This window comes from Carcharodon carcharias, chromosome 24 (assembly GCF_017639515.1).
Source record: "Carcharodon carcharias isolate sCarCar2 chromosome 24, sCarCar2.pri, whole genome shotgun sequence".
Lineage (NCBI taxonomy): Eukaryota > Metazoa > Chordata > Chondrichthyes > Lamniformes > Lamnidae > Carcharodon > Carcharodon carcharias.
This window is the reverse complement of record NC_054490.1, coordinates 19,607,521-19,751,699: the sequence shown is the minus strand read 5'-3', so window position 1 is coordinate 19,751,699 and position 144,179 is coordinate 19,607,521. Positions and strand designations below refer to the sequence as shown.

The following is a 144,179-nucleotide window of genomic DNA, read 5'->3' as shown; positions in this document are numbered from 1 at the left end:
TGTGTGTGAGTTTGTGTATAATTGTGTGTGTGTGTGTGTATGTGAGTGTGTGTATTTGTGTGTGTGTGTCAGAGTGTGTGTTTGTTTGTTTGTGTGTGTGCGTGTGTGTGTGTGAGTGTGTGTGTGTGTGTGTATTGTTTTGTGTCTGTTTTTGTCTGTGTGTGAGCTCTCAGTGTCTGATGTAAGCTTACCTATTTTGCCTTCTGTCCTGTACATTCCTTGACATCAAAGGGGCTCTAGATTTGAGAGGATCCTCCCTCATCACCGCAATGTCCCCCATAAAGCCCCCATTTAAAACCTTTAATTGTTAAATCTGTAAAATCACTGAGAGACTGAACTCTATTCCCCTGCCTGTCAGGGCAAAATTAGTAACATTAGGAGAGAATTAACAGCTGGATTCAGACAATACAAACACCAGGAATAATATACTTTGGAAAGCTGCAAATGTTGTTACACTCAGGACTCAGGGAACCTGAATGTTACAAGAAGATGTTATAATGTCTATTCTTATAATAGAGGCAAAATTTCACTGGGTCAAGATTCCCAACTAATACTAAGGCATTCCCCGAAGCAAGGCTCACAAATTCATCGCGAGTTTCCTTGTTTACATACAAATACAAACAAGGAACAGGAGTAGGCCATTCAGCCCCTCAAGCCTGCTCCTCCATTTAATAAGATCGTGGCTGATCTGATCGTAACCTGAAATCTGCATCCCACCTCCCCCCCGATAGCCTATCACCCCTTTGCTCACCAAGAATTCTCCACCTCTGCCTGAAAAATATTCAGACTTCGCTTCCAACTCCTTTGCAGGAAGAGAGTTCCAAAGACTCACGACCCTCAGAGAATAAATTTCACCTCATCTCTGTTTTAAATGGGAGAGCCCTTATTTTTAAACAGTGACAGCTCATTCTAGATTCTCCCACAAGAGGAAACATCCTCTCCACATCCACCTTGTCAAGACCCCTCAGGATCTTACATGTGTGATTCTCCTTGGTTTGTTCCATCTACATTGTACTCATCAAACATTCCCAGGGCAGGTACAGCAGGGGTTAGGTACAGAGTAAAGCTCCCTCTACACTGTCCCCATCAAACACTCCCATCACTGAAAGAGCATCATGTTAGATACAGATGAAAGCTCCATCTGTCTGAACTATCCCCAGATACACTTCCAGGACAGGTACAGCATCGGGTAAGAAATGCTGTAAATGTCCCTCTACACTTGCCCTGCCAAACACCCCCAGTTCTGGTACAGCACAGGGTTAGATACAGAGTAAAACTGGCTCTACGCTGTCCCCATGAAACAATCCAAGGACAGATATCGCACAGGGTACAATTGTGTACAGAATAATGGTCCCAATGCATGGTTCCAAACAAACACTTCCAGGCCGCGTACATCACAGGATTAGATACAGAGTAAAACTCCCTCTACATTGTCTGCATGAAACGATCCCAGGGCAGATTCAGCATGGATTTACATGCCGATTAAACTCCCTTTGCACTGTCCCATCAAACACTCTCAGGACAGGTACAGCATGGGGTTAACTACAGAGTAAAGCTCCCTCTACACTGTCCCCATCAAACACTCCCAGGGCAGATTCAGCATGGAGTTATATACTGATTAAAACTACCTCTGCACTGCCCCATCAAACACTCCCAGGACAGGTACAGCACAGGGTTAGATACAGAGTAAAGCTGCCTCTACACTCTCCCATCAATTGGTATACAATATTAAGGAAGCCTTCTTCTGATGAAACAGGACTTGGGAGTAAAAATGATCACCATGAACCAACTTAAAATGGCCAAATGATGTATGTGAAGGCTTACAGAGTGTCGGAGAGAGCAAAATACACAGACGCGCACACACACACTGACACACACACCCACACACACACTGACACACACACACACACACACACAGAAACACACACAGACACACACACACAGACACGCACACACACAGACTAGCATGCACACACACAGAAGTACACACACACATAGACACAAACGCACAAGAAGATGCACAAACACAAGCAAACAGGCACATACACATGGACACACAGTGAGCAAGCAACAGGGATGTACAACAAGATATCTGGATTTCTGTAAAGCATCAGATCATGTCATTCAAAGACTTAAAAACCAACATCTCCAGATTTTTCCCTCTGTCTCTCTCTCTCTCTCTCGCTCTCTAGGTGCAGGACAACACTGGAGGGGGTTGATTTGGAGAGGATGCCTTGGCAGTGGAGGGGTGGGGCATGGGGAGCCGATCCAGGCAAACCAGAGAAGCCGTGAGGGCCTTCATAATACTTTTGGTTTAAAATCTGGAGTCCTGAGCAGTCTCTCCACCTGACAGGGCAAGTGCTCAAGAACACAACAGGACAAAGTGGTGCTATTGCTGGGCGGTCAGCCCAAGTCCCTGAATAGCAGTTCCTGGCAGAACCATTACTGTGGATCTCGAGACACCACAACTTGCGGGTTTCACTGTATGTTGGCTCAGCGAGAGTGGAGGATGTCATTGCAAACCCTCAAAGCGGTGAGTCTCTCAGCTTTCACCCTCACTGCGGCTGCCAGGCCTGAGCCATGATCTCTGGTGTCGCTCCACATTCTCTGCCAGGCGTGCTGAGTGTTTCAACAACAACTTATATTTACATCCCAAATTTAATGGCAGAAGGAGTTTCATGGTGCTTAACAGGAGCACCATTTCACAAGGTGTGGCACAGGGGCCACGTAAGGAGATGCTGGGTCAGATTAGCAGGGGCCTAAAGTCTTAGGTAGCTTTCAAGGGTTGTCTTAAGAGGAGGAAGATGTGTGAGAGAGGCAGTGACGTTTTGAGCAGCGAATTTAAGAGGTGAGGCCCAGACAGCTGAAGGCCTGGAGACCAACGCAGGAGTGATTAAAATTCAGGATGCCTTCAAGGGACCAACAGTAATGGAGTGCAGAAGTGTGGGAGGGCCGGATGGGCTGGAGGAGATTGCAGACAGAGGTGGGTGTGAGGCCATGAATAGATGTACAATCCGAGGATCATCATGTTAATTTCAAAGGTTAATATATAGAATTAGAGATACCCGGGAGGGAGTTACAGACTGGAATATAATCGAGGGCTTCGGGGTGGTTTATATATACAATTATAGATATCCAGGAGTGAGTTGCAGACTGGAAACTAATCGAGGGATTGGGGGTGGATTATATATAGAATTATAGATACCCAGGGGAGAGTAACAGACTGGAATCTAATCGAGGGATTCAGGGTGATTTATATATAGAATTACAGATACCTGGGGGAGAGTTACAGACTGGAATCTAATCGAGGGGTTCGGGTGGTTTATATATAGAATTACAGATACCCGGGGGGAGAGTTACAGACTGGAAACTAATTGAGGGGCTCAGGGTGGCTTATATATAGAATTACAGATACCCGGGAGTGAGTTACAGACTGGAATCTAATCGAGGTGTTCGGGGTGGTTTATATATAGAATAACAGACACCTGGGAACGAGTTACAGACTGGAATCTAATCGAGGGGTTCGGGGTGGTTTATATATACAATTATAGATATCCAGGAGTGAGTTGCAGACTGGAAACTAATCGAGGGATTGGGGGTGGATTATATATAGAATTATAGATACCCGGGGGAGAGTAACAGACTGGAATCTAATCGAGGGATTCAGGGTGGTTTATATTTGAATTACAGACACCTGGGGGACAGTTACAGACTGGAATCTAATCGAGGGGTTCGGGTGGTTTATATATAGAATTACAGATACCCGGGGGGAGAGTTACAGACTGGAAACTAATTGAGGGGCTCAGGGTGGCTTATATATAGAATTACAGATACCCGGGAGTGAGTTACAGACTGGAATCTAATCGAGGGGTTCGGGGTGGTTTATATATACAATTATAGATATCCAGGAGTGAGTTGCAGACTGGAAACTAATCGAGGGATTGGGGGTGGATTATATATAGAATTATAGATACCCGGGGGAGAGTAACAGACTGGAATCTAATCGAGGGATTCAGGGTGGTTTATATATAGAATTACAGACACCTGGGGGACAGTTACAGACTGGAATCTAATCGAGGGGTTCGGGTGGTTTATATATAGAATTACAGATACCCGGGGGGAGAGTTACAGACTGGAAACTAATTGAGGGGCTCAGGGCGGCTTATATATAGAATTACAGATACCCGGGAGTGAGTTACAGACTGGAATCTAATCGAGGGGTTCGGGGTGGTTTATATATACAATTATAGATATCCAGGAGTGAGTTGCAGACTGGAAACTAATCGAGGGATTGGGGGTGGATTATATATAGAATTATAGATACCCGGGGGAGAGTAACAGACTGGAATCTAATTGAGGGGTTCAGGGTGGTTTATATATAGAATTACAGATACCCGTGTCTGAGAGAAATTCATATCAGGGTGAAAGGTAAAGGCCCGGCAGCCAATTTAATTCACTTCACTGATCTCTGATTGTCAAATGCTCAGTCTCCTCTCTACCCCTTTCTCTCCAATGGGTGAAGAGAGAGAGAGAGAAAGGGGGGAGTGAGTGAAGGGAAACAGAAGGGCTGAGATAGCAAAACAAGAGGAGATGGTGGGGGGGGGGTGGTGGGTGCGGTGAATAGACATAGGATCTGGGGAAGTCTCCAATGTGTAGACTCTGCCCAGGTCCCAGTCACATCTCTTAGAAAGACCGAATTGCAAAACTTACCTCAGGGCCCAGTGAAGCAAGTGACTCACTAACAATGAGTGTATTTTAAAAATTCATTCATTCACTGCAAAGCACTCAGTCTTTCTGAGGTTCTGAAAGGGTGGGGGGTTCTTCACTGTCTTAGTCTCTCTCCATCTTGCTCCCTCTCTCTCTCTCTCTCTCTGTAAATATTTCCCCATTTAAAAAGTGCTAAGCAAAGCTGACTGCACCCTGTGGGATCTTGCTCTGCACAAATTGTCTGCAGAGTTTCATACTGTGCCACAACGAGTTAATTTATTAAAATGTGCTGATTGGACTAATTTCCCTGTCCCTCTGGACCCCTTTACCAAGCCCAAACTGTGAGAGTGTGTCAAAAATTGTGCTAATTCCTGAATAATGCTGGTGTTTTAGGCAAGATGATGAATTGGGAGGTGGAGCAGCCATTTGAGTTGAGTCTTTCTCTCTAGGATGTGTCCCTACGTTACAACAGAGAGAGAGAGGGTGGGGGCTGGGGTGGTGGGTAGAGTGAGGGAAACAGGCAAGGACAGTGAAACAGAGGCAGGGGGTTGGGGTGAGGAAGAGACACAGGGTCTGGGGGGTCTCTCCAGTGTGGAGTCAGTGCCCAGCTCCCAGTCTCTGCAGAAAAGCCTCAGTCACACCCTCTTGGGGATGCCTGGTTTGTAAAAATTGATGCTGGGACGGAGATTTCCAAAAGTCTCACCCAGGAAGCAGCAGAGGGGGGGTGTGAGGCCATGAATGGATGTACAATCCAAGGATCATCATGTTAATTTCAAAGGTTTCAAATGTTCCTGGTTTAAGTGGGAGTGGAGGGGGGTGGGGTTGTTATGCCTTTCTGGGGATGTGTCCAAACTCAGTGTACACATGGTTCCCGGGGGCTGGGGAGACAGGGGGGAAGAGGAAGGATTACAGCAGGCATGAGGCTGGGGAAGGAAATGTGTCTCCCTGTCCCCCATCCGGATAGCATCACATCGCTGCCTGTGGGATCCCCCTGTGCAGAAATGGCCTGCAGCTTTTCCTGAAGAGACCATGCGATGTGAAAGAGAAACCAATTCATTGACTGTCATTCAAACAAAAAAGCCCCTGATCCTGGGTCAAGGCTTGTTCTAAACTCCAGCATTGTCTTTGTGGGAGTTTGAGGGTTTCTTGGGGAGGGGTGTGGAATTTCCCTGTCTCTGTCACTCCAGTTTCTCTCTTCCTCTCTCTTTCCAGACATTTCTATCAGTGACTGTCTCTATCTCCGACTTACCCCACGTGGATTTCAACTGAAATTCCATCCCTCATGTTTCGAACCCACCCAGGATTATAGGTATCTCCGGGACGTAAAATGTTTCTTGGACTGCTGTTGCCGTCACATTCTGAGATCCACACTCAGTGCCATGCGCCGCCGTATGAACACACTCGACCTCTCCCTCCAGCAGCACCGCCGTACCCTTTTTCAAAGCTGCGCGTGCCCCCAGTTTCATTATAATCTTCGTCTCATCCAATGCCTCAACAAGAAACTTTTTCTCTTTCTCTGAAGTGCTAAGGAACGCAAGCTCCAACAACTCATCGACACCAACACCCATCTAGGACCCTCCACCCCTGCCCATCCCTCCGTCCCCACCCCATCTTCCAATCCCAGCCCTGGCCGTGTATTCATTATATCTCCTGAACTTCCCCTCTCCGACGCTGAACGTTCAGTGCTATGCAAAGGACTTAGTTTCATACCCTTACGCCCTCATCTCAATGAATATCGGGCTCGGCATGATGCTGAACTCTTCTTCCGCCGTCTTCGTCTCTGTGCTCACTTCTTTGGGCAGGAGTCCTCTCCCTGTTCAATGGATCCTTTTACCCACCTCCAATATTCTCCCTCCACCTGGACCCCTCCCTCTGGATTCTTACCTTCTCTTGATCTTTTCATTGAGAACTGTCGGCTTGATGTTAGTCGTCTCAATTTCTCTGCCCCTCTCACCCATTCTAATCTCTCTCTCTCTGAACTTACTGCACTCCGTTCTCTCAGGTCCAACCCCAACATTGTCATCAAACCCCCTGACAAGGGTGGTGCTGTTATTGTCTGGCACACTGACCTCTACCTCGCGGAGGCTGAGCGTCAACTCGCAGACACTTCCTTCTACCTCTCCCTGGACCATGACCCCACCACTGAACATCAGGCCATTGTTTCCAGGACTGTCACTGACATCATCTCCTCTGGAGATCTTCCTCCCACAGCTTCCAACCTGATAGTCGCCCAACCACAGACAGCCTGCTTCTACCTCCTACCCAAAATCCACAAACGGAACTGTCCTGATAGACCGATCGTGTCAGCTTGCTCCTGCCCAACAGAACTCATTTCTCATTATCTTCACTCCCTTCTCTCTCCCCTTGTCCACCTACATCTGTGATTCCTCTGACAGCTTATGTCACATCAACAATTTCCGGTTCCCTGGCCCCAACTGCTTCCTCTTCACCATGGATGTCTAATCCCTCTACACCTCCATCCCCCACCAGGATGATCTGTGGGCCCTTAGCTTCTTCCTCGAACAGAGGCCTGAACAATCCCCATCCACCACTACTCTCCTCCGTCTGGCTGAACTTGTTCTCACACTGAACAATTTCTCCTTCAATTCCTCTCACTTCCTCCAAATAAAAGGTGTGGCTATGGGTACCCACATGGGCCCCAGCTATGCCTGTCTCTTTATGGGGTATGTGGAACATTCCTTGTTCCAGTCCTACTCCGGCCCCCTTCCACAACTCTTTCTCTGGTACATCGATGATTACTTCGGTGCTGCTTCATGCTCTCGTCGGGACTTGGAAAAATTTATTAATTTTGCTTCCAATCTCCACCCCTCCATCAATTTCACATGGTCCAACTCTGACACTTCCCTTCCCTTCCTTGACCTCTCTTACTCAATCCCTGGTGATAGACTGTCCACCAATATCCATTACAAGCCTACCGACTCCCACAGCTACCTCGACTGCAGCTCCTCACACCCCGCTTCCTGTAAGGACTCCATCCCATTCTCTCAGTTTCTTCACCTCCGTCGCATCTGTTCTGATGATGCTTCCTTCAAAAACAGTTCCTCTAACATGTCCTCCTTCTTCCTTAACCGAGATTTTTCACCCACGGTCTTTGACAGGGCCCCTCAACCGTGTCCGGCCCATCTTCCACGCATCCGCCCTCATGCCTTCTCCTCCCTCCCAGAAACATTATAGGGTCCCCCTTGTCCTCACTTATCACCCCACCAGCCTCCTCATTCACAGGATCATCCTCCACCATTTCCGCCAACTCCAGCATGATGCCACCACCAAACACATCTTCCTTTCACCCCCCCTGGCGGCATTCCATTGGGATCATTCCCTCCGGGACACCCTGGTCCACTCCTCCATCACCCCCTACTCCTCAACCCTCACCTATGGGACCTTCCCATGCCCATGCAAAAGATGCAACACCTGCCCCTTCACTTCCTCTCTCCTTACCGTTCAAGGGCCCAAACACTCCTTTCAAGTGAAGCAGCATTTCACTTGCATTTCCCCCAACTTAGTCTACTGCATTCATTGCTCCCAATGCGGTCTCCTCTACATTGGAGAGACCAAACATAAACTGGGCGACCGCTTTGCAGAACACCTGCGATCTGTCCGCAAGAATGACCCAAACCTCCATGTCGCTTGCCATTTTAACACTCCACCCTGCTCTCTTGCCCACACGTCTGTCCTTGGCTTGCTGCATTGTTCCAGTGAAGCCCAACACAAACTGGAGGAACAACACCTCATCTTCCGACTAGGCACTTTACAGCCTTCCGGACTGAATATTGAATTCAACAACTTTAGATCTTGAATTCCCTCCTCCATCCCCACTCCCTTTCTGTTTCTTCCCCCTTCCTTTTGTTTTATCCAATAATTTATATAGATTTTTCTTTTCCCACCTATTTCCATTATTTTTAAATCTTTTATGGCCTGCTAGCTTTTCCACCCCACCCCCACTAGAGCTGTACCTTGAGTGCTCTACCATCCATTCTTAATTAGCACATTTGTTTAGATAATATCACCACCTTCAACGCCTCTGTGCTCTTTTGTTCTGTTGTCTGTGAAATCTTTTGATGATCTGCTCCTATCACTGCTTGCTTGTCCCTACAACCACAGCACCCCCCCAACTTCTCTCCCCCGGCCCATACCCACCCACCCCCACCACACACCTTAAACCAGCTTATATTTCACCCCTCTCCTTAGATTCACTCAGTTCTGTTGAAGGGTCATGAGGACTGGGAGTGTCAACTCTTTTCTTCTCCGTCGATGCTGCCAGACCTGCTTAGTTTTTCCAGGTAATTCTGTTTTTGTTTTGGATTTCTTTCTCTTACGTCATCTTGTAGTAAACTGATAGGAAAGTCATAGTGTTATTTGTCATTATTTGAATTGTGGGGTTGGGGGTGAGGGAGAGTGGGTCCCATTTCCCTCTCACTCCTTCCAGCCTTCTCAGTCTAAGCCCCAATTCGATCTGACTGTGAGCACACTGCAGTGTGTGGGATCTTTCTGTGCGCAAGTACCAAACTTAGGGTTTCCCAAATGACCAGCAGGGAGCACATTTTGAAAATTAATTCAGTGACTTGGTGAAGCAGGTGGGAGGGCCTGAAGTGAAACTTGATCACATGAGGCTGTTTCCCCGAATAATGCTGCTGTTTTAGATACTGCAATGAATTGCGGCTTTAATGAAATGTGCGGGAACCATTTTGAATTGAGTTTATTGAGGCCTTGACTGTGGTTTTCTCTCTCTCTCCCTCTGCCTCTCCATATTCTGGCATGTGAGAAATAGAGAGAGCGAGAGTGAGAGGGAGAGGTGGGAAAGAGGATAGGTTGAGGGAAATATCGAGCGGGGAGGTAACAGATAGAAGGAGGGGCGGTTATGAGGGAGACACAGGGTCTAGGTTTTCTCCAGTGTGGCCTTGTCCCTCGTGGGGCTGGTGTGGGATCATGCTGTGCACTGCAATTGTAAACATCGATATATTGACGTTCCAATGTTTGAGTTCCTTGAATTGAATGTCTAAATGTGACGCTGTGCTTGTTAGTTTGATATTGTTTATTAACTGTTATATTCCCTGTGTTGAAGGCCAAATGATGAATTGGACAGGGTGGGGAGTCGAAGGTTTAATTCCACTCAGTGATTACCCTGAAGCCTTCAAAAGTTTTGTAAAACAATCAGTTCCCACCCACCCTCACCCCAGGTTAGCCTTTTCTGGGGGTGAGGGGTGGGGGTGGGTGGGGGGGGGGCGGGGTGCGAAGGATACCTGGCTAACATCACCTTTCTTGTGGGATCTTGCTGCGCTTGTCTGGCCTGTAGCCATGGTTACCCTCCCCGATGAGTTGATTGAGGATTGTTCCCATTTCCCACCTCCAGCAGCCCCTCCCCCCCACCCCACCCCACGCCCCCATTTCTCTCACTAAATCATGAGTAAATATAAAACATGGCCACAGTGCATCATTATTTCAAATGGCCAGACAGAAGCTTTTCAGAGGACCTTTCAATCAAGCTCGATCCTGAGGAAGAGAAAAAGAAGAGAGATAGCAACAGATTATCAAGCTGGAGAGAGAGAGAGAGAGGGAAAGAGAGAGAGAGAGAGAGAGAGATGGGGAAGGATGAGCAGGGGTGGGGTGGGCTAGATAGGTACAGAGGGAGGGGGAGAGAGCAGGGATAGGGTGGGCCAGATAGGTACAGAGGGAGGGGGGAGAGAGCATGGATAGGGTGGGCTAGATAGGTACAGAGGGAGGGGGAGAGAGCAGGGATAGGGTGGGCCAGATAGGTACAGAGGGAGGGGGGAGAGAGCATGGATAGGGTGGGCTAGATAGGTACAGAGGGAGGGGGAGAGAGCAGGGATGGGGTGGGCTAGATAGGTACAGAGGGAGGGGGAGAGAAAAAGCGAGAAAGGGGGAGAGGGAGAGAGGTAACAGCGTTAGAAGCGGAAAGTGCAATGTGAATATGTTGTGTCCAGACAGCAGCAGCCCTGGAGTGAGCAGATAGAGGGTGTGGGGGCAGTGAATGGGAGAGGGGACGGTGAGGGGGGAATGATCAGTGTTTGTGTGTTTTTTTTACAAACAGGCAGTAAAGCAGCTGGAGCTGGCAGGTTAAACATGGAGGGAGAGGGGTGTTCACGAGACATTTCCACCTTCATCTCATTTGAAATCTGTTCCCATTGTCTGTGTTTAATAACAGGGGATGTGTTTATAAGAATGGTGCCTCTCTCTCTCTCTCTCCCCCCCTCCCCAACCCCCAATCCACCGCCCCTCTGAGATTGTGGATGTAAGTGGGTGAGAAGAGCCCTGGGATCTTGCTGTGTCTTTTTTGTTTCAATAATCTTTGCTTTATTTTTAATCAATTTCCATTTTTCTCTCTCCCAAGGAGAATGGATTTGGAAGCTGCAGCTTTGACGACGCAGAGAGAATCAATTCACCGCACGGAATCCTCGGACAGGAGCTATAACCGGAGAGAAAAAACAATAATAAAAATGCACCCGTGTCTTTGTCACTCATTCACATACCCGGAGAAAGGACTTGTAGAATTTTCACACCAACGATTGGGTTCAGTGTCGGGGGGTGTGTGGGGAATGGGAATGTTACTCAGGGGGATCTAGGTTGAGATATGGTGCTGCAGAGCCCAATATAATCCCATTGAGTTCAGAGTTCAATCCCTCCACTTCTACCTGCGACTCTATCTCTTCTCATTCCTCCATGTTCCTCACTGTTTCCCCACATCATTCTTTCAATCCCCATCTCTCTGCATCCTTTGTATCTCGGCCTCTCTGAATTGTGACAAGTTTCCCTTTTTATCTCTTCCTACAACTCTCTCTGCATCTCTCTTTCTGAAACTTTGTCACTCTGTTCTTTCCAATCTCCCACCCCCACCATGTCCTATATTTCTCTTTACATCTCACATTGTCTCTCAGCCTCTCAACATCTTTCTCTCTCTGCACATCTCTCTCTCCCTCTCTCTGTGCATCATTCTTTTGATCGACATCACAACAGCATTCTCTGTGTGCCCATCTCTCGCTCTGTCTGCCTGCCCATCCCTTGCTCTCTCTGTTTGCCCATCTCTCGCTCTCTCTGTCTGAATTAGAGAGAGAAGTGGAATTAGAGAGAGAAGGGGCATTAGAGAGATAGAGGCAGAGTTAGGGAGAGGGGGGAAATTTGACGGAGTAATTAGACAGAGGGAAATCAGACAGAGAGGGGAAATTATAGGTGGAAAGATAGGGAGGGGTTAGGGAGATGGTGGTGGGAGTCAGACAGAGAGAAGGCAATTAGACAGAGAGAGGAGGAGGGAAGAGACAGGGGAGATGGACTGGAGGGTGGGGAAAGAGAGAGGCAGGGAGAGAGAAGGGGAGACAGGAAGAGAAAGGGGGGAGTTGGACTGTGAAGGGAGTTAGGCAGATAAAGGCTAGTAATTAGACAGAGGGGAAATTAGAGGTAGAGGGAGGGAGGATTAGACAGAGAGGGGGGAGTTAGGCAGAGAGGAGGCGATTAGAAAGGCGGAGTTAGAGGGGGTTATAGAGAGGGTGTGGGAGTCAGACATAGAGAGTGGGGGCAAATAGACTGAGGGGGAGGCGGATGTGAGAGAGAGGGCAGAGATAGACTGAGGGGGGAGGTGGACAGAGAGGGAAGGGCAGGAGAGAGAGGGGGGCAATTAGACAAGAGGGGAGTTGGAGGAGTTAGGGAGAGAGGAGGTGAGTTAGGAGGCAGGGTTAGGCAACAAGAGGTGGGAAGGAAATAGAGAGAGAGGAAAATGTGTGGAGGGTGAAAATTTTGCTGGAGGCTGGATGCAAAATTTTCAGGTGAGTAATTTTTGGGGACAATTTGTGGGGGGGGGGAGAGTGCAGAGGAAATTTGGGGGGAGGGACAAAATTTGTTGGGGCAGGAAAAATTGCTGGGGAAATTTTTTGAGGGGGGTCTGTGATTTGGAGGGGAATAATTTGCAGGGCTGAATAATTTACAGGGCAGGGAGAACATTTTTGGGGGGGCAGAAAGTTTGCAGGGGGAATAATCTGCCGTGGAAAACTTTTGAGGGGGTGAAGTCCGGGGGGGGGGGGGGGGGGGGGGGGGTGAATTTGCAGATTTGTGGGGGGAAATTTGCGGGGGTGGGAAATTTGCAATGGGGTTGGGAAATTTGCGGAGGGAATTTGCGGGGGGGGTGGGAAATTTGCGGGGGAATTTGCGATGGGGGTGGGAAATTTGCCGAGAGGGAATTTGCGGGGGGGGGGGGGGGTGGTGGGAAATTTGCGGAGAGGGAATTTGCGGGGGGGTGGTAGGGAATTTGCGGGGTGGTGGGAAATTTGCGGTGGGGGGGGCGGAATTTTGGGGGGCGGGGATGGGAAGGAGACCAGGCTGAAAAGAGACGGCGGGAGGTTGGGGGAAGAGACTGGAATCTAATCGAGGCATTCGGGATGGTTTCTATATAGAATTACAGATACCCGGGAGTGAGTGAGAAACCGTAATCTCATCGAGGGGTTCGAGGTGGTTTATATATAGGATAACAGATACCCGGGAGTGAGTTACAGACTGGAATCAAATCGAGGTGTTTGTGGGGTTTATATATAGGATAACAGATACCCGGGAGTGAGTTACAGACTGGAATCTAATCGAGGGTTTCGGGCTGGTTTATACATAGAATTACAGATACCCGGGAGTGAGTTACAGACTGGAAACTAATCGAGGGGTTCGGGGTGGTTTATATATAGAATTACAGACACCCGGGAGTGAGATAGACTGGAATCTAATCGAGTGGTTCGGGGTGGTTTATATATTGAATTACAGATGCCTGGGAGTGAGCTACAGACTGGAATCTTATCGAGGGGTTCGGGGTGGTTTATATATACAATTACAGATACCCGGGAGTGAGTTACAGTCGGGAATCTAATCGAGGGCTTCGGGGTGGTTTACATGTGGAATAACAGACACCTGGGGATGAGTTACAGACTGGAATCTAATCGAGGGTTTCCGCGTGGTTTATATATAGAATTACAGTGACCCGGGAGTGAGTTACAGGCTGCAAACTAATCGAGGGGTTCGGGGTGGTGTATACATAGAATTACGGGTACCCGGGAGTGAGTTAAAGACTGGTTCGGGGTGGTTTATATGTTGAATTACAGATGCCTGGGAGAGAGTTACAAACTGGAATCTTATCGAGGGTTTCGGAGTGGTTTATATATAGAAATACAGATACCCGGGAGTGAGTTACAGACTGGAATCTAATCGAACGGTTCGGGGTGGTTTATACTTGGAATAACCGACACTCGGGAGTGTCTGTTTACACTTTAATGCAAAGCCATTATGAACAACCGCTTCAAAACATCAAGCTGCCTGCAAAGCTTCAAAATAAATTGAGAAAATGTTATTAAAGAAATCATATTTGAAAATTAAGATTCATGGATGGAATTAAAAGAGGATAACGAGCTTTATTTGGGGAGCAGGGATTATCAGCTTCTCGGAGCCGTGACACCTGCGGCTGGATGAAGATAAGGAGAGACAATTTTGAAAAAAAAGCAATTAGAGATAGCTTAAAATATCGCAACAGGAAACGCTTTCCCTTTCACTTAGAAGCAGCAGCAAATCTTTACAATATCCTAAAGAGATGAAAGTGTATTAGCCGCGATTGAATGTTTAGCATGAAAATAGATAACTTAGATTTAAAAGCATCGCCCAAACAGGGACTTGAACACTGGACCCTCAGATTAAGAGTCAGAGGCGATACCGACAGAGCTATCCGGGCTCAAATCCAAACCGCAGCGACCTCTGCTGGCTGACAGTGAACATTGCATCGTCCAAATTGTGCATTTCCTTCTGAAGTTTCCCAAATCTGTTCAGCGGATTTCTGCCACACATCCTTTGACGCTACCCTCCGCCCATCCCCTCTCCCCCCCACACAGACTTGCTTCATAATTACTCTCCACACATCCTCAGCTTTGCACTTCCCGCCAGCCCCCGAGCCGCACTGTCTCATTTTGCCTGTTTTTTTTTGGAGGGTTTTGGGGGCTCCCTGATTGAAAGCGAAAATGGATAGTATTGAGCGAACCGCCAGTTTGAAGGTAAATGCAAACACTTCCGCAAACAAGCAAGGAGGTGGCCGCTTAAGAAATCCTTCCAAATACTAACACTAAAAAAAATGGTGCAGCAGACGAAACACATTGATAAACTCCATCCTCCGGGCCAAAGTCACAGCAGCGCCGGGCTCCATAGTGTAGTGGTTATCACGTCTGCTTTACACGCAGAAGGTCCTGGGTTCGATCCCCAGTGGAACCAATGCTGCCTTTTGGCCACATAAGTGGCGAGTGAAATTCAAGGAGAGTGAAAGAGTGAAGAGCAAACAAAAACCCTGCGGATGCCGGAAATCCAAAACAAAAACAGAATTACCTGGGAAAACTCAGCAGTTCTGGCAGCATCTTGAAGGGTCATGAGGACTCGAAACTTCAACTCTTTTCTTCTCCACCGATGCTGCCAGATCTGCTGAGTTTTTCCAGGTAATTCTGTTTTTGTAATGTGAAGAGCAGCTGGGCCTCACTTCATGTGTTCCTCACAGCCAGCCTGCTAAATGAAAATCTCTTTCCCAAAACACAACATTTAATACGGGTGCTGTACACTCACCCTAATGCGGTCCCATTCTGCTTTGGACGCCGAATATATTTGATATTCTTCCACCTTCTTCTTTATTTCTCCATTATTTCTTTTACCATTGATGTTCAACTGGCTGGTCTATAATTCTCTGGACATGTTCTATCAAGCTCCTTAAATATAGGAATTACACTTGCATCCGCCAAGTTGTCTGGCCCTATAACTTTGTCTAATGAATAATGAAATATGAGTGGGAGGATTGTGCTATCTCTTCCCAAGATTATTTTAAAATGTCTGAATGGAACACATCTGGGTAGGGGAGTTTGTTTAAACTAGTCAAAACCTGTCCTTTTCATTTTTAATCGCTTATCTCATTGCTTCTCTCAACATTCAATATCAATGTCGGCCTGTTTTACCTCACTGACAAATGCAAATCAAAAATAATTATTTAACATTCCTTCCATGTCTCTCTGGCTACTTCGGGTATTATCATTCCCATTCTGAAGTGGTCTTATTCCAATCGCCACCCTCCATTTTATGACTGCGCATCTAAAACCTTTTAACATTTCATGTTGTGTTCCTAGATAATGAGAATATGTTTGTGTAAACGCACCCGAGCCGTGCGAATATCAACTTTTTATACTGGGGCTGCAAGGTAAAATTCCTTGTCTGCTGCCCATGTCTTTCTAGCGGGGCTGAGAGAGAAGAGATTAATTTAAGAGGACAAGCATATGAAGCAGAAAGGGAGATGGTTAGCGTAGAAGTTTCGCGTGAGAAAAGATGGGAGGCGTCTCGAGTGAAGCATAAACGCTGGCAAATGCGGGTTGGACAGAATGGTACACCATCCAGGCCAAAGCCGCCTGCTTGATTGGCATTCCAGTCACAAACATTCACTCCCTGCACCACGGGCCCACAGTGTGTACCATCTACAAAACGCACTGCAGAAACTCACCAAGCCTCCTTAGGCAGCAACTTCCAAACCCGCGAGAACAAACTCATTCACATTATCGAGGAACAAAAAAGGAAATAAAAAGGAGAGGGGTGATTGGAATAAGACCATGAAAGGACAGAAAGGATAATAGCCCAGGTAAAAGGACAGTGATACGACAGGAATATTAAACTTTTATTGTCCTTTGGTATTTACCAGTGGCCCGACACCACACCTGCTTCAACTGATCTGCTGCTGGAAGCCTCAGCAATGATTTTGCCACCTCTGGACTTGACTATCGCAATGCACTGCTCTACAACCGTCCATATTCTACCCTCCATAAATTTGAGGTCACCCAAAACTCCGCTGCCCATGTCCCATAAAATCTTGTTCCATGTACTCGATGACCTATGTTGGTTCCCCTTTAAAGCAGTGCACAGATTTTAAAATTCCTTTTAGAAGCCAGTTATTTAAATAAATCACACCTCTCGAAGCCAGCAATTGCCCACAAGGTCACCAACACCCGAATACTCCAAGAGATCTGCACTCATCGTATTTTGAATGCCTGAGCAACCCAGATTTTAATCGCTCCAACAGCGATGGCCATCACTGGCCTGGGACCAAAACCCTGGAATGACCTCCCAAAATGTCTCCACATCTCTTTCGGTTTTTCAAATGGTAATTTCAACCTATGTCTTTGGGAAGCTTTTCACCAATGCTGTGTTAAATATGAAGGAAAGACTGGCATTTGTATAGCACCTTTCACAACAGTAGAGCATCCCAAAGCTCTTTTCAGTCAATTAAATTAATTTGAAGTGCACAGGGTGCTTAATGTGGTAATATAGGACTCTCTGCGACCAATTTGTAGACAGCAAGCTCCCAAAAAACAACAATATGATCATGGCCTGGTCGTCTGTTTTTGCTGTGTTACTCAAAGGGTGTACATAGAACCCCAGGTATTACTCCCCTGCTCCTCCTCACAATGGCGCTGTGGGAACTTTTGCACATCTTTCACAAAGAAAAAACAAGTCCACATCTTTAAGCAATGTCAGTGGGTGGAAAGTAAAGTTGTCATTCAGAATAGTGACGTGGGCATTGTTGACTTGACCAGCATGTGTTGCTGATCCCCAATACCCTTGGGAAGTTGGTGCTGAGCTACCCCCTTGAACCGCTGCAGCCCACGTGGTTTAGTTACATCTATAGGGCTATTAGGAAGGGAGTTCCAAGGAATTACACTGAACATGGGCTTGAATCCAATAACAGTGAAGAAACGGCAATTGAGTTCTAAACCAGGAGGACCTCTGGTTTGGAGGAGAAATTGCAGGTGCTGATGTTCCAATGCATCCACTGTTCTTGTGGAGTTTGCGAGTTTGGACGTTGCCACGGAACTTCGGAGTTGCTGCAATGCATCTTGCAGATGGTGCACCACAACTGCCACTGAATTAAAAATTTGTCAACGAAAACTACACTTAATTGACACTTTAAAGCAAAGCCATTATGAACAATCGCTTCAAAACATCAAGCTGCCTGCAAAGCTTCAAAATAAATTGAGAAAATGTTACTAAACAAATCATATTTTAAAATTAAGTTTCATGGATGGAATTAAAAGAGGTTAATGAGCTTTATTTGGGGAGCAGGGATGATCAGCTTCGCAGAGCCGTGTCAACTGCGGCTAGATGAAGATAAGGAGAGATAATTTCGAAAAAAACGCAATTAAAAATAGCTTAACATATCGCAACAGAAAACGCTTTCCCTTTTACCTAGAAGCAGCAGCAAATCTTTAAAATATCTGCGGAAGCTGGAAATCCAAAACAAAAGCAGAATTACCTGGAAAAACTCAGCAGTTCTGGCAGCATCGGCGGAGAAGAAAAGAGTTGACGTTTCGAGTCCTCATGACTCTTCAGCAGAAAGTGAATTAGCCGGGATAGAATGTTTAGTATGAGAAACGATAATTGAGATTTAAAAGCGTCGCCCGAACAGGGACTTGAACCCTGGACTCTCAGATTAAAAGTCTGATGCTCTACCGACTGAGCTATCCGGGCTTCGAAGGAGCTGAAACAAAAACAGAATTACCTGGAAAAACTCAGCAGGTCTGGCAGCATCGGCGGAGAAGAAAAGAGTTGACGTTTCGAGTCCTCATGACCCTTCGACAGAACTTGAGTTCGAGTCCAGGAAAGAGCTGAAATATAAGCTGGTTTAAGGTGTGTGTGTGGGGGGCGGAGAGATAGAGAGACAGAGAGGTGGAGGGGGTTGGTGTGGTTGTAGCGACAAACAAGCAGTGATAGAAGCAGATCATCAAAAGATGTCAACAACAATACTACAATAGAACACATAGGTGTTAAAGTTAAAGTTGGTGATAAGCTGCGCGTACAGCGACCTTTAGTGGCTGACAGTGATCATTGCATCGTCCAAAATGTGCATTTCCTGCTGAAGTCTCCCAAGTCTGTTCAGCGGATTTCTGCCACACATCCTTTGTCGCTACCCTCCGCCCATCCCCTCTCCCCCCACACAGACTTGCTTCATAATTACTCTCCACACATCCTCAGCTTTGCACTTCCCGCCAGCCCCCGACCCGCACTGTCCCATTTTGCCTGTTTCATTTTGCCTGTTTCATTTGGAGGGTTTTGGGGGCTCCCTGATTGAAAGCAAAAATGGATAATATTGAGCGAACCGCCACTTTGAAGGTAAATGGAATCATTTCCGCAAACAAGCAAGGAGGTAGCCGCTTAAGAAATCCTTCCAAATAGTTACACTAAAGAAAGCAGACGGAACATACTGAAAAACTACATTCTCAGGGCCGACGTTTGCGCCGCGCCGGTTCGTTTGTGTAGTGGGTATCACGATTGCTTTACACGCAGAAGGACCTTGGTTCAATTCTCCGGAGAACAAAAGCTGCCCTTTGGCCGCATATATGGCAACTGAAATTCAGCAAGTATGGTTATGAAGAGCAGCTGGTTCTCACTGATCCCTCTTCATGTGTTCCTCACAGCCAGCCTGCTAAATGAAAATCTCTTTCCAAAAATACAGCATTTAATAAGGGTGCAGTATATTCACCCTAACGCGGTCCCAGTCTGCTTCGGGTGCCGAATATGTTTGATATTCTTCCGTCTCCTTCGTTAGTAAGCATTCCACTATTTCTCGTACCCCTCACGTTCAACTTGCTGGTCTATAATTTTCTGGACATGATCTATCAAGCTTCTTAAATATAGGAATTACATTTGCATCCGCCAGTTGTCTGGCAGTATACCTTCGTCTAATCAATTGTAAAATATGAATGGGAGGCTTGTGCTATCTCTTCCCGAGATTATTTTAAAACGTCTGAATGGAACACATCTGGGTCGGGGAGTTTGCTTAAACTAGTCAAAACCTGTCCTTTTCACTTTTAATCGCTTATCTCATTGCTTCTCTCAACATTCAATATCATGTCGGCCTGTTTTACCTCACTGATAAATGCAAATCAAAAATAATTATTTAACATTCCTGCCATGTCTCTCTGGCTACTTCGGGTATTATCATTCCCATTCTGAAGTGGTCTTATTCCAAACACCGCCTTCCCTTTTATGACTGCGCATCTAAAACCTTTTAATATTTCCTTTTATAGATAATGATAATATGTTTGTGTAAACGCACCTGAGCCGTGCGAATATCAACTTTTTAAGCTGGGGCTGCAAGGTAAAATTCCTTGTGTGCTGCCCATGTCTTTCTAGCGGGGAGTCAGAGCGAGGCTGAGAGAGAATAGATCAATTTAAGGGGTATCTTGAGAAGTTCATGAAGCAGCAAAGGAGCAACGTGCAGCAGCGTGGCGCAGCGGAAGCGTGCTGGGCCCATAACCCAGAGGTCGATGGATCGAAACCATCCTCTGCTATTTTAAGATACCCACTAAAATAAACTTATCTGATTTGCTGGTATTAGCATTGGCATCTGGCTTCCTGCAAACAGTCAGTCTGCAATAAATATCTCAAGGGGAGAGGGTTAGGGGAGTAGTTTCAGGTGAGAAAAGATGGGCGGATACTCGTGTGAAGCATGAACGCTGGCAAAGGCTGGTTGGACAGAATGGTACAACATCCAGCCCAAAGCAGTCCGCTTGACTGGCATCCCAATCACAAACATTGACTCCCTCCACCACGGGCGCACCGTGGCAGCAGTGTCCACCATCTACAAAATGCACTGCGGAAGCTCACCAATCCTCCTTAGACAGCACCTTCCAAACCCATTCGCATTATTTAGGAACACAAAAGGAAATATTAAAATGTTTCAGAAGCGCAGACATAAAAGGGAGACTGCTGATTGGAATAAGGCCATGAAAGGACAGAAAGGATAATAGCCCAATTAAGGACCGTGATATGACATGAATATTGAATGTTTATTGTCCTTTGGTATTTTCCAGTGGCCCGACACCCCACCTGCCTCAACTGATTTGGTGCTGGAAGTCTCAGCAATGATTTTGCTACCTCTAGACTTGACTATCCCAATACACTGCTCTGCAACCGACCATATTCTACCCTCCATAAATTTGAGGTCACCCAAAACTCCGCTGTCCATGTCCCATAAAAGTTTGTCCCAAGTACTCGATGACCTATGTTGGCTCCGCGTTAAAGCAGTGCACAGATTTAAAAATTCCTTTTAGAAACCAGTTATTTAAATAAATCCCGAAGGCAGTAATTTCCCACAATGTCATCAACACCCGAATGCTGTAAGAGATCTTCACCATCGAATTCTGAACGCTTGAACAGCCCAGATTTTAATCGCTCCAACAGCGATGGCCATCACTGGCCTGGGACCAAAACCATGAAATGACCTCCCAAAACCTCGCCACATCTCTTTCGGTTTTTCAAAAGGTAATTTCAACCTATGTCTTTGGGAAGCTTTTCACCAATGCTGTGTTAAATATGAAGGAAAGACTTGCATTTGTAGAGAACCTTTCACAACACTAGGGCATCCCAAAGCTCATTTCAGTCAATTAAATTAATTTGAAGTGCACAGGGTGCTTAATGTGGTAATATAGGACTCTCTGCGACCAATTTGTAGAAAGCAAGCTCCCAAAAAACAACAATGTGATCCTGGCCTGGTCGTCTGTTTTTGCTGTGTTACTCAAAGGGTGTACATGGAACCCCAGGTATTACTCCCCTGCTCCTCCTCACAATGGCGCTGTGGGAACCTTTGCACATCTTTCACAAAAAAACCCAAGTCCACATCTTTAAGCAATGTCAGTGGGTGGAAAGGAAAGTTGTCATTCAGAATAGTGACGTGGGCATTGTTGACTTGACCAGCATGTGTTGCTGATCTCCAATACCCTTGGGAAGTTGGTGCTGAGTTACCCCCTTGAACCGCTGCAGCCCACGTGGTTTAGTTACATCCACAGGGCTGTTAGGAAAGGAGTTCCAAGGATTTACACTGAACATGGGCTTGAATCCAATAACAGTGAAGAAAGGGCAATAGAGTTCTAAACCAGGACGGCCTGTGGTTTGGAGGAGAAATTGCAGGTGCTGATGTTCCAATGCATCCACTGTTCTTGTGGAGTTTGCGAATTTGGAAGTTGCCCCGGAACTTCGGAGTTGCTGCAATGCATCTTGTAGATGGTGCACCACAACTGCCACTGAATGAAAAAATTGTCAACGAAAACTACACTCAATTGACACTTTAAAGCAAAGCCATTATGAACAATCGCTTCAAAACATCAAGCTGCCTGCAAAGCTTCAAAATAAATTGAGAAAATGTTACTAAAGAAATCATATTTGCAAATTAAGTTTCGTGGATGGAATTAAAAGAGGCTAATGAGCTTTATTTGGGGAGCAGGGATGATCAGCTTCGCAGAGCCGTATCACTTGCGGCTGGATGAAGATAAGGAGAGATAATTTCGAAAAAAACGCCATTAAAAATAGCTTAAAATATCGCAGCAGAAACACTTTTCCTTTCACATAGAAGCAGCATTTCGCAAATCTTTAAAAAATCTTAAAGAGACGAAAGTGAATTAGCCGGGATACAATGTTTGACTTGAGAATAGAAAATTGAGATTTAATTGCTTCGCCCGAACAGGGACTTGAACCCTGGACCCTCAGATTAAAAGTCTGAGGCTCTACCGACTGAGCTATCCAGGATTGTGTGCGACCTGAGCACAGCGACCTTTACTGGCTGACAGTGAACATTGCATCGTCCAAATTGTACATTTCCTACTGAAGTTTCCCAAATCTGTTCAGCAGATTTCTGCCACAAATTCTTTGTCGCTACCCTCCGCCGAACCCCTCTCCCCCCACACAGACTTGCTTCATAATTACTCTCCACACATTCTCAGCTTTACATTTTCCGCCAGCCCCCGACCCGCACTGTCTCATTTTGCCTGTTTCTTTTGGACGGTTTTGGGGACTCCTTGATTGAAAGTAAAAATGGATAATATTAAGCGAACCGCCACTTTGAAGGCAATTGGAAACATTTCCGCAAACAAGCAAGGAAGTGGCCGCTTAGGAAATCCTTCCAAAGAGTTACACTAAAGAAAGCAGACGGAACACAGTGATAAACTGCATTCTCAGGGCCGATGTTCGCTCCGCGCCGGTTTCTTGGTGTAGTGGTTATCACGTCTGCTTTGCACACAGAAGAGCATGGGTTCAATCCCCCGTAGGGTCAAAACTGCTCTTTGGTCACATAAATGGCAACTGACATTCAGCGAAAACGATTGTGCAGAACAGCTGGTCCTCACTGAGCCCTCTTCATGTGTTCCTCACAGCCAGCCTGCTAAATGAAAATCTCTTTCCCATAATACAACATTTAATGAGGGTGCTGTATATTCACCAAAACGCCGTCCCATTCTCCTTCGGGCGCCGAACATACTTGATATTCTTCCACCTTCTTCTTCAGGAAGCATTCCATTATTTCTCGTACCATTGATGTTCCACTGGCTGGTCTATAATTCTCTGTACATGATCTATCAAGCTTCTTAAATATAGGAATTATACTTGCATCCGCCAGTTGTCTGGCAGTATACCTTCGTCTAATGAATTGTAAAATATGAGTGGCAGGCTTGTGCTATCTCTTCTGTGGATTTTTTTAAAACGTCTGAATGGAATACATCTGGGACGGGGGCTTAATCCTCTTTGAGTTTGTTTAAACTAGTCAATACCAGTCCTTTTCATTATTAATCGCTAATCTCATTGCTTGTCTCAACATTCAATATCATGTCGGTCTGCTTTACCTCACTGATAAATGCAAATCAAAAATAATTATTTAATATTCCTGCCATATCTCTCTGGCTACTTCGGGTATTATCATTCCCATTCTGAAGTCGTCTTGTTCCAATCACCAACTTCCATTTTATGGCTGCGCATCTAAAACCTTTTAATATTTCCTTTTGTGTTCCTAGATAATGAGAATATGTTTGTGTAAATGCACCTCAGCCGTGTGAATGTCAGCTTTTTAAGCTGGGGCTGCAAGGTAAAATTCCTTGTGTGCTGCCCATATCTTTCTAGCGGGGAGTCAGAGCGAGGCTGAGAGAGAATAGATCAATTTAAGGGGGATCTAGACAAGTATACGAAGCAGAAAGGGAGAGGGTTAGGGTAGTAGTTTCAGGTGAGAAAAGATGGGCGGAGACACCAGTGAAGCATGAACGCTGGTTGCACAATATGGTACAACATCCAGGCCAAAGCAGCCCGCTTGATTGGCATCCCAGTCACAAACATTCACTCCCTCCACCACGGGCGCACAGTGTCTACCATCTACAAAATACCTTGCAGAAACTCACCAAGCCTCCTTAGACAGCACCTTCTAAACCCACGAGAACAAACCCATTCGCATTATCTAGGAACACAAAAGGAAATATTAAAATGCTTCAGAAGTGCAGACATAAAATGGAGACCGCTGATTGGAATAAGGCCATGAAAGGACAGAAAGGATAATAGCCCAAGTAAGGACAGTGATAAGACAGGAATATTGAATGTTTATTGTCCTTTGGTATTTAACAGTGGCCCGACACCTCACCTGCTTCAATTGATCTGCTGCCGGAAGTTTCAGCAATGATTTTGCTACCTCTAGACTTGACTATCCCAATAGACTGCTCGCCGACCGTCCATATTCTGCCCTCCATAAACTTGAGGTCAATCAAAACTCCGCTGCCCATGTCCCATAAAAACTCGATGACCTGCGTTGGTTCCCCCTTAAAGCATGCACAGATTTTAAAATTCCTTTTAGAAACCAGTTATTTAAAGAAATCACACCTCCCGATGGCAGTAATTTACCACAATGTCCCCAAGACCCGAATACTCCAACAGATCTGCACTCATCGAATTCTGAACGCTTGAGTAGCCCAGATTTTAATCGCTCCAACACTGATGGCTATCACTGGCCTGGGGCCAAAACCCCGGAATGACCTCCCAAAACCTCTCCACATCTCTTCCGGTTTTTCAAATGTTAATTTCAACCTATGTCTTTGGGCAAGCTTTTCACCAATGCTGTGTTAAATATGAAGGAAAGCCTTGCATTTTTATAACACCTTTCATAACACTAGGGTATTCCAAAGCTCTTTTCAGTCAATTAAATTAAATTGAAGTGCACAGGGTGCTTAATGTGGTAATATAGGACTCTCAGCAACCAATTTGTAGACAGCAAGCTCCCAAAAAAACAACAATATGATCATGGCCTGGTCGTCTGTTTTTGCTGTGTTACTCAAAGGGTGTACATAGAACCCCAGGTATTACACCCCTGTTCCTCCTTACAATGGCGCTGTGGGAACTTTTGCACATCTTTCACAAAAAAAAACAAAGCGGGCTGCTTTGGCCTGGATGTTGTACCATTTTGTGCAACCAGCGTTCATGCTTCACTGGTGTCTCCGCCCATCTTTTCTCACCTGAAACTACTGCCCTAACCCTCTCCCTTTCTGCTTCGTATACTTGTCTAGATCCCCCTTAAATTCTCTCTCAGCCTCGCTCTGACTCCCCGCTAGAAAGATATGGGCAGCAGACAAGGAATTTTACCTTGCAGCCCCAGCTTAAAAAGCTGACATTCACACGGCTGAGGTGCATTTACACAAGCAATGTCAGTGGGTGGAAAGGAAAGTTGTCATTCAGAATAGTGACTGGGCATTGCTGACTTGACCAGCATGTGTTGCTCATCCCCAATACACTTGAAAAGGTGGTGCTGAGCTACCCCCTTGAACCGCTGCAGCCCACGTGGTTTAGTTACATCCACAGGGCTGTTAGGAAGGGAGTTCCAAGGATTTACACTGAACATGGGCTTGAATCCAATAACAGTGAAGAAAGGGCAATAGAGTTCCAAACCAGGACGGCCTGTGGTTTGGAGGAGAAATTGCAGGTGCTGATGTTCCAATGCATCCACTGTTCTTGTGGAGTTTGCGAGTTTGGAAGTTGCCCCGGAACTTCGGAGTTGCTGCAATGCATCTTGTAGATGGTGCAAAACAACTGCCACTGAATGAAAAATTTGTCAACGAAAACTACACTCGATTGACACTTTAAAGCAAAGCCATTATGAACAACCGCTTCAAAACATCAAGCTGCCTGCAAAGCTTCAAAATAAATTGAGAAAATGTTATTAAAGAAAGCATATTTGAAAATTAAGTTTCGTGGATGGAATTAAAAGAGGCTAATGAGCTTTATTTGGGGAGCAGGGATGATCAGCTTCGCATAGCCGTGTCACCTGCGGCTAGATGAAGATAAGGAGAGACAATTTCGAAAAAAACAGTTAAAAATAGCTTAAAATATCGCAACAGGAAACGCTTTTCCTTTCACATAGAAGCAGCAGCAAATCTTTAAAATATCTTAAAGAGATGAAAGTGAATTAAAAACAAAAAACTGCGGATGCTGGAAATCCAACACAAAAACAGAATTACCTGGAAAAAATCAACAGGTCTGGCAGCATCGGCAGAGAAGGAAAGAGTTGAAGCTTCGAGTCCCCATGACCCTTCAGCAGAAAGTGAATTAGCCGGGATAGAATGTTTCGCATGAGAACCGAAACATCGGATTTAAAGCATCGCCCGAACAGGAGCTTGAACCCTGGATCCTCAGATTAAAAGTCTGATGCTCTACCGACTGAGCTATCCGGGCCTCGAGTACTTTCCGCGTACAGCGACTTTTAGTGGCTGACAGTGAACATTGCATCATCCAAATTGTACATTTCCTGCTGATGTTTCCAAAGTCTGTTCAGCGGATTTCTGCCACACATCCTTTGTGGCTATCCTCCGCCCACCCCCTCTCCCCCCACACAGACTTGCTTCATAATTACTCTCCACACATTCTCAGCTTTACACTTCCCGCCAGCCCCCGAGCCGCACTGTCTCATTTTGCCTGTTTTTTTTGGAGGGTTTTGGGGGCTCCCCGATTGAAAGCGAAAATGGATAATATTGAACGAACCGCCAGTTTGAAGGTAAATGCAAACACTTCCGCAAACAAGCAAGAAGTTGGCCGCTTGAGAAATTCTTCCAAATACTAACACTGAAGAAAAGGTGCAGCCGACGGAACACATTGATAAACTCCATTCTCCGAGCCAACATCACCGTAGCGCCTTGTTCCATAGTGTAGTGGTTATCATGTTTGTTTTACCCGCAGAAGGTCCTGGGTTCGATCCCTAGTAGAACCAATGCTGCGTTTTGGCCACATAAGTGGCGAGTGAAATTCAACAAGAATGAAGAGGTGAGCCGCCTTCTTGAACCGCTGCAGTCCCGCCAGGTACATTTAGCACTGAAATTTATCATGGATCATTTTGAGTTTTTACATACCCTGCGCTGACCACACAGTATAGAAGGTTTGTATCGCGTGGAAATGTGCACCTCAGCTGCTGATACTCTCCACTTTGCTGGGATTTTGAAGCCCATCAACGGGAGATAAGTTGAAGGGGATCTGGAAAGGGGAGGCGGGACAGTTGGAGAGGTGTGGGTGGTGAGAATGGGGGTAGGGGTAAGAGATAGTTTGAAGGGGAGGGGGAAGGTCAGAGGTGGTGGGGAGGGGGAGATGTGAGGGGGATCTTGAAGGAGGCAAGGGGGAGGGGAGACAGGGAGCAGAGAGGAGGAAGAGGTGAGAGGGAGAAGAGGGGAGGAGGAGTGTTCCATGAAAATGTGAATGAGAATTTTCATTTGAGGCGGCTGTCCGAACGCACAGATGCCTCTGAATCTTTTGAATTCTGGACACGGGAGGACGGTGCTCAGTTTATTCGCGATCGAGACCAATAATTTCTCTCGGTTTATTGAGAATCAAAGGATATGAGGACGATTCAGGAAGGGTTGAGTCAAGTAGGAAATGAACTGTGGACTCACTGAACATTTGGGCAGCCGGGAAATTCACTACCTGCTACACCTGCCCCTGTTATTCTGACAGGCACCAGTCAGGGCTCCCACCAGGATTATATCTACTTCCGAGAGTCAGCAGGAACAGAGGAACCAGGGAGCTTCCGCGCTCCCTTGTGTCTAAATAGAGTAAAATGTGAACATTGTGGCTCCCATTCTGTTGAGTGTAGAAGCAGGAATGATGCTCTGATCGAGGTGTCTCTGGTGTTTCAACGGTTTGTTAATGGTGGACTATTTCAGCCTGGCTTGCCTCAATCGCAGCCTTTGTCAGGCACTGCACCGCCTATGCTACCCGGGGCTCCCTCAGATTCTCTCCCCCGCCTCTGTGCTCTCCACGGTCTCACAACAGAACCACCCGCCCTCCTCACATTCTCCAGTCACAATCCGCCCTCTACAGGTCATTCCCTTCCCACGCAGCCCGACTGCCTCCCTTCATCTCGTCTTGCACCCAAACAACGACTGGATCCTGTCACAGCAGCGGGAGATGTGAACAGCTGTTTCTCTCTCGTTTCTGCTTTGTGCCTTTAGAATATTGAAGACAACGTGAATCACGGAAAGACATTAAGGTGAGTGAGGGGGAAATCGATGTTATTTTCTTGTTGCTAGATGATTGTGAGAAAGTGTGTTCCCTTCGCCCTGAAAGGATGGAAGCGAATTCCGAGTAACTTAATAAATTGTGAGAACTGTAACTTGCTGGGTAATAAACAGACTGGACTGGGCAAGGTGTGCATTAAAAGGCTGGACTTTGTCCCCTTCCCTGAGCAGCGTGTTTAATAATATTAATAATTCAATCCTTCCGTGTGGGAGCTCGCTCTCGCAGCCCAATGTGTTCCTTGGGGTGTCGGTCAGGGACAGCGTTAAACCCATCAGTAGCATTTAGGCACATGGGCTGAAAGGTAACTCACACTTTCCTGCGGTTTGTTTTTTTTTCCCTTTTTGTCTGGACCTCGTTTTCACTGATTTGTGAATGGAAGAGACTACGCCAGACTGTCTGGTGCTCAGAACACTGGCGATTCAGTGTGAAGCCCTCGGTGGGATATAGGGATAACGGCCCGGCGGACATTGGCTTTCCAGGTCTCAGTTGCATTGACGGACGCTTTTAAACCGTGAACTCTAAATATCTCCCACGGCGAGGTTGGGACATGCGCATTGAGGAACCAAATGGAAGGAAACAAGTCAAGGGAGAAGTGGCACAGGTGGCGGTTCATTTTTGTGAAGAATTGACGTGTTTGTGGATGGACGTGGTGATTTTAATCACAAAAAGAGAAAGGAAGCCAAGCTGCTGGGTTCCAGGGAGACTCGGTCAACTCATAGGGCAAAAGGGAGGTCAGTAGGAATATGATCTTCATTAACAGATCGCAACCCCCACGGCCTCACCACGTCGGAGAACCATTTACAGTGAAGCGTGGAGTTTGAAACACAGGCGCAGTGTGGATTTGATAGAGAAAATGGGGGTAGACGGGGGAAGGGGTGAGATTCTGCGGGGGAGAGGGGGTGAGCAAGGGGTTTTCCCCTGTTCTCATGTATCCTGGGCGTGGTTGGCACGAAGCAGTTTCTGCCAAAAGCCTTCCTCGGAGTTTTGATGTATTTTTCTAACAAATCTCATTTTAAAAGTGCAACGCGTGGGGAATTCGAACACCAGGATTAATGAAAGGCCATGAGGAGGATGGGTCTGTGAGTCTGAGAAAGGGGGTGGGTAACATTGAGGAGAGGTGAAGACAAGTGGGTGCAGTGCTTGCCACCGGCTTTGGGCAGAGGCTGGAAGAGAGGCATGTTACTGAAAGATGGGAGAAAATGAACGAGCACAGAAAGATATTATTGGAAACATATCACTGATTAGAGAAGATGGCAAGGTGGAAGAGACAAGAATGAAAGGGGAGAGGGAAGGGGTGTGCACTTAGGATAAGAGTGAAAGGGAAAGTGGGAAAATGTCTATATAGGGCTTGAAATATTGGCGGAAGAAGGGTTGATAATAACTTTCAAATGTGCATTGAGTAAATACTTGACAGGCATTGGGAAAATATCTTCAGAACACCAACCAATTGTAGAGACATTTCAAAGAGCCAGCACAATAATGAAGGGAGGAATGGCCTCCTCTTGTTCTTTTAGGTTCAGATGACCAGTTCCCTTACGTCTCTTTATTCTGTTAAGCAGTTTGATTTAGTTCAGTCAGCAACGTGCGTTCTTGAATGGCAAAAGCAACCTCAGTCATGGACTGGACTCCTTCACCATGACGGCAGATTTGGTCCCACTGACTCTCCTGCTGTTCCAATGAGGAGCGGACTAGACTGGTGCAGGAGGTGGCACATTGAGACAGGCTGGTTCCTGGGGTACGGGCATTTAAGAGCTGATGTCCTGAAGAGCAGATGCATTGGGAGGCTGTGAAAGAAGGCAGAATTGTCGTCAAAACTGTGAAGAGAAACAGTCATAGAGTCATAAGGTTATACAGCATAGACACAGACCCTTCGGTCCATCGTGTCCCTGCTGGCCATCAAGCGCGTATCTATTCTAATCCTATCTCCCAGCACTTGGCCCATAGCCCTGTGTGCTACGGCACTTCAAGAGCTCATCTAAATACTTATTAAATGTTGTGAGGGTTCCTGCCTCTACCACCCCCTCAGGCAGTGAGTTCCAGGTACCCCCCAAACTCTGGGTGAAAAAAGTTCCTCAAATCTCCCATAAACCTCCTCTCCCTTACCTTAAATCTATGCCCCCTGGTCATTGACACCTGCGCTAAGGGGAAAAATTTCTTCCTATCTACCCTATCTCTGCCCCTCATAATTTTGTATACATCTATCAGGTCCCCTCACAGCCTTCTCTGCTCTAAGGGAAACAACCCCAGCCTATCCAGTCTCTCTTCATAGCTGAAGCTCTCCAGCCCAAGCAACATCCTGGTGAATCTCCTCTTTACCCCCTCCAGTGCAATCACATCCTTCCTATAATGTGGCGACCAGAACTGCACACAGCACTCCAGTTGTGGCTTCACCAAGGTTCTATACAATCCAACATAACCTCCTTGTTCTTGTACCCTACACCTCGGCTCATAAAGGCAAATATCCCATTTGCTTTGTTAACCAGCTTATCCACCTGTGCTGCTGCCTTCATGGATCTGTGGACATGTACACCTCTGACCCTCCGTACTTTCTAGGTGCAAACAAGGAAACCCTCTCAAATGGCAGTGATTTATTTTGAGTATGAATGGAATTTCGCAAAAAAAATCAGAGTATTTATACCATATATTTATGTACGTGCCTATGAATATATATGTATGAATCTATATATAATATATATATATATATATACACACACACTTATATACCTATATATTACACTCTTTTAGAGAAGTGAACTCAAACCTCAGAATTATTAGAATAACTCTAGGGTGTTGGTAACCGTCTCGCCCTCAATCAGAAAATCAACGTAACTCAAAAAACAAGTGAAGACTGAGCAAAATCCCGAGTCCAGAAGTCGCCATTCCACACAAAGTTTAATTTATTTGCACTGACATTGACGCCAACTAAGTGGTCATTTTACAGGAAGCAACATTAACAGTGTCAGAATCAATAGGAAGCGATGACATAACCTATCTAGACCGGATCACGAGCTGATCGGAGCCGGATTTCAAGCAGAAACCTGGGTGTCCTGGGCAGCCGCCCCGCCAATATCACTGGCTGCCAGAGGCATCTACAGGGACAAGGAGGCTTGGCCTAAATAGCCAAGTGGTTATGGTACTGGGTTTGTAACCCCAAGATCAGGAGTTCAAATCTCACAATGGCAAACTATGAAACAATGTAACTTCATCTGAAACAGATGGAAGCGTGTTTGTACTCAAAAGAGTTACAGAGACAAGGAATTTGAAAAACTTGCTTGGCCTAAATAGCCAAGTGGTTATGGTACTGGGTTTGTAACCCCAAGATCAAGAGTTCAAATCTCACAATGGTAAACTATGAAACAATGTAACTTCATCTGAAACAGATGGAAACGGGTTTGTACTCGAAAGAGTTACATCATCGCTTGGCCTAAATAGCCAAGTGGTTATGGTACTGGGTTTGTAACCCCAAGATCAAGAGTTCAAATCTCACAATGGCAAACTATGAAACAATGTAACTTCATCTGAAACAGATGGAAACAGGTTTACTCAAAAGAGTATCACTGGCTGCCAGACCTCTCATGATCCCCAGGCGCTATGACCCTAATGACTTTCAGCCTGGCCTTGGCCACACAGTATTCCACTGTCTCTAACTGCTGCTATCCGTGTGGGTCTTGCTCCTACATCGACAGCACATTCGCCAAGCCCCCGTGTGCTAACCTCTTGATGGAGCACAGTGATGCTGTGTCTCATATCTTCTCCCCATCCTTTCGCTCCGTAGACCTGTCAACTTTTGATTCTCGACGACATGTCCTATTCCCGTTTAAAATTACTTTTGTAAGCAATTTCCAGACTCTCTCTTTTCAGGTACAACGCCCCAGATCCAGGCAACTGTGTGTGACCGTTATTTCTCCTCAAGCTGCTTCCAATTATGTAAATTCCATGGCCCTTGGCTGTCGGCACACTCGCTAGGTGGAGCTGCCGTTCTCTGTCTCTCCTACCGAATCCTCCCAGCGCCTTGAAAAGCTTTTAATAAGTCACCTCCAAAATATTTTTCTGCCAATTAGAAGCGACTTGACTATAACTTAACCTCTGCTTACAACTGAGGTCCATTTCCTGTGTAACAAGCCTGGACACTTCCCCTGTACCGGCTTTATTGCCGTTAGGTATTTGAAGAGTATCGTGTTAGAAATTGTCCACAATCTCTCCAGCTGACACAGAACCAGCTATTTATAAAGTTGCAGCACAATCAGCTGACCTCATACAGTATAACTCTATTGAGAGGCGATAGAATAGTGGGTATTGTCACTGACTAGCATTCCAGAGACCCAGGGTAATGCTCTGAGGACCCGGATTCTCACGCTGCCCAAGTTGGTGGCAGAGGCAGAAACTTTAAACTCGTTTAAAAAGTACCTGGATCTGCACCTAAAGTGCTGTAAGCTGCAGGGCTATGGACTGGGTGCAGAAAGGCGGGATTAGAAAGGGCACCTGGGTGTCCTCGGGCTGGCATGGACAAGATGAGCCGAATGGCCTTCTTCTGTGCTGTAAATTTTCCATGGTTCTATGGCAGGTGGTGAAATTTGATTTTAATAAAAATCTGGAATTAAAAGTCTGATGACGGTGACGGTGAAACCATTGCCTAATGTCGCGAAGCCCCATCTGGTTCACTAATGTCTTTTAAAGAAGCAACTCTGCTGCCATAACTGGACTGGCCTACATGTGGTTGACTCTTAAGTACCCTTTGAACAAGGGCGGGCAATAAATGCTGGCCCCGAGCCAGCGACGCCCACATTCCATGGACGAATGAAAACAGATATCATTGTTCTGTATGGACAGGAAGGCCGCTATTCTCACCTGTGTTTTTCAGGATGGTAATTGTACATTGACCTGCCATATTCGCCTTTTCAAACGTTATACTTACAAGCGTTCAGCTCCATCTACCACGCTTCAGCCCATTTCGCTATTAGACCATAAGACCATAACGGATAGGAGCAGAAATTAGGCCATTCAGCCCATCGAGTCTGCTCCGCCATTCAGTCATGGCTGATAAGTTTCTCAACCCCATTCTCCCGCCTTCTCCCCGTAACCTTTGATCCCCCTATCTATCTCTGGCTTAATACACTCAATGACCTGGACTCCACAGCCTTCTGTGGCAATGAATTCCATAGATTCACCCCACTCTGGCTAAAGAAGGTTCTCCTCATCTCTGTTCTAAAAGGTCTTCCCTTTACTCTGAGGCTGTGCCCTCGTGTCCTAATCTCTCCTACTAATGGAAACATCTTCCCCACGTCCACTCTATCCAGGCCTTTCAGTATTCTGTAAGTTTCAATCAGATACCCCTCATCCTTCTAAACTCCATCAAGTATAGACCCAGAGTCCTCAAACTTTCATTCCTGGGATCGTTCTTGTGAACCTCCTCTGGACCCTCTCCAGGGCCAGAACATCTATTCTGTCTATGCCATCTGGAGTCAGGAACCCCACTCATCAATGTGTATCAAATTGTACCAAGCTGTGTAATGGCCGCAAACTTTATCATGTTGCTCCCTTCACCAGGATCTCGCTCATTTATAGAAGTTAGGAAAGAGTCATTGACCCAAGGTTGACCCTTTGGAAACACAACAGCATCTGAAAAGCATTCATCCTGCGCCGCCACCCACAGCTTTATGTCACAGCGACCATTCCATACAAGGTTAATATTTTATTCTTCATTTAATGGTTTTGCAGATATGAACGTATGAACAAGGAGCAGCAGCGTGCCACCCGACCCCTCGAGCCTGCTCCACCCTTCAACAAGACCTGAATGTAACCTCTGCCCCACAATCCCCCCGAAACCCGACAAACGTTCACCCTCCTTGTTAATTGAGAATCACCTCAGCTTTAAAAAAATATTCAAGACTCCACTTCCACTGCCTTTGGAGGAAGAGTTCCAAAGGCTCACAACTCTCTGAGAGAAAAAAAAAACTCCTCATCTCCGTCTAAAATAGGCGACCCCTTATTTTTAAACACTGACCCCTGCTTCAGGATGCCGTCCCCCACTCTCCCCTCTGCAATTAAGAGGAAACATCCTCTCCACATTCAGCCAATCAAGACCTTCAGGCTCTTATATGTTTCAATCAAGTTAGCTCTTACTCTTCTACAGTAAATATAAGCCTAACCTGTCCAAACGTTCCTCATCAGATAACCCACACATTCAAGGTATTAGTCTTGTAAACCTTCTCTGAGCTGCTTCTAATGCATTTATATCTTTCCTTAAATAAGGAGACCATTACTGTACACAATACTCCAGATAGGGTTCCATTAGTGCCCTGTACAGCTGAAGCATAATCTCCCTACTTTTGCAATCATTTCCCCTCGCAATAAGTGATACGTTCTGTTCAGAGTTCTGGAGGTAGTGGCCCTGGAAATAATGGATGCAATGGAACCTTCCGCGATTCTATCGACTCTGGAACAGTTCCTACAGATTGGAGGGAGGCTAATGTAACTTCACTAGTTAAAAAGGAAGGTAGAGAGAAAACGGAATTACAGACCAGTCAGCCTGACGTCGGGAGTGGAGAAATTGCTAGAGTCCATTATAAAGGATTTAATAGCTGAGCACTTGGAAAACAGTGGCAGAATTGGACAGAGACAGCATGGATTTACAAAGGGAAATCATGCTTGACAAATCTAATGGAATTTTTCGAGGATGGAGCTGGTAGAGTTGATGAGGGGGAATCAGTGGATGTGGTTTATTTGAACTTTCAGGAGGCTTTCGACAAAGTCCCACATAAAAGATTAGCATGTAAAATTAAAGCACATGGGATTGGGGGTTGTGTATTGAGATGGTTAGAAAACTGGTTGGCAGACAGGAAATAAACAGGACTTTCTCCAAATGGCAGGCAGTGACTAGTGGGGTACCACAGGGATCGGTGCTGGAACCCCAGCTATTCACAATATATATGAGTGATTTAGATGAGGGAACTAAATGTAATATCTCCAAATGTGCAGATCACACAAAGCTGGGTGGGAGGGTGAGCTGTGAGGAGGATGCAGAGATGCTTCAGTGTGATTTGGACAAGATGAGTGAGATGACAAATGCATGGCAGGTGCAGTATAATATGGATAAAAGTGAGGTTATCCATTTTGATAGCAAAAGCAGGAAGGCAGACTATCTGAACGGCTATAAATTGAGAGAGGGGAATGTGCAACGAGACCTGGGTGAAGATAAGCATGCAGGTGCAGCAGGCAGTAAAGAAGGCAAATGGTATGTTGGCCTTCATAGCAAGAGGGTTCGAGTGCAGAAACAGGGATGTCTTGCTGCAATTATACAGGGCCTTGGTGAGGCCACACTTGGGATATTGTGGGCAGTTTTGGTCTCCTTATCTGAGGAAGGATGTACTTGCTATAGAGGGAGTGCAGCGAAGGTTCACCAGACTCATTCCTGGGATGGCTGGACTGACATATGAGGAGAGATTGAGTCGGTTAGGATTATATTCGCTGGAGTTCAGAAGAATGAGTGGGGATCTCATAGAAACCTCTAAAATTCTAACAGAACTTGACAGGGTAGATGCAGGAAAGATTCCCGATGGTGGGGAGTCCGAACCAGGAGTCACAGTCTGAGGATATGGGGTAGACCATTTAGGACTGTGATGAGGAGAAATGTCTTCACCCGGAAAGTGGTGGGCCTGTGGAATTCGCTACCACAGAAAGCAGTTGAAGTCAAAACATTGTATGTTTTTAAGAAGGAGTTAGATATAGCTCTTGGGGTGAAGGGATCAAAGGGTACGAGGAGAAAGCGGAGAGCAGGCTATTGAGTTGGATGATCAGCCAAGGTCATAATGAATGGCGGGACCGCTCGAAGGGCCGAATGGCCTACTCCTGTTCCTAGTTTCTATGTTTCGATGTTAGCTTCCCTAAGTACTTGCTGTACCTGCACGCTAGTCTTTTGTGATTCATGCACTAGGACAACCAGATCCCTCTGAATCTCAGAGCTCTTAACCAACACACATGAAATATCAGCTGGTCATAATCACACTCCTATCGGTAAGACACAGTTTCGTTCCATGCAAGACGTATTATAATGGTTAGAAAAGGAGCTGCAAAGATTCAAGTCATTTGTTTCTCTGCGGGTCAATGCTAAACATTAACAGGTCTCATGTAATTACCAACCTCATTGAGTTGCACCTTCGAATTTCTGCACAGCGCCTTCCATCTGAGGATAGAAATAGCGATTGACACAGATATCTCCAACAGCAGAAGCAACCAGGGGATGATTATGAGCTCGTAAGGATATCCCTGTGCATCAGTGGGAGAACATGTTAAGGACATTCAGAAATAAGGAAAATGACTTATGGCTGCGAGGATTCTCGTGCCCACGGTAACAGCACAATACTCAAAGGAACTTAACCCAGAGTATGGGGCAGAGAATATAGTTACAACTGAGGAAAGTAAACAGATGGGATGCGACATTGGTCTGGGGCAACAATGTACTGGGAGACAGCTCTCGCCATTTGCCATCCAATGGGCCCCCATGGAAAGTTACATATATGGGCGTCATTTTACTCATATTGTCTCACTATCTCAGATGGCGGGATATTCAAGGTTCACGCTGGCAATGAGTGGGCAGGGGAGTGGATAAATAAAAAGTCATACAGCAGATATGGCGAACATTCTACCCATCAGGCAGCTGACTGTGATCAATTTACCCCCAAGCCTTTATCATCCATATGTTGAGACCCCATCATAAAAAAAATGAACGAATTGGTCTCCAACAGGCAGTTCAAGCAAGCTGGTTTTGCGAATTCTGAAGAAGATATTTAATAGTGCCTACAAGTGAGCCTTTCCACTAGAAAACAGGCATCCGAGCGGTGAATATCACAGAGATAATTACAAATAAGCGGACGTGTCAGCAGGTAGACGCAGGGCAATGCATTTCCCACTTATTAGGTGAATCCAAAACGAGAAGTATGAGATTGTCACCAATAAAAGGCTGTGAAATATTCTCGGGGGGTGGTGGGGGGTGGGGAATTGAGGTTGGTTGGGGGGTTGGGTGAGCGGGGAGGGAGGTGTTGTGGAGGGGCAGATATTTAGGCTTTGTTAGGTCCAATTTGTTCCTGTATGCCTTTGATTGGAAACTAGGCAGCTGGAAGGGAAAACTGTCATCAGTACCTGGTGTCTGGAGTCTCGAACATTCCCATGCTCTCTTGGCCCGCCTGCTAGATTTCACTCTTCCCTAGATTTGAAATCAAACAAAACACCGCTGCCCATATACCAACATGCACCAGTCTGCTCAGCAGCCATGCTCCCTAAGGTGCTCCTCAAGCCCATTTCTTTTGCCACGTTTTTTGGCTACTTGAGCTTATATCGCCCTCTGTGTCTGGGTGACAAGTTTGGCTGGTAACACTCCTGTGGAGCAGCTGAGGATGCTTCACGAGGCTAAGCGTGTCAGGCAAAAGCCAACTGTTTTTCTTCTATGGCTAGGTTCAGTGATTAGGACCTTGGTGTGGGGCAGTAACATGGGAGCAAGCCCCTTCCGCGCTGTCCACTCTCAGTCAGTCTATATAAAATAAAGTGAAGACGTGCTGGAGCTGACTTAGCTCATTTGCATAATTTGGCCATGTGTGAAGATTTTATAACAAAAATATAAATACCTGGAAAAACTCAGCAGGTCTGGCAGTATCTGTGGAGATGAGCACAGTTAACATTTCCAGTCCGTTTGACTCTTCTACAGAACTAAGTAAAAATAGAAGAGAGGTGAAATATAAGCTGGTTTAAGGGTTGGCGGTGGGACAAGTAGAGCTGGATAGAGGGCCAGTGATAGGTGGAGATAGCCAAAAGATGTCATAGACAAAAGGACAAAGAGGTGTTGAAGGTGATGATATTATCTAAGGAATGTGCTAATTAAGGGTAGAAAGCAGGACAAGCAAGGTACAGATAGCCCTAGTGAGGGTGGAGTGGGGTGAAGGAATCGAAAAAGGCTAAAATGTAGAGATAAAAGAATGGATAGAAATACTTTTAAAAATAATGGAAATAGGTAGGAAAATAAAAACCTACATAAATTATTGGAAAAAAAAGGGGGGGATAGGTAAGGGGGTAGGGATGGAGGGGAGAGTGCATGATCTAAAATTGTTGAACTCATTATTCAGTCCGGAAGGCTGCAAAGTGCCTAGTCGGAAGATGAGATGCTGTTCCTCCAGTTTGCGTTGAGTTTCACTGGAACAATGCCGCAAGCCAAGGACGGACATGTGGGCATGAGAGCAGGGTGGAGTGCTGAAATTGCAAGCGACAGGGAAGTCTGGGTAATGCTTGCAGACAGACCGACGGTGTTCTGCAAAGCGACCACCCAGTCTGCATTTGGTCTCCCCAATGTAGAGGAAACCGCATTGGGAGCAACGAATGCAGTAGACTAAATTGAGGGAAGTGCAAGTGAAATGCTGCTTCACTTGAAAAGAGTGTTTGGGCGCTTGGACGGTGAGGAGAGGAGAAGTAAAGGGGCAGGTGTTGCACCTTCTGCGGTTGCATGGGAAGGTGCCGTGGAAGGAGGTTGAGGTGTAAGGAGTGATGGAGGAGTGGACCAGGGTGGCCTGGAGGGAACGATCCCTGCGGAATGCCGATGGGGTGGGGGGGGTGGGGTGGGGGGTGGGGGTTGAAGAGAAGACGTGTTTGGTGGTGGCGTTATGCTGGAGTTGGCGGAAATGGCGTAGGATGATCCTTTGAATGCGGAGGCTGGTAGGGTGATAAGTGAGGACAAGGGAGATCCTGTCATATGTGCAGATTTTATCCTGTACTCACAGATACTGCATAATGACCTCCGGCGCTTCTGGGAGCACATAATCTTGGTCCGAGCCAAATGTCGAAGTCGACTTGAAACAGGAATACATCCGCCACCACCGCCAAGGCACTGGTAAAATTCGCCGCCAGACAGGCCCACAGCTTCGGAGAGTAAGCAGTAATTCATTTTCATATCTGTCCATCATGATAATTCAGACAAAGGCATTGGATGCTTGGCCGAAAATGCATTCGGCGCATCCCGCCAAAGATATAGAAATTCCATTCAGTATGTATTGTAATTATTTATTTTTAAAGCTGTTTTATTTGTGTGCGCGGCATTTAACAAAATGTGGCCGTTTATATACTTGCGAAAAACCCTTCAATCGAAACATTAGTTCTCCTATCAGCCTTGGGATCCCTTTTCCCGATGCCTCTATACATTTCTGTCCAGAACTGTCCGCAGGGAATCTAATTGTGGTTCCGTCTACATTTAACGTGCATCTCTGCTTTTCACTCTTTTCCTTTCGTGATATGAAATTGGAGAAATGTAAGACGGCTTGCCAGTTCGCTATCACTTGTTTTAACTACACATGGGATACTTTCCTTTATTACTCGAGGCATAGAATATAAGAGCAGGGAGGTTATGCTAGGACTATATAAAACACTGGTTAGGCCACAGCTAGAGTATTGCGTGCAGTTCTGGAATCCACATTATAGGAAGGATGCGATTGCACTAGAGAGAGTGCAGAGGAAATTTACCAGGGTGTTGCCTGGGCTGGAGAGTTTTAGTTAGGAGGAGAGATTGGATAGACTGGAATTATTTTCCTTGGAGCAGAGGAGATTGAGGGGGGACATGATTGAGGCGTAAAGAGTTATGGGGTCATAGGGTAGGTTGACAAGAAGGAACTTTTCCCCTTGGTGGAGGGATCAATAACCAGGGGACATAGATTTAAGGTAAGGGGCAGAGGGGATGTAAGGAAGAATTGTTTCACCCAGAGGGTGGTGGGAATCTGGAACTCTCTACCTGAAAGGGTGGCAGAGGCAGAAACCCTCATGACATTTAAGACGTATTTGGATGTGCAATTGCGATGCCGTGGCACACAAGGCTTTGGGCCTAGTGGTGGAAAATGGGATTAGAATAGTTAGGTACTTGTTTGACCGGCACAGACTCGATGGGCCGAAGGGCCTTTTTCTGTACTGTAGACCTTGATGGCTCTAGGACTATAACACACGAAAAGGGTCTACCCCGTCATTGGACCTACAAAATGACGGAACGCTGTAGCATGAAGGGTTTTATTTTGTCGAACTGGCGCTAAACCGGCTGGTTACAGAATTTAACTTTAAAACAGTACTCCTGGAGTTGAAAAGTTTGATTCAAGGAATTCCAATATGGATATACTCACAAGGCCTGTATTCGGTTCCGCTCCTAGAATGTACCACAGGCTCCCACATAACATAAACTGGAAAGAAAAGTGTAAATATCTATTTCACTTGATAGATCATGTTTATAATGAAAACAACTTCCTTAAACTATGAAGTCTTTTTTTTCTTCGGTTTGATTATTCACGTGCTTTGACCAGAGTTGTCTACCACCGGTCTGCATTGGGGTGTCAGCTTTTCCCGGCGTTTGTGCAGGGTTAGCTAAAGGGATAGGGAGCCATATGTACAAGTTTTCTGACTACGGTAAGTTACGGGCGCAACGAGTAACGTGGACGACAGCTGAATGTTGCAAACTGCAAGAAGCAACTTGAGCTGATGTCGCGCCCTGAGCACAGCAACACGTTCCACCGCAGCATGAACGTCTGGGTGAGACTGTGACAGGTGGAATTCACAGCTTGCCATGTGAGGGGACATCCATCCCGGATCTAAAACGACACAACAGACCATCTTCCAGTCAATGGGAAGCCCGTGACAATGGGGAGGAGAGCGATTTAGGATTCAGCGTAAGGAAATCACAGTAATCTATTGGGGAGGTAATGGACTTACTCTGGCAATGATAGAAAGGATTTGGACGCAGCCCGTCCGAAGCACAGTTTCAGAGAAGGTGGATGAATAAAAATTAAGGTTTATAGTTAACACTGAAGGAGACTGCGGCAGAAATGCAGGAAGGTAGTGATACATCTGAAAATCCGGTTTGTAAATTAATTTCAGTGCAGTTTTGTGGGGAGGGGGCACATTCCGGCCTGTGGGATAAGAAGATCGCCATTATCCTTATAAATTGACCGAGTGGCACAGATTCACATGTGCTTCAATTTAACTGTTGGAATTAAGAAAATCCTAGAAGTGTAAGCGAAAGATTGGAGTTAATTTCCGGAGGGAGGGCATTGAACATCAATCCGTTATGCTGTGTGCATGAAAGCAGGGACACTCTACAAACGTCCTACGTGTTCAATTCGAACCTCCCATTCCTTCTCACATTTAGTGGTCCAGACATTGACCTGAAACTTACCGACAGGCCGCTCAGTCAGTGTGTTCTGTATATTCTTGATAAGGGCACTGGGCTTGGAGCTATTGTTGTCCAATAGAGAATAATCCGATAGAGAATACAGAGCACTCCCAAGACAATCTGAGTGACCTAAAAGATGGAAAATACCACAGTGTGCACATAGATAAAACATATCAAATAAAATCAAACATAACTGCGTGAGAGAGCGAGAGAGAGCGCACGGGTGATGGCGGAGGTGGGAGAGATAGAGGTGGAGAGAGAGAGAGGGAGAAGGAGACAGCAGGGGGAAGGGTGGGTAGGAGAGAGAGAGAGTGGGAGGTGGTGGTGGGCGGGAGAGGTAGAGATGGAGAGGGAGAGATGCACAGAGAGAGGCAAACGGAGATTGAGAGACCGAAAGAGAGAGAGAGAATTCGAGACAGCAGATGTTGGGGTGGGTGGGAGAGATAGTGAGAAAGAGCGGGAGGTGGCAATGGAAGGGGGATATAGAGCTGGAAAGGGACAGAGAGAGAGAGGGGGGAGAGAGTGTGGGTGCGGGGGAAGGCTGGAGAGAAGGGGAGAGAGAGGAGATAGATGGAGAGAGAGGGAGAAAGATTAGAAGAAGTGAAGGAAGAGGAAAATGGATCAGATGATTGATTAGAGAACAACGTTCATAAAACATCCTGAATTAATTCAATCACAGAGAAAGTGAGAGGGGTTGGGGAGAGAAAGAGGGTGGGGAGGGGTATCGGAGAGAAATATTGAGAGAGTGTCAGAGAGAGGGGAAGGGGGTGGGGAGAGGAGAGACAGATAAGAAGTGGAAGGGGAGGAAGCAGAGAGAGGAGCAGGGAATAAATCTCATAAAACATCTTGATTTGGAGCATTAACACATAGACTCGGGATCAGTTCAAACAATCACTCCTCCACCATTGGTGGACTGTAGAACGCAGTGGACAGCACTTACTAAACCTGCAATTTCGACCTCCTAGCTGGTCAAGGGCAGACTATCTGTGGAGTGTGACCATCTCCAAGAGCCCATCTAAATCACACAACATCCTCACTTGTAAATAAATCATCCTTCCCTCAACCTCGCTGGCTGGAAATCCTCCACTCCGTCCACACTGACATTCTGGGAGCATCATCGCCACAGAACCTGTGACAGTTCGAGATGGAAGCCCAACTCAGTGTTGTCAATAGGGCAACTCTAAATAAGCATTAAAGACAGAGCTTGTCAGGGACGCCCACGTCCGGAGGGTCACTTAAAGAAGCAAAATTTAGAAATATAATCATATATTTGTTGAATTGTATTCCTATTGAAATTATACACGTGATATTACTGTGGATAACGAAGCGAACTAATGTTAACACCTATTTCATGATGTTCTTCAGATAACTGCAAGCACCATTTTGTGCATTGTATATTAATTTAACAGCTAACATTGTATTTAACAGGTAACATTACCTGTTAAAACTTTAATCTATCTGAATAGGCTTAAATTCAGAATTTTAAAAAATGATATAGCCTTACACCCAGAGCTTTCGTTTGTTCCGGCTTAATCCCTCGGCTGGTTACTTCTCTGGCTGCTGAATGAACCTGGGAGCCTTGGTAACTTACCGGATCTTCAGCTGCACCGGATTGAGTGTGTACATGATGAACGGCGGGTCCAGTTTCAGTGCTCAGTGAATCAGCCATGTTTTTTTTCATGGGTCAACAATATACCCTAAGTGAAAAAAATAAGAATTCCACAGAGTTTAGCTTGCGAATATTTCGCTTAATAACGACTGAGCAATATTCCTTATGATATCATTGGCAGCTAACGGAATCTGGTGAGGCTATAAACGATATGGTACCGAAAGCATAAATAAAATGCTTACCAGTTAACGAAGTTCGAGTGTCGAGAATCCGACGTTAATGTCATGTGCGTAATGTTTCTGTTTCTTTCAATCACTTTTTCACGAATCACGTGCTGCAGGTTTTGATAGTTCAGTGCAATAGAACCCAAGACACTAGACCTCCAATGGAAACTGCCTTTCCCAGTCGGAGGAATCGATTTGGTGAAAATCGATAGCTTTTCTTTATTCATGAATTTCCCAAGGGCTTTTATTTTTCACTTGCCCAACATGCGTCCTCAAATTGCAGGGATCTACTATTTCCAAATAGATTTTTGCCGCAATTGTCAACAGAACTAAAGTTTCCAGGACAGTCCAATTTATTCTACCAATGCAGCCGCTTGTAAATGTTCCACCGGAAGTTGCATGCTGTCTTTAATAATGATGACGACAATAGTAATCATAATAATACAATCTTAAGGAATATCGCTATTCAATTTGACATTGCACTGTCTGTTGTAGAAAATGCACAAATAATTGCACTGATGGAATCTTGATGTCTAATTTCGTTTGAAAATATACAGGATAGGATATTTTCCTAAATCTGTATTCTGTTCACTGTATCTATAATAATCAGTTGAAGTTGCATCCTGTGTTTAATAATGATAATGGCAATAGTAATCATAATAATACAGTCTTAAGGAGTATGGTCATTCAATTTGAAGTTGTACTGTCCATTGTAGGGGGAAAAAGCAAATAATCGCACTGATGGAAACTTGACGTCTAATTTCGTTTGAACATCTATTGGATAAGATATTGTCCTCAATTTGTATCCTGTTAAATGCGTTCATAATAATCAGTTGCTGGAAATAATCTGGCCAGGCAAGCTCCTACAGTTCGTCGAGCACATGCGGATTTCCCTGCAGATGCCTTTCCTCCCTCAATTTATTTCATAGATGCTTTCCTCACATCGCTCTCTTTAATGTGAGAAATCAAGTGATAAACTGCAGGATTTCCTTTTGCAACTGATGCAACAATTTTTAACGGAACAAATTCTGACATGTTGTACAACGATCACCTAACAACGAGAAACATAAATATAAATGAGTAGAATATCTGCCGTGTACCGATAAGGGTTTCCTGTTCCAAAAGTAGGCACAAAAATTCCAAGCCGTGGTTACCTGCTCTTAAGTGACGGAATACAGGTAAGAGCGTTTCTAAAGGAGTACACTCCCTCAAAACATGCTTTCTGTCCTCATTGTTTGGACCTTTTAAACCTCTCAGACAGTCATCATTATTTCAATATCATAAGGCCACATGAAATCTCTATCGTCTTATGCCGCCTATTGTCTAATCAAACTCCCATTACAGGCGCCCCTATTAGTACATCTTTTCTCTCAGGCATTACTCGTTCTCCCGTGAGATAAACTGAGATGGACACAACTTCTGCAGAAAAGATAAAGTTCTGGCACACGGACTCTGAGTAGCCGGCGAGAGAATTGAGACAAGACCCACCAGGCCGTGCAGAGGAGTTTTACATTTCCGACAGTCTGTCGACGGTATTAGAACTGTACATGTGATTTGGTTCGGAATGGAGAGGCGAAGTCAATTTAAGAGGGTTGATGTCTCGAGACATATCGGTCAGGAGAACTTGCCTGGGGTATCCTGAAAATAAATCATTATCTGTTGAAATTGTGACCGAAGGAAGAATAAAGCAATAAGACACGTCTCTGTAACTTACCTGCACCCGAATTTTCACGGTTTACATCTGAGTCCCTGACTTGGTTTCGCTTCTTGCTGATGATGGGTATGGGAGCCTCCCTCTTACTGGACCTTCGCGTCGACCGCGTTGTGAGCTAATATGGGAGTTGGTGACGCACCCCTGCTGTGACCAGTGCAGTGCCAAACATCCACATGAAGACGGGCCACGTCCCCTTCGCGAATCACAAGGCACTTTCACAGATGTCAACATCCAACTTTAAGCTTAAGTGTAAACGAGCCGCGGTCTACCTGATAAAATAGCTCAGAGTTGCAATTTGTGACGCTCTAAGCGAGTTACCGCCAAATCCACAATTTTTTTTGGCCTGATTTTTTTGCAAATTTCATTCAAAATTTGAATGTGATGCTTACCTGCCACTGAAACAAACACCCTTCCCCAATCTTGGTGTTAAGATAGAAACAGGGGAGGTGGTGGAGGCTTAGCGGTGTTGCCATTGGGTTGGTCGAATAGAGCCCCAGAGTTAATGCTCCCGGGACGTGGGATCGAATCCCGCAGCTTCGAATTTTAAACGAAAAAAAACTGTAACCCAAAGTGTGCTGGTGACCACGAAACCGTCAGTGAACCCATCCCTTTACCTCTCCTGGCCGACATGTAGCTCCAGATGCACAGCAATGGCTGATTCTTAAATGCCCTCTGAACAAGGGTAATTAGGGATGGGCACTAAATGATGGCCTAGCGCACATTCCATGAACGACTTTTTGTAAAAAAAAATGCCCTCCAATCGATCAGTACCTTATTTCTTTTGTGACCTTCTGCTTTCAGTTTGACATTCGTCCGATAATCTCAAGCCCCTTTGTTGTTAAGGTATATGTTAGTCCAACTATCAGCAAAGCTAATGTGCCCCGCGGTGTATTTAACTTTACCTTCCATGAAATCTTGAAGAAAATCTCTCTCCTTAAGTTAAATTCTATTTACTTGAATAAAAATGGCGACTGAACATTGCGCATGGGATGCTGTTACACAGTGCATAGAATTAAATGAAATCGTTTCACTGTGAAAATTTTGAATTATTTCGTTCGAACACATCAAAGGAATGATATTCTTCTCATTTTCCATTGCGTTACACGCAAATTGACTGATCAGTGTTTTAAGAAAAAAGACTGGATGTGTTCCATTCTCTTTCCGAAACAGACACAGGTGACGGTGCAAATAGTTCCACACATCAGAATTACAAAACAAGAGATCAGCATCAAACATGCGGATCAATTCACTTCGGACGTGAAGCACATCAATTATCCAACAACCAGGGATAGAAATACAAACTGATATTTTTATTTAATTCATTCACGGGGATGTGGGCTGTCGCAGGCTGGGCCCGGCATTTATTGCCCATCCCTCATTGCCCCTTGAGAAGGTGGTGGTGAGCTGCCTTCTTGAGCCGCTGCAGTCTCTGTGGTGTGGGTACACCCTCAGAGCTGTTGGGGAGGGAATTCCAGGATTTTGACCCAGCGACAGTGAAGGAACGGCCGATATATTTCCAAGTCAGGCTGGTGAGTGACTTGGAGGGGAAATTCCAGGTGGTGATGTTCCCATCTATCTGCTGCCCTTGTCCTTCTAGATGTTAGTGGTCGTGGGTTTGGAAGGTGCTGTCTAAGGAGGCTTGGTGAATTCCTGCGGTGCATCTTGTAGATGGTACAGGCTGCTGCTACTGTGCGTCAGTGGTGAAGGGAATGAATGCTTGTGGATGTGGTGCCAATTAAGCGTGGCTGCTTTGTCCTGGATGGTGTCGAGCTGCTTGAGTGTTTTAGGAGATGCACTTATCCAGGCAAGTGGAGAGTATTCCATCACACTCCTGCCTTATGCATTGTAGATGGTGGACAGACTTTGGGAAGTCAAGGTGTGGGTTACTCAGCACAGGATTCCTATCCTCGGTTCTGTGTTTGTAGGTACAGTATCTATATGGCGAGTGCAGTTCAGTTCCTGGTCCATGGTAACCCCCAGGATGTTGATAGTGGGAGATTCAGTGCTGGTAATTCCATTGCACGTCAAGGAACGATGGTTGGATTCTCTCTTATTGGAGATGGTCATTGCCTGGCACTTGTGTGGCGTGAATGTTACTTGCCACTAGTCAGCCCCAAGCCTGGATATTGTCCTGGTCTTGCTGCATTTGGATATGGAATGCTTCTCAAACCTGGAGAAGATAAAATGTATCCAGCATTTCACTGAGCGAACCAGATGTTGCTGGACCCCTTAACCGACCTCCCATTGGGTGACAAAAAACTGATAGTGCATTTTATACGAAAGCAGGATCTGAATTCTTTCCCCGGTATTCAATCTATGGCCGATGCTGGAGTATTGAGGCACAGCTTGGAGTCTCCGTGTGCAAATTTAGCACAGAAATTACTGAGCAACAAACACACACAGGGGATAGGTAAGTCAGAGTTGGATTACATTTGGGGCATGAACTCTATTCTACATGAACAGCCTTCCGGGCTGAACGCCTTCAGCAAACAGAGGAGGCGTTGCAATATTTAAGCATTTGTAGTTATCACATTCAGGTAGACTTTTAGCTTTGAAAAACAATGCACCTTTCAGCGGGCGATAACAAAGACAGTCCTATACGCACACGGCAGGTGTTTGGGTCACTGGACGGTCAGATAGGGCGGGATGTTGAATGAACAGATCATTCCACAACCAGCAGCTAACACGGATGTCCGGTGTGAAACCTACCCCCTTGGCCCCAACAAAAATCTTTCCACCTCGCTAAAGGAAATTGGCTGTTTAATAGGACGTCCACAAAGTATACCCCGGATTAGAGAGATGACTGATCCGTGCACAGCAGAACAGTGAAGGAGGGTCATACGGACTCGAAAGGCCAACTCTGTTTCTCCCTCCACCTGGATACTATTAGACCTGCTGAGTGTTTCCAGAATTTTCGGTTTTTGTTTCAGATTTCCAGCATCCCCAGCGTTTTGCTATTTTTAAATCTAAATGATCCTGGGATTCACCCCTTATTGTCCGAATGACGGCGCTGCCTGCCCTTCATGCGACTCCAAATTGGCCCCATTATCGGACCATGGCTAAACAGCACAAGTTTAAAAAAAAATCGGTGAAAAAACCCGAATAAACATCACTTTAAAAACGTTTAAAAAATTATGAATTCAAGCATTGCACTCCATCAGAACATTAAGTTTTAAGTCGTTTTGCTGCGCAAATGTTCTGAATCCCATCGTGGTTAAAATCCAAATTATACTTAATCGGAAAAGTGGTGACTTTTTCAGGTATTTCAAACGGCGATGTTCTTCTTTAATTCGATAAAGGGATGTGGGCGTCGCTGGCCAGGCCAGTATTCATTACCCGTCCCTAATCACCCTCTATTTATAGGACACTTAGGAGTCAACCACGTTGATGTGGGTCTGGAGTCACATGTAGACCAGCCCAGGCGAGGACGGCAGATTTCCTCCCCTAAATGGGGTTCGTAAAAAAGATGAGCTTTGAACGCAAATCGGCAATGGTTTCATAGAGATCATTAGGATATTTATTCAAGCTTCTCCATCTGTCCCGATACCCCGGTCCCCAAGGCATTACACTGCAATATTAGTCAGGGGCAATACCACTATGCCACCAGTGATGGGGGAGAGGGCAAAGGGATATTTGCGCTGAATTCATTGGATTGGATGGAGGGGGGAGAGGGGAGGTGGTGGGAAATTCCGCTGCGCAGCCTCAGTTGGAGCCCTGAACTTTGGGGTTTCCCTTTTCATCTATAGTTTTGCACTTTTCCAAAATGGGGCTGCCTTTTATTTCGTCCCTGGTTTTGTTAACTTAGTTTATTTTCTTGCAATGTGGGATGCAGGGTGATGGGATACAGAGGGGAGCTACAGAAGGGGGTCATGCACAGCCAAATATAGAACAGAAACCAAGTCAGCCTGGAGGGCAGAGCAAATATAGACCAGTTAAGGCACGAGGGAATAATGCAAGGCAGGATTGCATCTATTTTAATGCCAGGAGTCTTACAAGAAAAGCAGGTGAATTGGGGGCGTTGATTACCATTTGGGAATATGATATTGTTGCTATCACAGAGACGTGGTTGAGGAAAGGGCAGGACTGGCAGCTCAATGTTCCAGGACATAGAATCTTCAGATATGACGGGGAGTGGGGGGGGGGGGGGGGGGGGGGGGGGGTGGAGGGGGGGTTGTGCGGGATGTAAAAGAATAGACAGCATTGCATTTTGATCAAGGAGTCAATTGCTGCAGTAAGGAGAGATGGTATCTTAGAAGGTTCCTCAAATGAGGCCATATGTGTAGAACTTAAAAACAAGAAGGGGCCAAGCATTTTGCTGGGAGTGTACGATAGGCTTCCAAACAGTCAGTGGAAGATAGAGTAGAAGGTATGTAGGCAAATCTCAGAGAAGTGTAATAATAATTGGATAATAATAGCAGGGGGTTTCAAGATCCCCAATGTTAACTGGGATAGTCTTATTGTGAAAGGCGTAGAGGGAACAGAATTCTTAAAGTGTGTCCAGGAGAGTTCTTTGAGCCAGCGCATAGAAAGTCTAACAAGAGAAGGGGCGGTACTCTACCTAATCATAGGGAATGAAGCCAGGCAAATGGTAGAAGTCGGGGTTGCGGGGGGGGGGGGGGGGGGGGGGGGTGGGGAGATGTGGGGGGAGGGGACGGATGGGAGGTAGCATTTCGGGGATAGTGACCATAACTCTGTAAGATTCAAAGTATTTGTGGAAAAGGATAAAAAAATGGACCAGAAATAAAGGTCCTAAATTGGGGGAAGACCGATTTCAATAAGATAAGATATGGATCTGGTCAAAATGGACTGAGAGCAGCTACTTGTAGGAAAGTCGACATCAGACCAGTGTGAGAGTCATTCAAAAGTAAATAGCGAGAGTTCAGGGCCAACAAGTTCACGTAAAGGTGAAGAGTAGGACCAACAAATCCAGGGAACCCTGGACATCAAGGGATATAGAGGATTAGATAAGGGAAAAAAAAGAAGCTAATGGTAGGGGCTCTGACACTAATTTTCAAACCCTCTCTGGCCACAGAAGAGGCGCCACAGGGCTGGAGGACAGCGAATGTGGAACCATTGTTCAAAGCGGGTAGAAGGGATGAAGCAAGTAATTACAGGCCGGTGAGTTGAACATCAGTGGTAGGGAAACTGCTGGCAAAAATTCTAAGGGACAGGGTTAATCTCCACTTGGAGAGGCAGGGATTAATCAGGAATAGTCAGCAAGGCTTTGTCAGGGGCACATCATCTCTAACAAATTTGATTGAGTTTTTCAATGAGGTGACTAGTTGTGTCAATGAAGGTAGTGTGGTTGATGTAGTCTACAGGGACTTCAGTAAGGCTTTTGACAAGGTCCCACACGGGAGAATAGTCACGAAGATAAGAGCCCATGGGATCCAGGGCAATTTTTCAAGTTGGATCCAAAATTGGCTTCATGGCAGGAGGCAGAGGGTGGTGGTAGAAGGTTGTTTTTGCAATTGGAAGCCTGGGATGAGTGATGTACCACAGGGATTGGTGCTGTGACCCTAGCTGTTTGTAGTGTACATTAAAGATTTAGACATGAATATTGGTGGTATGATCCGTAAGTTCACACACGAAAATTGGTGGTGTCGCCAATAGTGAGGGGGAAAACCTTTGGCTACGGGGCTATATCCACCTTAGGCTGCTAAGGTGGATGGAACAGTGGCAAATGGAATTTAATCCTGACAAGTGTAAGGTGATGAATTTTGGGAGGGCTAACACGGCAAGGAAAACACAATGAATGGTAGTACCCTAGGAAGAACAGAGGAACAGAGGGATCATGGTATACAAGTCCATAGATCCCTGAAGGCAGCTTTACAGGTAGATAAGGTAGTTAAGAAGGCCTGTGGGATACTTGCCTTTATTTGCTGAAGCATAGAATATAAGAGCAGGGAGATTATGCTGGAGCTGTATAAAATGCTGGTTAGGCCACAGCTGGAGTACTGTGTGCAGTTCTGGTCACCACATTATTGGAAGGATTTGATTGCACTGGAGAGGGTGCAGAGGAGATTCACCAAGATGTTGCCTGGGCTGGAGCGTTTCAGCCATGAAGAGAGACTGGATTGGCTGGGAGTGTTTTCCTTAGAGTGAAGGAGGCAGAAGGGGGGGGTGGGGGGCGGGGTGTGTGGGAGGCGAGGGAGCTGGTGGCTGATAGATGTAGGAAACGTATGAGGGGCATAGATAAGGTCGATAAGAAGAAGCCTTCCCCTTAACGGAATTGTCAATAAATAGCGGGCATAGATTTAAAGTAATTGGCAGGAGGTTTGGAGGGGATTTAAAGAAAATGCTTTCCACCAGAGGGTGGTCGGAATCTGGAACACACTGCCTGAGGGGGTGGTAGAGGGAGGAACGTTCAAAACATTTAACAAGCATTTAGATGAGCACTTGAAACGCCATAGCATACAGGGCCACGTGGCCAAGTACTGGAAAATGGGATTAGAATAGATAGGTCATTGATGGCAGACATGGACAGGATGGGCCGAAGGGCCTGCTTCTGTGCTCTATAACTCTATGACTCTAGGATTTACTCATCCCGGACTTCCTGAAGCTGTTGGCCTGTTTCAGGAGATTAATGACTGCAAAGCGGACAGCTCGGGCTCCAAACGCCCAATAAATTCTTCATCCTTGTGCATTCATTTCATTGTTGCCCTTCCATGGTTTCCTGGGACAAGCACTGGGGCGGTGCATCCTGACAGCTCTGGGGAACTGGGGGCCATGCATCCTGACAGCCCTGTGCCCTCGGGGCGGTGTATACTGACAGCCGTGTGCACTGGGGGCGGGGTAACCTGACAGCCATGTGCACTGAAGGTGGGGCATCCTGACAGCACTAGGGGCGGGGCATCCTGACAACTCTGGGGGCGCCGCATCATGACAGCAGTAGGGGCGCGACATCGTGACAGCCACGTGTACTTGGGGGTGGGGCATCCTGACATCACCGGGGGCGGGGTTTCCTGACAACGCTGGTGGAGGGGCAACCTGACAGCCTGGGGGGCGGGGCATCGTTACAGCACCGGGGGCGGGGCATCATAAGGGCCCTGGGGCGGGGCGTCCTGACAACGCTAGGGGCCTGGCACCCTGACAGCAGTGGGGGCGGGGCACCCTGACAGCACTGGGGGGGGGGGGGCATTTAACAGCACTGGAGGCGGGACATTCTAACAGTCCTGTGCACTGGTGGCGGGGCATCTTGACAGCACTGGGGGCGGGGTATCCTGACAGTCCTATGAACTGGGGGCGGGGCATCCTGAAAGCATCGGGGGCGGGGCATCCTGACAACGCTGAGGGCGGGGCATATTGACATCACCGGGGACGGGGCATACTGACAGTCCCGTGCACTGTGGGCGGTGCATATTGACAGTCCCGTGTACTGGGGCGGGGCATCCTTGCAGCTTTGGGGGCGGGGCAACCTGACAACCAAATGCACTAGGGGAGGGGCATCCTGACAGCCCTGTGCACTTGGGGCGCTGCACTGGAGGCGGGGTTTCCTGACAGCACTAGGGGCAAGGCATCCTGACAGCACTAGGGGCGGGGCATCCTGACAGCCCTGTGCACTGGGGGCGGTGCATCCTGACAGCACTAGGGGCGGTGTATTCTGACAGCCCTGTGCACTTGGGGCGGTGCATCCTGACAGCCCTGTGCACTTGGGGCGGTGCATCCTGACAGCCCTGTGCACTTGGGGCGTTGCATCCTGACAGCCCTGTAAACTTGGGGCGGTGCATCCTGACAGCCCTGTGCACTTGGGGCGGTGCATCCTGACAGCCCTGTGCACTTGGGGTGGGGTTTCCTGACAGCACTAGGGGCGGGGCATCCTGACAGCCCTGTGCACTGCAGGCGGGGCATCCTGACAGCACTAGGGGCGGTGTATTCTGACAGCCCTGTGCACTTGGGGCGGGGTTTCCTGACAGCACAAGGGGTGGGGCATTCTGATAGCCCTGTGCATTAGGGGCGGGGCATCCTGACAGCACTAGAGGCGGGGCATACTGACAGCCCTGTGCACTGCGGGCGGGGCATCCTGACAGCACTAGGGGCGGGGCATACTGACAGCCCTGTGCACTGCGGACGGGGCATCCTGACAGCACTAGGGGTGGGGCATACTGACAGCCCTGTGCACTGCAGTCGGGGCATCCTGACAGCACTGGGGCGGGGTATTCTGACACCCGTGTGCACAGAGGGCGGGGCTTCCTGACAGCACTAGGGGCTTGGCATCCTGACAGCAGTGGGGACGAGACATCCTGACAGATACGGGGACGGGGCATCCTGACAGCACCGGGGACGGTGCATCCTGACAACGCTGAAGGCGGGGCAACCTGCCAACCAAATGCACTGGGGGCAGTGCATCCTGACAGCACTAGGGGCGGGGCATCCCGACAGCACCGGGGACGGTGCATCCTGACAACGCTGAAGGCGGGGCAACCTGCCAACCAAATGCACTGAGAGCAGTGCATCCTGACATGACTAGAGGCGAGGCATTCTGACAGACCTGTGCACTGGGGGCAGGGCATTTGAAAGCACTGCGGAGGGGCATCCTGACAGCCCTGTGCACTGGGGGAGTGGCCAACTGACAGCACCGGAGCGGGGGCATCCTGGCAACACCGGGGGCGGGGCATCCTGACAGTCCTGCGCACTGGGGGCGGGGTATCCTGACAAACCAGGGGCGGGGCATACTGACAGCACTGTACAATGTGGGCAGCGCATCCCCACAGCCCTGTGAACTGGGGCCGGATCATCCCGACAGCCCTGTGCACTGGGGGCGGGGAATCCTGACAGCCATGTGCACTGGGAGCGGGGCGTGCAGTCTGTTCATTGGGCGGGGCGTGGTGGCATATTTGTCAACCAGGGCGGAGCCTGTTGACGAGCCTGCTCCCTGGGCCCGGGGCCTATTTGATGAGGCTGTTGACTTGGGGCGGGGCATATTGAAGATTTGTTTAGTGGCTCCTTGGGGCAGGCCCTGATGATGATTATGCTTTGGGGCGGGGCCTGTTGAAGAGAAGTTTAGGGGCGTGACCTGTTGACGAGACTGTTAATTGGGGCGGGGCCTGATGACGTACAGCTTGGGGGCAGGGCCTGTTAATGAATGGTCTGGGGGTGGGGCCTGGTGACGAGTTGCTTCAGCGGCGGGGCCTGGTGACTGTCCAGCGCAGGTGGCGGTTCGTGGTCACCATCCAGCCGATGTATTTCAGAAATTTGAAGAGTTTGTCTTGATTTGTGTGAAGCGCTTGGGGCCAACCTGAGATGGGAATTCTCTGCTTCAGGCATGGCACAGGGAGATCCCCGGGTCAGCAGGAGAATTCTCCTGCTGTCCGGCTGAATGAGAGGCTCAAGCGGCATTTGACCATCAGTCAGAGGCCTAAAGGCCAGAGGAGAATTTCCCTGTAATCCCACTGGACAAGACAGATCATCTGGCAGTGGGAAATGGCTGCAGGAAGTGAGGGGGGGGGAGAGAATTGGGGGGGGAAGAGGTGGAGGGGGAGAATTGGGGAGGGAGGGAGAATAGGGGGAGGGAAGAGAATGGGGGCGGGGGGAGAATGGGGGGAGGGCGGAGAGAATGGGGGACGTGTAGAGATTGGTGGGAGGGGGGAGAATGGGGGGAAGACGGAGAGAATGGGGTGAGCTGGCAGAGAATGGGGTAGAGTGGGAGAGAATGGTGGGAGGGGGAGAAAATAAGGGGATGGGGGACAATAGGGGGAGGGAATGCTGTCAGCGCCTCGAGTCTTTGCACTATTCAGTGCCTTCAACCGTTTCAAGGTATCACGTGGAGTAAATCGAATTGGGTGAACACTGGCCTCTGTGATGCTGGAGGCCTCTGCAGGAGGCTGACATCGATCATCCACTCTTCACCTCTGGCTCAAGGTTGTCGCAAATTTTGCAGCCGTATCCCTTAGATATGCTGGGCTCTTCGATTATTGAGGATGGGGTATTTGGGCAGCCTCTCCCTCCAGTGTGTTATTTAATTGTCCACCAAAATTCATGACTGGATGTGACAGAATTGCAGTGGTTAGTTATGTTCCGTTGTTTGTGGAATCACTGAAATCTGCCTATCGCTTGCTGTTTATGCGTATTTATGTGTAAGTAGTCCTGAGTTACAGCTTTACAAGGTTGACACCTCATTTTTAGATTTGGCTGCTACTGCCTCTGGCATTCCCTCGTGCACTCTTCATTGAACGAGGGTTGATCCCTTGACTTGGTGGAAAAGGGGAACAGGCGGGCCATGAGTTCATGGGTTCAGTACACATCTGCTCCTACTGCTCGCCTACAGTGCCTTATGTTTCACAATCTTTGAGTTCCTCGATCTGGGAGTTTTCCTCCGCGTATTGAAAAATAATCTGGGCATGTTATGTAGAAGGGATTGCTATTCATGTGTAATAATTTGTTAGAAAAAAATATATTGTGAAAGATGAATGGTGGATAAGTAATGTAATTCCCACAGTTGAGATGGTGGACAGAATTAGCCCAGAGAAATGGTGATCAGTCAGGATAACAGCAGTGGTGCGAGAAATAATGGAATACTTACTAAAGAAGAGGATAGAAAGCCATCTAAATATGAGGAATGAAATATTGAGTAGTTAGTATGGTTCCCTAGTTACCAATTTAAACAGATCCAGGGTATCACAAGCAATGATTTCTCATCCCATATCTGCACTAGCACCTCTGGATTCCCTCGGGGTCCTCTCACTGACCCATTCCTATTTCTCGTTGAGGTGCTGACCCACAGTGACATCATATTTTTTTCACATGTACATTGTTGATACACTGCTCCCTCTCAGATCTCTTTCCGCCCCACAACCATTGCCACTATATCAAACTGCTTATCCAATATCCAGCAATGAATGAGAAGAAATTTCTTCTTATCTTTAGACGCTGCTGCAAGCTCCCCTATCCCAGCTTCTGGCTCCATCCTACTCGCTGTGAAAACTGTGTGACCTTGAACCAGACTGTTCACATCCTTGATTCAATATTTGACACAAAGATTAGCTCCTGACTATATATCTGTGTCACCAGTGAAATCGCCAGTTTCCACCTCAACCAGTTTCCATTTCCAAACACCACACCAGCTGCAACGCATCTGCTCCTGGAGCCCTGAGCAATAATCTTGCTGCCTCTAGACTTGACTATCCCAACGCACTCTTCGCAGGCCCTCCATGTTCGCGCCTCCATAATTTTTAAATGGTCAAAGCTGTATTGCCCGTGCTCCACAAGATCACCACCCATGACATCTATAATATATGTTGGCTCCCCTTGGACAAATGTCTGGACTTAAATTATTTTTATTTGCAAAGAGAAAAGGGACCTTGGAATCCATTATACCTCTCTAACTCAGTAATTTGCAAACACACCACCAATATCCCCATCACCTATTAACACTGTCCTCTTGATCTTCCCTGATTATAATCTTTCCAACACCCACCTAGGACCAAAGCTCTGGAATTCTTTCCCAGAAATCCTCCGCAACTTGTTACTCATTCAGAACGTTCAGCAAACCACTCTTTTAATTCAAGCTTTTCACCATCCTCCCTAATGCTGTGTGAAAGAACGACAGTTTTGAATAGTTATCGCACCTTTCACGACCTTAGGATATCCCAAAGCTATATGCAGCTAATTAAATTGTTTTGAAGTCTTCTTACTGTCGTAAAGTGGGAATCACAGCAGCCAATTTACAAACAGCAAGCTCACACAAACAGCAACGTGATTGTTGTGGTCACTCTGACAAACGGACCAGAGGAGTCTTACGTACAGGTCACGATCGTTTCTTCGAGCAAGTGCGAGGGGAGAACCTTCTCAATGCAGCTTGAATTCGCACTCTGCTACAATATTAGTTTTCAACATATTTATGCATTATTGATCACGTACAAGTGCAGTTTCCAGATTCCGATCTCGTCAACATATAGTTTTACAGTAAACAGACATCTCTCGTAACAAGTACATGCATCTTGTGTCCCTATTGTTTACCCAGTAAGAGACCTTACCTCCTACATAAGCTGGGACCATCTGTCCTTCCCCATCTCTTAGTCTTCGCTGTTTTCCAATGTAAATCTCCAGTCTAACTCCCAGAAACTTCCTCCTGATTGCAAACCCTGAGGATGTACAAAGTTTGAGAGTGTATAAGGTTCATCTGGTTTCACTGTTTAATTGTTGAGATACTGGTTTGCTCTGGCCAGCGTATAATTTTAATTTAACTGATTCGTTCCCTTATAATGAATCCTCCCTTACCATAAATTCTCATTTACTTTCTTCCAGCTAACAATGATCAAGATCTGGTAACCTATCGTTGTTTTGTTGATTAATCGATGCACCCAGGACGCCAGACATTCCTCCCCTTCTCCTCTTTGACATGGTGCCTTGGGATCTTTTGCAGGATTTTCATCAAAAAAGGCAACACCCAGTTAATGTCTGTAAAATGTGTCATTGGATGGAAATCAGCTTATCGATGAAAAGGAGCTTTTTTTTAAAGAAAATTGATCCACATGATGTTGGCATCACCTAGCAAGCCCCACATTTATTGCCCATCTTTCCTCGCACTTGTGAAGATGATGGTGAATTGTCTTCTTGAACAGCTGCAGCAGCTGTGGTATTGGTGCAACCACAGTGCTGTTAGGAAGGAGGTCCCAATATTTTGACTCAAATCCATGGAAGGAAGTGTTATATGAGCAAGTTGGTGTGTGTGGTTCGGAGAAGAAATTGCAGGCTTTGGTCGAATTATCTCTTACCTCTTACAGTGCAAAATTTGTCAATAAAAATAACAATCTATTTACACTTCAAAGCAAAGCCATTAGTTACCATTTCACAACATCAGTTTGAATGCAAATTCTCAAATGACATTCAGAAAATATCATAAAATAAATTATATTTGAAATCTAACTGTCATGGAATGAATTGGAACAGGTTAATGAATTTTATTTGGTAGGCAGGGACGATCACTTGAATTCATCTTGTCAATTGAGGCTGGGTGGTAATGAAAATTGATAATTTCGAAAATACCATTTGATGTAACTGAAAACACCGAAATCAAAAAACGCCTTCAACTTCAAACAGAATTAGCATTTCACAAATGATTGAAATATCTGGGGGGTGGGCATGAAATGGTCATGATATCTGAATTTATATGAGAATCGATAATTCGAACACAAAGCCAGCGCCCAAGCAGTGATTTGAGCCCTGGACCCTCAGATTAAAAGGAAAGTTTCTAACAACTGAGCTATCCAAGCCATGGCGGAAATTGCCCAGCACTTTCTGTTTTTGCTTCAGATTTCCAGCATCAGCAATATTTTGCTTTCATCTTCAGTTGAAATAAGCTCAGAACAGAAAATAATACATTAAAATATTTTACAGGCGAGTATTTTAAATAGAGGGAAGCATTGGGAATGGGAGCACGATGGGATAGAAAGGATTATAGCCAAAATAACCGTGGACCGGTGGCAGGGGTATTCAATAAATGGATTATTTATTCATACACAGAATGTGGGTTTCCCTAGCTAGGCCAGCACATGTTGTCCATTCCTAATTGCCATTGAGAAGGTGGTAGTGAGCTGCCTTCTTGGACCGCTGCAGCCCATGTGATGCAGGTACGCCCACATTGCTGTTAGGGAGGGATTTCCAGGATTTTGACCCAGTGACATGAGGGAAGGGCAGATTTATTTCCAAGCCAGGATGCTGAGAGACTTGGAGGGAAACTTCCATGTCGTGGTGTTCCCATCTATCTTCTGCCCTTGTCCTTCTAGACGGTATTGGTCGTGGGTTTGGAAGGTGCTTTCAAAGGAGCCTTGGTGAATTCCTGCAGTGCATCTTGTTGATGGGATGCAATGCTACTACTGGGCATCTGTGATGGGCAGAAAATGTCTGTGGATCTTTTGCCGATCAAGCAGGCTGTTTCAAACTGGACAGCATCAAGTTCCTTGAGTGCTGTCGGAGCTTCACACATCCACGCAAGTGGAGGCCATTCCATCACACTCATGACTTGGATCTTGTGGATGGTGCACAGGTTATCGGGAGACAGGAGGTGATTTGCTCACCGCAGGGTTCCAAGACTTGTAATCACAATGTTTATGTGGCTCAACCAGTTAAGTATTAGGTCAATGGTAACCCCCAGGATGTTGATAGTGGGGAGATTCAGCGATGGTAATGCCATTGAAATTCAAGTAAAGTTGCTTAGATATTCTCCTGTTGGAGATGGTTATTGCCTGGCAATTGTGTGGTGCACATGTTACTTGCCACTTGTCAGCCCAAGTCTGGATATTGCCCAGGTCTTGCTTCCTTTTATAATGGACTGCTTCAGTAGCTGAGGATGCACAAAAGGTGCTGCAAATTGTGCAATAGTGAGCGAACATCCCCACTTCTTACCCTATGATGGAAGGAAGGCAACTGATTGTTGGGCCTAGGATACTGCCCAGAGGAAGTCCTACAGTGATGTCCTGGAACTGAGATGATTTCCCGCCAACTACCACAACCATCATGCGTTGTGCTGGGTATGGCTGCAACTGATTGATAGTAACCCTGATTCCCAATGACTCCAGTTTTGCTAGGAATCTATGATGCCACACTCAGCCAAAAGCTGCCTTGATGTCAACGGCAGTCACTCTCAGCTCACATTTGGAGTTCTGCATTTTTTCCATATTTGAATTGAGGCTGCAATAAGGTCAGAACCTGAGTCACAATGGCGGAAAACAAACTGGGCATCAGTGAGCTGGGTATTGCTAAACAAGTGTCGCTTGACCCTACTGTTGATGTCCCCTTCCATCTCTTTACAAATGATTGAAAGAAAGCTGATGTGGCAGTCATTGCTTCAGTTGGACTTGTCCTGATTTGTGTCGAATGGACAAAATTCGGCCAATATCCATATTTCGGACATATACCAGTATTGTAGCTGTACTGGAATGGTGTGGCCAGGGGCAAGATCAAGAGCCAAAGTCTGTTGCCAGAATGCTGTAAGCGACCCCAGCCTTTGCACTATCCAGTGCCTTCAGCCTTTTCAATGTATCACGTGGAATATATCGAATTGCTTTAAGACTGGCCTCTGTGCTTCTGGGGTCCTCTGGAGGAGGGAAAGATGAATCATGCACTCTGCAATTCTGGCTGATATTTGTTGTAATTGTGCAGCTGTATCATTGGATTTGCAAGGCTCTTCCATCATTCAGAATGGGGTATTTGTGAAGCTACTTCCTCCGGGGAGTTGTGTAATTGTCCATCACAATTCACAACTGCATGTGACATGGCTGCAGTGCTTAGACCTGTCCCGGTGGTTGTGAAATCACTTAGCCCTGCCTATTGCTCGGTGCTAATGCTGATTGGCACGCAAGTAGCCCTGGGTTCCAGCTTTACAAGATTGACACATCCTTTTTAGATATGCCTGCTACTGCTCCTAGCATTCCCTCGTGCACTCTTCATTGAACGAGGGTTGTTCCCTTGGCTTGGTGACAATGGTAGAATGGGGAATATGCCAGGACATGAGAGTGCAGATAATGTTTCAGCACAAGTCTGCTCTTGCTAATGGCAAACAACGCCTAATGTTTGCCGAGTCTTTGAGTTACCAGATCAGGATGTATTCATCTACATATTTAAAAATAATCTGAATATGTTACAGAATAGGGATGGCTATTATATTTAATAACTTGTTCGAAAAAAATGTTGAGAAAGGGGATTGGTAAATGAATAATACAATTCCTACAGTTATGAAGGTGGACAGAATATGCCCAGAGAATCATAGACCAATCAGGTTAACAACAGTGCTGCGAGAAATAATGGAATGTTTACTAAAGAAGAAGATAGAAAACCATCCAAATATGAGGAAAGAAATATTGAGTGGACAGCATGGTTCCCTACTTAACAATCTAAACAGATCCAGGGTATCACAAGCAATGATTTCTCATCCCATTGCTGCAGTAGCACATCTGGATTCCCTCGGGGTCCCCTCCCTCACTCATTCGTATTTCTCATTGAGGTGCTGACCCTCAGTGACATCATATTTTTTTCATCATGTACATTGATGATACACTGCAGCCCCTCAGATCTCTTTCTGCCACACAACCATTGCCACTTTATCAAACTGCTTATGCAATATCCAGTGCTGAATGCAAAGATATTTCCTTTCCTTCTTTGGTCCCTGCTACAAGCTCCCCTATCCCAGCTTCAGACTCCATCCTACTCAGTGTGAAAACTCTGCGACCTTGAACCAGACTGTTCACATACTTGATTTCATATGTGACCCAAAAATCAGCTTCTGACAATGTACCTGCATCACCACTAAAATCACCTATTTCCAACTCCACCAATCTCCATTGCACAACACCACATCAATTCAACTCATCTGCTCCTGGAGCTCTGAGCAATCATCTTGTTCCCTCGAGACTTGATAATCCCAATCCACTCTTCGCTATCTCTCCATATTGTCGCCTCCATAACTTTGAAATGGTCAAAGCTGTATGTCCCATGCCCCACAAAATCACCACCAGTGAATCTACAACATATGTTGGCTCCCCTTGGAGAAATGCTTGCATTTTAAATGCTTTTATTTTAAAGAAAAAAGGGACCTTTAAATCCATGATACCTCGCTGAATCAGTAGTTTCCAAAAACGCCACCAATATCCACCGCCTTCTGAGGAAGAGAGGTCCAAAGATACCTTCGAAAGTAACATTCAATACAAGCGAAAACACTGCCATCAGAAAATACTTTGCACGTCAAATAGAATCAGCATATCACAAACTTTGGAAATATCGTGAAACCAATTGCAGGAATTGCTAATGATTTCAGCGACTAACATCAGAATCGATAAGTAGCTGATAAAATTCACCGCCCGAACAGGGACTTGAACCCTGGACCCTCAGATTAAAAGTCTGATGCTCTACCGACTGAGCTATCCGGGCCCTTGGCGCACGGCCGCACAGCGACCTTTACTGGCTGACAGCGAACATTGCATCCTTCACATTCTGTCCTTTTCCTGCGGCCATCCACTGTGTTCACCGGATTTCCCTCACGCACCCACTCTCAATACCATCGCTAAATTCAATCACAATTGCTTTTCACAAATCCTAACCTGTTCACTTCACCCCAAAGTCCGGCCCGTGCCCAGAAAATGTCTCCCACTTTACTTTGTAAATTTGGCGTGCTGCCTGATTCAAAGAAAAATTATATAATATTCGTCCAACAGCTACATTTAGGTTATTTCAAACACGTGCACTATATTCAAGGAGCCGACCATATAACAACCCTCCTGAATGAATGTACAATAAAATTACTGAATTGGACGAAACACAATCACAAAATCCATTCATCGTGGGTTGTTGATGTGTCACTGATGTGGATGATTCACATGAGAATCGAGAAATTAAAAAAAAAAGTCGGCAAACAGGAAATTAGACCCTGGGCCCTCATCTTAAACGTCTGATGCTCTGCCGAGTGCGCTCGCCGGGGTAGCATCTGGAATGTTACATAACGCACGTTCTCTGGTTGCCATTTAACCAACAATTCCGAGGAACTGCAATCACAGTCGGATTGCAACACTTCCTGCTCGAACTTCCGACGGAAGGAGGGTAAGAAATCTGCACCGCAGCGGGATCCTCGGGCCTTTAACAGCGGGAAAGTGAAGGGACGCCCGTTTCTTTACGGCATGAGCTTCGGTAAAGCGACAAAGCAAAGAGGAATTTGAGATTAAATAACACTGAAGCTCCGAAGAAGCGTCATAAGGACTCGAGACGTTAACTCTGTTTCTCTCCCCACAGATACTGTGAGACCTGCTGAGTTTTTCCAGCATTTTCTGTTTATGTTTCAGAGTTCCAACATCAGCAGTATTTTGCTTTTATCCTCAGATGAAATAGGCTAGGAACAGAAAAGAACACATTAAAATATTTTACAGGCAAGTATTTTAAATACAGGGAAGCATTGGGAATGGGAGCACAATGGGATAGAGAGGATAGTAGCCAAAGTAGCCGCAGACCGGTGACAGCGGTATTAAATAAATGGATCATTTATTCATTCACTGGATGTGGGATTTGCTGGCTGAGCCAGCATTTATTGCCCTTTTCTTATTGCCCTTGGGAAGGTGGTGGTGAGCTGCCATCTTGTACCGCTGCAGCCCATGTTGTGTAGGAACGCCCACACTGCTCTTAGGGAGGGATTTCCAGGATTTGGACCCAGTGACATGAGGGATGGGCAGAAATATTTCCAAGTCAGCATGCTGAGAGACTTAGAGGGGAACGTCGTTCCCATCTATCTTCTACCCTTATCCTTCTAGATGGTATTGGTCGTGGGTTTGGAAGGTGCTCTCAAAGGAGTCTTGGTGAATTCCTAGAATGCATCTTGTTGATAGGATGCAATGCTACTACTGGGCGTCTGTGGTGAGGAGTGAATGTTTGTGGATCTGGTGCCGATCAGGTGGGCTGTTTCAAACTGGACAACATCAAGTTTCATGAGTGCTGTCGGAGCTTCACTGATCCACGCAAGTGGAGACATTCTATCACACTCTTTACTTGGATCTTGTAGATGGTGGACAGGTTGTCGGTGATTTGCTCGCTGCAGGGTTCCGAGCCTTGTAATCACAATGTTTATGTGGCTCGACCAATTCAGTATCAGGTCAATGGTAACCCCAAGGATGTTGATAGTGGGGGGATTCAGCGATGGTATTGCCATTGAATTTCAAGTAAAGTTGCTTAGATTCTCTCCTGTTGGAGTTGGTCATTGCCTGGCACTTGTGTGGAGCACATGTTATTTGCAACTTGTCAGCCCAAGTCTGGATGTTGCCCAGGTCTTGCTGCATGTTATAAAGGACTGCTTCAGTACCTGAGGATGCGTGAAAGGTGCTGCAAATTGTGCAATATACAGGGTACATCCCCATTTCTGACCTTATGATGGAAGGAAGTTAAATGATTTTTCGACCTAGGATGCTGCCCTGAGGAAGTCCTGCAGTGATGTCCTGGAAATGAGATGATTTCCCGCCAGCTACCACAACCAGCATCCTTTGGGCTGGGTATTGGTCCAACTGATTGGTAGTAACCCTGATTCCCATTGACCAGAGTTTTGTCAGCACGCCATGATTCCAGCATCGGCCAAAAGCTGCCTTGATGTCAATGGCAGTCACTCTCATCTCACATTTGGAGTTCCGCATTTTTTCCATATTTGAATTAAGGCTGCGATGAGGTCAGAACCTGAGTCACATTGGCGGAACCAAAATTGGGCATCAGTGATCAGGGGATTGCTAAGCAAGTGTCACTTGATACTACTGTTGATGACCCCTCCCATCTCTTTACACTTGATCAAACGTAGGCTGATGTGGCAGTCATTGCTGATTGTTGTAATTGTGCAGCTGTACCACTGGATTTGCATCGCTCTTCCATCATTTAGAATGGGGTATTTGTGAAGCTACTTCCTCCGGGGAGTTGTGTAATTGTCCATCACAATTCACGACTGCATGTGACATGGCTGCACTGCTTAGATCTGTTCTGTTGGTTGTGGAATCACTTAGCCCTGCCAACACTCACTGCTAATGCTGATTGGCACGCAAGTAGTCCTGAATTCCAGCTTTACAAAGTTGACACGTCCTTTTTAGAAAAGGCCTGCTACTGCTCCTAGCATTCCCTCGTGCACTCTTCATTGAACAGGGTTGTTCCCTTGGTTTGGTGACAATGGTAGAATGGGGACTATGCCGGGCCATCAGTTTGCAGATAATGTTTCAGCACAAGTCTGCTCTTGCTAATGGCAAACAGCGCCTAATGTCAGCCGAGTCTTTGAGTTGCTGGATCAGGATGTATTCATCCACATATTTAAAAACAATCTTGACATGTTACAGAATAAGGATGGCTATTTATATTTAATAATTTGTTCGAAAAAAATATGTTGAGAAAGGGGATTGGTAAATGAGTAATACAATCCGTACACTTATGAAGCTGGACGGAACATGCCGAGAGATTTATAGACCAGTCAGGTTAACAACAGTGCTGCGAGAAATAATGGAATGTTTACTAAAGAAGAAGATAGAAAACCATCCAAATATGAGGAAAGAAATATTGAGTGGACAGCATGGTTCCCTACTTAACAATCTAAACAGATCCAGGGTATCACAAGCAATGATTTCTCATCCCATTGCTGCAGTAGCACATCTGGATTCCCTCGGGGTCCCCTCCCTCACTCATTCGTATTTCTCATTGAGGTGCTGACCCTCAGTGACATCATATTTTTTTCATCATGTACATTGATGATACACTGCAGCCCCTCAGATCTCTTTCTGCCACACAACCATTGCCACTTTATCAAACTGCTTATGCAATATCCAGCACTGAATGCAAAGATATTTCCTTTCCTTCTTTGGTCCCTGCTACAAGCTCCCCTATCCCAGCTTCAGACTCCATCCTACTCAGTGTGAAAACTCTGCGACCTTGAACCAGACTGTTCACATACTTGATTTCATATGTGACCCAAAAATCAGCTTCTGACAATGTACCTGCATCACCACTAAAATCACCTATTTCCAACTCCACCAATCTCCATTGCACAACACCACATCAATTCAACTCATCTGCTCCTGGAGCCCTGAGCAATCATCTTGTTCCCTCGAGACTTGACAATCCCAATCCACTCTTCGCTATCTCTCCATATTGTCGCCTCCACAACTTTGAATTGGTCAAAGCTGTATGTCCCATGCCCCACAAAATCACCACCAGTGAATCTACAACATATGTTGGCTCCCCTTGGAGAAATGCTTGCATTTTAAATGCTTTTATTTTAAAGAAAAAAGGGACCTTTAAATCCATGATACCTCGCTGAATCAGTAGTTTCCAAAAACGCCACCAATATCCACCGCCTTCTGAGGAAGAGAGGTCCAAAGATACCTTCGAAAGTACCATTCAATACAAGCGAAAACACTGCCATCAGAAAATACTTTGCACGTCAAATAGAATCAGCATATCACAAACTTTGGAAATATCGTGAAACCAATTGCAGGAATTGCTAATGATTTCAGCGACTAACATCAGAATCGATAAGTAGCTGATAAAATTCACCGCCCGAACAGGGACTTGAACCCTGGACCCTCAGATTAAAAGTCTGATGCTCTACCGACTGAGCTATCCGGGCCCTTGGCGCACGGCCGCACAGCGACCTTTACTGGCTGACAGCGAACATTTCATCCTTCACATTCTGTCCTTTTCCTGCGGCCATCCACTGTGTTCACCGGATTTCCCTCACGCACCCACTCTCAATACCATCGCTAAATTCAATCACAATTGCTTTTCACAAATCCTAACCTGTTCACTTCACCCCAAAGTCCGGCCCGTGCCCAGAAAATGTCTCCCATTTTACTTTGTAAATTTGGCGTGCTGCCTGATTCAAAGAAAAATTATATAATATTCGTCCAACAGCTACATTTAGGTTATTTCAAACACGTGCACTATATTCAAGTAGCCGACCATATAACAACCCTCCTGAATGAATGTACAATAAAATTACTGAATTGGACGAAACACAATCACAAAATCCATTCATCGTGGGTTGTTGATGTGTCACTGATGTGGATGATTCACATGAGAATCGAGAAATTAAAAAAAAAAGTCGGCAAACAGGAAATTAGACCCTGGGCCCTCATCTTAAACGTCTGATGCTCTGCCGAGTGCGCTCGCCGGGGTAGCATCTGGAATGTTACATAACGCACGTTCTCTGGTTGCCATTTAACCAACAATTCCGAGGAACTGCAATCACAGTCGGATTGCAACACTTCCTGCTCGAACTTCCGACGGAAGGAGGGTAAGAAATCTGCACCGCAGCGGGATCCTCGGGCCTTTAACAGCGGGAAAGTAAAGGGACGCCCGTTTCTTTACGGCATGAGCTTCGGTAAAGCGACAAAGCAAAGAGGAATTTGAGATTAAATAACACTGAAGCTCCGAAGAAGCGTCATAAGGACTCGAGACGTTAACTCTGTTTCTCTCCCCACAGATACTGTGAGACCTGCTGAGTTTTTCCAGCATTTTCTGTTTATGTTTCAGAGTTCCAACATCAGCAGTATTTTGCTTTTATCCTCAGATGAAATAGGCTAGGAACAGAAAAGAACACATTAAAATATTTTACAGGCAAGTATTTTAAATACAGGGAAGCATTGGGAATGGGAGCACAATGGGATAGAGAGGATAGTAGCCAAAGTAGCCGCAGACCGGTGACAGCGGTATTAAATAAATGGATCATTTATTCATTCACTGGATGTGGGATTTGCTGGCTGAGCCAGCATTTATTGCCCTTTTCTTATTGCCCTTGGGAAGGTGGTGGTGAGCTGCCATCTTGTACCGCTGCAGCCCATGTTGTGTAGGAACGCCCACACTGCTCTTAGGGAGGGATTTCCAGGATTTGGACCCAGTGACATGAGGGATGGGCAGAAATATTTCCAAGTCAGCATGCTGAGAGACTTAGAGGGGAACGTCGTTCCCATCTATCTTCTACCCTTATCCTTCTAGATGGTATTGGTCGTGGGTTTGGAAGGTGCTCTCAAAGGAGTCTTGGTGAATTCCTAGAATGCATCTTGTTGATAGGATGCAATGCTACTACTGGGCGTCTGTGGTGAGGAGTGAATGTTTGTGGATCTGGTGCCGATCAGGTGGGCTGTTTCAAACTGGACAACATCAAGTTTCATGAGTGCTGTCGGAGCTTCACTGATCCACGCAAGTGGAGACATTCTATCACACTCTTTACTTGGATCTTGTAGATGGTGGACAGGTTGTCGGTGATTTGCTCGCTGCAGGGTTCCGAGCCTTGTAATCACAATGTTTATGTGGCTCGACCAATTCAGTATCAGGTCAATGGTAACCCCAAGGATGTTGATAGTGGGGGGATTCAGCGATGGTATTGCCATTGAATTTCAAGTAAAGTTGCTTAGATTCTCTCCTGTTGGAGTTGGTCATTGCCTGGCACTTGTGTGGAGCACATGTTATTTGCAACTTGTCAGCCCAAGTCTGGATGTTGCCCAGGTCTTGCTGCATGTTATAAAGGACTGCTTCAGTACCTGAGGATGCGTGAAAGGTGCTGCAAATTGTGCAATATACAGGGTACATCCCCATTTCTGACCTTATGATGGAAGGAAGTTAAATGATTTTTCGACCTAGGATGCTGCCCTGAGGAAGTCCTGCAGTGATGTCCTGGAAATGAGATGATTTCCCGCCAGCTACCACAACCAGCATCCTTTGGGCTGGGTATTGGTCCAACTGATTGGTAGTAACCCTGATTCCCATTGACCAGAGTTTTGTCAGCACGCCATGATTCCAGCATCGGCCAAAAGCTGCCTTGATGTCAATGGCAGTCACTCTCATCTCACATTTGGAGTTCCGCATTTTTTCCATATTTGAATTAAGGCTGCGATGAGGTCAGAACCTGAGTCACATTGGCGGAACCAAAATTGGGCATCAGTGATCAGGGGATTGCTAAGCAAGTGTCACTTGATACTACTGTTGATGACCCCTCCCATCTCTTTACACTTGATCAAACGTAGGCTGATGTGGCAGTCATTGCTGATTGTTGTAATTGTGCAGCTGTACCACTGGATTTGCATCGCTCTTCCATCATTTAGAATGGGGTATTTGTGAAGCTACTTCCTCCGGGGAGTTGTGTAATTGTCCATCACAATTCACGACTGCATGTGACATGGCTGCACTGCTTAGATCTGTTCTGTTGGTTGTGGAATCACTTAGCCCTGCCAACACTCACTGCTAATGCTGATTGGCACGCAAGTAGTCCTGCATTCCAGCTTTACAAAGTTGACACGTCCTTTTTAGAAAAGGCCTGCTACTGCTCCTAGCATTCCCTCGTGCACTCTTCATTGAACAGGGTTGTTCCCTTGGTTTGGTGACAATGGTAGAATGGGGACTATGCCGGGCCATCAGTTTGCAGATAATGTTTCAGCACAAGTCTGCTCTTGCTAATGGCAAACAGTGCCTAATGTCAGCCGAGTCTTTGAGTTGCTGGATCAGGATGTATTCATCCACATATTTAAAAACAATCTTGACATGTTACAGAATAAGGATGGCTATTTATATTTAATAATTTGTTCGAAAAAAATATGTTGAGAAAGGGGATTGGTAAATGAGTAATACAATCCGTACACTTATGAAGCTGGACGGAACATGCCGAGAGATTTATAGACCAGTCAGGTTAACAACAGTGCTGCGAGAAATAATAGAATGTTTACTAAAGAAGAAGATAGAAAACCATCCAAATATGAGGAAAGAAATATTGAATGGACAGCATGGTTCCCTACTTAACAATCTAAACAGATCCAGGGTATCACAAGCAATGATTTCTCATCCCATTGCTGCAGTAGCACATCTGGATTCCCTCGGGGTCCCCTCCCTCACTCATTCGTATTTCTCATTGAGGTGCTGACCCTCAGTGACATCATATTTTTTTCATCATGTACATTGATGATACACTGCAGCCCCTCAGATCTCTTTCTGCCACACAACCATTGCCACTTTATCAAACTGCTTATGCAATATCCAGCACTGAATGCAAAGATATTTCCTTTCCTTCTTTGGTCCCTGCTACAAGCTCCCCTATCCCAGCTTCAGACTCCATCCTACTCAGTGTGAAAACTCTGCGACCTTGAACCAGACTGTTCACATACTTGATTTCATATGTGACCCAAAAATCAGCTTCTGACAATGTACCTGCATCACCACTAAAATCACCTATTTCCAACTCCACCAATCTCCATTGCACAACACCACATCAATTCAACTCATCTGCTCCTGGAGCTCTGAGCAATCATCTTGTTCCCTCGAGACTTGATAATCCCAATCCACTCTTCGCTATCTCTCCATATTGTCGCCTCCACAACTTTGAATTGGTCAAAGCTGTATGTCCCATGCCCCACAAAATCACCACCAGTGAATCTACAACATATGTTGGCTCCCCTTGGAGAAATGCTTGCATTTTAAATGCTTTTATTTTAAAGAAAAAAGGGACCTTTAAATCCATGATACCTCGCTGAATCAGTAGTTTCCAAAAACGCCACCAATATCCACCGCCTTCTGAGGAAGAGAGGTCCAAAGATACCTTCGAAAGTAACATTCAATACAAGCGAAAATACTGCCATCAGAAAATACTTTGCACGTCAAATAGAATCAGCATATCACAAACTTTGGAAATATCGTGAAACCAATTGCAGGAATTGCTAATGATTTCAGCGACTAACATCAGAATCGATAAGTAGCTGATAAAATTCACCGCCCGAACAGGGACTTGAACCCTGGACCCTCAGATTAAAAGTCTGATGCTCTACCGACTGAGCTATCCGGGCCCTTGGCGCACGGCCGCACAGCGACCTTTACTGGCTGACAGCGAACATTGCATCCTTCACATTCTGTCCTTTTCCTGCGGCCATCCACTGTGTTCACCGGATTTCCCTCACGCACCCACTCTCAATACCATCGCTAAATTCAATCACAATTGCTTTTCACAAATCCTAACCTGTTCACTTCACCCCAAAGTCCGGCCCGTGCCCAGAAAATGTCTCCCATTTTACTTTGTAAATTTGGCGTGCTGCCTGATTCAAAGAAAAAATATATAATATTCGTCCAACAGCTACATTTAGGTTATTTCAAACACGTGCACAATATTCAAGGAGCCGACAGGATAACAACCCTCCTGAATGAATGTACAATAAAATTACTGAATTGGACGAAACACAATCACAAAATCCATTCATCGCGGGTTTTTGATGAGTCACTGAAGTGGATGATTCACATGAGAATCGAGAAATTAAAAAAAAAGTCGGCAAACAGGAAATTAGACCCTGGGCCCTCATCTTAAACGTCTGATGCTCTGCCGAGTGCGCTCGCCGGGGTAGCATCTAGAATTTTACATAACGCATGTTCGCTGGTTGCCATTTAACCAACAATTCCGAGGAACTGCAATCACAGTAGGATTGCAACACTTCCTGCTCGAACTTCCGACAGAAGGAGGGTAAGAAATCTGCACCGCAGCGGGATCCTCGGGCCTTTAACAGTGGGAAAGTGAAGGGACGCCCGTTTCTTTACGGCATGAGCTTCGGTAAAGCGACAAAGCAAAGAGGAATTTGAGATTAAATAACACTGAAGCTCCGAAGAAGCGTCATAAGGACTCGAGACGTTAACTCTGTTTCTCTCCCCACAGATACTTTGAGACCTGCTGAGTTTTTCCAGCATTTTCTGTTTATGTTTCAGAGTTCCAACATCAGCAGTATTTTGCTTTTATCCTCAGATGAAATAGGCTAGGAACAGAAAAGAACACATTAAAATATTTTACAGGCAAGTATTTTAAATACAGGGAAGCATTGGGAATGGGAGCACAATGGGATAGAGAGGATAGTAGCCAAAGTAGCCGCAGACCGGTGACAGCGGTATTAAATAAATGGATCATTTATTCATTCACTGGATGTGGGATTTGCTGGCTGAGCCAGTATTTATTGCCCATTTCTAATTGCCCTTAGGATGTGGTGGTGAGCTGCCATCTTGTACCGCTGCAGCCCATATCATGTCGGAACGCCCACACTGCTCTTAGGGAGGGATTTCCAGGATTTGGACCCAGTGACATGAGGGAAGGACAGAAATATTTCCAAGTCAGCATGCTTAGAGATTAGAGGGGACCCTCGACGTCTTGGCGTTCCAAATATATCTTCTACCCTTATCGTTCTAGATGGCAATGGTCGTGGGTTTGGAAGGTGCTCTCAAAGGAGTCTTGGTGAATTCCTAGATTGCATCTTGTTGCTGGGATGCAATGCTACTACTGGGCATCTGTGGTGAGGAGTGAATGTTTGTGGATTCGGTGCCAATCAAGCGGGCTGTTTCAAACTGGACAGCATCAAGTTTCACGAGTGCTGTCGGAGCTTCACTCATCCACGCAAGTGGAGACATTCCATCTCACTCAGTACTTGGATCTTGTAGATGGTGGACAGGTTGTCGGGAGTCAGGAGGTGATTTGCTCGCTGCAGGTTTCCGAGCTTTGTAATCACAATGTTTATGTGGCTCAAACAGTTCAGTATCAGGTGAATGGTAAACCCCAGAATGTTGATAGTGGGGGGATTCAGCGATGGTAATGCCATTGAATTTCAAGTAAAGTTGCTTAGATTCTCTCCTGTTGGAGATGTTCATTGCCTGGCGCTGGTGTGGTGCACATGTTATTTGTAACTTTTCAGTCCAAGTCTGGATATTGCCCAGGTCTTGCAGCATTTTATGAAGGACTGCTTCAGTACCTGAGGATGCATGAAAGGTGGTGCGAATTGTGCAATAATCAGGGTACATCTCCACTTTTGACCCTATGATGGAAGGAAGGTAAATGATTTTTCGGCATAGGATGCTGCCCTGAGGAAGTCCTGCAGTGATGTCCTGGAACTGAGATGATTTCCCGCCAACTACCACAACCAGCATCCTTTGGGCTGAGTATTGGTCCAAATTGTTGGTAGTAACCCTGATTCCCATTGACTCCAGTTTTGTTAGGACTCCATGATTCCAGCATCGGCCAAAAGCTGCCTTGATGACAATGGCAGCCAATCTCATCTCACATGTGGAGTTCTGCATTTTTTCACATTTCAATTAAGGCTGCAATGAGGTCAGAAACTGAGTCACATTGGCGGAACCAAAATTGGGCGTCAGTGATCAGGGGATTGCTAAGCAAGTGTCACTTGATACTACTGTTGATGACCCCTCCCATCTCTTTACACATGATCAAACGTAGGCTGATGTGGCAGTCATTGCTTTGGTTGGACCTCTCCTGAATTTTGTCCAATGGACACACTTCGGCCAAAATCCGTATTTTGGACAGATGCCAGAATTGTAGCTGCACTGGAATGGCTTGGCCAGGGGCGTTGCAAGTTCAAGAGCTGAAGTCTGTTGCCGGAATGCTATCAGCGACCCAACCTTTGCACTATCCAGTGCCTTCAGCCTTTTCAATGTATCACGAGGAATATACCAAATTGCTTTAAGACTGGCCTCTGTGACTCTGGCGGCCTCTGCAGGAGGCCGATATGGATCATCCACGCTGCAATTCCCACTGATGTTTGTTGTAATTGTGCAGCCGTATCATTGGATTTGCAAGGCTCTTCCATCATTCAGAATGGGGTATTTGTGAAGCTACTTCCTCCGGGGAGTTGTGTAATTGTCCATCACAATTCATGACAGCATGTGACATGGCTGCAGTGCTTAGATCTGTTCAGTTGGTTGTGGAATCACTTAGCCCTGCCTATCGCTTGCTGCTAATGCTGATTGGAACGCAAGTAGTCCTGGGTTCCAGCTTTACAAGATTGACACGTCCTTTTTGGATATACCTGCTACTGCTCCTGGCATTCCCTCGTGCACTCTTCATTGAACGAGGGTTGTTCCCTTAGCTTGGTGACATTGGTAGAATGGGGAATATGCCAGTCCATGAGGGTACAGATTATATTTCAGCACAAGTCTGCTCTTGCTAATGGCAAACAGCGCCGAATTTCTTCCGAGTCTTTGAGTTGCTAGATCAGGATGTATTCATCCACATATTTTAAAATATCTGGACATGTTACAGAATAAGGATGGCTATTTATATTTAATAATTTGTTCGAAGAAATATGTTGAGAAAGAGGATTGGTAAATAAATAATACAAGTCGTACAGTTATGTCGCTGGACGGAATATGCCTAGAGAATTATAGACCAGTCAGGTTAAAAACAGTGCTGCGAGAAATAATGGAATATTTAGTAAAGAAGAAGATAGAAAACCATCCAAATATGTGGAAAGAAATATTGAATAGAGAGCATGGTTCCCTACTAACCAATCTAAATAGATCCAGGGCAATGATTTCTCATCCTATTTCTGCACTAGCACCTCTGCATTCCCTCGGGGTCCCCTCCCTGACCAATTCCTATTTCTCGTTGAGGTGCTGACCCACAGTGACATCATATTTTTTCAATGTACATTGTTGATACACTGCTCCCCCTCAGATCTCTTTCCGCCCCACAACCATTGCCATTATATCAAACTGCTTATCCAATATCCAGCATTGAATGAGAAGAAATTTCCTTCTTATCTTTGGACGCTGCTGCAAGCTCCCCTATCCCAGCTTCTGGCTCCATCCTACTCGCTATGATAACTGTGTGACCTTGAAGCAGACTGTTCACATACTCGATTCAATATTTGGCACAAAGATTAGCTTCTGAATATGGGTCTGTGTCACCAGTGAAATAGCCAGTTTCCACCTCAACCAATTTCCATTTCCAAGCACCACACCAGCTGTAACACATCTGTTGCTGGAGCCCAGAACAATAATCCTGTTGCCTCTAGACTTGGCTATCCCAATGCACTCTTCACAGGCCCTCCATGTTCGCACCTCCATAATTTTTAAATGATCAAAGCTCTATTGCCCATGCTCCACAAAATCACCGCCCAAGACATCTATAGTATATGTTGGCTCCCCTTGGACAAATGTCTGGATTTAAATTATTTTTATTTGCAAAGAAAAAAGGGACCTTGGAATCCATCATACCTCGCTAACTCATTAATTTACAAACACGCCACCAATATCCCCATCACTTATTAACACTGACCTCTTGAGCTTCCCTGATTATAATCTTTCCAACACCCGCCTAGGACCAAAGCTCTGGAATTCGCTCCCAGAAATACTCCCCAACTTGTCACTCATTCGGAACGTTCAGTAAACCACTCTTTTAGTTCAAGCTTTTCACCATCCTCCCTAATGCTGTGTGAAAGAAGGACAGTTTTGAATGGTTATCGCACCTTTCATGACATTAGGATATCCCAAAGATATGTGCAGGTAATTAAATTGTTTTGAAATCTTCTTACTGTCGTAAAGTGGGAATCACAGCAGGCAATTTGCAAACTGCAAGCTCACACAAACAGCAATGTGATTGTTGTGGTCACTCTGACAAACGGATCAGAGGAGTCTCAGGTACAGGTCATGATCGTTTATTCCAGCAATTGCGAGGGGAGAACCTTCTCAATGCAGCTTGAATTCGCACTCTGCTAAAATATAAGTTTTCAACATATTTATTCATTGTTGATCACTTACAAGTGCAGTTTCCAGATTCCGATCTCGTCAAAATATAGTTTTACAGTAAACAGACATCTCTCGTATCAAGTACATGCATCTTGTGTCCCTATTGCTGAACCAGTAAGAGACATTACCTCCTACCTAAGCTGGGACCATCTGTCCTTCCCCATCTCTTAGTCTTCGCTGTTTTCCAACGTAAATCTCCAGTCTAACTCCCAGAAACTTCCTCCTGATTGCAAACCCTGAGGATGTACAAAGTTTGAGAGTGTATAAGGTTCATCTGGTTTCACTGTTTAATTGTTGAGATACTGGTTTGCGCTGGCCAGCGTATAGCTTTTAATTTAAGTGATTGGTTCCCTTATAATGAATCCTCCCTTACCATAAATTCTCATTTACTTTCTTCCCGCTAACAATGATCAAGATCTGGTAACCTACCGTTGTTTTGTTGATTAATTGATACACCCAGGACACCAGACATTCCTCCCCTTCTCCTCTTTGACATGGTGCCTTGGGATCTTTTGCAGGATTTTCATCAAAAAAGGCAACACCCAGTTAATGTCTGTAAGATGTGTCATTGGATGGAAATCAGCTTGTCGATGAAAAGGAGCTTTTTATTTTAAAGAAAATTGTTCCACATGATGTTGGCAGCACCTAGCAAGCCCCACATTTATTGCCCATCTCTCCTGGCCCTTGTGAAGATGATGGTGAATTGTCTTCTTGAACCGCAGCAGCACCTGTGGTGTTAGTGCAACCACAGTGCTGTTAAGAAGGAGGTCCCCGGATTTTGACTCAACTCCATGGAAGTAAGTGTTATATGAGCAAGTTGGTGTGTGTGGTTCGGTGAAGAAATTGCAGGTTTTGATGGAGTTATCTCTTGCCTCTTACAATGCAAAATTTGTCAATAAAAATAACAATCTATTTACACTTCAAAGCAAAGGCATTAGTTACCGTTTCACAACATCAGTTTACCTGCAAATTCTCAAATGACATTCAGAAAATATAATAAAATAAATTATATTGGAAATCTAACTGTCATGGAATGAATTGGAACAGGTTAATGAATTTTATTTGGTAGGCAGGGACGATCACTTGAATTCGCCTTGTCAGCTGGCTCTGGGTGGTAATGAAAATTGATAATTTCGAAAATACCATTTGATGTAACTGAAAACACCGACATCAAAAAACACCTTCAACTTCAAACAGAATTGGCATATCACAAATGTTTGAAACACCTTGGGAGTGCCCATGAACTGGTCATGATTTCTGAATTTAGGTGTGAATCGATATTTCGAAGTTAAAGCCTACGCCTGAACAGGTACGTGAATCCCGGAACCTCAGATGAAAAGTCTGATGCTTTAATGACTGCGTTATCCGGGCCTCGAGGGCCATTTGGGCACAGCGTCCTATGCTGGCTGACAGCGAACATTGCATCCTTCAGATTCTGTGCTTTTTCTGAAGTCATCCAGTTGATTCAGCGGATTCCTCTCACACATCCATTCCCAATACATTTGCTAAATTCAATCAAAATTGCTCTTCACAAATTTTACAAACCTCTTCACAAACCGGTCCAATTCACACCAAAGTCCGGCCCGCGCCCACAAAGCGCTCTTCAACTACTTTTTGAAAATTTGGGGGTGCTGCCTGATTGAAAGAAAAAAATGATAATATTCATCTAACAGCGGCACTTGGGTTAATGGAAACATGTGCACAATATGCATGGAGCTGGCCGGATAGATGTTTTTAAATGGGAATTATCGATTCTCATGCCAATCATTCCATCCCCCACGAATTCAAACTCATTTCTTCCAGATATTTTAAAGATTTGCGACATGCTGGCTCTATATGAAAGGGAGACTATTATCTGATGCCATATTTTAATGTATTCTGACCTCCGTTTTTTCCTAAAGTGTTAGTCATTAGTTTCCTCCAGCCCCAAGTGACACGGCTGTGCGAAGCTGATCTTCCCTGCTCTCCAAAGAAAAATTATTAATAGGCCTTTTAATTCCATCCATGACACTTAATTTTCAAATATGATCAGTGTTATAATATTTTCTGAATTTATTCTGAAACTTCGCAGGTATTTGATTTGAAGCCGTTGTCCATTCCTAATTGCCCTTCGGAAGGTGGTAGTGAGCTGTCCTCTTGTACCACTGCAGACCATGTGGTGAAGGTACGCGAGAGAAGACTGATGGGGCAACCATTAGCTGGGCTGGATTTGTCTTGCTTTTTGTTGACGGGACGCACCTCGTCCAATAGCAACATTTTCGGTGGATGCCAGTATTTTAGTTGCACTGGAACAGTGTGATGATGGGCGGTGCAATTTCTGGAGCCGAAGTCAGTTGCCGGAATGCTGTCAGCGCCTCCAGCCTTTACACTAGCCAGCGACTTCAGCCGTTTCAATGTATCACGTGGAATAAATCGAATTGGGAGAAGACTTTCACCTGCGACGCTGTGGACCTCTGGAGGAGGCCAAGATGGATCAGCCACTCGGCACTTCTGGCACAACGTTGTTGCGGATGGAGTAGTTTTGGAGCCTATCCCTCCGGTGTGACCATTAATTGTCCACCACAATTTACGACTGGATGTGACAGAACTGCAGTGCTTAGGTCTGTTCCGCTGGTTGTGGAAGCACTTAGCTCAGCCTATCGCTCGCTGTTTAAGCTGATTTATTCACAAGTAGTCCTGAGTTTCTTGTCAATGGTAAACACCACGATGTTGATACCGGGATATTCAGAGATGCTAATGCCACTGAATCTCAAGTAAAGTTGCTTAGATTCTCTCCTGTTGAGGGTGGCCATTGCCTGGCACTTGTGTGGCGCAAATGTTACTTGCCACTTCTTAGCCCAACCCTGGATATTGCCCAGGTCTGGATGCATTTGTGACGGACTGCTTCAGTATCTGTAGAATCGGAGATAGGGTGAACATGGTGCAATTGTCAGTGAACATCTTCACTTCTAACCCTATGATGGAAGGAAGGTAACTGATGTAGCAGCTGAAAATTGTTGGTCCTGGATACAAACCTGAATAAGACCTGCAGTGATGCCCTGCAAATGACGACATTTCCTGCCAACTACCACAACCATCTTCCTTTGTGCTGGGTATGGCTCCAACCGGTGCAGAGTTTTCCCCCTGATTCCCATTGACTTTAGTTTTGCTAGGGCTCCTTGATGCCACACTCGGCCAAAATGATGCCTTGATGTCAAGGGCAGTCATTCTCACCTCACATGTGGAGTTTAGCTTGTTGTCCATGTGTGAATGAAGGCTATAATGAGGCCTGTAAAGATCTGAGTGACCGTGGGTGAACCCATACAGGACGTCAGTGAGCAGGTTTCTGCGAAACATCTGTCACTTGATAGCACTCTTGATGACCCCTTGCATCATTCGCCACCAGCACTCCTAACATGCATTTAACTCTGATCTCTTGAGCTCACCTGATTTTAATCTTCCCAACATTGATGGTATTGGAATCACCTGCCTAGGCCCAAAGCTCTGGAATTCCCTCTTACAAACCATTCCCATCACTTTGCTTATCCTTAACGTTCATTAAATTTATCATTTTGTGCAAGATTTTCACCATCCTCCCTAATGCTGTGTGAAAGAAGCAGGCAAGTTTTGAATCTTTATAGCACCTTTAAGAACATTGGGATATTGCAAAGATCTATGCAGGAAATTAAATTATTTGACGTGTTCTTACCATATTAATATAGGAATCAGAACAGCCAATCTCCAAACCGCCAGCTCACACAAGCAGAAATGTGAACATGATCTAGTTATGCTGATTAATCGATAAACCCAGGAAACCAGGCATTCATCCCCGGCTCCTCTTCAACATGGTGCCTTGGGATCTTATGTAGAATTTTCATCCAAAAGGCAACACCAAGTTGTATAACATTTAAGTGGTGTCATTGGGTAGAAAATCAGCTTGTGGGTGAAAATACGCCTTTTTTGAAAAAAAAACGGTTTTGCAGGATGTTAGTATCAGCTACTTGGCCCTGCATTCATTGCCCATCACTAACAGCCCTTGAGAAGATGGAAGTGAGTTGTCTTCCTGAGCCTCTACAGCACCTGTGGTGTTGGTGCAGCCACAGTGCTATTAGGGAGGAGCTTTCACGATGTTGACTCAACCCCTTGGCAGGAAGTGTGATATATCAGCAAATTAGTGGCTGTGGCTTTGGGTGGGCGGTGGGGGGGCGGGGGGGGGGGTGGGGGTGGGGGGAGGAATTTCAGTTGTTGGTGGAGTTCTCTCTTGCCATTGACAAGCAAAATTTGCTAAAAAAAATAACACTTTAATTAATTTTCAAAGCAAAATCATTACCTGCCGTTTCATAACATCAGATTGTCAGCATAGACTCAAAAGAAATTCAGAAAATGTCATAAAATAAATTATATTTGAAATCTAACTGTCATGGAATAAATTGGAACGGATTATGAGCTTCATTTGGACGGCAAGGAAGAATATTTTTTACACGGCGTGAGAGTTGGGGCTGGGTGGCAATAGAAATTGTTAATTTCGAAATAACCATTCAATACACCTGAAAACACCAACATCAGAAAATACCTTCCTGTACAAGTAGAATGAGCGCCAATCCTTCAACTATCTTAAAGAGATGGACAACAATTTCTCATTAATTGTCGGATTCATGTAAGAATCAATAATTCACAGTTAAAACCAGCGCTCGAGCAGGGACTGGAACACTGAGACCCTCGGATTAAAAGTTACCGATTGTGCTATCCGGACTGTGCCACCTCCGCCGCACAGCGACCTGTACTGGCTAACAGCGAACATTGCACCCTTCAGATTCTGTACTTTTTCTACAGTCAACCGCTGTGTTCAGCGGATTCCTCTCACACAGCCATTCCCAATACTTTTCGAAATTCAATTCAAATTGCTCTTCACAAATTGTAGAAACCTCTTCACAAACCCCTCCACTTCAGCCCAAAGTCCGGCCCGCAACTACTAAACGCTTTTCCATAATATATTTTGTAAATTTGGGGGGATTGAAAGAAATAAAATGATAATGTTCATCTAACAGCCAAATTTAGGTTAATGCAAACATGTGCATAATATACACGGAACCGGTCCAATAAAAAACCCTCCTAACGCAGGAACAGGAAAATGACTGTACCGGTCGAAACACAGTCACAAAATCCATTCATCACGGCTTGTTGATGTGTCACTGAATTAGATGTTTCAAGGGAGAATTGAGAATTTAACAAAAAAAAAAGGGGGATTGAAAATGCTCTGCCGAGTGCGCTCCCCGGTGCAGCAAACGGAACTTTATATTTGCATTTTCCCTGGTTGCCCTCCAACCAGAACTTCTGAGGAACTGCAATCACAGTCAATCCGACCACCGACAGGGGCAGAGTGAGAAACCGCACTGCGGGTTCCCCTGGCCTTCAGCAGTGGGAAACTGAAGCCACGCCCCCGCCTCCACCTCCAGCTCCACCTCCACTGTCTTTTACCACAACAGGTGCCCTAAACCCGTAAGACAAAGAGGAATTTGAGATTCAATAACGCTGAGACTGTGAAGAAGAGTCAATATTTTACAGGCGAGTACTTACAATCGAGGCAGGATTGGGCCGGGCACACGATTGGATAGAAAGGGAATACCCCAAGTAACGATAGACAGGCGGCAGGGATATTAAATAAATAACTTGCTCTGGTATTTACCAGCGATATAAAGCAGGGCTTTGTTGCGAGGGAAGGGTTTGGGGTCAGACCGAGCCTGGGAGAGAAGAAATGAACTTAAGGGTTATTTGGACAAGCTCACGGAGCGGAGAGTGTCAGGGTTGGAGTGAGTGTACTGCACCCTTATTAAATGCTGTATTTTGGGAAAGAGATTTTCGTTTAGCATGCTGGCTGTGAGGAACACAGTAAGAGAGCTCAGTGAGCTCTTCACAATCACCCTTGTTGAGTTTCAGCTACCATTTATTTGGCCGATAGGGAGCATTGTCTCCACTGGGGATCGGGACCAGGACATCCTGCGCGTAAAGCTGGCGAGATAATCACTACAATATGGAACTCTGGCCGATCGCACCCTTGGCTCAGTGAATGGAGTTTATTATTGTATTCGGTCTGCCAAATTCCGTTTTCCGTGTTTGGATTTGGATCGATTTCTTGCGCTGGTTGCGCAATAATTTACATTTACCTTAAAGTGGCGGTTCCTTCAATATGATCAATTAATGCTTTCAACTAGGGAGCCAACAACTGCCTTAAAACAACCCAGGAAAAATGAGACCGCGTTTCATGAGTGCGGGCCCAGGGCTGGCGGTAAGTGCATAGCTCAGGGTGTTTGGAGAGAAGGTCACCGTAAGCTGTTCGGCGAACCCCAACACGCACCGACACCAACCCAATCCCACCCCCACCCCTCAGCAACACCGGCCACAGACTACCGCCCCCACCCTGCCACTTGCAAGCTCTTTGATCATTTCTGTTGCACTGAGATCCGCTGAAAGGAAGTTTAAAAAATGACACTTCGTCCTAATTGCCAATTTCAGGTAACAGACGAACATACATACGAACCAGAAGCAAAAGTAGACCACTCGGCCCTTCAATACTGCTCTGCCATTCAATAAGGTGATCGCCTATCTGATTGCGGCCTCCCATCTATCCCGAAACAATTTCACCCAACCCTTGTTAATCAAGAATCTCTCAGCATTAAAATCTTTCAAATTCTCTTCTTCCACTAACTTCTGAGGAACTGGGCTCCAAAGATATTTTCGAAAATACCATTCAATACACGTGAAAACGCTATCATCAGAAAACACATTCCAATTCAAATAGAATCAGCAGATGCCAATCTTGGAAATATCTTAAAGGGATTTGAAGAAACGGCACATGATTTATGCGATTTCAATCAGAATCGATAAGTAGCAGTCAAAATTCATCGCCCGAACAGCGACTTGAACCCTCAGAATAAAAGTCTGATGTTCTACCGACTGAGCTATCCGCGCTCTGTGAGCAATGTCGCACAGCGACCTTTGCTGGCTGACAGCGAACATTCCATCCTTCAGATTCGGTACTTTTTCTGCGGCCATCCACTGTGTTCAGCGGATTTCCCTCACGCACCCACTCTCAATACCATCGCTAAATTCAATCACATTTGCTCTTCACAAATCCTAACCCGTTCATTTCACCCCAAAGTCCGGCCCGTGCCCATAAAACGTCTCCCAATTTTTTTGTAAATTTGGCGTGCTGCCTGATTGAAAGAAAAAAATATATAATATTCATCCAGCAGCTACATTCAGGTTATTTCTAACACGTGCGCAAAATGCGAGGAGCCGACCGGATAAAAAACCTTCTTGAAAGAATGTACAATAAAATTACTGAACGGGACGAAACACAATCAGAAAGTCCATTCATCATGGGTTGTTGATGTATCACTGAAGTGGATGATTCACATGAGAATCTAGATTTTTTTTTTAAAAAGGTGGGTGAACAGGGAATTAGACTCTGGGCCCGCATCTTAAAAGGCTAATGCTCTCCCTAGTGCACTCCCGTGGTAGCAACCGGAATTTCACAAAACGCAGATTTGCTTGTTGCCACCTAACCAAGACTTCCGAGGAACTGCAATCACAATCGGATTGCAGCACTTCTTGCTCGAACTTCAGACGGGGGCAGGGTGAGAACTCTGCAGCGCAGCGGGAGCGTCGGGCCTTTAGCAGCGGGCAAGTGAAGGGACGCCCGTTTCATTACGGCATCAGCTGCGGTAAAGCGGCAAAGCAAAGCGGAAATTGAGATTAAATAACACAGAAGCTCTGAAGAAGCGTCATAAGGACTCGAAAGTTAACTCTGTTTCTCTCTCCACCAATACTGTCAGACCTGCTGAGCTTTTCCAGTATTTTCTGTTGTTGTTTCAGTTTTCCAGCATCAGCAGTATTTTGCTTTTATCTTCACATGAAATAAACTAGGAACAGAAAAAAATACATTAAACTATTTTACAAGCAAGTATTTTAAATAGAGGGAAGCATTGGGAATGGGAGCACGATGGAATAGAAAGGATAATAGCCAAACTAACCGTAGACCCGTGGAAGGGGTATTAAGTAATTGGATTATTTATTCATTCACAGTATGATGGTTTCGCTGGCTGGTCCAGCATTTATTGGCCATTCCGACTTGCCCTTGGGAAGGTGGTGGTGAGCTGTTATTTTGGACCGCTGCAGCCCATGTGATGTATGTACGCCCTAAGTGATGTTAGGGCGGGATTTCCAGGAATTTGACCCCGTGACATGAGGAAAGGGCAGAAATATTTCCAAGTCAGGATGCTGAGAGACTTGGAGGGGAACATCTACGTCGTGGTGTTCCCATCTATCTTCTACCCTTGTTCTTCTAGATGGTTTTGCTCGTGGGTTTGGAAGGTGCTCTCAGAGGAGCCTTGGTGAATTGCTGCAGTGCATCGTGTTGATGGGATGCAATGCTACTATGTGGGCGTCTGTGGTGGAGACTGAATGCTTGTGGATCTGGTGCCGATCAAGCGGGCTGTTTCAAACTGAACAGCATCAAGTTTCTTGAGTACTGTCGGACCTTCACTCATCCACGCAAGTGGAGACATTCCATCGCACTCATGACTTGGATCTTGTAGATGGTGGACAGGTTTTCGGGAGTCAGGAGGTGATTTGCTCGCTGCAGGGGTCCGCACCTATTAATCACAATGTATATGTGGCTCGACCAGTTCAGTATCACGTCAATGGAAACCCCCAGGATGTTGATGTTGGGGGGATTCAACAATGGTAATGCCATTGAATGTCAATTAAAGTTGCTTAGATTCTCTCCTGTTGAAAATAGTCATTGCTTGGCACTTTCATGGTGCACATGTTACTTGCCACTTGTCAGCCCAAGTCTGAATATTGCCCAGGTCTTGTTGCATTTTATAATGGACTGCTTCAGTACCTGAGGATGCATGAAAGGTGCTGCTAATTGTGCAATAATCAGCGAACAGCCCCACTTCTGACCCTGTGATGGTAGGAAGGTAACTGATTGTTCTGCCTAGGATACTGCCCTGAGGAAGTCCTGCAGTGATGTCCTGGAACTGATATGATTTGCCACCAGCTACCACAACCATCATCCTTTGTGCTGGATATGGCTCCAACTGATGGATATTAGCCCTGATTCCATTTGACTCCAGTTTTGCTCGGACTCTATGATGCCACAAACGGCCACAGGGTGCCTTGATGTCAACAGCACTCACTCCCACCTCACATTTGGATTTCTGCATTTTTTCCATATATGAATTAAGGCTGCAATGACGTCAGAACCTGAGTCACCTTGGCCGAACCCAAACTGGGCATCAGTGAGCAGGGTATTGCGAAGCAAGTGTCGCTTGATACTACTGTTGATGACCCCTTCCATCTGTTTACACATGATCGAAAGAACGCTGATGAGGCAGTCATTGCTTCGGTTGGACTTGTACTGATTTTTGTCGAATGGACACACTTCGTCCAATATCCGTATTTTGGCCAGATGCCAGAATAGTAGCTGCACCGGAACAGTGTGGCCAGAGGAGGTGCAAGTTCAAGAGCCAAAGTCTTTTGTCAGAATGCTGTCAGTGACCCCAGCCTTTGCACTATCCAGTACCTGCGGCCGTTCCAATGTATCATGTGGAATATATCGAATTGCTTTAAGACTGGCCTCTGTGATTCTGGGGGCATCTGCAGTAGGCCAAGATGGGTCATCCACTGTGCAATGCTGGCTGATGTTTGTTGCGAGTTGTGCAGCCATATCATTGGATTCACAAGGCTCTGCCAGCATTCAGAATGTGGTCTTTGTGAAGCTACTTCCTCCGGGGTGTTGCGTAATTGCCCAGCACAATTCACGACTGGATGTGACATGGCTGCAGTGCTTAGATCTGTTCCATTGGTGTGTGGAATCACTGAGCTCTGCCTATCGCTTGCTGCTAATGCTGATTGACAGGCAAGTAGTCCTGGGTTCCAGCTTTACAAGGTTGACACCTCCTTTTTAGAAATGCCTGCTACTGCTCCTGGCATTCCCTCGTGCACTCTTCATTGAATGAGGGTTGTTCCCTTGGCTTGCTGAGATTGGTAGAATGGGGAATGTGCCGGGCCATGAGGGTGCAGATAATGGTTCAGCACAAGTCTGCTCTTGCTAGTGGCAAACAGCGCCTGATGTTTACCGAGTTTTTGAGTTGCTAAATCAGTATGTATTCATCCACCTATTTAAAAATAATCTGGACATTTTGCAGAATTGGGATGGCTATTTATATCTAATAATTTGTTCGAAAAAATATGTTGCGAAAGAGAATTGGTAAATAAATAATACAATTCCTACAGTTATGAATGTTGACAGAATATTCCCAGAGAATTATAAACCGGTCAGGTTAACAACAGAGCTACAAGACATAATGGAATGTTTACTAAGGAAGAAGTTAGAACACCATCGAAATGTGACGAAAGAAATATTGAGTAGTCAGCATGGTTCCCTACTTACGAATCTAAACATATCCAGGGTATCACAAGCAATGATTTCTCATCCCATTTCCGCACTAGCAGCTCTGGATTCCCTCGGGGTCCCCTCCCTGACTCATTCGTATTTCTCATTGAGGTGCTGACCCACAGTGACATCATATTTTTTTTCACATGTACATTGATGATACACTGCTCCCCCTCAGATATCTTTCCGCCCCACAACCATTGACACTTTATGAAACTGCTTATCCAATATCCAGCACTTAATGAAAAAATACTTCCTTCCTTTCTTTGGTTTCTGCTACAAGCTCCCCTATCCAAGCTTCTGACTCCATCCTAAGTGCGAAAACTTTGCGACCTTGAACCAGATTGTTCACATACTAAATTTCATATTTCACCCAAAGATGAGCTGCTGACTATGTATCTGTGTCACCAATAAAATCGCCTATTTCCACCTCCACCAATTTCCATTGCCAAACACCACTTCGGCTTCAACTCATCTGCTCCTGGAGCCCTGAGCAATAATCTTGTTCCCTCTAGACTTGACAATCCCAATGCACTCCTCACTATCTCTGCATGTTGTCGCCTCCAAAACTTTGAAATGGTCAATGCTGCATGCCCGATGCCTCACAAAAATCACAGCCAGTGAATCTATAACATATCTTGGCTCCACTTGGAGAAATGCCTGCATTTTAAATGTTTTTATTTTCAAAGAAAAAAGGGACCTTTAAATCCATCGTACCTCGCTAAATTAGTAGTTTCCAAAAACGCCAACAATATCCACCGCCTTCTGAGGAAGAGGGCTCCAAAGATAATGTCAATAGTACCATTCAGTACAAGTGAAAACACTGCCATCAGAAAATACTTTGCATGTCAAATAGAATAAGCATATCACAAATTTTGGAAATATCTTAAAATCAAGTGCAGGAATTGCTCATGATTTCTGCGATTAACATCAGAATCGTTAACTAGCTGTTAAAATTCAGCGCCCGAACAGGGACTTGAACCCTGAACCCTGAACTCAGATTAAAAGTCTGACGTTCTACCGACTGAGCTATCCGGGATCTGGGAGCGACGCCGCACAGCGACCTTTACTGGCTGACAGCGAACATTGCATCCTTCAGATTCTGTCCTTTTCCTGCGGCCATCCACTGTGTTCAGCGAATTTCCCTCACGCACCCAGTCTCAATGCCATCGCTAAATTCAATCTCAATTGCTCTTCGCAAATCCTAACCTGTTCCCTTCGCCTCAAAGTCGGGCCCGTGCCCAGTAAATGTCTCCCATTTTACTTTGTAAATTTGGCGTGCTGCCTGATTGAAAGAAAAAATATATAATATTCGTCCAACAGCTACATTTAGGTTATTTCAAACACGTGCACAATATGCAAGGAGCCGACCGGATAAAACCCCTCCTGAACGAATGTACAATAAAATTACTGAACCGGACGAAACACAATCACAAAATCCATTCACCGTGGGTTGTTGATGTGTCACTGAAGTGGATGATTCACATGAGAATCGAGAAATTTTAAAAAAAAGGCGGCGAACAGAAAATTAGACCCTGGGCCCTCATCTTAAACGGCTAATGGTCTGCCGAGTGCGCTCGCCGGGGTAGCATGTGGAATTTTACATAACGCATGTTCGCTTGTTGCCATCTAACCAACACTTCCGAGGAACTGCAATCACAGTAGGATTGCAACACTTCCTGCTCGAACTTCCGACGGGGGCAGGGTGAGAATTCTGCAGCGCAGCGGGATCCTCGGCCTTTAGCAGCGGAGAAGTGAAGGGACGCCCGCTTCTTTACAGCATGAGCTGCAGCAAAGCGGCAAAGCGAAGAGGAACTTGAGATTAAAGAACACTGAAGCTCCGAAGAAGCGTCATAAGGACTCGAAACGTTCAATCTGTTCCTCTCTCCACAGATACCGTGAGACCTGCTGAGTTTTTCCAGCATTTTCTGCTTTTGTTTCAGATTTCCAGCATCCGAAGCATTTTGCTTTTATCTTCAGATGACATTAGCTAGAAACAGAAGAAAATATATTAAAATATTTTACAGGCAAGTATTTTAAATACAGGGGAGCATTGGGAATGGGAGCACGATTGGATAGAAAGGATAATAGCCAAAGTAACCGTAGACCGTTGGAAGGGGTATTAAATAAATGGATTATTAATTCATTCACAGATTGTGGGTTTGGCTGGCTGGGCCAGTATTTACTGCCCATTCCAAATTGCCCTAGGAAAGGTGGTGGTGAGCTGCCTTCTTTGACCGCTGCATCCCATGTGGTGTAGGTACGCCCACACTGCTGTTAGGGAGGGATTTCCAGGACTTTGACCCAGTGACATGAGGGAAGGGCAGATATATTTCCAAGTCAGGAAGCTGAGAGACTTAGAGGGAAACCTCCACGTAGTGGTGTTCCCATCTATCTTCTACCCTTGTCCTTCTAGATGGTATTGGTCGTGGGTTTGGAAGCTGCTCTCAAAGGAGCCTTGGTGAATTCCGGCAGTGCATCTTGATGATGGGATCCAATGCTACTACTGGACGTCTGTGATGGGGAGTGTATGTTTGTGGTTCTGGTGCCGATCAAGCGGGCTGTTTCAAACTGGACAGCATCAAGTTTCTTGAGTGCTGTCGGAGCTTTACTCATCCACGCAAGTGGAGACATTCAATCGCACTCTTTCACTTGGATCTTGGAGATGGTGGACAGGTTGTCAGGAGTCAGGAGGTGATTTGCTGGCCGCATTGTTCCAAGCCTTGTAATCAGAATATTTATGTGGCTCAAGCAGTTCAGTATCAGGTCAATGGTAACCCTCAGGATGTTGATAGTGGGGGGATTCAGCGATGGTAATGCCAATGACTTTCAAGTAAACTTGCTTAGATTCTCTCCTGTTGGAGACGGTCATTGCCTGGCACTTGTGCGGTGCACATGCGACTTGCCAATTGTCAGCCAAAGTCCGGATATTGCCCAGGTCTTGCTGCATTTTATAATGGACTGCTTCAGTATCTGAGGATGCACGAAAGGTGCTGCAAATTGTGCAATAATCAGCGAACATCCCCATTTCTGACCCTATGATGGAAGGAAGGTAACTGATGGTTGGGTCTAGGAAACTGCCCAGAGGAAGACCTGCAGTGATGTCCTGGAACTGAGATGATTTCCCACCAACTACCATAACATTCATCCTTTGTGCTGGGTATGGTACTAACAGATGGATAGTAACCCTGATTCCATTTGACTCCAATTTTGCTAGGTATCTGTGATGCCACACTCGGACAAAAGCGGCCTTCATGTCAACAGCAGCCACTCTCACCTCACATTTGCAGTTCCGCATTTTTTCCATGTTTGAATTAAGACTGCAATGAGGTCAGAACCTGAGTCACGTTGGCGGAACCCAAACTGGGCGTCAGTTTGAGCAGGGTATTGCTAAGCAAGTGTTGCTTGATACTACTGTTGATGACCCCTTCCATCTCTTTACACATGATCGAAAAAAGCTCATGGGGCAGTCATTGCTTTGGTTGGACTTGTCCTGATTTTTGTCAATTGGACACACTTCGGCCAATAATTTTTGTTGCGAATTGTGCACCTATATCATTTGATTTACAAGGCTCTTCCAGCATTCAGAATGTTGTATTTGTGAAGCTACTTCCTCTGGGGAGTTGTGTTATTCTCCATCACAATTCATGTCTGGATGTGACATCGCCGCAGTGCTTAGACCTTTCCCGTTGGTTGTGGAATGACTTAGCTCTGCCTGTCGCTCACTGCTAATGCTGATTGGCACGCAAGTAGTCCTGGATTCATTGAAAGAGGGTTGTTCCCTCTTTCCGCCACACAACCATTGCCACTTTATCAAACTGCTTATCTAATATCCAGCGCTGAATAAAAAATATTTCCTTCCTTTCTTTGGTCTCTGCTACAAGCTCCCCATCCCAGCCTCTTCTCCATCCTACTCAGTGTGAAAACTGTACGACCTTGAACCAGAATATTCACATACTTGATTTCATATTTGACCCAAAGATGAGATTCTGACTATGTATCTGCATCACCACTAAAATCGCCTATTTCCACCTCCACCAATTTCCATTGCTCAACACCACATCAGCTTCAACTCATCTGCTCCTGGAGCCCTGAGCAATAATCTTGTTCCCTCAAGACTTGACAATCCCAATGCACTCCTCCCTATGTCTCCATGTTGTCACCTCCATAACTTTGAAATGGTCAAAACTGTATGTCCCATACCCAACAAAATCATCGCCAGTGAATCGATAACATTTGTTGGCTCCCCTTGGAGAAATGCCTGCATTTTTCATGTTTTTATTTTCAAAGAATAAAGGGACCTTTAAATCTATCGTACCTCACTAAATCAGAAGTTATACAAAAATGCCACCAATATCCTCTGCATTCCGAGGAAGAGAGCTCCAAAGATAATTCCGAAAGGAACAATCTATTCAAGTGAAAACACTGCCATCAGAAAATACTTTGCACGTCAAATAGAATCAGCAAATCACAAATTTTGGAAATATCATAAAAGCAAGTGAGAATTCCTCATGACTTCTGCGATATACATCAGAATCGACAAGTAGCAGTTAAAATTCATTGGCTGAGGAGGGACTGGAACCAGGGACCCTCAGATTAAAAGTCTGATGCTCAACTGACTGGGCTACCCGGGCTCTTTCATGGGTGTTGCACAGCGACCTTTACTGGCTGACAGAGAACATTGCATACTTCAGCTTCTGTCCTTTTCCTGCGGCCATCCACTCTGTTAAGGGGATTTCCCTCATGCAACCATTCTCAGTACCATCGTTAAATTCAATCACAATTGCTCTTCACAAATCCTAACCCATCCACTTCACCCCAAATTCCAGCCCATGCACATACAACGTTTCCCACTTTTCTTTGTAAATTTGGAGTGCTGCCTGATTGAAAGAAAAAAATATACAATATTCATCCAACAGCTACATTTAGATTAATTCTAACATGTGCACAATATGCAAGGAGCCGACCGGATAAAAAATCCTCTTGAATGAATCTACAATAAAATGACTGTACTGGACGAAAAACAATCACAAAATAAGCTAGGAACAGAAAATACATTAAAATAATTTACAGGCAAGTATTTTAAATAGAGGGAAGCATTGGGAATGAAACCACGATGGGATAGAAAGAATAAAAGCCAAAGTAAGCGTAGACCGGTGGAAAGGGTATTAAATAAATTGATTATTTATTCATTCACAGAAGGTGGGTTTTGCTGGCTGCGCCAGGATTTATTGCCCATTCCTAATTGCCCTGGGAAGGTGGTGGTGGGCTGCCTTCTTCGACCGCTGCAGCCCATGTGGTGTAGGCACACCCACACTGCTCTTAGGGAGGGATTTCCAGGATTTTGACCCAGTGACATGAGTGAAGGGCAGATAGATTTCCAAGTCAGGCTGCTGAGAGACTTGGAGGGGAACCTCCACGTCGTGGTGTTCCCATCTATCTTCTACCCTTATCCTTCTAGATGGTATTGGTCGTGGGTTTGGAAGGTGCTCTCAAAGGAGCCTTGGTGAATTCCTGCAGTGCATCTTGCTGATGGAATGAAATGCTGCTACTGGGCGTCTGTGGTGAGGAGTGAATGTTTGTGGATTTGGTGCCAATTAATTAGGCTGTTTGACAGCGTCAAGTTTCTCGAGTGCTGTTGGAGCTTCACTCATCCATGCAAGTGGAGACCATTCCATTGCACTCATTACTTGGATCTTGTAGATGGTGCACAGGTGGTCGGGAGTCAGAAGGCTGTAATGGGGTCAGAACCTGAGTCACGTTGGAGGAACCCAAACTGAGCATCTGTGAGCAGCATATTGCTAAGCAAGTGTCGCTTGATACTACTGTTGATGACCCCTTCCATCTCTTTGCACATGATCGAAAGAAGGCTGATAGGGCAGTCATTGCTTCGGTTGGACTTGTCCTGATGATTGTCGAATGGACAAACTTCGGCCAATATCCATATTTCAGACAGATGCCAGAACTGTAGCTGCACTGGAACGGCGTGGCCAGGGGCGTTGCAAGTTCAAGAGCCGATGTTTTCTGTCGGAATGCTGTCAGCGACCCCAGCCTTTGCACTATACAGTACCGTCAGCCTTTTCAATGTATCACGTAGTATATATCGAATTGCTTTATGACTGGCCTCTGTGATTCTGGGGTCCTCTGGAGGAGGCCAAGATGGATCATCCACTCTGCAATTCTGGCTGATGGTTGTTGCAGATTGTGCAACCGTATCATTGGATTTACAAGGCTCTTCCAGCATTCAGAATGGGGTATTTGTGAAGCTACTTCCTCCAGGGAGTTGTGTAATTGTCCATCACAATTCACGACTGGATGTGTCATGGCTGCAGTGCTTAGATCTGTTCCGTTGGTTGTAGAATCACTTAACTCTGCCTATCACTCGATGCTAGTGCTGATTAGCACACAAGTTGTCCTCACTCCCAACCTTACAAAGTTGAACTTCATTCTTAGAAATGACTGCGACTGCTCCTGGCATTCAGTCGTGCACTCTTCATTGAACGAGGGTTGTTCTCTTGGCTTGGTGTGATTGGTAGAATGGGCAATATGCCGGGCCATGAGCATGCAGATAATGATTCAGCACAAGTCTGCTCTTGCTAATGGCAAACAGCGCCTGATGTTTGACGAGTCTTTGAGTTGATAGATCAGTATGTGTTCATCTACCTATTTAAAAATAATCTGGACATGTTACAGAATAGGGATGGCTATTTAAATCTAATAATTTGTTAGAAAAAATTGTTGCAAAAGAGGATTGGTAAATAAATAATACAATTCCTACAGTTATGATGGTGGACAGAATATGCCCAGAGAATTAAAGACCAGTCAGTTAACAACTGTGCTGCGAGAAATAATGGAATGTTTACTAAGGAAGAAGATAGAAAACCATCGAAATATGAGGAAAGAAATATTGAGTAGTCAGCATGATTCCCCACCTACCAATCTAAAGAGAACCAGGCTATCACAAGCAATGATTTCTCATCAAATTTCCACTGTAGCACCTCTGGATTCCCTCGGGATCCCCTCCCTGACTCATTCGTATTTCTCATTGAGGTGCTGACCCACAGTGACATCATATTTTTTTCACATGTACATTGATGATACACTGCTCCCCCTCAGATCTCTTTCCACCACACAACCATTGCCACTTTATCAAACTGCTTATCCAATATCCAGTGCTGAATGAAAAAATATTTCCTTCCTTTCTTTGGTTCTCTGCCACAAGCTCCCCTATCCCACCTTCTGACTCCATCCAACTCAGTGTGAAAACTGTGCGACCTTGAACCAGACTGTTCTCATACTTGACTTCATATTTGACCCAAAGATGAGCTTCTGACTATGTCTCTGAGTCACCACCAAAATCGCCTATTTCCACCTCCACCAATTTCCTTTGCCCAACAACACATTGGCTTCAACTCATCTGCTCCTGGAGCCCTGAGCAATAATCTTGTTCCCTGTAGGCTTGACAGTCCCAATGCTCTCCTCGCTCTCTCTCCATATTGTCGCCTCCATAACTTTGAAATGGTCAAAGCTGTATGTCCCATGCCCCACAAAATCACCACCAATGAATCTGTAACATTTGTTGGCTCCCTTGGAGAAATGCCTGCATTTTCACTGTTTTTATTTTCAAAGAAAAAAGGGACCTTTAAATCCATCGTACCTCACTGAATCAGTGGTTTCCAAAAACGCCACCAATATCCACCGCCTTCTGAGGAAGAGTGCTCCAAAGATAATTTCGAAAGCACCATTCAATACAAGCGAAAACACTGCCATCAGAAAATAATTTGCAAGTCAAATAGAACCAGCATAGCACCAATTTTGGAAATATCGTAAAACCACGGTCAGGAATTGCTTAGCTATTTCTACGATTTACATTAGAATCGATAAGTAGAAGTAAACATTCACTGCATGAACAGGGACTTGAACCCTGGGCCATCAGATTATAAGTCTGACGCTCTACCGACTCAGGGACCTTTTCGCGAAGCCACAGAGCGACCTTTACTGGCTGACAGGGAACATTGCATCCTTCAGATTCTGTACTTTTCCTGCTGCCATCCACTCTGTTCAGCGCATTACTCTCACGCAACCACTCTCAATACCATCACTAAATTCAATCACAATTGCTCTTCACAAATCCTAACCAGTCCACTTCACCACAAAGTCCGGCACGTGCCCATAAAACGTCTTCCACTTTTCTTTGTAAATTTGGGGTGCTGCCTGCTTGAAAGAAAAAAAATATATAATATTCATCCAACAGCTACATTTAGGTTAATTCTAACACGTGCACAATATGCAAGGAGCCGACCGGGTAAATAACCTTCCTGAATGAATGTACAATAAAAGATTGTCGGACGAAATACAATCACAAAATCCATTCATTGTGGGCTGCTGATGTGTCACTGAAGTGGATGATTCACATGAGAATCGAGAAATTAAAACAAAAGGCGGCGAACAGGAAATTAGTCCCTGAGACCTCTGCTTAAACGGCTGATGCTCTGCCGAGTGCGCTCTCCGGGGTAGCAACCGGAATTTTACATAACGCATGTTCGCTGGTGCCACCGAACCAACACTTCCGAGGAACTGCAATCACAGTCGGATTGCATCACTTCCTGCTCGAACTTCCGACGGAGGGAGGTTGAGAAATCTGCAGTGCAGCGGAGTCCTCGGGCCTTAAGAACCGGGCAAGTGAAGGGGCGCCCGTTTCTTTAGGGCATCAGCTGCAGCGAAGCGGAAAAGCAAAGAGGAGCTTAAATAACACTGAAGACCTGAAGAAGCGTCATAAGCACTCGAAACGTTGTTTTGCTTTTATCTTCAGTTGAAATATACTAGGAATAGAAAAGAATGCATTAAAATATTTTACAGGCGAGTATTTTAAAAAGAGGGAAGCATTGGGAATGGGAGGACGATGGGATACAAAGGATAATAGCCAAAGTAACCACAGACCGTTTGCATGGGTATTAAATAAATGGTTTATTTATTCATTCACAGGACGTGGGATTCGGTGGCTGGGCACGCATTTATTGTCCATTCCTAACTGGCCTCGGGAACATGGTGGTGAGCTGCTTTCCTGAACAGCAGCAGCCCATGTGGCGTAGGTAAACCCAAATCTGCTGTTAGGAAGGGATTTCCATGATTTTGACCCAGTGACATGAGGGAAGGGCCCATATATTTCCAAGTCAGGGTGCTGAGAATCTTGGAGGGGAACTTCTATGTGGTGATGTTCCCATCTATCTTCTACCCTTGTCTTTAGAGATGCTTTTGGTCGTGGGTTTGAAAGGTGCTCTCAAAGGAGCCTTGGAGAATTCCTGCAGTGCACCTTTTTGATGGGATGCAATGCTACTACTGGGCGTCTGTGGTGGGGAGTGAATGTTTGTGGATCTGGATTTTGACCCAGTGACATGAGGGAAGGACAGAAATATTTCCAAGTCAGGATGCTTAGAGATTAGAGGGGACCCTCGACGTCTTGGCGTTCCCAATATATCTTCTACCCTTATCCTTCTAGATGGCAATGGTCGTGGGTTTGGAAGGTGCTCTCAAAGGAGCCTTGGTGAATTCCTAGAGTGCATCTTGTTGCTGGGATGCAATGCTACTACTGGGCATCTGTGGTGAGGAGTGAATGTTTGTGGATTCGGTGCCAATCAAGCGGGCTGTTTCAAACTGGACAGCATCAAGTTTCTTGAGTGATGTCGGATCTTCACTCACCCACGCAAGTGGAGACTATTCCAACGCACTCATGACTTGGATCTTGGAGATGGTGGACAGGTTGTCGGGAGTCAGGAGGTGATTTGCTCGCTACAGGGTTCCGAACCTGGCAATCACAATGTTTATGTGGCTCGACCAGTTCAGTATCAGGTCAATGGTAACCCTCAGGATGTTGATAGTGGGGGGAATTCAGCGATGGTAATGCAATTGAATGTCAAGTAACGTTGCTTAGATTCTCTCCTGTTGAAGATGGTCATTGGTTGGCACTTGCGTGGTGCACATGTTACTTGCCACTTGTCAGCCCAAGTTTGGATATTGACCAGGTCTTGCTGCATTTTATAATGGACTGCTTCAGTATCTGAAGATGCACAAGAGGTGCTGCAAATTGTGCAATAATCAGCGAAAATCCCCACTTCTGACCCTATGATAGAAGGAAGGTAACTGATTGTTGGGCCTAGGATACTGCCCAGAGGAAATCCTGCAGTGATGTCCTGGAACAGGGATGATTTTCCACCAACTACCACAACCATCATCCTTTGTATTGAGTATGGCTCCAACTGATGAATGGTAACACTGATTCCCATTGACTCCAGCTTTGTTAGGACTCTATGATGCCACACTCGGCCAAAAGCAGATTGATGTCTATGGTGTCACTCTAACCTCAAATTTGGATTTGCTCACTTTTTCCATATTTGAATTAAGGTTGCATTGCGGTCAGAACCTAAGTCCCATTGGCAGAGCCCAAACTGGGCGTCACTGATCAGGGAATTGCTAAGCAAATGTCACTTGTTACTACTGTTGATGACCCCTTCCATCTCTTTGCATATGATCGAAAGAATGCTGATGGGGCAGTCATTGCTTCGGTTGGAATTGTCCTGATGTTTGTCGAATGGACACACTTCGGCCAATATCCATATTTCATACAGATTCCAGAACTGTAGCTGCACTGGAACGGCGTGTCCAGGGGCGTTGCAAGTTCAAGAGCCGAAGTCTTTTGTCGGAATGCTGTCAGTGACCCCAGCCTTTGCACTATCCAATACCTTCAGCCGTTCCAATGTATCACGTGGAATACATCCAATTGCTTTAAGACTGGCCTCTGTGATTCTGGGGGCCTCTGGAGGAGGCCAAGATGTATCATCCACTCTGCAATTCTGGCTGATGATTGTTGCAAATTGTGCAGCCATATCATTGGATTACAAGGCTCATCCAGCATTCAGAATTTGGTATTTGTGAAGCTACTTCCTCTGGGGAGTTGTGTAATTGTCCATCACAATTCACGACTGGATGTGACATGGCTGCAGTGCTTAGATCTGTTCCGTTAGTTGTGGAATCACTTAGGTCTGCTTATCACACACTGCTAATGCTGATTGGCACGCAAGTAGTCCTGGGTTCCAGGCTTACAAGGTTGCCACCTCCTTTTTAGAAATGCCTCCGACTGCGCCTGGCATTCCCTCGTGCACTCTTCAATGAACGAGGACTGTTCCAATGGCTTGGGAGATTGGTAGAATGGGGAATATGCTGTGCTATGCGGGTGCAGATAATGGTTCAACACAAGTCTGCTCTTGCTAATGGCAAACAGTGCCTGATGTTTGCCGAGTCTTTGAGTTGATAGATCAGTATGTGTTCATCCACCTATTTAAAAATAATCTGGACACGTTACAGAATGGGGATGGCTATTTATATCTAATTATTTGTTAGAAAAAAATTGTTGTGAAAGAGGATTGGTAAATAATTAACACAATTCCTACAGTTATGAAGGTGGACAGAAGATGCCCAGAGAATTAAAGACCAGTCAGTTAACAACAGTGCTGAGAGAAATAATAGAATGTTTACTAAAGAGGAAGATAGAAAACAATCCGAATATGAGGAAAGAAATATTGAGTAGTCAGCATCGTTCCCAAATTATTAATCTAAACAGATCCAGGGTATCACAAGCAATGATTTCTCATCCCATTTCCGCACTAGCGCCTCTGGACTCCCTCGGGTTCCCCTCGCTGACTCATTTGTACTTCTCATTGAGGTGCTGACCCACAGTGACATCATATTTTTTTTCACATGTACATTGATGATACACTGCTCCCCTTCAGATATCTTTCCGCCACACGACCATTGCCACTTTATCAAACTGCTTATCCAATATCCAGCGCTGAATGAGAAGATATTTTCTTCCTTTCTTTGGTCTCTGCTACAAGCTCCCCTATCCCAGCTTCTGATTCCATGCAACTCAGTGTGAAAATTGTGCGACCTTGAACCAGACTGTTCTCATATTTGATTTCATATTTGACCCAAAGATGAGCTTCTGACTATGTATCTGTGTCACCACTAAAATCGCCTATTTCCACGTCCTCCAATTTCCATTGCCCAACATCACATCAGCTTCAACTCATCTGCTCCTGGAGGCCTGTGCAATAATCTTGTTCCCTCTAAGATTGACAGTCCCAATGCACTCCTCACTATCTCTCCATATTCTCGCCTCCATAACTTTGCATTGGTCAAAGCTGTATATTCCAAATCCCACAATATCACCGCCAGTGAATCTATAACATTTGTTGGCTCCCCTTGGAGAAATGCCTACATTTTAAATGTTTTTATTTTCAAAGAAAAAAGGGACCTTTAAATCCATCGTACCTCGCTAAATCAGTAGTTATACAAAAACGCCACCATTATCCATTGCCTTCTGAGGAAGAGAACTCCAAAGATAATTTCGAACGTACCATTCAATACAAGTGAGGACACTGCCATCATAAAATACTTTGCACGTTAAATAGAATCAGCAAATCACAAATTTTGGAAATACTGTAAAAGCACGTGGGAATTCCGCATGATTTCTGCGATTTTCATCAGAATCGATAAGTAGCAGATAAAAATCATCGCCCTAACAGAGACTTGAACCCAGGACTCTCAGATTAAAAGTCTGACGCTCAACCGACGGAGCTACCCGGGCTCTTCCGCCCGGGTCGCACCGCAACCTTTACTGGCTAACAGAGCACATTGCATCCTTCAGATTCTGTACTTTTCCTGCGGTCATCCACTGTGTTCAGCGGATTTTCCTCACGCACCCACTCTCAATACCATCGCTAAATTCAATCACAATTGCTCTTCACAAATCCTAACCCGTCCACTTCACCCCAAAGTCCGACCCGTGCCCAGAAAATGTCTCCCATTTTACTTTGTAAATTTGGCGTGCTGCCTGATTGAAAGGAAAAAATATATAATATTCGTCCAACCGCTACATTTAGGTTATTTCAAACACGTGCAAGGACCCGACCGGATAACAACCCTCCTGAATGAATGTACAATAAAATTACTGAACTGGACGAAACACAATCACAAAATCCAATCATCGTGGGTGGTTGATGTGTCACTGAAGTGGATGATTCACATGAGAATCGAGAAATAAAAAAAAAAAGGCCGCGAACGGAATTAGACCCTGGGCCGTCATCTTAAACGGCTAATGGTCTGCCGAGTGCGCTCGCCGGGGTAGCATCTGGAATTTTACATAACGCATGTTCGCTGGTTGCCATCTAACCAACAATTCCGATGAACTGCAATCACAGTCGGATTGCAACACTTCCTGCTCGAACTTCCGACCGGGGGAGGTTAAGAAATCTGCAGCGCAGCGGGATCCTCGGGCCTTTAGCAGCGGGCAAGTGAAGGGACGCCCGTTTCTTTACGGCATGAGCTGCGGTAAAGCGGCAAAGCAAAGAGGAATTTGAGATTAAATAACACTAAAGCTCTGAAGAAGCGTCATAAGGACTCGAAACGTTAACTTGTTTCTCTCCCCACAGATACCGTGAAACCTGCTGAGTTTTTCCAGCATTTTCTGTTTTTGTTTCAGATTTCCAGCATCAGCAGTATTTTGCTTTTATCCTCAGATGAAATAAGCTAGGAACAGGAAAGAATAAATTAAAATATTTTACCGGCAAGTATTTTAAATACAGGGAAGCATTGGGAATGGGAGCACGATGGGATAGAGAGGATAGTAGCCAAAATTGCCGCAGACCGGTGACAGGGTTATTAAATAAATGGATTATTTATTGATTCACAGGATGTGGGATTTGCTGGCTGAGCCAGCATTTATTGCCCATTTCTAATTGCCCTTGGGAAGGTGGTGGTGAGCTGCCATCTTGTACCGCTGCAGCCCATGTGGTGTAGGAACGCACACACTGCTCTGAGGGAGGGATTTCCAGGATTTAGACCCAGTGACATGAGGGAAGGGCAGAAATATTTCCAAGTCAGGATGCTGAGAGACTTAGAGGGGAACCTCCAGGTCGTCGTGTTCCCATATATCTTCTACCCTTATCCTTCTAGATGGTATTGGCCGTGGGTTTGGAAAGTGCACTCAAAGGAGCCTTGGTGAATTCCTGCAGTGAAACTTGTTGATGGGATGCAATGCTACTACTGGGCGTCTGTGGTGAGGAGTGAATGTTTGTGGATCTGGTGCCGATCCAGTGGGCTGTTTCAAACGGGACAGCATCAGGTTTCATGAGTGCTGTGGGAGCTTCACTCATCCACGCAAGTGGAAACATTCCATCGCACTCATTACTTGGATCTTGTAGATGGTGGACAGGTTGTTGGGAGTCAGGAGGTGATTTGCTCGCTGCAGGGTTCTGAGCCTTGTAATCACAATATTTATGTGGCTCGACCAGTTCAGTATCAGGTCAATGGTAAACCCCAGGATGTTGACAGTGGGGGGATTCAGCGATGGTAATGCCATTGAATTTCAAGTAAAGTTGCTTAGATTCTCTCCTGTTGGAGATGTTCATTGCCTGGCACTTGTGTGGTGCACATGTTATTTCCCACTTGTCAGCTCAAGTCTGGATATTGCCCAGGTCTTGCTGCATTTTACAAAAGACTGCTTCAGTACCTGAGGATGTGTGAAAGGTGCTGCAAATTGTGCAATAATCAGGGTTCATCCCCACTTCTGACCTTATGATGGTAGGAAGGTAACTGATTGTTCGGCTGAGGCTGCTGCCCTAAAGGAGTCCTGCAGTGATGTCCTGGAACTGAGATGATTTCCCGCCAGCTACCAAAACCATCATCCTTTGGCCAGGTTATTGGTTAAACTGATTGGTAGTAACCCTGATTCCCATTGACTCCAGTTTTGCTAGGACTCCATGATTCCACCATCGGCCAAAAGCTGCCTTGATGTCAACGGCAGTCACTCTCATCTCACATTTGGAGTTCCGCATTTCTTCCATATTTGAATTAAGGCTGCAATGAGGTCAAAACCTGAGTCAAATTGGGGGACCAAAATTGGACCTCAGTGAGCAGGGGATTGCTAAGCAAGTGTCACTTGATACTACTGTTGATGACCCTCCCATCTCTTTACACATGATCAAACGAAGGCTGATGTGGCAGTCATTGCTTTGGTTGGACTTCACCTGAATTTTGTCCAATGGACACACTTCAGCCAAAATCCGTATTTTGGACAGATGCCAGAATTGTAGCTGCACTGGAATGGCTTGGCCAGGGGCGTTGCAAGTTCAAGAGCCGATGTCTGTTGCCGGAATGCTGTCAGCGACCCAACCTTTGCACTATCCAGTGCCTTCAGCCTTTTCAATGTATCACGTGGAATATACCGGATTGCTTTAAGACTGGCCTCTGTGATTTTGGGGGCCTCTGGAGGCGGCTGATATGGAACATCCACTCTGCAATTCTGGCTGATGTTTGTTGCAATTGTGCAGCCGTATCATTGGATTTGCAAGGCTCTTCCATCATTCAGAATGGGGTATTTGTGAAGCTACTTCTTCTGGGGAGTTGTGTAATTGTTCATCACAATTCACGACTGCATGTGACATGGCTGCAGTACATTGATCTGTTCCATTGGTTGTGGAATCACTTAGCCCTGCCTATTGCTCGCTGAAAGTGCTGATTGGCATGCAAGTAGTCCTGGGTTCCAGCTTTACAAAGTTGAAAATTCCTTTTTAGAAAAGGCATGCTACTGATCCTAGCATTCGCCTGTGCACTCTTCATTGAACGAGGGTTGTTCCCTTGGCTTGGTGACAATGGTAGAATGGGGAATATGCCAGGCCATGAGAGTGCAGATAATGTTTCAGCACAAGTCTGCTCTTGTTAATGGCAAACAGCGCCTAATGTTTGCCGAGTCTTTGAGTTGCTAGATCAGGATGTATTCATCCACCTATTTAAAAATAATCTGGACATGTTGCAGAATAAGGATGGCTATTTTTATTTAATAATTTGTTCGACAAAATATGTTGAGAAAGGGGATTGGTAAATGAATAATAGAATTCGTACACTTATGAAGTTGGACGGAATATGCCCAGAGATGCATAGACCAGTCAGGTTACCAACAGTGCTGCGAGAAATAATGGAATGTTTACTAAGGAAGAAGATATAAAACCATCGAAATATGAGGAAAGAAATATTGAGTAGTCAGCCTGGTTCCTTACTTCCCAACTTAAACAGATCCAGGGTATCACAAGCAATGATTTCTCATCCCATTTCTGTACTAGCACCTCTGGATTCCCTCGGGGTCCCTCCCTCACTCATTCGTATTTCTCATTGAGGTGCTGACCCACAGTGACATTTTTTTTCATCATGTACATTGATGATACACTGCTCCCCCTCAGATCTCTTTCCACCACACAAACATTGCCACTTTATCAAACTGCATATCCAATACCAAGCGCTGAATGAAAATATATTTCCTTTCCTTCTTTGGTCCCTGCTACAAGCTCCCCTATCCCAACTTCTGACTCCATCCTACTCAGTGTGAAAACTGTGCGACCTTGAACCAGAATGTTCACATACTTGATTTCATATGTGACCCAAAAATGAGCTTCTGACAATGTACCTGCGTCATCACTAAAATCACCTACTTCCACCTCCACCAATTTGCATTTCCCAACACCACCTCAATTCAATTCATCTGCCCCTGTAGCTCGGAGCAATAATCTTGTTCCCTCTAGACTTGACAATCCCAATGCGCTCCTCGCTTTCTCTCCATATTGTCGCCTCCATAACTTTGAAACAGTCAAAGCTGTATGTCCCATGCCCCACAAAATCACCACGAGTGAATCTATAACATATGTTGACTCCCCTTGGGGAATTGCTTGCATTTTAAATGTTTTTATTCCTAAGAAAAAAGGGACCTTTAAATCCATGATACCTCGCTGAATCAGTAGTTTCCAAAAACGCCACCAATATCCACCGCCTTCTGAGGAAGAGAGCTCCATAGATACCTTCGAAAGTAACATTCAATACAAGCGAAAACAATGCCATCAGAAAATACTTTGCACGTCAAATAGAATCCGCATATCATAAATTTTGGACATATCGTAGAATCAAGTATAGGAATTGTTTATGATTTCTGCGATTAACATCAGAATCGATAAGTAGCTACTAACATTTACCGCCCGGACAGGGGCTTGAACCCTGGACCCTCAGATTAAAAGTCTGATGCTCTACCGACTGAGCTATCCGGGCTCTTTGAGCAACTTCGCACAGCGAGCTTTACTGGCTGACAGCGAACATTGCATCCTTCAGATTCTGTCCTTTTCCTGCGGCCATCCACTGTGTTCAGCGGATTTCCCTCACGAACACACTGTCAATAACATCGCTAAATTCAATCACAATTGCTCTTCACAAATCCTAACCTGTTCACTTCACCCCATAGTCGGGCCCGTGCCCAGAAAATGTCTCTCATTTTACTTTGTAGATTTGGCGTGCTGCCTGATTCAAAGAAAAATATATAATATTCGTCCAACCGCTACATTTAGGTTATTTCAAACACGTGCACAATATGCAAGGAGCCGCCCGGATAAAAACCCACCCGAATGAATGTACAATTAAATTAGTGAACCGGACGAAACACAATCAGAAAATCCATTCATCGTGGGTTGTTGATGTGTCACTGAAGTGGATGATTCACATGAGAATCGAGAATTTTAAAAAAAGGCGGCGAACTGGAAATTAGGCCCTGGGCCCTCATCTTAAACGACTGATGCTCTGCCGAGTGTTCTCGCCGGGGTAGCATGTGGAATTTTACATAACGCATGTTCGCCGGTTGCCTTCTAAACAACATTTCCGATGAACTGCAATCACAGTCGGATTGCAACACTTCCTGCGCGAACTTCCGACGGGTGCGGTGGGGGAGGGTGTGGGGGGTGGGGGGGTGGGGGCAGGGTGGTGCGGTAAGAAATCTGCAGTGCAGCGGGATCCTCGGGCCTTTAGCAGCGGGCAAGTGAAGGGACGCCCGTTTCGGCATGAGCTGCAGTCAAGCGGCAAAGCAAAGAGGAATTTCAGATTAAATAACACTGAAGTTCTGAAGAAGCGTCATAAGGACTCGAAACGTTAACTCTGTCTGTCTCTCCACAGATACTGTGAGACCTGCTGAGTTTGTCCAGTATTTTATGTTTTTGTTTCAGATTTCCAGCATCAGCAGTATTTTGCTTTTATCTTCAGATGAAATAAGCTAGGAACAGAAAAACAGAAAAGAATGCATTAAAATATTTTACAGGCATGTATTTTAAATACAGGGAAGCATTGGGAATGGGAGCAGTATGGAATAGCGAGGATAATAGCCATAGTAACCGTAGACCAGTGGCAGGGGTATTAAATAAATAGATTAATCATTCATTCCTATAATGAGTGTTTCTCTGGCTGGGCCCTCATTTATTGCGAATTCCTAGTTGCCCTTGGGAAGGTGGCAGTGAGCTGTCTTCTTGGCTGCTGCCGCGCATGTGGTGTAGGTACACGCATACTGCTGTTAGGGAGGAATTTCCAGGATTTTGACCCAGTGGCGTGAGGAAGGGGAGGTATAATTCCAAGTCAGGATGCTTAGAGACTTGGAGGGGAACATCCACGCCGTGGTGTTCCCATTTATCTTCTACCCTTGTCCTTCTAGATGGTATTGGTCGTGGGTTTAGAAGGTGCACTCAAAGGAGCCTTGGTGAATTCCTGCAGTGAAACTTGTTGATGGGATCCAATGCTAATACTGGGCGTCTGTGGTGAGGAGTGAATGTTTGTCGATCTGGTGCCGATCAAGCAGGCTGTTCCAAACTGGACAGCATCAAGTTTCTTGTGTGCTGTCGTTCCTTCACTCATCCACGCAAGTAGAGACATTCCATGACACTCATGACTTGGATCTTGTGGATGGTGGGCAGGTTGTTAGGAGTCAGGAGGTGATTTGCTCGCTGCAGGGTTCCGAGCCTTGTAATCACAATGTTTATGTGGCTCGACCAGTTCAGTATCACGTCAATGGTAAACCCCAGGATGTTGATAGAGGGGGGATTCAGCGATGGTAATGCCATTGAATTTCAAGTGAAGTTGCTTAGATTCTCTCCTGTTGGAGTTGGTCATTGCCTGGCACACTTGTGGTGCACATGCTACTTGCCACTTGTCAGCCCGACTCTGGATATTGCCCAGGTTTTATAATGGAGTGCTTCAGTACGTGAGGATGCGTCAAAGGTGCTGCAAATTGTGCAATAATCAGCGAATATCCCCACATCTGACCCTATGATGGAAGGAAGGTAACTGCTTGTTGGGCCTAGGATACTGCCCTGAGGAAGTCCTGCAGTGATGTCCTGGAACTCAGATGATTTCCCGCCAATACCACAACCATCATCCTTTGTGCTTGGTATGCCTCCAAATGATGGATAGTAACCCTGATTCCCATTGACTCCAGTTTTGCTAGGACTCTATGATGCCACACTCAGCCAAAAGCTGCCTTGATGTCAACGGCAGTCACTCTCACCTCACATTTGGAGTTCCGCATTTTTCCATATTTGAATTAAGACTGCCATGAAGTCAGAACCTGAGTCACATTGGCGGAACCCAAACTGGGCTTTAGTGAGCAGGGGATTGCTTAGCAAGAGTCAATTGTTGCTACTGTTGATGACCCCTTCCATCTCTTTACACCTGACCGAAAGATGGCTCATGTGGCAGTCATTGCTTGGGTTGGACTTGTCCTGAATTTTGTCCAATGGACACACTTTGGCCAATATCCATATTTCGGACAGATGCCAGAATTGTAGCTGCACGGGAAAGGCATTGCCAGGGGCGTTGCAAGTTCAAGAAACGAAGCCTGCTGCCGGAATGCTGTCAGCGACCCCAGCCTTTGCATGATCCGGTGCCTTCAGCTGTTTCAATGTATCACGTGGAATATATCGAATTGCTTTAAGACTGGCCTCTGTGATTCTGGGGGCCTCTGGAGGAGGCCAATATGTATCATGCACACTGGAATTCTGGCTGAGGTTTGTTGTAATTGTGCAGCCGTATCATTGGATTTGCAAGGCTCTTCCAAGATTCAAAATGGGGTATTTGTGAAGCTACATCCTCCGGGGAGATGTGTAATTGTCCATCACAATTCACGACTGGATGTCACATGGCTTCAGTGCTTAGATCTGTTCTGTTAGTTGTGCAATCACTGAACTCTGCCTATCACTCACGGCTAATGCTGATTGGCACACAAGTAGTCCTGGGTTCCAGCTTTACAAGGTTGACACGTCCTTTTAAGATATGCCTGCTCCTGCCCCTGGCATTCCCTCGTGCAGTCTTCATTGAACGAGGGTTGTTCTCTTGGCTTGATGAGATTGGTAGAATGGGGAATATGCCAGGCCACGAGGGTGCAGATAATGTTTCAGCACAAGTCTGCTCTTGCTAATGGCCAACAGTGCCTAATGTTTGTCGAGACTTTGAGTTGCTAGATCAGGATGTATTCATCCACCTATTTAAAAATAAGCTGGACATGTTACAAGATAGGGATGGCTATTTATATTTAATAATTTGTTCGAAAAATTATGTTGCAAAAGAGGATTGGTTAATAAATCATGCAATTCCTGCAGTTATGAAGGAGCACAAAATATGCCCAGAGAATTATACACCAGGCTAACATCAGTGCTGCGAGAAATAATGGAATGTTTACTAAGGAAGAAGATAGAAAATCATCGAAAAATGAGGAAAGAAATATTGAGTAGTCAGCATGGTTCCCTACTTACAAATCTAAACGGATCGAGGGGATCACAAGCAATGATTTCTCATACCATTTCTGCACTAGCACCTCTGAATCATTCTTATTTCTCATTGACGTGCTGACCCACAGTGACATCATATTTTTTCACATGTAAATTGATGATACACTGCTCCCCCTCAGAATTCTTTCTGCCACACAACCATTGCCACTTTATCAAACTGCTTATCCAATATCCAGCGCTGAATGAAAAGATATTTCCATCCTTTCTTTGGTCTCTGCTACAAGCTCCCCTATACCAGCTTCTGACTCCATCCTACTCAGTGTGAAAACTGTGCGACCTTGAACCAGATTGTTCACATACTTGATTTCATACTTGATCCAAAGATGAGCTTCTGACTATGTATCTGCGTCAGTACTAAAATCACCTATTTCCACCTCCACCAATTTCCATTGTCCAACACCACATCGGCATCAAGTCATCTGCTCCTGGAGCCCTGAGCAATAATCTTGTTCCTGCTAGACTTGACAAATCCAATGCACTCCTCACTATCTCTCCATATTGTCGCATCCATAACTTTGAAACGGTCAAAGCTGTATGTCCCATGCCCCACAAAATCACAGCCAGTGAATCTATAACATATGTTGGCTCCACCTGCAGAAATGCCTGCATTTTAAATGTTTTTATTTTCAAAGAAAAAAGGGACCTTTAAATCCATCGTACCTCGCTAAATCAGTAGTTTCCAAAAACGCCACCTGAGGAAGAGGGCTCCAAAGATAATTTCGAAAGTACCATTCAATACAAGTGAAAACACTGCCATCAGAAAATACTTTGCACGTCAAATAGAATCAGCATATCACACATTTTGGAAATATCGTAAAACCAATTGCAGGAATTTCTCATGATTTCTGCGATTTACATCAGGATTGTTAAGTAGCACTTAAACTTTATCGCTCGAACAGGGACTTGAACCTTGGACCCTCAGATTAAAAGTCTGACGCTCTACCGCCTGAGCTATCCGGGGCCTTCAAAATTGCGCCGCACAGCGACCTTTACTGGCTGACAGCGAACATTGCATCCTTCAGATTCTGTACATTTCCTGCGGCCATCCACTGTGTTCAGCGGATTTCCCTCACGCAACCATTCTCAATACCATCGCTAAATTCAATCACAATTGCTCTTCACAAATCCTAACCCGTCCACTTCACCCCAAAGTCCGGCCCGTGCCCATTAAACGCTCTTCCATTTGGAATTGTAAATTTGGGGTGCTGCCTGATTGAAAAAAAAATATAATATTCATCCAACAGCTACATTTAGGTTAATTCTGACATATGCACGATATAGAAGGAGTCGACCGGTTAAAAAACTCTCCTGAATGAATGTACAATAAAATTACTGTACCAGACGAAACACAATCACAATATCCATTCACAGTGGGCTGCTGATGTGTCACTGAAGTGGATGATTCACATGAGAATCGAGAAGGTAAAACATCAGGCGGCGAAAGGAAATTAGACCCTGAGCCTGATGCTCTGCCGAGTGCGGTCGCCGGGGTAGCATCTAGAATTTTACGTACGCATGTTCGCTGGTTGCCATCGAACCAACAATTCCGAGGGACAGCAATCACAGTCGGGTTGCAACACTTCCTGCTCGACCTTCCAACGGGTGGAGGGTGAGAAATCTGCAGTGCAGCCGTATCCTCCTGCCTTTAGTAGCGGGCAAGTGAAGGGACGACCCCTTCTTTACGGCATGAGCTGCAGCAAAGCTGAAAAGAAAAGAGTAATTTGAGATTAAATAACATTGAAGCTCTGAAGAAGCGTCATAAGGACTCGAAACGTTAACTGTGTTTCTCTCTCCACAGATACTGTGAGACCTGCTGATTTATTCCACATATTCTGTTATTGTTTCAGATTTCCAGCATCAGCAGTATTTTGCTTTTATCTTCAGATGTAATAAGCTAGGAACAGAAAAGAATGCATTAAAATGTTTTACAGGCAAGTATTTTAAATAGAGGGAAGCATCGGGAATGGGAGCAGGATGGGATAGAAAGGATAATAGCCAAAGTAACTGTAGACTCGTGACAGGGGTATTAAATAAATGGATTATTTAAATATACTCAGAATGTGGATTTCCCTAGCTAGGCCAGCATTTATTTTCCATTTCTAATTGCCCTTGAGAAGGTGGTAGTGAGCTGCCTTCTTGGAGCACTGCAGCCCATGTGGTGTAAGTACGCCCACACAGCTGGTAGGGAGGGATTTCCAGGATTTTGACCCAGTGACATGAGGGAAGGGCAGATGTATTTCCAAGTCAGGATGCTGAGACTTGGAGGGGAACCTCCACTTCGTGATGTTCCCATCTATCTTCTACCTTTGTTCTTCTAGATGGTATTGCTCGTGGGTTTGGAACGTGCTCTCAAAGGAGCCTTGGTGAATTCCTGCAGTCCATCTTGTTGATGGGATCCAGTGCAACTACTGGGTGTCTGTGGTGGGGAGTGAATGTTTGTGGATCTGGTGCCGAGCAAGCGGGCTGTTTCAAACTGGACAGCATCAGGTTTCATGATTGCTGTTGGAGCTTCACTCATCCACGCAATGGAGACTATTCCAACGCACTCATGACTTGGATCTTGGAGATGGTGGACAGGTTGTCGGGAGTCAGGAGGTGATTGGCTCGCCGCAGGGGTCCGAGCCTTGTAATCACAATGTTTATGTGGCTCGACCAGTTCAGTATCAGGTCAATGGTAACCCCCAAGACGTTGCTAGTGGGGGGATTTGGCGATGGCAATGCCATTGAATGTCAAGTAAAGTTGCTTATTTTCTCTCCTGTTGGAGATGGTCATTGCCTGGCACTTGTGTGGTCCAAATGTTGCTTGCCACTTGTCAGCCCAAGTCTGGATATTGCCCAGGTCTTGCTGCATTTTATAATGGACTGCTTCAGTATCTGAGCATGTGCGAAAGTGCTGCAATTTGTGCAATAATCAGTGAACATTCCCACTTCTGACCCTGTGATGGTAGGAAGGTAACAGATTGTTCTGCCTAGGATACTGCCCTGAGGAAGTCCTGCAATGATGTCCTGGAACTGAGATCATTTCCCACCAATTAACACAGCCATCATTCTTTATGCTTGGTATGGCTCCAACTGATGGATAGTAACCCTGATTCCCATTGACTCCAGTTTTGCTAGGAGTCTATGATGCCACACACGGCCAAAAGTTGCCTTGATCTCAACGACAGTCACTCTCACCTCACATTTGGAGTTCTGCATTTTTTCCATATTTGAATTAAGGCTGCAATGAGATCAGAACCTGAGTAACTTTGGCGGAACCCAAACTGGGCGTCAGTGAGCAGGGTATTGCTGAGCAAGTTCACTTGATACTACTGTTGATGACCCCTTCCATCTCTTTACACATGAGCGAAAGAAGGCTGATGAGGCAGTCATTGCTTCAGTTGGACTAGTCCTGATTTTTCTTGAATGGACACACTTCGGCCAATATCCGTATTTTGGACAGATGCCAGAATTGTAGCTGCACTGGAAATGCGTGCCCTGGGGCATTGCAAGTTCAAGAGCTGAAGTCTGTTGCCGGAATGCTGTCAGAAACCCCAGCCTTTGTACTATCCAGTGCCTTCAGCCGTTTCAATGTATCAAGTGGAATATATCGAACTGCTTTAAGAATGGCTTCTGTGATTCTGGCGGCCTCTGGAGGAGGCCAATATAGAACATCCATTCTGCAATTCTGGCTGATGTTTGTTGCGAACTGAATTTGCAAGGCTCTTCCATCATTCAGAATGGTGCATTCGTGACGCTATTTCCTCTGGGGAGTTGTGCGTTTGTCCATCACAATTCACGACTGGATCTCACATGACTGCAGTGCTTACGTCTGTTCCGTTGGTTTTGGAATCACTTAGCTCTGCCTATCGCTCTCTGTTAATGTCAATCAGCACGCAAGTAGTCCTGGGTTCCAGCTTTACAAGGTTGACACCTTTTCAAATATGCCTGCTATTGCTCCTGGCATTTCCCCGTGCACTCTTCATTGAACGAGGGTTGCTCCCTTGGCTTGGTGACAATGCTAGAATGGGGAATATGCCGGGCCATGAGGGTGCAGACAATGGATCAGCACAAGTCTGCTCTTGCTAATGGCAAACAGCGCCTTATGTTTGCCGAGTCTTTGAGTTGCTAGATCAGGATGTATTCATCCACCTATTTAAAAATAATCCTGACATGTTACAGAATAGGAATGACTATATATATTTAATAATATGTAAGAAAACATGTTAAGAAAGAAGATTAGTAAATAAGTAATACAATTCCTACAGTTATGAAGGTGGACAGAATATGCCCAGAGAATTAGAGACCAGTCAGTTTAACATCAGTGCTGCGAGAAATAATGGAATGTTTACTCAGGAAGAAGATGGAAAACCATCGAAATATGAGGAAAGAAATATAGAGTAGTCAGCATGGTTCCCTGCTTACCAATCTAAACAGCTCCAGGCTCTCACAAGCAATGATTTCTCATCCCATTTCCAAACTAGCACCTCAGGATTCCCTCGGAGTCCCCTCCCTGACTCATTCTTATTTCTCATTGAGGTGCTGATCCATAGTGACATCATGTTTTCTTCACATGTACATTCATGATACACTGCTCCCCCTCAGAACTCTTTCTGCCACACAACCATTGCCACTATATCAAACTGCTTATCCAATATCCAGCGCTGAATGAAAAATATTTCCTTCCTCTCTTTGGTCTCTGCTACAAGCTCCACTATCCCAGCTTCTGACTCCATCCTACTCAGTGTGAAAACTGTGCGACCATGAACAAGAATGTTCACATACTTGATTTCATATTTGACCCAAAGATGAACTTCTGACTATGTATCTGCGTCACTAATAAAATCGCCTATTTCGACCTCCACCAATTTCCATTGTCCAACACCACATCGGCTTCAACTCATCTGCTCCTGGAGCCCTGTGCAATAATCTTGTTCCCTCGAGACTTGACAATCCCAATGCACTCTTCACTATCTCTCCATATTGTCGCCTCCATAACTTTGAAATGGTCAAAGCTGTATGTCCCATGCCCCACAAAATCACCACCAGTGAATCTACAGCATATGTTGGCTCCCCTTGGAGAAATGCTTGCATTTTAAATGCTTTTATTTTAAAGAAAAAAGGGACCTTTAAATCCATGATACCTCGCTGAATCAGTAGTTTCCAAAAACGCCACCAATATCCACCGCCTTCTGAGGAAGAGAGCTCCATAGATACCTTCGAAAGTACCATTCAATACAAGCGAAAACACTGCCATCAGAAAATACTTTGCACGTCAAATAGAATCAGCATATCACAAACTTTGGAAATATCGTGAAACCAGTTGCAGGAATTGCTAATGATTTCAGCGACTAACATCAGAATCGATAAGTAGCTGATAAAATTCACCGCCTGAACAGGGACTCGAACCCTGGACCCTCAGATTAAAAGTCTGATGCTCTACCGACTGAGCTATCCGGGCTCTTTGCGCACGGCCGCACAGCGACCTTTACTGGTTGACAGCGAACATTGCATCCTTCAGATTCTGTACTTTTCCTGCGGCCATCCACTGTGTTCACCGGATTTCCCTCACGCACCCACTCTCAATACCATCGCTAAATTCAATCACAATTGCTCTTCACAAATCCTAACATGTTCACTTCACCCCAAAGTCTGGCCCGTGCCCAGAAAATGTCTCCCATTTTACTTTGTAAATTTGGCGTACAGCCTGATTCAAAGAAAAAATATATAATATTCGTCCAACAGCTACATTTAGGTTATTTCAAACACGTGCGCTATATTCAAGGAGCCGACCGGATAAAAACCCTCCTGAATGAATGTACAATAAAATTACTGAACCAGACGAAACACAATCACAAAGTGCATTCATCGTGGGTTGTTGATGTGTCACTGAAGTGGATGATTCACATGAGAATCGAGAATTTTTTTTTAAAATGCGGGCAAAGAGGGAATTAGACCCTGGGCCCTCAGCTCAAACGGCTGATGCTCTGCCAAGTGCACTCCCCGTGGTAGCAACCGGAATTTTACATAACGCATGTTCGCTTGTTGCCAACTCACCAACACTTCCGAGGAACAGCAATCACAGTCGGATTGCAACACTTCTTGCTCGACCTTCCAACGGGGGCCGGGTGTGAAATCTGCAGCGCAGCGGGATCCTCCGGCCTTAAGCAGCGGTCAAATGAAGGGACGCCCGTTTCTTTACGGCATGAGCTGCAGTAAAGCGGAAAAGCAAAGAGGAACTTGAGATTAAATAACACTGAAGCTCTGAAGAAGCGTCATAAGGACACGAAACGTTAACTCTGTTTCTCTCTCCACAGATGCTCTGAGACCTGCTGAGATTTTTCAGCATTTTCTGTTCTTGTTTCAGATTTCCAGCATCCGAAGTATGTTGCTTTTATCTTCAGATGAAATAAGCTAGGAACAGAAAAAAATATATATTAAAATATTTGACAGGCAAGTATTTTAAACAGAGGGAAACATTGGGAACGGGAGCACGATCGGATAGAAAGGATAATAGCCGAAGTAACCATAGACCGGTGACAGGGGTATTAAATAAATGGATTGTTTATTAATTTACAGAATGTGGGTTTCTATGTCTGAGCCAGCATTTATTGCCCATTCCTAATTGCCCTTGGGAAGGTGGTAGTGAGCTGCCTTCTTCAACAGCTGCAGCCCATGTGGTGTAGGTACACCCACACTGCTGTTAGGGAGGGATTTCCAGGATTTGGACCTAGTGACATGAACGAAGGCCAGATATGTTTCCAAGTCAGAATGCTGAGAGACTTGGAGGAGAACATCCACGTCGTGGTGTTCCCATCTATCTTCTACCCTTGTCCTTCTAGATGGTATTGATCGTGGGTTTGGAAGGTGCTCTCAAAGGAGCCTTGGTGAATTCCTGCAGTGCATCTTATTGATGGGATCCAGTGTTACTACTGGCGTCTGTGGTGGGGAGTGAATGTTTGTGGATCTGGTGCCGATCAAGCATGCTGTTTCAAACTGGATAGCATTAAGTTTCTTGAGTGCTGTCGGAGCTTCACTCATCCACGCAAGTGAAAACCATTCCATCACACTTATGACTTGGATCTGGTGGATGGTGGACAGGTTGTCGGGAGTCAGGAGGTGATTTGCTCGCCGCATGGTTCTGAGCCTTGTAATCACAATGTTTATGTGGCTCGACCAGTTCAGTATCAGGTCAACGATAACCCCCAGCATGTTGATAGTGGAGAGACTCAGCGATGGTAATGCCATTGAATGTCAAGTAAAGTTGCTTAGATTCTTTCCTGTTGAATATGGTCATTGCCTGGCACTTGTGTGGTGAACATGTTACTTGCCACTTATCAGCCCAAGTCAGGATATTGCCCAGGTCTTGCTGCATTTTATAATGGACTGCTTCAGTATCTGAGGATACGTGAAAGGTGCTGCAAATTGTACAATAATCAGCAAAAATCCCCACTTCTGACCCTATGATGGTAGGGAGGTAACTGATTGTTGGGCCTAGGATACTGCCCTGAGGAGGTCCTGCAGTGATGTCCTCGAACTGAGATTATTTGCTGCCAAGTATCACAACCATCATACTTTTTGGTGGGTATGGCTCCAACTGATGTTTAGTAACACTGATCCCCATTGACTTCAGTTTTGCTAGGACTCTATCGTGCCACTCTATTGGCCAAAAGCTGTCTTGATGTCAATGGCAGTCACTCTCACCTCACATGTGGAGTTTCGCATTTTTTCCATATTTTAATTAAGGCTGCAATGAGGTCAGAACGTGAGTCACATTGGTGGAACCCAAACTGGGCGTCAGTGAGCAGGGTATTGCTAAGCAAGTGTCACTTGATACTACTGTTGATGACCCCTTCCATTTCTTTACACATGATCGAAAGAAGGCTGATGAGGCAGTCATTTCTTCTGTTGGACTTGTCCTGATTTTTGTGCAATGGACAAACTTCGGCCAATATCTATATTTCAGACAGATGCCAGAATTGTAGCTGCACTGGAACGGCATAGCCAGGGGTGTTGCAAGTTCAAGAGCTGAAGTCTGTTGCCAGATTACTGTCAGCGACCCCAGCGTTTGCACTATCCAGTGCCTTCAGACATTTCAATGTATCACGTGGAATATACTGAATTGCTTTAAGACTGGCCTCTGTGATTCTGGGGGCCTCTGGAGAACGCCAGTATGGATCATCCACTCTGCAATTCTGGCTGATGTTTGTTGTAATTGTGCAGCCGTATAATCGGATTTGCAAGGCTCTTCCATCAATCAGAATGTGGCATTTGTGAAGCTACTTCCTCCGGGGAGTTGTGTAATTGTCCATTACAATTCACGACTGGATGTGACATGGCTGCAGTGCTTAGATCTGTTCCGTTGGTTGTGGATTCACTGAGCTCTCCCTATGGCTCGCTGCTAATGCTAATTGGCACTCAAGTAGTCCTGGGTTCCAGCTTTACAAGGTTGACACCTTTTTAGATATGCCTGCTACTGCTCCTAGCATTCCCTCGTGCACTCCACATTGAACGAGTGTTGTTCCCTTGGCTTGGTGAGATTGGTAGAATGGGGAATATGCTGGGCCATGAGGGTGCAGGTAATGGTTCAGCACAAGTCTGCTCTTGCTAGTGGCAAACAGCGCCTAATGTTTGCTGAGGCTTTGAGTTGCTAGATCAGAATGTTTTCATCCACCTATTTAAAAATAATCTGGACATGTTACAGAATAGGGATGGCTACTTATATTTAATAATTTGTTAGAAAAAATATGTTGCGAAAGAGGATTGGTGAATAAACAATACAATTCCCAGACTTATGATGGTGGACAGAATATGCCCAGAGAATTAAAGACCAGTCAGTTAACAACAGTGCTGCGAGAAATAATGAAATGTTTACTTAGGAAGAAGATAGAAAACCAGCGAAATATGAGGAAAGAAATATTGAGTAGTCAGCATGGTTCCCTACTTCCCAATCTAAACAGATCCAGGGTATCACAAGCAATGATTTCTCATTCAATTTCCACACTAGCACCTCTGCGTTCCATCGGGGTCCCCTCCCTGACTCATTCGTATTTCTCATTGAGGTGCTGACCCACAGTGACATTATAGTTTTTTCACATGTACATTGATGATACACTGCTCCCCCTCAGATCTCTTTCCGCACCACAACCATTGCCACTTTATCAAACTGCTTATCCAATATCCAGCGCTGAATGAAAAAAATATTTCCTTCTTTTCTTTGGTCTCTGCTACAAGCTCCCCTATCCCAGCTTCTGACTCCATCCTACGCAGTATGAAAACTGTGCGACCTTGAACCAGACTGTTCGCATACTTGATTTCATATTTGACGGAAAGATGAGCTTCTGACTATGTATCTTTGTTACCACTAAAATCGCCTATTTCCACCTCCACCAATTTCCTTTGCCCAACACCGCATCGGCTTCAACTCATCTGCTCCTGAAGCCCTGAGCAAAAATCTTGTTCCCTCTAGACTTCACAGTCCCAATGTACTCCTCACTATCTCTCCATATTGTCGCCTCCATAACTTTGCAATGGTCAAAGCTGTACGTCCCATGTCCCACAAAATGACCGCCAGTGAATCTATAACATTTGTTGGCTCCCCTTGGAGAAATGCCTGCATTTTAAATGTTTTTATTTTCAAAGATAAAAGGGACCTTTAAATCCACCGTACCTCGCTAAATCAGTAGTTATACAAAAACGCCACGTTAATCCACTGCATTCTGAAGAAGAGAACTCCAAAGATAATTTCGAACGTACCATTCAATACAAGTGAAAACACTGCCATCAGAAAATACTTTGCACGTTAAATAGAATCAGCAAACCACAAATTTTGGGAATATCGTAAAAGCACGTGAGAATTTCTCATGATTTCTGCGGTTTACATCAGAATCGATAAGTAGCAGTGAGAGTTCACCGCTTGAACAGCGACTTGAACCCTGGACGCTCGGATTAAAAGTCTGATGTTCTACCGACTGAGCTATCCGGGATCCGTTTCCGGTGCTGCACTGCGACCTTTACCGGCTGACAGCGAACATTGCATCCTTCAGATTCTGCACTTTTCCTGCGGCCATCAACTGTGTTCAGCGGATTTCACTCACGCACCCATTTTCAATACCATCGCTAAACTCAATCACAATTGCTCTTCACAAATCCTAACCCGTCCACTTCACCCCAAAGTCCGGCACGTGCCCATAAAATGTCTCCCACTTTTCCTTGTAAATTTGGGGTGCTGCCTGATTGAAAGAAAAAAATATATAACTTTCATCCAACAGCTACATTTAGATTAATTCTAACATGTGCACAATATGCAAGGAGCCGACCGGATAAAAACCCTCCTGAATGGATGTACAATAAAATTACTGAACCGGACGAAACAAAATCCATTCATCGTGGTTTGTTGATGTGTCACTGAAGTGGATGATTCACATGAGAAAAGAGAATTTAAAAAATAAGGCGGCGAACAGGATATTAGACCCAGAAACCTCTGCTTAAATGGCTGATGCTCTGCCGAGTGCGCTCGCCGTGGTAGCATCTGGAATTTTACAGAACGCATGTTCGCTGGTTGCCATCTAACCAACACTTCCGAGGAACGGCAATCACAGTCGGATTGCATCACCTTCCGACGGGGGGCGGGTGAGAAATCTGCAGTGCAGCGGGGTCCTCGGGCCTCAAGCAGCGGGCTACTGTAGGGACGCCCGTTTCTTTACGGCACGAGCTGCAGCAAAGCGGAAAAGCAGAGGAATTTGAGATTAAATAACACTGAAGCTCTGAAGAAGATTCATAAGGACCCGAAACGTTAACTCTGTTTCTCTCTCCACAGATGCTGTGAGACCTGCTGAGTTTTTCCAGCATTTTCTGTTATTGGTTCAGATTTCCAGCATCAGCAGTATTTTGCTTTTATCTTCAGATGAAGTAAGCTAGGAACAGCAAAAAATACATTACAATATTTTACAGGCATGTATTTGAAATAGAGGGAAGAATTCGGAATGGGAGCCCGATGGAATAGAAAGGATAATAGCCAAAGTAACCGTAGACCGGTGGCAGGGGTATTAAATAAATTGATTATTTAATTAATCACAGAATGTGGGTTTCACTAGCGGGCCAGCAATGATTGTGCATTCCTAATTGCCCTTGGGAAGGTGCTGGTGAGCTGCGTTATTAGACTGCTGCAGCCCATGTGGTGTACGTACGCCCACACTGCTGTTAAGGAGGGATTTCCAGGAATTTGACCCAGTGATATGAGGGAAGGGCAGATATATTTCCAAGTCAGGATGCTGAAAGACTTGGAGGGGAACCTCCACGTCTTGATGTTCCCATCTATCTTCTACCCTTGTTCTTCTAGATGATATTGGTCGTGGGATTGGAAGGTGCACTCAAAGGAGCCTTGGTGAATTGCTGCAGTGCATCGTGTTGATGGGATGCAATGCTACTACCCGGCGTCTGTGGTGGGGAGTGAATGTTTGTGGATCTGGTGCCATTCAAGCGGGCTGTTTCAAACTGGACAGCATCAAGTTTCTTAAGTGCTGTCGGACCTTCACTTATCCACGCAAGTGGAGACATTCCATCGCACTCATGACTTGGATCTCGTGGATGGTGGACAGGTTGTCGGGAGTCAGAGGTGAATTGCTCGCTGCAGGGATCTAAGCCTTGTAATAACAATGTTTATGTGGCTCGAACAGTTCAGTATCAGATCAATGGTAACCCCCAGGATGTTGATAGTTGTGGTATTCAGCGATGGTAATGCCATTGAATGTCAAGTAGAGTTGCTTAGATTCTCTCCTGTTGGAGATGGTCATTGCCTGACACTTGTGTGGTGCACATGTTACTTGCCAGTTGTCAGCCCAAGTCTGGATATTGTCTAGGTCTTGCTGCATTTTATAATGGACTGCTTCAGTACCTGCGTGAAAGGTGCTGCAAACTGTGCAATAATCAGCGAAAATCTCCACTTCTGACGCTATGATGGAAGGAAAGTAAATGATTTTTCAGCTCAGGATGCTGCCCTGAGGAAGTCCTACAGTGATGTCCTGGAACTGAGATGATTTGCCACCGACTATCACAACCATCATCCTTTGTGCTGGGTATTGGTCCAACTGATGGATAGTAACCCTGATTCCCATTGACTCCAGTTTTGCTTGGCCTCTATGATGTCACACTCGGCCAAAAGCGGCCTTGATGTCAACGGCCATCACTCTCACCTCACATTTGGAGTCCCGCACTTTGTCCATATTTGAATGAAGGCTGCAATGAGGTCAGAACCTGAGTCACATTGGCGGAACCCAAACTGGGCATCAGTGAGCAGCGTATTGCTAAGCAAGTGTCGCTTGATACTGCTGTTGATGACCCTTTCCATCCCTTTGCACATGATCGAAAGAAGGCTGATGGGGCATTCATTGATTCAGTTGGACATGCCCTGATGTTTGTCGAATGGAAACATTCGGCCAATATCCGCGGATGCCAGAACTGTAGCTGCACTGGAATGACGTGGCCAGGGGTGTTGCAAGTTCAAGAGCCGAAGTCTTTTGTCGGAATGTTGTCAGTGACCCCAGCCTTTGCACTATCCAATACCTTCAGCCATTCCAATCTATCACGTGGAATATATCGAATTGCTTTAAGACTGGCCTCTGTGATTCTGGAGGCCTCTGGAGGAGGCCAAGATAGATCATCCACTCTGCAATTCTGGCTGATGATTGTTGCGAATTGTGCAGCCGTATCATTGGATTTACAAGGCTCTTCCAGCATTCAGAATGTGGTACTTGTGAATCTACTACCTCTGGGGAGTTGTGTAATTGTCCATCACAATTCACCACTGGATGTGACATGGCTGCAGTGCTTAGATCTGTTCCGTTGGTTGTGGAATGACTGAGCTCTGCCAACACTCGCTGCTAATGCTGATTGACAGGCAAGTATTCCTGGGTTCCAGGTTTACAAGGTTGACACCTCCTTTTTAGAACTGCCTGCGACTGCTCCTGGCATTCCCCCGTGCACTCTTCATTGAACGAGGGTTGATCCCTCGGCTTGGTGACAATGGTAGAATGGGGGACGTGCCGGGCCATGAGGGTGCAGGTAATGGTTCAGCACAAGTCTGCTCTTGCTAATGGCAAACAGCGTGTGATGTTTGCCGAGTCTTTGAGTTGATAGATCAGCATGTGTTCATCCACCAATTTAAAAATAATCTGGACATGTTACAGAATAGGGATGGATATTTATATCTAATAATTTGTTAGAGAAAATTGTTGCGAAAGAGGATTGATAAATAAATAATACAATCCCAACAGTTATGATGGTGGACAGAATATGCCCAGAGAATTAAAGACCAGTCAGTTAACAACTGTGCTGTGAGAAATAATGGAACGTTTACTAAGGAAGAAGGTAGAAAACCATCGAAATATGAGGAAAGAAGTATTGCGTAGTCAGCATGGTTTCCTACTTACCAATCTGAACAGATCCAGGCTATCACAAGCAATCATTTCTCATCCAATTTCCACAATAGCACCACTGGATTCCCTCGGGGTCCCCTCCCTGACTCATTCGTATTTCTCATTGAGGTGCTGACCCACAGTGACATTATATTTTTTTCACATGTACGTTGATGATACACTGCTCCCGCTCAGATCTCCTTCCACCACACATCCATTGCCACTTTATCAAACTGCTTATCAAATATCCAGCGCTGAATGAAAAGATATTTCCTTCCGTTCTTTGGTCTCTGCTACAAGCTCCCCTATCCCAGCTTCTGACTCCATCCTAATCAGTGTGAAAACCTTGCGACCTTGAACCAGACTGTTCACATACTTGATTTCATATTTGACCCAAAGATGAGCTTCTAACTATGTATCTGCGTCACCACTAAAATTACCTATTTCTACCACCACAAATTTCTATAGCCCAACACAACGTCGGCTTCAACTCATCTGCTCCTGGAGCCCTGAACAATAATCTTGTTCCCTCTAGTCTTGACAAATCCAATGCACTCCTCATTCTCTCTCCATATTGTCGCATCCACAACTTTGAAATGGTCAAAACTGTATGTCACATGCCCCACAAAATCACCACCAGTGAATCTATAACATATGTTGGCTCCCCTTGGAGAAATGCCTGCATTTTAAATATTTTTATTTTCAAAGAAAAAAGGGACCTTTAAATCCATGATACCTCGCTGAATCAGTAGTTTCCAAAAACGCCACCAATATCCACCGCCTTCTGAGGAAGAGTGCTCCAAAGATACCTTCGAAAGTACCATTCAATACAAGCGAAAACACTGCCATCAGAAAATACTTTGCACGTCAAATAGAATCAGCATATCACAAATTTTGGAAATGTCGTATAACCACGAGCAGGAATTGCTCATGATTTCTGCGATTTACATCAAAACCGATAAGTAGCTGTTAAACTTCATCGCCCGAGCAGGAACTTGAACCCTGGACCCTCAGATTAAAAGTCTGATGCTCTACCGCCTGAGCTATCCGGGCTCTTGGCGCAAAGCCGCACACCGGCCTTTAATGGCTGACAGCGAACATTGCATCCTTCAGATTCTGTTCTTTTCCTGCGGCCATCCACTGTGTTCAGCGGATTTCCCTCACGCACCCACTCTCAATACCATCGCTAAATTCAATCACAATTGCTCTTCACAAATCCTAACCCGTCCACTTCACCCCAAAGTCAGGCCCGTGCCCATAAAACGTCTCCCACTTTACTTTGTAAATTTGGCGTGATGCCTGATTGAAAGGAAAAAATATATAATATTCATCCAACAGCTACATTTAGGTTATTTCAAACACGTGCACAATATGAGACGATCCGACCGGATAAAAACCTTCCTGAATGAAAGTCCAATAAAATTCCTGTACCGGACGAAACACAATCACAAAATCCACTCATCGTAGGTTGTTGATGTGTCACTGAAGTGGATGATTCACATGAGAATCGAGAATTTTTTTTAAAAAGGCGGCGAACAGGAAATCAGACCCTGAGACCTCATCTTAAACGGCTGATGCTCTGCCGGGTGTGCTCTCCGGGGTAGCAACCGGAATTTTATATACACATGTTCGCTTGTTGCCATCTAACCAATACTTCCGAGGAACAGCAATCACAATCGGATTGCATCACTTCCTGCTCGACCTTCCGACGGGGGGAGGGTGAGAAATCTGCATTGCAGCGGGGTCCTCGGGACTTAAGCAGCGGGCAAGTGAAGCATCAGCAGTATTTTGCTTTTATCCTCAGATGAAATAACCTAGGAACAGAAAATAAAACATTAAAATATTTTACAGGCAAGTATTTTAAATAGAGGTAAGCATTAGGAATGGGAGCACGATGGGATAGAAAGGATAATAGCCAAAGTAACCGTAAACCGGTGGCAGCGGTATTCAATAAATGGATTATTTATTCATTCAGAGTATGACGGCTTCGCTGGCTGGGCCAGCATTTATTGCCCATTCCAAATTGCCCTTGGGAAGGTGCTGGTGAGCTGCCTTTTTGGACCACTGCAGCCCATGTGGTGTTGGAACGCCCACACTGCTTTTAGGGAGGGATTTCCAGGAATTTGACCCAGTGACATGAGGGAAGGGCAGATATATTTCCAAGTCAGGATGTTGAGAGACTTGGAGGGGAACCTCCACGTCTTGGTGTTCCCATCTATCTTCTACCTTTGTCCTTCTAGATGGTATTGGTCGTGGGTTTGGAAGGTGCTCTCAAATGAGCCTGGTGAATTTCTGCAGTGCATCTTGTTGGTGGAATGTAACGCTACTACTGGGCCTCTGTGGTGGGGAGTGAATGTTTGTGGATCTGGAGCTGATCAAGCGGGCTGTTTCAAACTGGACAGCATCAGGTTTCATGATTGCTGTTGGAGCTTCACTCATCCACGCAAGTGGAGACTATTCCAACGCACTCATGACTTGGATCTTGTGGATGGTGGACAGGTTATCGAGAGTCAGGAGGTGATTTGCTCGCTGCAGGGTTCCCAGCCTTGTAATCACAATGTTTATGTGGCTTGACCAGTTCAGTATCACGTCAATGGTAACCCTCAGGATGTTGATAGTGGGGGGATTCAGCGATGGTAATGCCATTGAATGTCAAGTAAAGTTGCTTAGATTCTCTCCTGTTGAAGATGGTCATTGCCTGGCACTTGTGTGGTGCACATGTTAATTGCCACCTGTCAGCCCAAGTCTGGATATTGCCCACGTCTTGCTGCACTTTATAATGGACTGCTTCAGTGTCTGAGGATGCGCAAAAGGTGCTGCAAATTGTGCAATAATCAGCGAACATCCCCACATCTGACCCTATGATGACAGGAAGGTAACTGATGGTTGGGCCTAGGATACTGCCCTGAGGAGGTCCTGCAGTGATGTCCTGGAACTGAGATCATTTGCCGCCAACTACTACAACCATCATCCTTTGAGCTGGTTATGGCCCCAACTGATCGCTAGTAACCCTGATTCCCATTGACTCCAGTTTTGCTTGGACTCTATGATGCCACACTCGGCCAAAAGCTGCTTCGATGTCAACGGCATCACTCTCACCTCACATTTGGAGTTCCGCATTTTTTTCCATATTTGAATGAAGGCTGCAATGAGCTCAGAACCTGAGTCACTTTGGCAGAACCCAAACTGGGCGTCAGTGAGCAGCGTATTTCTAAGCAGGTGTCACTTGATACTACTGTTGATGACCCCTTCCATCTCTTTGGACATGATCGAAAGAAGGCTGATGGGGCAGTCATTGCTTCGGTTGGACTTGTCCTTATGTTTGTCGAATGGACACACTTCGGCCAATATCCATATTTCTGACAGATGCCAGAACTGTAGCTGCACTGGAATGCTGTGGCCTGGGGTGTTGCAAGTTCAAGAGCAGAAGTCTTTTGTCGGAATGCTGTCAGCGACCCCAGCCTTTCCACTATCCAGTGCCTTCAGCCATTTCAATGTATCACGTGGAATATATTGAATTGCTTTAAGACTGGCCTCTGTGAATCTGGGGGCCTCTGGAGGAGGCCAAGATGGATCATCCACTCTACAATTCTGGCTGATATTTGTTGTAATTGTGCAGCCATATCATTGGATTTGCAAGGCTCTTCCAGCATTCAGAATGTAGTATTTGTGAATCTACTTCCTTCGGGGAGTTGTGTAATTGCCCATCACAATTCACGACTGGATGTGACATGGCTGCAGTGCTTAGATCTGTTCCGTTGGTTGTGGAATCACTTAGCTCTGCCTATCGCTCGCTGCTAATGCTGATTGGCACGCAAGTATTCCTGGGTTCCAGCTTTACAAGGCTGACACCTCCTTTTTAGAATTGCCTTCGACTGCTCGTGGCATTCCCTCGTGCACTCTTCATGGAATGAGGGTTGTTCCCTTGGCTTGGTGACAATGGTAGAATCGGGAATATGCTGGGCCATGAGGGTGCATACAATGGTTCAGCACAAGTCTGCTCTTGCTAATGGCAAACAGTGCCTAATGTTTGCCGAGTCTTTGAGTTGATAGAGCCGTATGTGTTCATCCACCAATTTAAAAATAATCTGGACTTGTTACAGAATAGGGATGGCTATTTATATCTAATAATTTGTTAGAAAAAAAATGTTGCAAAAGACGATTGGTAAATAAATAATACAATTCCTACAGTTATGAAGGTGGACAGAATATGCCCAGAGAATTATAGACCAGTCAGGTTAACAACAGTGCTGCGAGAAATAATAGAATATTTACTAAGGAAGCATATAGAAAACCATCGAAACATGAGGAAAGAAATATTGAGTAGTCAGCATGGTTCCCTACTTACCAATCTAAACAGATCCAGGCTAATACAAGCAATGATTTCTCATCCAATTTCCACAATAGCACCACTGGATTCCCTCGGAGTCCCCTCCCTGACTCATTCGTATTTCTCATTGAGGTGCTGACCCACAGTGACATTATATTTTTTTCACATGTACATTGATGATACACTGCTCCCCCTCAGATCTCTTTCCGCTACACATCCATTGCCATTTTATCAAACTGCTTATCCTATATCCAGCGCTGAATGAAAAGATATTTCCTTTCCTTCTTTGGTCTCTGCTACAAGCTCCCCTATCCCAGCTTCTGACTCCATCCTAATCAGTGTGAAAACTGTGCGACCTTGAACCAGACTGTTCACATACTTGATTTTCATATTTGATCCAAAGATGAGTTTCTGACTATGTATCCGTGTCACCACTAAAATCGCCTATTTCCACCTCCGCCAATTTCCATTGCCCAACACCACATCGGCTTAGCCTCATCTGCTCCTGGAACCCTGAGCAATAATCTTGTTCCCTCTAGGCTTGACAGTCCCAATGCTCTCCTCACTCTCTCTCCATATTGTCGCCTCCATAACTTTGAAATGGTCAAAGCTGTATGTCTCATTCCCCACAAAATCACCGCCAGTGAATCTATAACATATGTTGGCTCCACTTGGAGAAATGTTAAATGTTTTTATTTTTAAAGAAAAAAGCTACCTTTAAATCCACCGTACCTCGCTAAATCAGTTGTTTCCAAAAACGCCACCAACATCCACTGCCTTCTGAGGAAAAGAGATCCAAAGATAATTTCGAAAGTGCCATTCAACACAAGTGAAAACACTGCCATCAGAAAATAATTTGCACGTCAAGTAGAATCACCTTGGAAATATCGTGAATCCATGTGCAGTAATTGCTCCTGATTTCAGGAATTTTCGCGAGAATCGATAATTCGCAGATAAAATTCGACGGGCGAGCAGGGACTTGAACCCTGGACTCTCAGATTGAAAGTCTGATGCTCTACCGACGTAAACTCTGCGGGGTCTCGCAAATCTACTGCCCAGCGTCCTCTACTGGCTGATGGCGAACATTGCATCCTGCGGATTCTGCACTTTTTCTTCAGTCACTCACTGTGTTCAGCGGATTTTTCTCACACAACCATTTCTCAATACCTTCGCTAAGTCCAATCACAATTGATCTTCACAAATACTAACCCGTCCACTTCACCCCAAAGTCCGGCCCGTGCCCATTAAACACGCTTCCATTTTTTTTTTGTAAAGTTGGCGTGGAGTTAGCTCTTGCCAGTGACAATGCAAACTTGGTCAATGAAAATAACAAGCTATTTACACTTCAAAGCAAAGCCATTAGCTACCGTTTCACAACCTTAGATTGCATGCAAATTCTCTAAAGAAATTCAGCAATTATCATAAAGTGAATTATAGTTGAAATCTAACTGTCATAGAATAAATTGGAACAGCTGAATGAGCTTTATCTGGACGGAAAGGAAGATCAGCTTTGGATCTTACGTAGTTGGAGCTGGTTGAGAATAAAAATTAATAATTTCGAAAATACCATTCAATGCACTTGAAAACACAGACATCAGAAAATACTTTCCTTTTCAAATAGAATCAGCACATCGCAAATCTTTCAAATGTCTTTAAGGGATGCGCAGGAATGGCTCATGATTCCTGCCTTTAAGTAAGAATCGATAATTAGGAGCTTAAACCAGCGGCTCAACAGGAACTTGAACCCTGTACTCCGAAGTTAAAAGTCTCAGGCTCTACCAACTGAGCTACCCGCACCCTGGCAATGTGCTGGCGCAGCCACCTTTACTGGCTGACGGCGAACGTCGCATCCTTCAGATTCTGTACTTTTTCTGAAGACACCCAGTGTGTTCAGCGCATTCCCCTCACACCCCTTCTCAATACCATCGCTACATTCAACCACAATTGCTCTTCACAAATCATAACCTGTCCACTTCACCAAAAGGTCTGCACCCACTAAATGCACTTCCACTTTCCTTTGTAAACTTGGGGGGCTGCCTAAATGAAAGAAAAAATAATAATATTCATCTAACAGCTATATTTAGGTTAATACTAACATGTGCACCAAATGCAAGGAGCTGCGAAGATAGAAACCCCCCCTGAACGAATGTACAGGAAAATGACTGTGCCGGACGAAACACAATCATAATGTCCATTCAGCGTGGGTTGTTGATGTGTCACTGAATTGGATGATTCACATGAGAATTGAGAATTTAACAGAAAAAGCGGCCGTGAAGGGAATTAAACACTGGCCCTCGGCTTAAACGGTTGATGCTCTGCCGAGTGCGCTCCCTGAGGTAGCAACTGGAATTTTATATATCCATAACAAGAACAGAAAAGACGGTTTCCTCTACATTGAAGAGACCAAACGCAGACTGGGTGACCGCTTTACGGAACACCTTGGTATGTCCGCAAGCATGACCCAGACCTCCCTGTCGCTTGCCATTTCAACACTCCATCCTGCTCTCTTGCCCACATGTTCGTCCTTGGCCTGCTGCATTGTTCCAGTGAAGCTCAACGCAAACTTGAGGAACAGCACCTCAGGCTCCAACTAGGCACTTTACAGCCCTCCGGACTGAATACTGAGTTCAACAACTTTAGATCATGAACTCTATCCTCCATCCCCACCCCCCTTTCCGATCCCCCTTCTCCAATAATTTATATAGATTATTCTTTTCCCACCTATTTTCATCAGTTTTAAATATATTTCCATCCATTGTTTTATCTGTACATTTTAGCTTATTTCGCTCCCTTCACCCTACCCCACCACGACTAAGGCTATCCGTACCTTGCTCGACCTGCTTTCTACCCTTAATGTCTCAATTAGCACATTCCTTAGATAATATCACCACCGTCAACCCCTCTTTGTCCTTTTGTCTGTGACGTCTTTTGACAATCTCCTATCACTGGCCCTCTATCCAGCTCTACCTGTCCCGCCACCACCAACCCCCGCCCGCCCCCACCAACGCCCCCCCCACCCTTAAACCAGTTTATATTTGACCTCTTTCCTAGTTTTCCTTAGTTCTGATGAAGAGTCATTCAGACTCGAAACGTTAACTGCGTTCCTCTCCGCAGATGCTGCCAGACCTGCTGAGTTTTTCCAGCAATTTCTGTTTTTGTTTTGGATTTCCAGCATCCGCAGTTTTTTGCTTTTATTTTATACATCCACATGTTCGCTGTTTGCCATCCAACCAGAACTTCCGACCAACTGCAATTACAGTCGGATTGCACATTTCGGCCGACTTCTGTCTGGGGCAGGGTGAGAAATCCGCTCCGCAGGATCTTCCGCAGGCCTTCAGCAGCGGGCAACTGAAGCCACGCCTCCAACCTCGCCCCTTCCTGTTTTTTACGGCACCAGCTGCCGTAAAGCTGTAAAGCCAAGAGGAATTTGAGATTAAATGACAATGAAAGTCTGAACAATGGTCACAGAGACTCGAAACATTAACTCTGTTTTTCTCTCCACAGATGTTTTTAGACCTGCTGAGCTTTTCCAGAATTTGTTTCAGTTTTCCAACATCAGCAGTATTTTGCTTTTATTTTGAGATTGAATAATCTTGGAACACAAAAGAATACATTAAGATATTTTACAGGCGGAGACTTAAAATGGAGCCAGCATTTGGGAAACCAGCATGATGGGATAGAAAAGATAAGACCCAAAGTAACGATAGACAGGTGACAGGGGTGTTAAATAAATTGAGTTTTTTATTCATCTACCATATTTGGGCTTTGCTGGCTGAGCCAGCATTTATTGCCCTTTCCTAATTGCCCTTGAGAAGGTGATGGTGAGCTGCCTTCTTGACCCACTGCAGTCCATGGGGTGTAGGTACACCCACACTGCTGTTCGGAAGGGAGTTCCAGGGTTTTGTCTCATTGACATGAAGGAACAGCGATATATTTCTCAGTCAGAATGCTGCGTGAGTTGGAGGGGAATTTCCTGCTGGTGTTGTTCCCATCCATCAGCTACCCTTGTTTTTCTAAATGGTATTGATCATGTGTTTAGAAGGTGCTGTCTAAGGAGCCTTGGTGATTCCGGCACTGCATATTATAGGTGGTGCACATTGTTGCTGCTGGGCGTCTGTGGTGGAGGTAGTGAATATTTCTCGTTCTGATGCCAGTCAAGCAGGCTGTTTTCAACTGGATGGTATCAAGCTTCTTGAGTGTTGTGGGAGCTGAGTTCATCCAGGCAAATGGAAAGTATTTGTCACACTCATGACTTGGGCCCTGTAAATGGTGGACAGGCGGTGGCGATTCAGGAGGTGATTTGCTTGCCACAGGATTCCTAGCTTTATAGTCACAGTATTTATGTGCCCGACCAGTTCAGTATCAGATCAATGGTAAGCCCCAAGATGGTGATAGTGGGGGATTCAGTGATTGTAATCCCACTGAATATCAAATAAGGCTGCTTTGCTTCCCTTCTGCTGGATATGGTCATTGCCTGGCACTTGAGTGGTGCACATGTTACTTACCACTTGTCAGCCCAAGTCTAGGTAGTGCCCAGGTCTTGCGGCATTTGTACATGGACTGCTTCAGTATCTGAGGATGCGTGAAAGGTGCTGAACATTGTGGAATCATCAGCGAACATCCACACTTCTGACTTTATGATGGAAGGAAGGTCACTGATGAAGCAGCTGAAGATTGTTCAGCCTAGGCTACTACCCTGAGGATGTCCTGCAGTGATGTCCTGGAACTAAGATGATTTCCCGCCAACTACCACAAGTATCTTCCTTTGTGCTGGGTATGACTCCAACTGATGGATAGTTCACCGATTCCCATGGATCCAGTTTTGCTAGGACTCCTTGATGCTACGCTCAGCCAAATGCTCCCTTGATGTCAACAGCAGTCACTCTTACCTCACATTTGGTGTTTCAGTCTTTCTCCAAGTTTGAGTTACGGTTGTAATGAGGTCTGAACCTGAGTCACCTTGGCAGAACACAAACTGGGCATCAGTGAGCAGGTTATTGCAAAGCAAGTGTTGCTTGATAGTCCTATTGATGACCCTTTCTATCCCTTTACCAATGATCGAGAGAAGACTGATAGGGCGGGCACTGGCTGGGTTGGATTTGTCCTGCTTTTTGTGGATGGGACACACTTCAGCCAATATCGAAATTTTTGGGTGGATGTCAGAATTGTAGCTGCACTGGAACAGTGTGGCTAGGCGCGTTGTAAGATCTGGAGCCGAAGTCTGCTGCCGGAATGCTGTCAGCGCCCCCTGCCTTTACACTTTCCAGAGCGATCGGCCATTTCATGATATCACGTGGAGTAAATCGAATTGGGCGAAGACTGGCTCCTGCAATGCTGGGGACCTCCGGAGGATGCCGAGATGGATCATCTACCCTTAAGTCTTGACTCAGGAATTTTGCGAATTCTGCAGCCTCATCTTTTGCACTGATGTACTGGGCTCCTCCACCATTGACGATGGGGTATTTGTGGAGCCTTTTCCTCCGGTGTGTTGTTTAATTGTATACCAAAATTCACGACTGGATATGACAGAACTGAAGTGCTCAGAGCTGTTCCATTAGCTGTTGAATCACTTAGCTCTATCAATCGCTCGCTGCTTATGCTGATTGACACGCAAGTAGTCCTGAGTTGCAGCTTCACAAGGTTGACACCTCGTTTTTAGGTATGCCTGCTACTGCTCCTGGCATTCCCTCGTGCACTCTTTATTGAACGAGGGCTGATTCCCTGGCTTGGTGGTATTGTCAGAGTGGGGAACATGCCGGGCCATGAGGTTACAGATAGTGGTTGAGTAAAATTCTCTTCCTGTTGTTGGACCACAGCGGCTCATGTTTGCTCAGGTTTGAGTTGATAGATCAGGATATATTCCTCCACGTATTTGAAAACAATCTGGACATGTTACAGCACAGGGATTGCTTTTCATAATTAATAATTCGTTTGAAAATGTTATGTTGTGAAAGAGGAGTGACAGAAAAATAAATGTAATTCTCACAGTTAAGAAGGTGGACAGAAGTAGCCCAGAGAATTAGAGATCAGTCAGATAAACAGCAGTGGTGAGAGAAATAATGGAATACTTAGTAAAGAGGAAGATAGAAAACCATCTCAATATGAGGAATGAAATATTGAGTAGTCAGTATGGTTCCATACTTACCAATCTAAGCAGATCCAGAGCAACGCAAGCAATGATTTCTCTTCCCATTCCCGCACCTGGGCCTGGCCCATTCCTATTTCTCACTGAGATGCTGGCCATCAGCACCCTACCTAATTAGGAGTCACCCTTGACAGATGCCTCAACTTCAAGACCCACATCGAAAAGACAAAGGCAAAAGTGAGAGCACGAAACAACATCCTGAATAAGCTCACGAACACAAAATGGGAGCAAGCTCGAAAACATTGCGAACCAGTGCACTTGCTCTTTGCTATTCCACTGCCAAACACATCTGCCCTGCATGGGAAAGATCTACTCACGCTAAGAAGATGGATGCCGTTTTGAATGCAAGCTGCTGACTTATCACAGATTGTTTATAACCAACAAACATGAACAACCTATATATTCTGGCAGGTATCGCTCCTTCTCATATAGAATAATGGTATTCAGCAAGAAAGAGCAGCTCCATCAAACATCAGATGAGAGGCACCCTCTACCTGGTCGTACACCCACAACCAACTGCCTAAAGTCAAGGAAAAGCTTCATGAACAGTGTTGTTCCATTACAATCAACCCCATCTGAAGCCCTCAACGCCTTCTGGAAAGACCGACTCGCCAGTCTCAAACAACCCCCAGCGATAGAAATTCTACCAGATGAAAGCCTTCCCCCAGGAGCTAATTGCAACTGGGCAACCTGGAAGTACCTTAACAGACATAGGACTGGTGTTGGTCGTTCAAAGGTGTCACTAAGTAAATGGGGATATACAACCTGCCCGACAACTTGTGTATGTGGAACTGAGCCACAGACTATGCAACATCTCTTGCAAAGTCTATCGCTAGAGGAACCCTGCACTGTTGCAGATCTTGCCGAATTCAACAACAAGGCGCAGAAATGTGTCCAGTTCTGGCTGGGCCATGTACAGACTGTCCGTGGACACAATAAGAAGAAGCGCCATTATAATTTTTTCACATGTACGGTAATGACACTCAACTCACCCTCAACACCTCTCTCCACCCTACAACTATTGCCATTTTTTCAAACTGCTTATCCAGTATCCAGCACTGAATGAGAAGACATTTCCTCTTTGTCTTTGTCCTCTGCTTCAAGCTCCCATATCCCAGCTTCTGACACAATCCTACCCGCTGTGAAAACTGTGTGAGCTTGAACCAGGCTGTTCGCATACTTCATTTTGTATTTGATCAGCATCAGACTATGTCCCAGGATCACCAATAAAATCGCCCATTTCCACCTCTACCGCATTCCCCAGCACCCTACCTGCTGCAACCCATCTGCTCTGATTTTGTTACCTCTAGACTTGACTATCCCAATGCACTTCTCGCCGACCATTCCTATTCTCCCCTCCGGAAATTTAAAATGGTCCAAAACTCTATTGCCCGTCTACTAAATAAATCACCAGCACGTGACATCTTTAACATGCATTGGCTCCCTTTGGAGAAATGCCTGGATTTAAACTGTTTCAATTTTTTAAATATGAAAAGGATCTTTAACTCAACCATTCCTCCCTCAGTCAATAATTTCCCAAAACGCCACCAACACTCATTTCACTTTAGCATCCCTGATTTTAATCTTTCCAACAGCCGCCTAGGACCAAAGCTCTGGAATTCCTTCCCAGAAACCCTCCCCATCTCATGACGTAGTCTGAATGCTCAGTTAACCTGTCCTTTTGTTCAAGCTTTTCACCATCCTCCCTAACGCTGTGTGAAAGAAGGACAGTTTTGAATGGTTATCACACCTTTCACGACATTAGGATATCCCAAAGCTCGATGCAGGTAATTAAATTATGTTGAAGTCTTCCTCCTGTAGTAATGTAGGAATCACAATAGCCAATTTACAAACCAGAAGCTCACACAAACAGCAATGTTTTCTTGATGTGGTAACCTACCGTTGTTTTGTTGATTAATCGATAAACCCAGGGCGCCAGACATTTCTCCCCATCTCCTCTTTGACATGGTGCCTTGAGATCCTTTGCAGACTGTTCATTAAAAAAGGCAACACCCAATTTATGTCTGTAAGTGGTGTCGTTGGGTGGAAAATCAGCTTGTCGATGAAATTAAGCATTTTTTTAAATAATAGTTTCAAAGGATGTTGGCATCAGCTACCTGGCCCTGCTTTTATTGCCCATCCTTAATTGCCCTTGAGGAGGTGGTGGCAAGTTGTCTTCCTGAGCCGCTGCAGCACCTGTGGTGCTGGTGCACCCACAGTGCTGTTAGGGAGGAGGTTCCAGAATGTGGACTCAACACCATGGAAGTAAAGGTGATGTACTAGCAAGTTGGTGTGTGTAGTTTGGAGGGGAAAATGCAGGTGTTGGTGCAGTTATCTCTTGCCACTGACAGTGCAAAAATTGTCAATAAAAATAACAATCTATTTACAATTCAAAACAAAGGATACCGTCAACTTGAAAGGTGCGCATGAATTGGCCATGATTTCCGGATGTATATAAGAATCAATAATTCAGAGTTAAAACCAGCGACCGAACAGGGACTTGAACCCTGGGCCCTCAGATTAAAAGTATGAAGCTCCATCGACTGAACTACCCAGGGTCGGATAGCTGCGCTGCAAACCGACCTAAAGTAGCTGATAACAAACGCCGTATCCTTCAGATTCTATACTTTTTCTGCAGTCATCCAGCGTGTTCAGCGGATTTTTCTCACACACCCATTTATCAATACCATCGGTAAATTCAATCGCAATTGCTCTTCACTAGTACTAACCCGTCCACTTCACCCGAAAGACGGCCCGGATCCATTAAGCGCTCTTCCAATTTTTTTTTCGTAAATTTGGGGTTTGCCTGATTGAAAGAAAAAAAACGATAATATTAATCTAACAGCTATATTTAGGTTAATGCAAACATGTGCACAATATTCACGGAGCCGGCCAGATAGAAAGCCCCCCTAAACTTATGTGCAAGCCTGTGCCGCCTCCCACCTTTTTTCACGTCACGAGCTGCTGTAAACCTGTAAAGCAAAATGGAATTTGACGTTAAATAACACTGAAATTCTGAAGAAGGCCCATACGGACTCTGTTTCTCTCTCCCTAGAAGCTGTTAGGCCTGCTGAGTTTTTCCAGAATGTACTGTTTTTGTTTCAGATTTCCAACATCAGCAGTACTTTGCTTTTATCTTGAGATTAAATAATCTAGGAACACAAAAGATTACAATAAAATATTTTACAGGCCGGGATTTAAATGCAGGCACCAAATGGGAACGGGGACACTATGGGATAGAAAGGATAAGACTCCCATATAACCAGAGACAGAAGGCGGGGATATTGAATAAATAGTTTGCTATGGTATTTGCAAGCGAAATAAAGCAGGGCTATGATCCGAGGGAATCTAGCGGGAGGAGAGTGGGTTTGGGGTCAGAACGAGCATGAGAGAGAGAGCAGATGACTTTAAGGGTAATGTGGACAGGGATCCGAAGCAGAATGCGACAGCGATAGGGTGAATATACTGCATCCTTATTAAATGTTTTATTTTGGGAAAGAGATTTTCATTTAGCAGGCTGGCTGTGAGGAACACATGAAGAGAGCTCAGCGAGGACCAGCTGCTCTTCACAATCATTCTTGTTGAATTTCAGTTGTCATTTATGTGCTAAAACGCAGCATTGGTTCCCACTGGGGATCGAACCCAGGACTTTCTGCGCGTAAAGCAGACGTGATAGCCACTACACTATGGAACCCGGCGCGGAACAACCGTTGGCCCTGAGAATGGAGTTTATCAATGTGTTCGGTCTGCTGCACCCCTTTTTCGGTGTTGTTCTTTGGAAGGATTTCCTAAGCGGCCAACTCCTTGCTTGTTTGCAGAAGTGTTTGCATTTACCTTCAAACTGGCGGTTCGCTATCATTTTTGCTATCAATCAGGGAGCCCCCAAAACTCTCCAAAAAAACAGACAAAAAGAGACAGTGCGGCTCGGGGGCTGGCGGGAAGTGCAAAGCTGAGAATGTGTGGAGAGTAATTATGAACCAAGTCTGTGTGGGGGGAGAGGGGGGTGGGCGGAGGGTAGCGACAAAGGATGTGTGGCAGAAATCCGCTGAACAGATTTGGGAAACTTCAGAAGGAAATGCAGAATTTGAACGATGCAATGTTCACTGTCAGCCAGTAAAGGTCGCTGTACGCTCAACTTTTGCGAAGCCCGGATAGCTCAGTCGGTAGAGCATCAGACTTTTAATCTGAGGGTCCAGGGTTCAAGTCCCTGTTCGGGCGATGCTTTTACATCTGAATCATTTTCTCATCCTAAAACATTCTATCCGGGCTAATTCACTTTCATCTCTTTAAGATAGTTTAAAGATTTGCGATCTGCTGCTTCAATGTGAACGGGAAGGCGTTTCCTGCTGCGATATTTTAAGCTATTTTTAATTGAGTTTTTTTTTCGAAATTATCTCTCTTTATCTTCATCCAGCCGCAGGTGTCACGGCTCTGCGAAGCTGATCATTCCTGCTCCCCAAATAAAGCTCATTAACCTCTTTTAATTCCATCCATGAAACTTAATTTTCAAATATGATTTCTTTAATAACATTTTCTCAATTTATTTTGAAGCTTGGCAGGCAGCTTGATGTTTTGAAGCTGTTGTTCATAATGGCTTTGCTTTAAAGTGTCAATTAAGTGTAGTTTTCGTTGACAAATTTTTCATTCAGTGGCAGTTGTGGTGCACCATCTACAAGATGCATTGCAGCAACTCCGAAGTTCCGTGGCATCTTCCAAACTCGCAAATTCCACCAAAGACAAGGACAGTGAATGCAATGGAGCATCAGCACCTGTACTTTTTCCTCCAAAGCACAGACCTCCCTCTTTTGGAACTCAATCGCCGTTTCTTCACCGTTATTGGATTCAAGTCCCTGTTCAGAGGAAATCCATGGAACTCCCTTCCGAACAGCCCTGTAGATGTAACTAAACCACGTGAGCTGCAGCGGTTCAACGAGGTGGCTCAGCACCACCTTCTCAAGGGTATTGGAGATGAGCAACTGATGCTGGCCCAGCCAGTGATCGCCGCGTCACTATTTTGAATGACAACTTTACTTTCCACCCACTGACATTGCTTAAACATGTGGACTTGCCTTTTTTGTGAAAAATGTGCAAAATTTCCCACAGCGCCATTGTGAGGAGGAGCATGGGAGTAATGCCTGGGGTTCTATGTACACCCTTTGAGTAACACAGCAAATACAGACGAGCACGCCATCATCACATTGTTGTTTTTTGGGAGAATGCTGTCTACATATTGGTCGCAGAGAGTCCTATATTACCATAGGAAGCACTCTGTGCACTTCAAAATAATTTAATTGACTGCAAAGAGCTTTGGGCTGCCCTAATGTTGTGAAGGTGCTATACAAATGCAAGTCTTTCCTTCATATTTAACACAGCATTGGTGAAAAGCTTGCCCAAATACATAGGATGAAATTAACATTTGAAAAACCGGAAGAGATGTGGAGAGGTTTTGGGAGGTCATTCCGGGGTTTTGGTCCCAGGCCAGTGATAGCCATCAGTATTGGAGTGATTAAAATCTGGGCTGCTCAAGCGTTCAGAATTCAATGAGTGCAGATCTCTTGGAGTATTCGGGTCTTGGGGACATTGTGCGAAATTACTGCCCTGGCGAGGTGTGATTTCTTTAAATAACTGGTTTCTAAAAGGAATTTTAAAATCTGTGCATTCCTTTAAGGGGGAACCAACATAGGTCATCGAGTTTTTTTGGGTCATGGGTAGCGGAGTTTTGGGTGACCTCAAGTTTATGGAGGGCATAATATGGACGGTTGTAGAGCAGTGCATTGGGATAGTCAAGTCTAGAGGTAGCAAAATCATTGCTGAGGCTTTCAGCAGCAAATCAGTTGAAGCGGGTGGGGTGTTGGGCCACTGGTAAACACCAAAGGAGAATAAAAGTTTAATATTCTTGTCATATCACTGTCCTTACTTGGGCTATTATCCTTTCTGTCCTTTCATGGTCTTACTCCAATCAGCGGTCTCCATTTTAGGTCTGCGCTTCTGAAACATTTTAATATTTCCTCTTGTGTTCCTAGATAATGCGAATGGGTTTGTTCTCGTGGGTTTGGAAGGTGCTGTCTAAGGAGGCATGGTGAGTTTCTGCAGTTCATTTTGTAGATGGTAGACACTGCGGCCACGGTGCGCCCAAAGGGGCGGTTAGCTCAATGTTATCCATTTTTGCTTTCAATCAGGGAGCCCCCAAAACCCTCCAAAAAAACAAGTAAAATGGGACAGTGCGGCTCGGGGGCTGGCGGGAAGTGCAAAGCTGAGAATGTGTGGAGAGTAATTATGAAGCAAGTCTGTGTGGGGGGAGAGGGGGGTGGGTGGAGGTTAGCGACAAAGGATGTGTGGCAGAAATCCGCTGAACAGAGTTGGTAAACGTCAGCAGGAAATGCACAATTTGGACGATGCAATGTTCACTGTCAGCCAGGAAAGGTCGCTGCGCTCACTTGGCACATGAGCCCGGATAAACGGTGAATTCACTTTCATCTCTTTAAGATATTTTAAAGATTTGCGAAATGCTGCTTCAATGTGAAAGGAAAAGCGTTTTCTGCTGCAATATTATAAGCTATATTTAATGGCGTTGTTTTCGAAATTATCTCTCCTTATCTTCATCCAGCTGCAGGTAACACGGCTCTGTGAAGCTGATCATCCCTGCTCCCCAAATAAAGCTCACTAACCTCTTTTAATTCCATCCATGCAACTTAATTTTCGAATATGATTTGTTTACTAACATTTTCTCAATTTATTTTGAAGCTTTGCAGGCAGCTTGATGTTTTGAAGCGGTTGTTCATAATGGCTTTGCTTTAAAGTGTCAATTAAGTGTAGTTTTCATTGACAAATGATTCATTCAGTGGCAGTTGTTTTGCACCATCTACAAGATGCATTGCAGCAACTCCGAAGTTCAGTGGCAACTTCCAAACTCGCAAACTCCACAAGAACAGTGGATGCATTGGAACATCAGCACCTGCAATTTCTCCTCCAAACCACAGGCCGTCCTGGTTTAGAACCTTATTGCCGTTTCTTCACTGTTATTGGATTCAAGCCCATGTTCAGTGTAAATCCTTAGAACTCCCTTCCTAATAGCCCTTTGGATGTAACTAAACCACGTGGGCTGCAGCGGTTCAAGGGGGTAGATCAGCACCACCTTCTCAAGGGTATTGGAGATGAGCAACACATGCTGGTCAAGTCAGCAATGCCCACGTCACTATTTTGAATGACAACTTTACTTTCCACCCACTGACGTTGCTTAAAGATGTGCCCTTGTTTGCTTTTTTGTGAAAGATGTGCAAAAGTTCTCACAGCGCCATTGTGAGGAGGAACAGGGGTGTAATACCTGGGGTTCTATGTACACTCTTTGAGTAACTCAGCAAAAACAGGCGACCAGGCCATGATCACATTGTTGTTTTTTGGGAGCTTGCTGTCTACAAATTGGTTGCAGAGAGTCCTATATTACCACATTAAGCACCCTGTGCACTTCAAATTAATTTAATTGACTGAAAAGAGCTTTGAGGTGCACTAATGTTGTGAAAGGTGCTATACAAATGCAAGTCTTTCCTTCATATTTAACACAGCATTGGTGAAAAGCTTGCCCAAAGACATAGGTTGAAATTAACATTTGGAAAACCAAAAGTGATGTGGAGACATTTTGGGAGGTCATTCCGGGATTTTGGTCCCTGGCCATTGATGGCCATCGCTGTTGGAGCGATTAAAATCTGGGCTGCTCAGGCATTCAGAATTCGATGAGTGCAGATCTCTTGGAGTATTCGGGTGTTGGTGACATTGTGGCAAATTGCTGGCTTCGAGAGGTGTGATTTATTTAAATAACTGGCTTCTAAAAGGACTTTTAAAATCTGTGCACTGCTTTAAAGGTGAACCAACGTAGGTCATCGAGTACATGGAACAAGATTTTATGGGACACGGGCGGAGATTTGGGTGACCTCAAATTTATTGAGGGTAGAATATGGACGATTGCAGAGCAGTGCATTGCGATAGTCAAGTCCAGAGGTGGCAAAATCATTGCTGAGGCTTCCAGCAGCAGTTCAGTTGAAGCAGGTGTGGTGTCGGGCCACTGGTAAATACCAAATGACAATAAAAGTTTAATATTCCTGTCATATCACTGTCATTTTACCTGGGCTATTATCCTTTCTGTCCTTTCATGGTCTTATTCCAATCACCCCTCTCCTTTTTATTTCCTTTTGCGTTCCTCGACAAGGTGAATGAGTTTGTTCTCGTGGGTTTGGAAGTTGCTGTCTAAGGAGGCTTGGTGAGTTTCTGCAGTGCGTTTTGTAGATGGTACACACTGTGCGCCCATGGTGGAGGGAGTGAATGTTTGCGACTGGGATGCCTATCAAGCAGGCGGCTTTGGCCTGGATGTTGTACCATTCTGTCCAACCAGTCTTTGCCAGCGTTTATGCTTCACTCGAGTCCCTCCCATCTTTTCTCACACGAAACTACTACGCTAAACATCTCCCTTTCTGCTTCATATGCTTGCCCCCTTAAATTAATCTATTCTCTCTCAGCCCCACTAGAAAGAAATGGGCAGCTGACAAGGAATTTTACCTTGCAGCCCCAGCTTAAAAAGTTGATGTTCACACGACTCAGGTGCGTTTACACAAACATATTCTCATTATCTGGGAACACAACAGGAAATATTAAAAGGTTTTAGATGCGCAGCCATAAAATGGAAGGCGGTGATTGGATTAAGACCACTTCAGAATGGGAATGATAATACCCGAAGTAGCCAGAGAGACATGGCAGGAATGTTAAATAATTATTTTTGATTTGCATTTATCAGTGAGGTAAAACAGGCCGACATTGATACTGAATGTTGAGAGAAGCAATGAGATAAGCGATTAAAAATGAAAAGGACAGGTATTCACTTGTTTAAACAAACTCCCCTAACCAGATGTGTTCCATTCAGACATTTTAAAATAATCTCGGAAAGAGATAGCACAAGCCTGATACTCATATTTTACAATTCATTAGACAAAAGAGTAGGGCCAGACAACTTGGCAGATGCAAGTGTAATTCCTATATTTATGGAGCTTGATAGAACATGTCCAGAGAATTATAGACCAGCCAGTTGAACATCAATGGTACGAGAAATAATGGAGAAATAAAGAAGAAGGTGGAAGAATATCAAATATATTCGGTGTCCGAAGCAGAATGGGACCGCATTAGGGTGAGTGTACAGCACCCTTATTAAATGTTGTGTTTTGGGAAAGAGATTTTCATTTAGCAGGCTGGCTGTGAGGAACACATGAAGAGGGCTCAGTGAGCCCCAGCTCCTCTTCACATTACAAAAACAGAATTACCTGGAAAAACTCAGCAGGTCTGGCAGCATCGGTGGAGAATAAAAGAGTTGACGTTTCGAGTCCTCATGAAACTTCAAGATGCTGCCAGACCTGCTGAGTTTTTCCAGGTAATTCTGTTTTTGTTTATAATTTCCAGCATCCGCAGTTTTTTTGTTTGCTCTTCACATTCTCACCACCACCTTCTCAAGACGCAACTAGGGATTGGCAATAAATGCTGGCCCAGCAGTGAAGCCCACATCCTGTGAATGAATTAAAAACAAACTTATTAGTGTCACTGATGTACAGATGTAAAGAGTTATCTTGGATGACCAGGTGGTGGTGGGAACTGAGGCCAAATCCCCACCCACAGGAATGGGCTGAATGATCAGTTTGAGTGCAAACCCTTCACGCAAGGCATGGGTGGTGCCCTGAAATATGTCATTGCCACAAATTAGTGAGTGACACCGATTTCGCTTTTTTGCTTTCAAGGTGGGTGACATCACAGTTTCCCGCCACCAAGGACAAATGACGTCGTTGTCTTCACCCGAAATCCACCCCCTGTCGTTTTGAAACTTCCCAATGTCATTTCTGTAACTGAATGTCGCCCCTTGAACGAAGTTCAAAACTTTCAGGGATCAGTGCAAGATTTCCTGCAGGCGCTGGTCTTGTGGCATTGTCATTGAAATTGGTAATCTTGCAACCCCCGGGAATGTTTTGGGCACTGGGTTCATATCCCGCCATAATAGATGTTGCAAGTTGAGCTCAATAAATATTTAGAAATAAAAATCTAACGATGACCATAAAGCCATTACCATAAAAACCCACCGGGTGCACTATTGTCCATTAGGGAAGTAAATCTGCTGTCTTCACCTGTTTGGTGCTACCTGTGCTTCCAGAACAACATTCCAAATGTGGTTGACTCGCAAAAATGCCTCCTGAACAAGGGTGGGCTTTTAGTGTTGACCTAGACAGTGACAGACATCATACCACGAACAATTTTTTTAAGAAGTGGCCACATCACACGCTACCACTGTGACATATCGAGCAGTTGGTGGCAGCGAAATGCTTGATGAACGGGAAGCCGAAGGGCGCAAATGGGACTGCGGGTGGTGGAAATGTTCTGTCGAGGGTGGATTCGTACGGCAGGAGATGCAGAGTGCGGCCCACATTGGAAGTATGCAGTGAATACTACATGTATCACAGTTGTATTGAAGCACCTCAGAGTGTAATTAAATCTATGCTGATAATGTTCAAAACCGTTGCAATGACCATGTTGAGATGGCTGTGTGTGTGTGTGTGTGTGTGTGTGTGTGTGCGACCGCGCCCATGATTAATTTAACTGAGGCAGGTTAATAAAAACAGTTTGTCTGTGAGGACTGAGGGATAAAAGTGTAAAGGAGTTAGATTCATGCATTTGTAAAGAAAAGTTCTGATGAGGTTGGATTTACTAGTAAATAGGTTGGTTTTCAAACATGTTTTATGAGATAAGTGGAGACATTTTTTCAGATGCTGACTTTCAAAGGGAAGTTTGGAAGTGACAAGGATCTTTACGACTTGGAAATGTTTCAAAGGTGAAAAAGGGAAGGTTATGAAATTATTTTGGCTCAGAGTCGAGGGGTTAGGAGAACATAGGTTTTATATTTGGAGAATTAGGATTTCCTGTTTAGCAGACAGGCACTTTAAACAAATAGTCACAGCTCTGACAGCACCGAGACATTTCCAAATCCAATCTTATCATTTGCAGCAGTCAATTATCCTTAACACATCTCTTGGAATTGTTGACACGTAGTGAGGACTTGCTAAAAGTTTGATTGTTATGACCCCGCAGTTGATACAGCTGAGTTATTTAAAATCCCGGAGGGAAACTTTAAACAACTGTCACAACCTATAATTTGAAGTGGTATGTTTGAGAGGCAGCTCTAAATTCAAGAATCAGACCACCAGTCCTTGACAGATCCTTAAATATTAAACAAAATGAAGCATCTTAATACGTTACAACACATTTAAACAAACCCACATGGCTACATATTACTGCTACCATAACTTTTAACAAATTCTCAAACTCACCTCTCTACCCAACAGCAACCCATAGACTTTGAGCAGACACTGGTCAAAGCATTGTCACCTTACAAATTCAAAATGAGGTTTACTTTATTTTTGCTCATTTGCTGACACAGTGGGGGGCTTACAGGCTTCGATGTTATATTGCCCCTGCCTAGCTGACACAACACTGATCCCTGTTATAGCCAGCACATCCGTTCCGCATTCTTGTTTTCAAAGTTGATGACATCACACATTCCCACCGACAAGAACAAATGTGGTCGTTTCCTTAACCCTAAATCCATCCCAGTCAATTTGGAACCTCCCGCTGTCATTCCTGCAACTCAATGCCGGCTCCTTCATTAACATTATCTTCAACATAATCAGGACTTAGTGCAGAAACGAGTGGGGGAAAACTGTGAAATAGCGAGTAAGTTTGTGGCAGTGAGAATATTGATGAAGAGGAAGCAAAGTGAGGGAGTCGGTCTTCGGCTGTTGGAAATGTTCTGCAGAGGGCGTATTTGTTCCTAATGGAATGAAAAATAAAAGAAAGGGAGAGTGAGATGTCTGTTGTGGGACATTGAAGAGCGCTGTGTGAAAAGAAGCACCCAGAGCCCGGATAGCTCAGTCGGTAGAGCATCAGACTTTTAATCTGAGGGTCCAGGGTTCAAGTCCCTGTTCGGGCGTTGCTGTCTACCTTGTTAGCCTGAACTTTCTCTGAAAGGATAGAGAACTGCAATGAACTCACTCTGAATGCGACTATCTAGCGTGTGGTTTGCCCGAGTTCTGTTCAATCAATGCGTTTTCTTACCTGAAGAAGGGTAATCGGGACTCGAATCTTTAACTCTATTCCTCTCTCCGCAGATGCTGCCAGACCTGCTGAGTTTAAGCAGCATTTTCTATTTTAGTGGGATTTGACCAACTCAGCATTTACAATCGGCTGTGTCATAATAATTAACTAAGTAATCGGCCACCAGTGAGACTCTTAAAAGCAAATACTTCCGGCCGAACTTTCGTCCTGACACTAACTGATTCAGAAGTGGCTTCAATCTTAACAACTTGTCTCGGTTTGAGAAGCTTCAATGGTTTTGTCTCTCTTTCAGAATGTAGTTCGATATTTCCCGCTGGCGTTTTTTTTTACTGCTTTCAGACTTGGCTCTTGATTGGCCGACATATTCCCATTCTTCAGGCTCGGGGAAATGGAGCTTTTTCGGTATTTACCGTTATTACACTAAGGAGACCGCGATAGGTGCAATCATCATCCGTCTGAGGCCAATAGGAAGAAGCATTATGCAAATTGTGCTTCTAATTAACCCATTAGAAAGCGGAATGGTGCTGCTGAATCTGCAATTCTTCCACCCCAGGTCAACACAATGCAGGTGTGCACTCTGATGAGTGGAAGAATTTCAGAAACAGGGGCAGGAGTAGCATCCACTGCCATTCAGGACTTTTCCAACGTTTAATATCGTTATGGCACATATTAACTGTAAATGTCACCTTCCTGAACTGTCCTCATGTCCCTTTATTCTGCCATGACACAGAGCAATAACCTAATCTGTCCTGAATAGAATCAGTGCAGTTCCCCCGTGTCCAGAACTCAAAATCTGCAAAAGCCCTTGAATGAAGAGATTTTGGAAAGTAAGGTGATGAAAGGAGAGTCGCTGGGGACTGTGGCCCTGGCTATCAGAGTCTCAGAACAAGGCGTCGGCTATTATCACCGAGACGAGGAAATTCTTTTCATCCAAAGTCTTGTGAACCTTAGGAATTCTAGACAGGGGAGAACTGCGCATGCTCGCTGATTAAATTGAGACTGAGGTCGATATTTCAGAGCAAATGGACATGAGGACAGTTCAGGAAGGGGACATTGAGGTAGGAGATGCACTATGACCATATTAAATGTTGGATCAGTCCTGAGGGGGCAGCAAATGCTGCTCCTGCTCCTGTTTCTGAAATTCTTACAGACATGGATCAGAACAACAAACAGGTTTACAATGACCTCAGAGCGGAAGGAGAACAAATTTCGATTTTTAGTGGATTAATCGGGAATATAATTTGCAATCTGTGGGCTCCGATTGTCTGGAATGTGTTAAGATGAAGAGCAGACTGATGGAGATGTCTTTGATGTTAAAGTTGTGAAATCGGGAGAAACGTATTCAGCCTGTCCTGTAGAACAGAAAGATCTGGACCAATCAAGGCTCCAGTGAGGGCGCAGTGTTTACAAAAATATCTCGCTGTGAATTTACAAGGAATTGGCAGAAATAAATCAAATTGCATCAAGACTTTGACTCCCTTCCGCCGATATTTTAAATGATTCACCTAACCTGTACTTTGAGGCTGTTTGGAAATCCAAGCATCAAGTCAGTGAGGGTATTTCCTGGGGTTTGGTCAGATCAGAAGGATATGAAGACTGACCAAGAATGACAGTGACACCCCACGGACAATTTTTTTTAAAAAGATACCACATCACACGCCACCTCTGTGACATATCGAGCAGTTGGTGGCAGCGAGAATGTTGTTGAACGGGAAGCCGAAGGGAGCGAGTGGGGCTGCGGGTGTTGGAAATGTTCTGTCGAGGGCGGATTTGTAAGGCAGGAAATGCAGAGTGCGGCCCACATTGGAAGTATGCATTGAATACTATATGTATCGCAGTTGTATTGAAGCACCTCAGGGTGTAATTTAACCTATGCCGATAACTTGAAAACCGTTGCACGGTCTGACTGCCTGTAATGACCATGTTGAGATGTCTGTAATGATCATTGATTGTACTGAAGCTCCTCATGATCTATGTGGGAAACTGGAACCTTATTGCACTTTTTGTAATGGCCACTTTGAAAAGTTTCATAAAGTTCCTTCAGATATTTTATGAATAAATTATATTAATAATAGTGAGTAAGCAAACACCTGTTGTGAGACATTGAAGGTCACTGTGTGAAAACATACTTCTGAAGTCCGGGCATCTCAGTCATTGGAGCATCAGACTTTTAATCTGAGGGTGTAGGATTCAAGTTCTTATTCCAGTGTTCAATGTTTAAAGCTTCTTGCGAT

General features: G+C 45.2%; 15 non-coding genes across 15 annotated transcripts; 3 read left to right on the top strand and 12 right to left on the bottom strand.

The window, feature by feature from the left end:
• Positions 1–14,894: 14,894 nt before the first annotated feature.
• trnav-uac lies at positions 14,895–14,967 on the top strand. Its single transcript has one exon. It is a non-coding gene; the product is annotated as a tRNA-Val (tRNA).
• A 3,206-nt stretch (positions 14,968–18,173) lies between these two features.
• trnak-uuu lies at positions 18,174–18,246 on the bottom strand. Its single transcript has one exon. It is a non-coding gene; the product is annotated as a tRNA-Lys (tRNA).
• A 3,983-nt stretch (positions 18,247–22,229) lies between these two features.
• Positions 22,230–22,302, bottom strand: trnak-uuu. The gene has a single exon. It is a non-coding gene; the product is annotated as a tRNA-Lys (tRNA).
• A 3,875-nt stretch (positions 22,303–26,177) lies between these two features.
• On the bottom strand, positions 26,178–26,250 carry trnak-uuu. The gene has a single exon. It is a non-coding gene; the product is annotated as a tRNA-Lys (tRNA).
• A 35,356-nt stretch (positions 26,251–61,606) lies between these two features.
• Positions 61,607–61,679, bottom strand: trnak-uuu. The gene has a single exon. It is a non-coding gene; the product is annotated as a tRNA-Lys (tRNA).
• A 4,128-nt stretch (positions 61,680–65,807) lies between these two features.
• Positions 65,808–65,880, bottom strand: trnak-uuu. Its single transcript has one exon. It is a non-coding gene; the product is annotated as a tRNA-Lys (tRNA).
• Positions 65,881–70,008: 4,128 nt separating this feature from the next.
• trnak-uuu lies at positions 70,009–70,081 on the bottom strand. The gene has a single exon. It is a non-coding gene; the product is annotated as a tRNA-Lys (tRNA).
• Positions 70,082–86,206: 16,125 nt separating this feature from the next.
• trnak-uuu lies at positions 86,207–86,284 on the bottom strand. The gene has a single exon. It is a non-coding gene; the product is annotated as a tRNA-Lys (tRNA).
• Positions 86,285–102,320: 16,036 nt separating this feature from the next.
• On the bottom strand, positions 102,321–102,393 carry trnak-uuu. Its single transcript has one exon. It is a non-coding gene; the product is annotated as a tRNA-Lys (tRNA).
• Positions 102,394–106,829: 4,436 nt separating this feature from the next.
• On the bottom strand, positions 106,830–106,903 carry trnak-uuu. Its single transcript has one exon. It is a non-coding gene; the product is annotated as a tRNA-Lys (tRNA).
• A 4,405-nt stretch (positions 106,904–111,308) lies between these two features.
• trnak-uuu lies at positions 111,309–111,381 on the bottom strand. Its single transcript has one exon. It is a non-coding gene; the product is annotated as a tRNA-Lys (tRNA).
• An 8,934-nt stretch (positions 111,382–120,315) lies between these two features.
• On the bottom strand, positions 120,316–120,388 carry trnak-uuu. Its single transcript has one exon. It is a non-coding gene; the product is annotated as a tRNA-Lys (tRNA).
• A 13,042-nt stretch (positions 120,389–133,430) lies between these two features.
• Positions 133,431–133,504, bottom strand: trnav-uac. The gene has a single exon. It is a non-coding gene; the product is annotated as a tRNA-Val (tRNA).
• Positions 133,505–133,955: 451 nt separating this feature from the next.
• On the top strand, positions 133,956–134,028 carry trnak-uuu. The gene has a single exon. It is a non-coding gene; the product is annotated as a tRNA-Lys (tRNA).
• A 7,719-nt stretch (positions 134,029–141,747) lies between these two features.
• Positions 141,748–141,820, top strand: trnak-uuu. The gene has a single exon. It is a non-coding gene; the product is annotated as a tRNA-Lys (tRNA).
• Positions 141,821–144,179: the final 2,359 nt, after the last annotated feature.